At 34.6% G+C, this 118,628-nt stretch overlaps 10 protein-coding genes across 10 annotated transcripts; 6 read left to right on the top strand and 4 right to left on the bottom strand.

The window, feature by feature from the left end:
- Positions 1-32,674: 32,674 nt before the first annotated feature.
- LOC141392923 (lipase 3-like) lies at positions 32,675-67,147 on the bottom strand. The gene is made up of 3 exons (XM_073965918.1): positions 67,067-67,147; positions 41,370-42,119; positions 32,675-33,070 (listed from the first exon to the last, which is right to left on the bottom strand). The coding sequence occupies exons 1-3, from the start codon at positions 67,145-67,147 to the stop codon at positions 32,675-32,677; spliced, it is 1,227 nt and encodes a 408-aa protein (XP_073822019.1).
- A 5,576-nt stretch (positions 67,148-72,723) lies between these two features.
- On the top strand, positions 72,724-74,154 carry LOC141390653 (lipase 3-like). The gene is made up of 3 exons (XM_073963598.1): positions 72,724-72,858; positions 72,931-73,656; positions 73,843-74,154. Exons 1-2 carry the CDS (start codon positions 72,733-72,735, stop codon positions 73,588-73,590), a joined length of 786 nt encoding a protein of 261 aa, XP_073819699.1. The 5' UTR covers positions 72,724-72,732; the 3' UTR covers positions 73,591-73,656; positions 73,843-74,154.
- On the top strand, positions 73,603-74,229 carry LOC141392828 (lipase 3-like). The gene is made up of 2 exons (XM_073965830.1): positions 73,603-73,656; positions 73,843-74,229. Exons 1-2 carry the CDS (start codon positions 73,603-73,605, stop codon positions 74,227-74,229), a joined length of 441 nt encoding a protein of 146 aa, XP_073821931.1.
- Positions 74,230-77,386: 3,157 nt separating this feature from the next.
- On the bottom strand, positions 77,387-78,013 carry LOC141392754 (lipase 3-like). The gene is made up of 2 exons (XM_073965737.1): positions 77,960-78,013; positions 77,387-77,773 (listed from the first exon to the last, which is right to left on the bottom strand). The coding sequence occupies exons 1-2, from the start codon at positions 78,011-78,013 to the stop codon at positions 77,387-77,389; spliced, it is 441 nt and encodes a 146-aa protein (XP_073821838.1).
- LOC141390652 (lipase 3-like) lies at positions 77,464-78,893 on the bottom strand. Its single transcript, XM_073963597.1, has 3 exons — positions 78,759-78,893; positions 77,960-78,685; positions 77,464-77,773 (listed from the first exon to the last, which is right to left on the bottom strand). The coding sequence occupies exons 1-2, from the start codon at positions 78,882-78,884 to the stop codon at positions 78,026-78,028; spliced, it is 786 nt and encodes a 261-aa protein (XP_073819698.1). The 5' UTR covers positions 78,885-78,893; the 3' UTR covers positions 77,464-77,773; positions 77,960-78,025.
- A 6,474-nt stretch (positions 78,894-85,367) lies between these two features.
- LOC141392691 (lipase 3-like) lies at positions 85,368-86,820 on the top strand. The gene is made up of 3 exons (XM_073965605.1): positions 85,368-85,496; positions 85,558-86,283; positions 86,434-86,820. Exons 1-3 carry the CDS (start codon positions 85,368-85,370, stop codon positions 86,818-86,820), a joined length of 1,242 nt encoding a protein of 413 aa, XP_073821706.1.
- Positions 86,821-90,657: 3,837 nt separating this feature from the next.
- On the top strand, positions 90,658-92,016 carry LOC141392590 (lipase 3-like). The gene is made up of 3 exons (XM_073965550.1): positions 90,658-90,789; positions 90,849-91,574; positions 91,630-92,016. Exons 1-3 carry the CDS (start codon positions 90,658-90,660, stop codon positions 92,014-92,016), a joined length of 1,245 nt encoding a protein of 414 aa, XP_073821651.1.
- Positions 92,017-95,138: 3,122 nt separating this feature from the next.
- Positions 95,139-96,505, top strand: LOC141392516 (lipase 3-like). The gene is made up of 3 exons (XM_073965475.1): positions 95,139-95,270; positions 95,334-96,059; positions 96,119-96,505. Exons 1-3 carry the CDS (start codon positions 95,139-95,141, stop codon positions 96,503-96,505), a joined length of 1,245 nt encoding a protein of 414 aa, XP_073821576.1.
- Positions 96,506-104,421: 7,916 nt separating this feature from the next.
- LOC141392433 (lipase 3-like) lies at positions 104,422-105,782 on the bottom strand. The gene is made up of 3 exons (XM_073965401.1): positions 105,654-105,782; positions 104,868-105,593; positions 104,422-104,808 (listed from the first exon to the last, which is right to left on the bottom strand). The coding sequence occupies exons 1-3, from the start codon at positions 105,780-105,782 to the stop codon at positions 104,422-104,424; spliced, it is 1,242 nt and encodes a 413-aa protein (XP_073821502.1).
- A 1,898-nt stretch (positions 105,783-107,680) lies between these two features.
- LOC141392350 (lipase 3-like) lies at positions 107,681-109,053 on the top strand. The gene is made up of 3 exons (XM_073965321.1): positions 107,681-107,809; positions 107,879-108,604; positions 108,664-109,053. Exons 1-3 carry the CDS (start codon positions 107,681-107,683, stop codon positions 109,051-109,053), a joined length of 1,245 nt encoding a protein of 414 aa, XP_073821422.1.
- Positions 109,054-118,628: the final 9,575 nt, after the last annotated feature.

Here is a 118,628-nt window from a genome sequence, read left to right as displayed (position 1 = left end):
TGACCAACAAACTCCTCTCTGATGAGTTTGACTATCGAACTACGCTACGAAGATCAGTTTGACCATGAAACTCCTCATTGAAGATGAGCTCGATCACCAAACTCCTCTATGAGATGACTTTGACCAACAAGCTCTTCTATGAATATAAGTTTGACCATCAAACTACTCTATGTAGATGAGTTTGACCATCAAACTTCACTATGATGATGAGCTTGACCATCAAACTCCTCTCTGAAGATAAGCTTGACCACCAAACTCCACTATGAATATAAGTTTGAACATCAAACTCCCCTACGAAGATGTCTTTGACCATCAAACTCCTCTATGAAGATGAGCTTGACCATAAAAATCCTGTGTGAAGATGAACTTGACAATCAAACTCCTCCAGGAAGATGAACTTGACCATCAAACTCCTCAACAAAGATGAGCTTGACCATAAAACTCCTCATTGACCATAAAAATCCTGTGTGAAGATGAACTTGACAATCAAACTCCTCCAGGAAGATGAACTTGACCATCAAACTCCTCAACAAAGATGAGCTTGACCATAAAACTCCTCATTGAAGATGAGCTCGATCACCAAACTCCTCTATGAGATGAGTTTGACCAACAAACTCTTCTATGAATATGAGTTTGACCATCAAATTCCTCTATGAAGATCAATTTGGCCATCAAACTCCTCTATGAAGATCAGTATGACAATTAAACTCTTCTCTGAAGATGAGTTTGACCATCTTATTTCTTCTCTATAAAGATGGGCTTGACCATCAAAATCCTCTCTGAAGATGAGATTGACAAACAAGCTCTTCTATGAATATAAGTTTGACCATCAAACTACTCTATGAAGATGAGTTTGACCATCAAACTTCACTATTATGATGAGCTTGACCATCAAACTCCTCTCTGAAGATAAGCCTGACCACTAAACTCCACTATGAATATAAGTTTGACCATCAAACTCCACTACGAAGATGTCTTTTACCATCAAACTCCTCTATGAAAACGAGCTTGACCCTTAAACTCCACTATGTAGATGAGCTTGACCAACAAGCTCCTCTATGAAGATGAGTTTGACCATCAAACTCCACTATAAAAATGAGCTTGACCATTAAACTCCACTATGAAAATGAGTTTGACCAACAAGCTCCTTTATGAAAATGAGTTTGACCAACAAGCTCCTCTATGAAGATGAGTTTGACCATCAAACTAATCAATGAAGATGAGTTTGACCATCAAACTAATCAATGAAGATGAGTTTGACCATAAAAATCCTCTAAGAAGATGGCCACCAAACTCATCTATGAAGATAAGTTTGACCATCAAATTCCTCTCTGAAGATGAGTTTGACCATATAACTTCTCTATGAAGATGAGTTTGACCTATAAAATCCTCTAGGAAGATGAATTTGGCCATCAAACTCCACTACGGAAATGAGTTTGACCATCAAACTCATCTCTGATGATGAGTTTCATCATTAAACTTCTCTACGAAGATGGGTCTGATCATCAAACTCTTCTGTGAAGATGAGTATGACCATCAAACTTCCCTATGAAGAGGAGTCTTGACCATCTTACTCATTCTCTTTGAAGATGGGTTTGATAATCAAATCCTCTCTGAAGATGAGTTTGACCTTCAAAATCCACAATGAATATGAGACTGACTGTCAAAATCCACTATGACCATCAAACTCCTCTATGAAGAAGAACTTGACCATCAAACTCCTTTCTGAAGATTAGTTTCCCCATCAAACTCCTCAATGAAGATGAGTTTGACCATTAAACTCCTCTAGGAAGATGAGTTTGACCATCAAACTCCACTATGAAGATGAGACTGACCAACAAGCTCCTCTATGGAGATAAGTTTGACCACCAAACTCCACAACTCCACTGCCCATCAAACTCCACTATGAATACAAGTTAGATCATCAAACTCCTCTATGAAGATAAGTTTAACCATCAAATTCCTCTAAAGATGAGTTTGGTCATAAAACACCTCTATGAAGATGAGTTTTTGCCATCAAACTCCTCTATGCAGATTAGTTTGACCATCAAACTCCTTTATGATGATGACTTTGACGATGAAACTCCTCTGTTATGATGAATTTGACCATGGAACTCCTCTATGAAAATGAGTTTGCCAATCAAACTCCTCTGAGTTTAACCATCAAACTCCTCTATGATAATGAATTTGACTATTAAACTCCCCTATCATAAATTTGACCATCAAACTCCTCTATGGTGATAAGTTTGACGTGTTGGTATAATCCCCATATAAAAATTTTAGCTACATTTTATCTCTGAACCACTGAATATAACCTACCTAAATATAGCCATGTGCGAAGTCTTATCTCTATCCTCGAACAGCTTGATATGATTGACAGTATCGAAGGACTTCGATAGGTCAAGAACCACCATGACTTTTCAGTTCGGCTAATGTTGGCCAACTGGAAAATTTTTTCTAAACATTGAAAGAAGAAGTGCTTCTAAAATGTTCGCTACTGGCGATAAAAAGGAAATCGGCCTGTACAATTGATTGAAAATATTTGTTTACTCAACCCCGTTTTCATGCAGTTGCTTCGTCATTACCATTGAGGCTTCGTGGGTCCTACGTCTTGTATTATTTCTCGTTTGGAACATTATCTACAATAACGTTCATCGTAAATTGTGGTGGTACTTGCTGGGCTGAGATACCTCTTTGACACGGCGTAGTACACTCCTGTCATACTCCCGGAGCTCTATAAACTTCGCACTCTTCACATCTGTTACTGTTAAAAGTAACAGTCGTACTTTCATTCTTTATTGCAGGAGTCGAGCTACATTTTATGCTTGTGCTTCCATATTAGCCTGTTGTTTTCGGGAGTAAATTCCCTAACTCTTGGGACTTCAAAGTTCGTACGAGGGAGCTTATCACTCTCATTCACTATTGCCGTAGCCTCCGCGATGGTAGGAAGTTGATCGGACCCATGCGAAATAACGTGTTGCCATTTATTAGACCAGGTGTCATAATGGCGATGACTGTGGCAACTTATCACCTTTGTTTACCGAGCACACTGTGAATCTATCAATTTGCAGTGTACACCTCTGGTTATTATCAAGGACGAAATGTCAATGCTCGTAATGAGCACTAAAGTCCCCTAGCACCAGGGGCTTACTGGCCTCCAAAAGCGCACTAATGTCAAATATATAACCCAAAGCACAGCTATTCATCGCCACTATCTAGACATTATCTACCTCGGCAGACCCACCTATACCGCTACCCATACACACTCCATGTATGGATCACTAGAACAGAGCATCACTGAGAGCATGTAGGCGCTTTCTTGCCTAACGCTGCACTAGAGTGAAGCTCAGGCGGAATAGGTTTATGTTGGAGAGTCCGCATCTAGTAACCGTCGCAACGTAACAAGCTACAGGTAATGGTGGACTTTGTTCCCTAGATCGCGGCGACCTTGATGTTCCTCCGACTCATAGCATTCACAATATTTTTGACTTTCTTGCGGAGACCATTGCAACTGAATCCGGTGTAGAGGACTCTAAAATTTTGCACAGATGCAGGCAGGTCAAATCCGAAGATGGGATGTATCCGCACACGTTTTGCAATAGGCCATATATAACGGTACCGGCCGATTTCAGTTGTTTTTTGAATAGCTACTTATATTTTCTGACAATTTTCCGGTAGTTCTTATTATTATTTATAGCCGTATCCTAAAAGTATGCCCCTCAGTTTATAGTTTTCATATGACTTTACAGCATTTTAATATGTTCTCGTAATATTATGAAATCTGATGCCATTTTCGTAAGCTTTACCCGTCTTATTCTTGTAAATTTGCAACAACAGAGGCAATCTTATAAGGCTTCAAATTGCTAATTCCGCTCTGATGTTAATAATCGGTAAACCTGACTTTTACTTTGTCATTTATTCATTGAATATTTCCTAATGACATACATACGCCAATGCAATAATATGCTTCGTTTAAGTGAAAGTGGATTGCTAATTGGATATTGGATAACTCCATATTTTCTTAAGTTTTTCACTTAAATATCCATTATTTCAAGTCATTACTGATATCCTCTTTAAACATCAAAAGAAACGACAAATAATTATTTTGAAGAAAAGGAAAAAACACCTTTTTCTCTAAGCTTTTTCGTTGCCTTAGATAGCATTTCAAGTGCATTTGCCACTATGATGCGATTATTTCCCTTTTGGAGGAATGCCCTTCAATTTTTCTTTGTCTGGCGTTGTTCCATTTCTTTTTTCTACTTTCCTGCAGCAGCATTCAAACATCGCGGACGATGGCATTCTTTCTTTCTTCTTTTGTCCACATTCTAAGTCAATTATTCTTTAATACTTACACAATGAAATGACACGGCGAAGCAGAGCCAAGCTAAGAAAACAAAACTACAACGAAGTGAATGAAAAACAAATTAAATTGATTGTCCCGATGCGATTACGTAGCGTATAACAAAGTGTTTATTTGCTTTTTTAAGGCTTTAGTGCATTTTAAGTGATGACTTTTTGTTTAGAAGAAAAAAACTTAAGGTGCATTTTGTCAGTCAGGCGGCAGTAGTAGAAGTTCTATAGCATAGACGACTTCCGTAGGAGGTTTCTATAGAACAAAAGACCTCCGTTGGAGGTTTCTATAGATTAGAAGACCTCCGTTGGAGGTTTCTAAAGAATAGAAGACGTCAGTTGGAGGTTTCTATAGAATAGAAGACCTCCGTAAGAGGTTTCTATAGAATAGAAGACCTGCCCGCAAGGGTATCTTCAGGAGAGGAGAACGGGAGTAACAACCCCGCTGTCCCTAATTTTGACAGATGTGGAGAGCGTGCCAAATGGTGCTCTTAGAACCCCTGTGTCGAGGAGAGTGAATACCGCCCACAATTATGTATTTCACCATAAGGGAACGCCTCAAGAGAGGTTTGGAATGGAGGTGACGACTCCGTGGTTATCCCAGTTAAACCCTATACTTGGAAGAAAATGAAATCCTGCCGAAAGGCATCAAGATCAAACCAGCACGATGTATGGAAGGCACAGAACTGCAGGGAACTCCGTATCCAGACAATACATGCATGCCAGGGACGTACGCAGGATTTCATTTTGGGGGGCCACCTTGACCAAAAATCACGAAATTTTAAAATGATGGGTAGGGTTACGTAACGCTGTTTTAAAGGTTGTCAGTTGAGTTTTTATTAATTATTGAGACAAATTATATAAAATCAATAGAGAAAGGGTACACAATACTTAAGAAACAATTTTGAAATTTGCTACAGAGTAATAAATATGCATTACTTCTTGGATATTTTGAATTGAAAATGAAACATATAAGACCACATTTGTTTTCGCTATCGCAAGATTTTCAGTAACCGAAGATCTTACCTTAATTTCTAAGAATATCGGCTGTTATGCAGATTTCGGGATTCCTTTGGTTGGAGAACCTCCATGCTGAAAGTGATTAAAATAGATCCAATGCTTATCGAGATACCGCCATTTAATTTCAGTCCCATGTTTAAAAAAGTTTTTAGTTGGATAAATCTTTGACCTCCAGAAATTACATCTTATAAACCTTTTAATTGGAATTTGGTATACTGTAATATGTTAAGGTATTTTATTATCTCTTTTAAATTATTTATCTGAATAGACACTTAACGACTTCTATGAATTAAATATCTCCAAAAAGAAGAATAACTCGAATCGGCGAGTGCATATTGGAATTTTATCGAATAGTTCCAATCGAATTCCAACCTATTTCTATTGTTTCGATAATCTAAGAAAATATTTTTTATGTCAGGAAACGCAAAAACTTTCCTTCTTTAACCGAAGCGATTAAGTCCGTGAAATACAAAAACATTAAAAAAAGAAGTCGTTTGCAAATTTTGACCATTAAGAACCGTTTCTACAGAGTTCGTATATTGTAGGAAGTTGTTTATTGAGATCTAAGGTACAATTTTGTAGTTAATTGTTTGCCTTAATTTTGATTGGTTGGATATCCAAAATCCGAGTGTAACGGAACTTTGACGTTGACAATTTTGACCTGGAAGATGAGGTTGATGGATTTAATGTGTTCACAATTATTATTCTTTACGACTACAGCTAAAACTTTGCTTCCACGAGTGATTACAAATTCTTAGCGGTTTAGTGGATATAGCCTTTGGAAAGTTGATAAGACAGGGAAAACGGCGAGACACTTGTCTTCTTATTTTTGGTCTTCTATCAGAATACGGTTAATAATTTTCCTGTCGCATAGTGTTATATTTTAGAAAGCCCGTAAACCGTTTCAGTCGGCTTTTCCGCCTTGATTGAGACGTTTATCTATGGACAGATCGAAATTCGGCTTCACAGAAATAGTAATATGAGGTTCCAATATGGTCTCAATAGGTCCACTCCTTCGGGTACCTCCCACACAAAATTTCGGAAAAGTTCAGTTTAGGGCCATCTCTCGAATCGCTTTGATTTTTATTGTAACAACTTGTATTCACCGCCCCCCATACGACGGTACAAGTTTCATCAGGGGCAAATCCATACTTCCTGAGAAAATAGCATGAAAGTTGCAAAAAAAACCCTATGACACCCTGTGAGGTGGTTGGAGCGCAAGATATCTCTCGAACGGATCTGCCGATTCGGTCCAAAATATGGCCTTAGTAATATTTTGTTCAAACATAGTTTAAGTTTGAAGATAAGCAATATCGGTCCACTCCTTCAGATACCTCCCCCACAAAAGTTCAAAAATATTCGGAAAAATTGTTCGTACGGTAACTCTTGAAGGGAGTGGCCGAATTGGTCTATACTTTACACATCCTAATATATCTACCAGATATAGATCAGGTACAAATATGGACTATGCTTGTCCACTCCATCCGGTACCTCCCACAGAAAATTTCGGATAAGTTCACTTTAAGACCTAATATCGACTAACTTTGATTTTTGTTGAAGCAACTTGCATTCGCTGCCTCAATTACGATATTAAAAGTTTTTTTAGAGGCAAGTCCATACTTCTTGAGCAAACAGCCCGAAGAGTGTAAAAACCCCCTATGACACCATATGTTGTGGCTGGAGATCCACTTCCATAACGGTCAATGTCGATCCATTCCTTTTAGTATCTCCTCCGCAAAACTTTTGATCTGTAATTCTAATCAACATTTTTGTCGGTTCAAATGCCCAAATTTTTTAAAACCCCCTAAATACATACGTATTTTGGAAAAAAAAATTTCAATATACACATGCTGAGGGTATACCTCTGTCGGCAAAGACGACTGATACTTTTTTACTTGTTTTTAGACCGAATTTAGTCACACATTCCATATTGCATCAAAATCGGACGTATATAGATTGTTTGGTGCCGCAAATACGTCAAATCGGCCGAACATATATATGGGAGCTATGTATATCCAAATCTGAACCGATTTCGATATAATTTGGCACACTTATTTCTAGACCGAGTTTAGTCTCACATTCCAAATTTCATCAAAATTGGACGTATATAGCGTGTTCGGTGCAGCAAATACGTCAAATCGGCTGAAAATATATACGGGAGCTATATCCAAATCTGGACCGATTTCGATGTTATTTGGCACATTTATTTTTAGACCGAATTCAGTCACACATTCCATATTGCATCAAAATCGGACGTATGTAGCGTACTTGGTGCCGCAAATACGTCAAATCGGCCGAAAATATATATGGGAGCTATGTATATCCAAATCTGAACCGATTTCGATATAATTTGGTACACTTATTTCTAGACCGAGTTCAATCTCATATTTCAAATTTCATCAAAATTGGACGTATATAGCTTGTTTGGTGCAGCAAATTCGTCAAATCGGCTGAAAATATATATGTTTGGTGGGGTGGACAATTTGATTACCCCCTATCACATCAGCGAAGATAAATGTTGCGTCTCGAAATTGTAAAGTGCTGTGGTGGACAGTTGCTTAAATTATTTAACACATGTTTGGAATTTGGATCTTTTCCATCGATATGGAAAAGGCAAAGATTAGTGCTAATGCCTAAAAAAGGCAAGCCTCTGGGAAACCCCTCATCATACCGCCCACTATGTATGATAGATTAGAGTGGTTTTAAAAAATCGATGTCGGATTTTTTTATGCGGCACACCCCTAAATTGTTTAGTTTTGTTAGATTTTAACATTTTAACAAAGTTTAAGGACAATCGGAACATGTTAGTACGTGCCACTGGGGCCTCCAAGTTTCCATAGTAATTTGTATGGGGCCGAAGGTGAATTTTCACGAAATTGCTCTAAAGGCCACGAAAGAATATTGAAAGAATAATGCTTTCAACACAGCTAATTGGGAGAATATTTTAAAGGCTCTGCGACGGTTAAATGTCCCGGCATATCTTGTTACTATACTCCAGGACTACTTCCTCAACAGAATCCTGATATATGATAGAGAGAACAAACTGAGAGCAGAAAGTTAATAGTGAAGTGCGTGTAGAAAACGTAATAGAAATAATGATGGTGTCTCCCGACAATTGGGAATATGCATGTGGGTACATAAGGACAATAATATTGGAACTTCGTAGACAAGATGAGATTCGAAGGTGAATAATAACTAGCAGTGTTCTTTAGAACATTCCCCCTAGGATGAAATGCTTGTACGGCGGTACCGCAGGGATTGTGGATCAGAGTAAAGGGGTTATTTTAGCGTGTTAAAGTCTCGCACACCTGGCGAAATCAGATAGCCAGAGTCTTTCGAAGATTTTCCCCAAAAATTTCGTCCAAAAAAAAAAGATGCTTGTATAGTGTAGAATACGTCCGTTAGTGGCTTCTATAGTATAGAATACCTCCGTAAGAAGCTTCTATAGTATAGAAGAACTACATAGGAGGCTTCTATAGTATAGACGACTTCCTTAAATGCTTTTATAGCGGAGAAGACCTCCGTTAGATACTTCTATAGCATAGAAGACCTTCGTTGGAGGTGTTGTCACATTTCAACCCCTCCAAACACCTTTTATTTTCCTGTATACTTAAAATTGAATACTAACCTTCACTCAAGATTTCGAAACATTTAGAAATAATTATGATGTTGCGAAAATAGCAAACACATCATCATAACCATCAACAAGAGAATTTATTAATTTATTAAAACTTAGAACATCCGCAGATGCTAAAGCAAATATGTATTTCTAATTCGTTACGTTATCACATCAAAAAAATAATAAATTTGCACAAAGGATTAGCCATTTCCTTATCTCGATCTCTCTTTCACTCTGCCTTCGTGTGTTCACAAGCCAAAAGTAAACAGAAGGCGACATTCAAATGTCTGACTTTTATCCGATGAGTTCGGACCAAATGCCAACACATTTGACATATGAGGCGATAATTTTGTCACCGTCCGTTGGAGTGTTATCTACATGCCAAGGCAGATGATAAAATGCCCAAAGACGAAAAAATGAATATCATCCTTAATCTTAATACCGAAAATTTTCCATTAGACTAAATTGGATTATAAAGCATCTTGAGGAGATAAACAGACGAACACAACTCCTCTAATCTGATTATTTAATTAGACAGTAACCAAAAAAGACAAAACGCCACACGAAAAATACAACATTATGGATAAGGTTACAAATTGTCATTATTTTCTGTTGTCGTTGTTGTTGTGACAAATGAAATCAGACATATAACAGATGGAAATTAAAGAAAAACATATGTATGTATGTATGTACATTTGGACTACTAATTACTTTCATTATCTTTTATTTAATGACTATCTCATATTCGGAAAAAAAACTTAAGCTTTATGTTTTGTATAATTTTTATACGCACTAACGTTGATGGAGTTACCAATCCCTAAACAGTGGTCTTTAATTTCAACTAATTATGCCTAACAAGTAAAAAACAATCAGTCGGCTTTGCCGACAGAGATGTACCCTCAGCCTATGTGAATTGAAACTTTCATCTACGGTCAGATCGAATGTATTTAGGGTCTTTTCAGTATGTTGTTGCCTTTTTTTGGACATTTGAACTTGCCAACGAATATGTGGATTAGGATTAAAGTTCAAATGTGTTGAAGAGAAGGTACTTAAAGGAATGGAGCGACATAGTTCATAATGGAAGTGGATCTTATTTTGAGAGTAATATCTTTTCGTTTGGGTGAAGTAGGGAATGGAAGATACCAAGGAACGGTCCTGACCGGCTTTAACATGGCAAAGCCCAGGATTTATCTTGGTCCCTCTTTCATCTCAAGTGGACACTGACCTCCCCGTGGTGTCACCTGGGGAGCTGCCTTTAACACCCGTTAAAGGTAGTGATCTAACATGTGTCGCGCGTTCACCCTTAAGAACGTTAAAAACTTGGGTTTGGGCGTCGCGTTGGGAATCCTCCCCTAGAAAAAGCAGCCTACTATGAAAAAACGAAAGAAAAGAAAAGAAAAACAACCACCTCTAAAGTTGAAGTTAAGGACCATGATCTGCGAATCTGCACCTGGAATGTTCGCACTCTTTATAGAGAAGGTGCAGTTTACGCATTGGCAGATGTACTTGAAAAGTACAAGGCCGACATTACTGCCATACAGGAAATACGATGGACTGGGAAAGGCGTCACAACAACACCTAAAAGTGACGCACTGTATTATAGCTGCCATGACACAAAGCATGAGTTTGGTTGCAGATTTATTGTTGGTCGGAGGTTAAAACATCTGGTCTCCAGCTTCACCCCAGTGAATGAAAGACTCGCTGCAATTCGATTAAAAGCAAAATTCTTCAACATCAGCTTTATTTGCGCTCATGCCCACTTGTCCCACTGAAGACAAGGACGAACAGACCAAAGATATATTTTACGAGCGCTTAGAAGAAACTTATGACCGTTTCCCTGCCCATGACATTAAAATTATTCTAGGCGATTTTAATGCCAAAATTGGAAAGGAGAATATCTTTGGCGCAACCGTCGGGAAATTCAGTCTCCACAGTGAAACATCTGACAATGGTATGAGGGTGATATACTTTGCAGCTGCAAAAACATGGTAGTAAGCAGTACCAGATTTAAGCATCTCGATATTCATAAGGGCACCTGGCTGTCTCCAGATCAAAGAATAAGTAATCAAATTGATCATGTTTTGATGGATGGACGACATTCATCGAGCGTGTTGGATGTACGATCGTTCCGAGGAGCAAACATAGATTCGGACCACTACCTTGTTGCAGCAAAGGTACGTACCCGTCTAAACGTTGCAAATAAAGCACGAACAGATACAACACGAAAGTTAGACATCGGTAAGCTGCAATCACAACTGATAGCCACAGCATATTCCACTCAACTAGCCCAATTGCTTAATCAAAGCACTCCTCATCCCGATAACATATCAGCGCAATGGCAAAGCATTGCCCACTCCATGCAAACAGCCGCAAAATCCATACTTGGATACCAGAGACCTCCACCAACGAAGAGAAAAATGCGGCTATAGGGCTACTCTACAACCAGTAGCAACGCGTAGCGCACGAGAGAGCTATCGGGAGAAAAGGAGACAGGAGAAACGTCTTTTCCGCAGAAAAAAGAGAGAAATGGAACGATGGGAGTGTGAACAAATCGAGATGTACAGGAGCCAGAATGAAGTCCGAAAGTTCTACCAAAGAGTGAAACATCAAACTAATGGCTTTGGTACAGGCACATCCTCCTGCAGAGACCAGCAAGGTAATTTGGTAACTGATACAGATAGTGTGCTCAGGATATGAAAAGAACATTTCTCCAAACTGTTGGTATCCGATAGTAGCGAAGACGGCGAAGATACCACAGATCCAATCCCAGAAGATGGTATTGAATGTATACCGCCCAGCCAAGATGAGGTAAAGACAGCAATAAGTCGATGAAAAATAATAAGGCAGCAGGAGCCGATGGCTTACCAGCCGAGCTGTTCAAAACCGGAGGCGACACTCTGATAAGGTGTATTCATCAGCTAGTTAGCACCATCTGGTAGGAAGAACGAGTACCAGACGATTGGAACCTGAGCATCCTGTGCCCTGTCCACAAGAAAGGAGATAAGACTGTATGCTCTAACTATAGAGGCATAAGTTTTCTACCTGTTGCCTATAAGATAGTGACAGGAACAATGTGCGAACGACTAAAGCCTATGGTCAATGAAATAATTGGGCCATACCAATGCGGCTTTAGACCTGGCAAATCCACCATTGACTAGATATTTACCCTGCGGTAAATCCTGGAAAAGACCTAAGAGATGCAGATCGACACTTGCCACCTTTTTGTTGATTACAAAGCAGCCTTCGACAGCCCCCTACGTTCAAAGGTATTCCAAGCAATGTTTGAATTTGGTATCCCTGCAAAGCTCATCTGGCTTTGTAGAATGACATTAACTGATACTCGATCGTCAGTTACAATAGGAAAGAACCTCTCCGAAGAGTTTGGTACCAAAAGAGGTTTCAGACAAGGTGATGGCCTCTCGTGTGATCTTTTCAACATTCTGCTGGAAAAGGTTATACGAGATGTGAAGATGAAAAGAAGTGGAACAATATGTACAAACAGTCATATGTTACTTGCTTATGCCGATGACATTGACGTCATAGGTCGATCGGTAAAGGAAGTAACTGATACCTTTGAAAAAGTCGAAAGGGAATCTGTTAAAGTGGGTCTGGTGGTAAACGGCGAGGAGACAAAGTTAATGGTGTCGTCGCGCAATGCGTCCATAGAGATCGGGCCAACTGTTGACGTTGGTTCCTATAATTTTGAGGTAGTAAGGGACTTCGTCTACCTCGGTACCGCCGTAAACACAACCAACGACATCAGTTGTGAAATACGAAGAAGAATAGTGTTGGCCAACAGATGCTACTTCGGGCTGAGTAAGCAGTTTAGGAATAAAACCACATCAAATAAAAACAACGCTTTACAAAAAAAAAAAAAAAAACACAGGTAGTATCGTGCTGATGTATGGTTCAGAAGCGTGGGTACTTGCGCAAGCAGAAAAGGTAGTGCTTGGTGTGTTTGAGAGAAAAATTCTTCGAAAGATCTATGTACCAATCTGCGTTGACGGTGAATATCGTTTTTGTATGAACCACGAGCTGTATCTGCTATTCAACGACATCAGTATAGATAAACGTATCGAGATGCAACGATTGCGTTGGCTAGGCCGCTAAAAGGGCGTATAAACACGGTGCACGCAAAATTGGCAGGCCAAAGAATAGATGGCGCAAACAAGTGGATGAAGAGATGACAAGGCGCGGTATTCCATAAAGCGAAGCAGTAAACAGAGAGAGAGTTGGAGATCTTTTCTTAGTTCGGCTTATGGAACAAATGTTCTGTAATGGGCCAGCTAAGTAAGTAAGTATCTTTTCGATAGATATCGCGCCCACTAGTCATTTCAGTGGGTTATCGTATAACTTTTGGACCAGTACGCCTGGAATCATCGACTTGTTACAGCAATATTATGTTTTCCGTGGACAACTCCATGCTTCCAGGACAGGACCACAACGAAGACCGATGCTCTTCGTACATTTCCAAAAGATCTTCGAACAGACCTTAAACTGCACTTAGACACAAATGTTGAACTTTTGTGGGGTAGGTACCCTAAGGTACCTCCATTTTAGAAGTTAAACTAAATTTGTACAAAATATTAGGAGATCCAAAGTTTGGACCAAATTTGTTCAAGAGATATCGTGCATACCATTTAAGTAACATTTTTAAATATTGGAACGAAGTACCGGAAGTTGTGGACCGGTATTGCCTATCTTCGAACTGAAACTATGACAAAATATGACGAAGCCAATTAGCTTTCCCATAATTGATAAAAGTGCGGCGTTCAGAAGTGATGAAATAGAGTGGTCTGCTAATGGAGACAATTACGGGGAGATGGTCTGACCCAAGACAAACGACGGGCTGCCATGTGACGTCATTTGTCAGAAAAGCTAACACGTTGGTTATGTCTGGCGAACTGTGGTACTTTCCGCTAATTCTGGTAGGGGTGTCCTCATTGACCACGCAAGATGTAGAGCTATCAATCTGCTCAGCCAGCACTATGCCCCTGTGGTCGTGTCCAAAGACCGAACGCCACAACTCATGATGAGCATTAAATCCCCCAAGACCAGAAATCATGATTGGATGCTTCTCCCTTCCCACCAACTGTCTCACCCCTATCATCGTGGTATGGGGTTTTTGGAAGTGAGGCAGATAAGAAGACAAGCGAAACCGAATTGGTCGAAGACTTATGTTTTAAAATTTATGGGTGATGCAAAGGTCCCACCACTTTTTCAACCTTAACCGGTTGAGACTAAGTTGTTACCTTAGGATTCTCCTTTGAGATGGGTGGGAGAGCCGATGGCCTTGATATCTAATAAGTCGTTCCAAGTTGCTAATTTGCCAATGTCGTACTGCCACCAGAACAAACGGTCCATTTGATAGTCACATCCATAGGGATACCGCCTGGGGTTCCTCTGCTTCTTCATTGTGATATGGTTTTAGGAAGTAAGGCAAAAGCTTAGATCAGCGAAACTTTCTTTGAGTATGTAGGTGTTGTCTTCGCTTCTTCACAGTCTTCTTAGAATACTGTTTCTTAGCCGCCTTGGTCGGGGACTTACCTTTTCAAATTGATGGCTGATCCAAAGGTTGCAGCACTTTTTCAACTGCACCAGAACAAGAGGTTCCTTCGGTCGCCACATCCATAGGGGTCTCGGTAGGGCTTCCTCTTGTTCTTGAAGTAGGAATTTCACGGATAGGAAGCTACCTCTTAGCTAGGTGAGGAGAGTTCCTTTGGAACTTCCTCACAAACTTTCGCTTATGGTATTCGGATCTCTATTGACATACCGACTGCAGTATGTAACTACTCTGGGGAATAATTTGTATGCCCTCAAACTTTAGACTAACGATGGTATATGGGAAATGTTGCCAATTATTTCATATTCCATTTCCAAAAAATTGAATTTTTTCTTTTCGCGCTACATTAACGATTTTTGGTACATACTTTAAGAAAAAATTCCCCAGTACAAATCCGCTCGCGAGCAAGTTTTTTGTTGTTGCGGACAAATGTTATCGCTGTTTTACTTCTGCTTTTAAGAAAAAATTATTATAAAAACGCTAATTATTTTATTGAGCACAATTGTCACTAAAAAGTTGTCACGAAGTGACGCCATTAAGTAGATTGCATAATATTTGTAAAATGTTACTTTTAAATGTAATCCGAATTTTTTCAAAATATAGGTCCATTTACCAGTCAAAAATTACAAAAAAGTAACAGTTTTAAAGAAAGACTTCACGGAGAATCAAGTGAGACCAAGCTTATAATCATCAGGATAGTAGTTAGGATATTATAGCCAAAATAAGCACATATTTGTGTTACAAAAAACAAATTTTGGTTTGGAATAATAGTTTTCACATGCATTCTAGAGTTGAAAATATTGGAAAAATTCTATAGGAGAACTTCTTTTATTTTTCTTGAAACTCCCAAGAAAATGGGCGGATTTTGCTTTATCTACATTCACATAGAAGGTTTCCCATTGAGAAAAGTTATCGGGTTGATGAAATAAATCATTAGACTTCTTAAACGGAAATAGAGTTCAAATAAACCGCTTTATCTTATATGCATTATTAAAATATGTGTAAATCGCGTAATTATCAGAATCGTTTTGTCCGCATGTGATTTTCATGTACAGCAAGACCATATGTTTTAATTTGTATATATTTTTCGAAATATAATTTGGACGCTAAGGTGTAGCATCGGCTGCATCTTAGCATTAAAAAACCTATAAAACATCGCTAATTTGCGCAAAGTTCATACAATTTCGTTCCGCATCCGGTTTTAGTGTCACCATGAAAATCTGCATCGATATATACCTATTTCAAGGCAATCAGTCAAGAACCGTGGATGTAGCATCACACACTATTTTTGGGATAAAATGAATGTAGTTCCCTTATCAGTGAAGTTTTTAAATCTCTGTTTCCGCAAAAAGGAAGATGCTGCACTAGTTTTTTCATAGCAGTGCAAGCGGCCGACAGAATACGCGATAAAATGCGCGATATTTTCAAAAACAATATTAGGTGATTTTCCTACCTTGGAATTTCTCCTATCTCGCGTTTTAGTAGATGGATTTTAACGAGTAATGATTTATTAGATCCGCAACGTAAAAACCCAAAATTTTCAATCATGCGCGAGTAAATCGAACGCCAATTGTACAAATTAGACCCGAAATATATGATTTTTAGAAATTTGTTCGCACAAAATTTTCGTATTTGGATACAGATTTCTCTGAAGCTGTGTAGGCTACATTCACGACACATATATCAAATAAATCAGAATCATGAGTTCTTCATTCCTATATATGATTTTTTGAAAAACCTGTTTGCGGAACGAAATTAGAAGAAAAGTTCAAAGAACACTTAAAATCTGGCTTCAAAATGTCAGCATCATTTAATGGTAGACGCAGATCAAATTTTGTAAAGTTATACATTGGTGGGATGGTCCTTATTTAGTTGGCTTCTACTTTCACTTTGACAGGAAAATCGGGAAAAATGTGGTTTAATCACAAATCGAGAGAAAACAAAAAAGTCACGTTGGCTTCAACCCATTTTTTAACATAAATATAGCCACAGCTTCCACGCAAATTATCTTTGAAGGCCAATATTTTTTGCCAAGTCTAAAAACATTTCATTTTATCCAAAAGCATTTAAATTGTACAATATACAACCACTATTCACGAGTTATAAAGGGGTAAACCTTGGTTTCAACGATGTTAAATTTTCAATAATATTGCCCATATACAGTTTGATACGAACAAAAAGTTCCCTCATCGAAATAATGGTTTTAGAGCCCATGTATGGTTGGACGAAATCTGTTTCAGACAATTTGGAGTTGAGCCATGCCCATCGGTCTGTCGGTCTAGCTGGTGTGCACCATAGTTGTCGAACGGATTAAACGATGTAGTTCACAATCTTGTCCAAACTTAGATCAAATTCGAATAAGGGCCATATCGGTCCACTTCCTCAGGTACCTCCTCCACAAAAGTTCAAACTTTTTTGCAAAAATTATGCGTACGAGAACTCTCGAAGGGACTAACCGATTTGGTCCATAATTTACACATACTAATATTTCTACCAGACCTAGATCAAATTCAAATATGAACTATAGTTCCCACTACTTTGGGTACCTCCCATACAACATTTCGGAAAAGTAGAGTTTAAGACATGCTCTCAAATCGTTTCGATACATTTTATTGCAACAGTTTATTTTCGAAGCCCTTTTACCACGGTTAAATTTTTTTGCTGGAGCAAGTCCTCACTTCCTGAGAAGATGGCAAGAAAGCTGTAAAACCTACCCACGGCCACCATGTGTAGTGGCTGGTGCGCAGAACAACATAAGAGCAGGATACAGCGTTGGACGAAATTTGGATATGGTAATATTTCTGCGAATCTTAGATAAAGTTGGATGATGGTTCTTACCGGTCCACTCCTTCCGATACCTCCCAAAATAAAAGTTCAAAAGATTTTTACTAAAATGGTACGCGCGATATATCATAAACGGAGCAACAGATTTGGTTCAAACTTCGGATCTCATAATATTTTGTCCAAACTTAGTTAAGATTCGAAAATAGACCATATCGTTCCACTTCTTAGTACCTTCCTCAAAAAAGTTCACAATTTTTATTAATGTGCAGTTTAAAGTCTGTTCAAGTATTCTTTAGAATTTTTTTTTTTACCGAAGGCACTCCTTCTAGTCCTGTTTCAAGCGACATTGTTTTTCGTGAGCAAGTCCATGCTTCCTGACATAATGGTAGAAAAGCTCTAAATTATATAATTATACTGGTGGACGCGATAACTTTCGAAAGAAATGTCTCCGAAAATAAGATCCACTTCCAGAATCGACTACCTCGGAAAATTCCTTTTGAGCTTTAATCCAAATCAATATTTTTGTCGGCAAGTTCTTACGTCCAAAAACGACCACAAAATTCTGCAAACCCCCTAAATATAAAATTTTTGGTGAAAAGGATTTTTGTTGTACAGCCGGTACTGGAACTGTCTACAGATTGAAGTTTCAATTCACACACGCTGAGGGTATATCTATGTCGGCCGACTGATACTTTTTTCTTGTTTGTTAATTGCTTCTTACCAATTTTATCCTAAAAAGATGGACTAAGGTCAATCATGACATAGCCTCCTTACTGCGGCAAGGACTTGGCAACTAAGACTAAAACTCGTTAAAGTGTCCAGGTATCAGCAAGGCTCGTTCAAATGCAGTGTATGTAATTTTTTGAGTTATGGAAAAAAACATTTTCTGACACCGCAGCGTGTTAAAAGACTAACAAAACTAACACGTGTCCCGTGCACATAAAACTCGCATGTACACAATCGGCTGCCTTCTCTTCTAATTTACACCTTTTATACAGGGTTTCGGAGTCGAGGTATTTTTGTCTCGACTCCGACTCCAGACGAGTTTTTTCACGACTCCGACTCCGTGTCGACTCCGAGAGTAAATTCCTATACCACTAGAAATGAATAAAATGTGCACAAATTTTTAACTTTTTCCTATATTTTGGCCTATATAGGTTCATGTGTTAGTTTTTCCTCAAATATTTATTGGAAAGGGCATTCATTCGAATACATTCGAACATATTACACACATACACACATACATATTGCTCCTGCCGAATCTTACATTGAAAACTAGCAAAGTTAGAACATTTTTGTCGGGTTTCCATTTGTTGCACCAGTATATTCTGGACGGAATTCTTCCGCGTGAGAAAATCTTTAAGATTTAAAAATATGTGAAGATGAAAGGCAATACAAATCATAAGGACTACATGCAATAAAAATTATAAGCAATTCAAGACCACGTTTTAAACTGGATGTTAAGTTCAATAAAAGCCATTTTTCATGATTTTTTTCCGAGAAAAATATGTAACTTTTTGGCAGATTTTTTTCTTCATCTAAAAGAGAAAAATATTACGAAGTTTTGAGGCCGTCTACGAAACAATGTTTTTATTAAAGAATTTTGCGGTGCCAATTCTAGCTTGAAAACTAATAAACCAATTTTCATATATTTTTGTGGCCGATTTCGAGAGAAATACAGTTTTTATGCCGCATACAAAATAAAATAAATTTTTCCCATCCAACGCTCATACTAAGGCAATATTGTTCCGATCGACTTAAAAATTTGACCACATATTCTATGCTATTTAATCTTTCTACTTTTTTCTGAAATTTATAAGTGGGGATCACCCCTTAAACTAACATTCAGCGCTCACATTTTGAACTTTGATGTGGAGTGAATAATTTTATTGAAATATATTGTGTACACCACTCAGCACGTAGGCAGATGGATGTTTTCTGGAACTGAAAAATTAGCATACTATGAGATTTCGTTCGTGCATGAAAATATTCTAGAAAAATGTTGCTATAAGAATTGTATGTAAGGTCGGTCCACTAGGACAAGAAGTCGATATTGTCATGTTTTGATTGTCCTTTATCACTTTACCCTATCCTTTCTCATGAAAACTCAATGATTATGTATTTCATTGAATTTCGTATATGCTATTGATTGTGTAGAAAACTCGGATACACATGAACTATATCTGTTCCTTGCGGACAGATCCGGATATTTAAATGTCTACATCTAAAGCCCTCATTGAATATATAATTAATCCTAGAAGAAATATTCGCCGTTTGTCAGAAATTTCAGCTATGGGTTCTCAATTGCGGCTTTCATTCCAAAAAGGAATTTTTCCTCCCCCAGATCATAACATCCAATTTGTGTCACAAGGTATTCAGTAAGATTTCCCACAGAGACCACAATGTTTTTAATAGAAGACAACGATGACTTCTCATAAAAAACAAGATGAGAATACCAATAGATCTTTGTGAGAAGACCAGTAAGACTTCTGACGAATGAGGTTACAGAACCAATCTTTATTCGATTGTCATAGAACTTTACTTTTGTTTGCAAAAATGTTAAGGATCAATTGGATCAACAAAATAGGGATGAATACACTACACTTCGGAGGATAGTAAATATCCTGTGTATTGTCCTTTAACATATTATAATATACCGTTTGCATACATGTTTTCTTATACCTTTATTTTAAAATAAATAATGATTTTTAAAAAATGTTCTTGTTCCAAATTTAATGTTATATTTCTATAACGTGGAAAAAATTTCGCCCGGAGTCGGAGTCGAGATATTTTTTTCGACTCAGACTCCGACTCCAGCAAAATTGCTCGACTCCGACTCCGAAACCCTGCTTTTATACCTTTATAGTAAGTCGATAACTGAAATCATTCGTTCCTGTCTAATTTCATCACAACTATTCTACTCACAACATATTTATGAATGTGAGGCGATATATTGCATAAGTATATGCATCTACTTTGCCATAAACGTCGTCTGTACTTCATATTTTTATGGCTCACATGAATTTACCCACACTACAGTTTTGCCGTTACTAATTTTAGCCGGAATAAACTAAATTTAACAAACTTATCGCTTGCATCCATTTATCTCAGACCTCATAATTCATGACCCAGGCACGTCATGTTATCTTTTCGCCTTAAATCCTCTTCTTAGATTTACAATATATGAATGGGGTTTGTTATCACACTTAGTTGTCATTTTTTTAATAGAGGATGTTGGATTTGAAAAGAAAAAAATTATTTCAGTATTTTTCTATTGTTGCAACATTTTAATTACACACAAGCATATGGTAGATTAACCCAAGGATTACACATACAAGTAACTTGCAGACAGTTGTGTATACATATTATAGTCGAAACTTCAATTTTTTCGAACTGACACTTGTGTATCACGGTGCTCTTGAAACAATTTTAAATGGAAGGTGCTTACACCTCGGAAGTTTTTGCGGATTCTGAAACTACAATGTTTATAGATGAGAAAAATCAAAAAACAAAAAAAATCGCCAGAGCGCTTTTTAAATAAATCGCGATTTAAGTTGACATTTATAAGGGTTGTTTCGGTTATCACGATTTTGCTTAGAAACCGCAAGTCCTATCAAAATGGGACTAAAGAAAATATTGTAGCTATGAAAATTCTCTACAAGATCGACCTTTACGGTGTTTTCGTAGTTTTTACCATTTTTGAGATATAGAAGTTTAAATTGGGACAATGCACTGACTGTATCGCCCCCTTATAAAACAATGTCATGAAGGGTGCGCCTTAACTAACTTTTGATGAAAACCTCTTACACAGGGAAAGTTTCTGTGAATTCTGAAAGAGCTGTGTTCATAGATGAGAAAAATCCAAAAACAAGAAAAAATCGCTGTAGGGATTTTTAAATAAATCGCGGTCAAAATTCACATTTTTAGGTGTTTTTTAGGTTTTCAGGATTTTGCTTGGAAACCGCAAGTCCAATCGAAATGGAGCTAAAGAAAATGTTGTAGCTGTGAAAATTTTCTAGAGGATTGATGTTTATCATTTGTTCCCAGTCTGTACCATTTTTGAGATAAAGAAGCTCAGTTTACATTTTTAGGTTTTTTTTGTTAGGGTTTCGCGATTTTACTTGAATACGGTAAGTCTTATCGATATGGGACCTGAGAAAATCTTAAAGCTGTGAAAATTCTCTACAAGACTGGCTTAAGTAACTTATTCTAAGTTGTAACAGTTTCTTAGATATATAAGTTTAAGTTGGGAATTTGCAGTCATGACATTGTTTTATAAGGGGGCGATACAGAATTTAATTGAATTTGAATTGTCCCAATTTGAACTTCTATATCTCAATTACGGTAAAACCGACGAGAATACCATAAAAATCAATCTTGTAGAGAATTTTTATAGCTACAACATTTGTTTTATTCCCATTTTGATAGGACTTGCGGTTTCTAAGCAAAATCGCGAAAACCTAAACAACCCCTAAAAATTTCAACTTAAATCGCGATTTATTTAAAAAGCGCTCCGGCGTTTTTTTTTTGTTTTTTGATTTTTCTCATCTATAAACATTGTAGTTTCAGAATCCGCAAAAACTTCCGAGGTGTAAGCACCTTCCATTTAAAATTGTTTCAAGAGCACCGTGGTATGTGTAAACGTTCGGAAAAAATTGAAGTTACTTTCAAAGCACTTACATTGATTACTGACAAGGAAATTTTGTCGGCAGTGAGGTTATTAGTTGGTGTGGCAGTGAATATGTGTGAGTGTATTGGTATTTTTCGAACTGTCACTTGCATGTGTAAATGGGAGTTATAGAAGGTACCCAGCAAAATGTTCGATGCCAAAGATGACATTCAATCATGGGTGCAAGTGATCTAGCATGTCATCTTTTTAGCATCTTCATCGATGAATTTTATATGAGCGTGGACCCCAAAAGATGACGTTCTTTTCTGGATCCTAAGCATGTCATTTTAACCAATGCGTTGACATGTCATTTCCACCAATGCTTTGACACGTCATTTTCACCCATGCTTTGACATGTCATTTTAACCAATGCTTTGGCATGTCATTTTCACCAACCCCTTGGCATGAAATGTTCATGTCTTGTTTGGAAAATGGAAATGCTGTATTGAAATATGGTTTTCATGAAAAACAAAACTCTTTATTAATTCAAACGAATAGCTACAATTAATTTATCAGTTTAGTTTTTCAATTGCAATGTAATCACCACCGCTGCAACGCAAAAGATTACTTCCTCCGTTCTCCGCAACTGATATTCTTTCATCTTACAAAAGGTTTTTTCAATTATCTTCCCATCACCAGTTCAGATTTCAACATGGACTCCAAATGCACTCCTTTAAGTATTTTTATTTCGTAAATTACTTTTATTTTATAATTTTGTTATTTTATAACAACATTTTGGTAATTTATACTCTTTTGTTTAGTGACGGACAAAGACGTATAGCAATAAAGACCCGAACAAATGCATTTTCCAAAAACATATGCTAATAGTTCCACATTTTGGTTACAGATGGCTACACAACTCACTGGAATTGATAACAGCAATGCCAATCGTTTTTGATTCCCATTTCTCGCGGCAGAAAACATTAACGTCGTGTTTTGTGGCTGAAATTTATTTCTTCACTATTTCTTATTTTTTATTTAATAAAAAACAAAAGTCAAAGCCTTAAAATTTGAGTTTTAATGTTTTTCTTGTCAATATTCCAATGAGTAACAGTTTTCGTTTAACAGAATGTTGCTATGATGTCGTAGCAACAGAGGTTAACTCCCTCTACAGTTAATTTTTAACAATTGACTTTTCCTATCTTATAATATTGACATCTTTGTGACGGAAATATGTAGGGATCTACAACCCGGCTTGCTTTAGGGATCTCTAAGAACAAAATGTAACGAACGGGGAGGAGAGACTTTTTATGGAAAATACCATTTATGCTTAATTAATTTATTTTTAATTGTTTCTTTCCAAAAGTAGTTTCTTCTTTATTTTCAGATTCTTGTTCCTTTTCGTTTCGGACTTTTTTTTCAAATTCCAAGAAGCGAGATTTGATTGATTTTATTCTATGTCAGATTTAGAACAGACAAGGGAACTTTTAAAATAGCAATGTGTGCAGTCCGATTCTATTTTTAGCTCGATGGTTGAGACTTCATATAATACCAATTGTTTAGAAGTTTTAGTTGTTTGATATGCAGGAAATGTAAGACAACATCACGACGACAGTTCTAACAACTTTGGTCTGTTCCAGAAACTGCAAGAATCTACTTATTTTTACTACGATAACAGTTTTTCCTTTATGTTATCGGAAAAAATAGTAAAAATTAGTAGATTTTTGCAGTACTGGAACATACCAAAATGAAAATAAACAGGTGTGTAAATAAAAACACAAACATCATCTCTATTGGATCGATGGAATGGGTACAAATGCTGATGAAAAGATCGGATCTTTCACGACTTCCTTTGCATTGGTTCAAATCCTAATGAAAAGATCGGATCTTTCACGACTTCCTTTGAACCAATGCAAAAGATGACATGAAATCACGTCATCGCAAAGAACCCCTTCCGTCAAATTTTGCTGGGTAGTTGCATGAATTACAAGAACTAAAAAATTTACAAAAACAATATTGTTGTTATTGAAAATAAAATGTCAAAAAGAATATGTATTTATATTTTCATGAAAAACATCAAAATTATGTCTTTATTTACCACTAATATATTGCAGCTACCGAGATGTATTATTGGAGTTTCATAACCTTTTTGAAAATATGCATTAAATCTTTGCATTTTTAAAAGAAACAAAAATGTACATGGATTAAAAAATAGTCTCGGCAACTCTTTTTTCATTTTCGACATATCACTGGCAGCCAGCTCAAAATTTTGCTGGCATGAAAAATCTAGTGCCAGTGGAGTCGACAATTCAAAAAATGTAATTGTGGTAGTAAAATATTGTGTATGTATTGAATTTTTCGAACTGTCACTGGCATGTGTAAAGGTTGGGTAATATAGGTGCTCAGCTCAGGTTTTTTGGAACTTTCAATCATTATCGAGGGAAGTATGAGTATAAAATGTTAGCTTTGTAATAGACACCACAAAAACCTAACTAACTGTTTGTGCGGGAGGTATATGGAAGAGAGGCCCTATATGTTGGGGATTTCGGAGCCCATACTAGAAAATTCATTTCCTATTCTATAAAAAATATACAGTTGTAGTCATGAACAGAAGAAATGCGCTTTATTATAATTTCAAACCGATCCGAGAAGTTAACTTAAACCGGATTTAAGCGCAGAAATATTAAACTCTTAGTCAACGTAGGATTGACCGTTTTGTGTATCCATAGGATTAGTCATATATTCTTGTGTTTAACCTCGACAACCATTAAGTTTTCTTTATCTAATCCATTAAAGGACCGTTTTGTTGTAGATACAACTGGGGTGCTTCACATTCTTTCACCTCAAACTCCATGGCTGTTGTCAGGCAGTTCGATACCCCAACTCGGAGATTGCTATTTCAGTGAATTTGTTACCGTCGGATTTCCTTTGATTTCTATGTGGTCTTTGCTGAATACCATCAATAGAGACTTAGAAGAGTATCTTTCGTTGGTAAGAAAAGGAATATTCCTCCTCAGATACTTTCCAATCAATAAAGAGGGATTCGTCTTTGTAAAGTCATTACCATTGTTGCATATTCTAAGATTCTGTATCAATATAAACTCGAATACGGACATGCCTCTGGGATTTGTGTCGTTGCTACTTCAGTGAAAATGGTAAGCAGGATGATCAGTAGTGCGATTCTCTAACTCATTGTTTGAGTTAACGAAAAATGCCGGTAAAATTAAAATGCTTATAATTTCGGTAATTAACGATATTATTCGGTAAGTTATCGGCCAAAAGAAGGTAGTCGTAAAGTTTTACCGATAGCAAGAGTGTTGTCAAATTTTATTTAAACTTTTCATTCGTAATTTTGCGTTTTAATTTTTATTGATTTTTGTCGGTAACTCAAAGAGTTAGAGAATCGCACTACAGGCATGTACTCCCCATTTGCCTTACAAGACTCTCCACACCTTGCCTAATGGGTCTTTAATATTTACAGCCGTTATATCTCCTACGCTAAAATTAGAAAAATATATTAATTTAAAATTATTTTTCACACGAGGAAAAAGGCCTCTCTGACATATGTCCCAAACATATTTTGCAACAAACATATATATGTTTGGAACAGTCCTAAACAAATATTTGTTTGGGTGCAAACAAAAGTCTCTCTAACATACATATGTAGGTCCTACAAACAAATATAAGTTTATGCGCAAACAAATATTTATTTGGGTGCAAAAGCCTCTCTAACATATGTCCCAAACATATTTTGCAGCAAACATATATATGTTTGCAACAGTCCTAAACGTAACATATGTTTGGGTGAAAACAAATATGAAGGTCCTACAAATAAATAAAAATAAAAAAAACAAATATTTATTTGGGTGGAAACAAATATATTTTTGAGTGCAAACAAATATTTTCTTGGGTGCAAACAAATATTTGTTTAGATGGAATATAAATACAAACCCAAAATCCACAAAAACATACACATACACACCCTTGTAAATGGTGGTGGTTTTTCTTTTATTGAAATGCATAAAAATACCAAACACAAAAGCAACAACAGCTCGGCTGGTAGGCCATCTGCTCCTGCCGCCTTATTATTCTTCAGCCGGTTTATTGCTGTCCTTACCTCATCCTGGCTGGGCGGTATACATTCAATACCATCTTCTGGGATTGGAACTGTGGTATCTTTGCCATCTTCACTGCTATCGGATACCAACAGTTTGGAAAAATGTTTTTTCCATATCCTGAGCACACTATCTGTATCAGTTACCAAATTACCTTGTTGGTCTCTACAGGAGGATATGCCTGTACCAAAGCCTTCAGTTTGATGCTTCACTCTTTGGTAGAATTTTCGGACTTCGTTCTGTCTCCTGTACATCTCTATTTGTTCACACTCCCTCTTTTCCATCTTTTTCTGTTTCCTGCGGAAAAGACGTTTCTCCTCTCTCCTTTTCTCCCGATACCTCTCTCGTGTGCTACGCGTTGCTACTGATTGTAAAGTAGCCCTATATGCCGCATTTTTTTCTTCGGTAGCAGCACGGCACTCCTGGTCATACCATGTATTCTTTGGTGGAGGTCTCTGGTATCCAAGTACTGATTTTGCGGCTGTTTGCATGGAGGGGGCAATATTTTGCCATTGTGCTGATATGTTATCGGGACGAGAAGCGCTTTCATTAAGCAATTGGGTCAGTTGAGTGGAATATGCTGTGGCTATCTGTTGTGTTTGCAGCTTAGCGATGTCCAACTTTCGTGTTGTGTCTGTCCGTGCTTTATTTGCAACGTTTAGACGGGTACGTACCTTTGCTGCAACGAGGTAATGGTCCGAATCTATATTTGCTCCTCGAAACGATCGTACATCCAATGTCTTCCATCTATCACAACGTGATCAATTTGATTTATTGTTCTTTGGTCTGGAGACAGTCAAGTGCCCTTATGAATAACGAGATGCTTAAATCTGTTACTGCTAACTACCATGTTTTTTTCCGCTGCGAAGTCTATCAGCCTCATTCCATTGTCTGATGTTTCACTATGTAGATTGAATTTCCCGACTGTTTGTCCAAAGATATTATCCTTTCCAATTTTGGCATTAAAATCGCCTAGAATAATTTTAATGTCATGGTCATATGTTTCTTCTAAGCGCTCGTAGAATATATCTTTGGTCTGTTCGTCCTTGTCTTCGATTGGAGCATGAGCGCTGATAAAGCTGATGTTGAAGAATTTTGCTTTTAATCGAATTGTAGCAAGTCTTTCATTCACTGGGGTGAAGCTGGAGACCAGATGTTTTAACTTCTGACCAACTACAAAACCGCAACCAAACTCATGCTTTGTATCATGGCAACTATAATACAGTGCGTCACCTTTAGGTGTTGTTGTGACGCCTTTCCCAATCCATCGTATTTCCTGTATGGCAGTAATATCGGAGTAGACTGTTTTTCTAGGGGAGGGTTACTAGCCCAACGCCCAAACCCAAGTTTTTAACGTTTTTATGGGTGAACGCGCGGCACATGTTAGCTCACTACCTTTAACGCGTGTTTAAGGCAGCTCCCCAGGTGACACCACGGGGAGGTCAGTGTCCACTTGAGATGAGAGAGGGACCAAGATAAATCCTGGACTTTACCATGTTAAAGCCGGTCAGGACCGTTCCCGCCCAACGAAGTTTTTTTTAAGATCAGTAGTAGTCTAAAGGTTCTATTTTCAAAATATCATCTGCATCTTTCCGCATTTTTGGAACTTGTTTCCGAAAGGTATCCTTTCAGGGTATTTTTCTAATTTTTTTTCAAAGGTGCAGGTGATATATTTCAGCTGTTTAAGTATATATAAGAGACATTGTGTTATATGAAGGATACGTCAAAATGTGGTCCACAATGTAAAATTTGGAAAATTCAGCCATTTTGATTGATTATTACGGATAGAACCCTAAAAATACCGAATATTGGGCGGTACCTTTTTATGGGGACAATAAAAAAGGGCGGACCTACATTAATTGACAATTTTCTGGGGGTAGCCTACCTCCAAGAAAGATTAAGTGGCATTTCGACCATTTCGAATTAGTAATTTATATAAAGCCTTTAAAATTCAGAAAATCGGGCGGAACCATTTTATGGGGACCCTATCAAAACGTGGACCGTATTCAAAAATTTTTTGCAAGAAGGCTTTCTAATACTAGGGAATACCGATAGTCAAATTTTAGCCAATTTCTTTGAAAGATGTGGTCAAGATCCCCAAAACGCCAGAAATCAGGGGGTACCGCTCTTTGGGGGCTATACCTAAAGTTGGACCTATTTTTTTTTGTTTTGCTTTTCTATTTGTGTTGTTAAGCTAACCTTTACTGAAATTTTCGTATTGATATCTGCACAGGGAGTATTTTTGGCCTATACAAGTTCAACCACAGTGCATGGCCTCTGCTGGCATTGGAATGAGAGATGGCATGGGAGGATATCTTCTTTGGAATTTGTTTATTACCCTGAGATTACATACATACACATGATCCCACAACGTTCCGAATTGACAAAGAACACTTCTCTCATTTCAATGAGTGCACACAGAGACCTATTCAATGCACACAGATTTAATGAAATGGAACCTACTTTTTATAGCCAAGTCCGTACGGCATATCTTACGAAACCACTTGTATAGAAGTTTTTCATAGCTAAAATACTCAGGAAATGTAAGCCCACATTACACTGAGGAGATTTGCCGAAATTTCTTTTATTCTGATCCGGGATTGAACCGCAGACCTTACCACTGTACCATGGTGGCTCCCTGGTTAACTTACACTCTCTCATCGAAATGGAAGAGGTTCCCCTGCCGATGTATTTCATGCGGTAGTGCATCGGCATGAGGTTGTGCTTCAGCCACTTTAGCCAACCGATTTACAGTACTATTTGAGTTCGTGAGAGCATTTTCGGCTTCGCCCGATGGACGGTCTTTCTGAGTTTTCGATTTTCCTGGCTTCAAGCGTAAATTCTCATAAAAGAATAATGAACGCCAGGACATGATTTACGCAAAAAATCCAGTAGCTTACGTGTCAAGGCTTTAAATCTATACTAGGTTAGGGCGCCCAGGTACCAACGAAGCTCTATTCTCATACAATTATTAAACTTGGAACACACGATCACCTAGCGTTAGGGAATATCTAATTTGTTGGGGATTACAACTGAAAAACGTCATCTTGTGGCACTTTTATAGCGGCTCATAAAATAATGGGGGCAAAGGACATTGAAGGAAGCGAGTTAGAAGGTCGAAGTGCTCTACGAAAATAATCCTCATTCGATAAGCTAAAGCAACAGTGAACAAAGATATAACGCTAATTCCTAGTAACTTACCGGGTCTCTGGCAAAAACTTCAGCACGCCATAACGCGGAAGTTCGACTCACGGCGGATGTGTCCTTGGGGGTTCTTAATGTACTCACCAAGGCCTTTTTATGCCCAAGAGGAATTTTCCGTGCCCCAGACTTTCACCTCCATTTTGTTGCTCAGTGTTTTTGGAATGTATTTTTAAATTCGTAAGTTTTTAAAATATTAATTTCATACCTGAAATGAACTTAAGCTTTCCTGCCGAAAGGTGGATATCTCGGGAACTAGAGTAGATGTGAAAAAGCCGACAAAAAATTCAGAAAGAGCATACGCGAAAACCCTGGAAACCACCTATATCTCAAAAAGTCAAAAGGCCAAATTTCAGTCTTTAGGTGGGATATTGACGTCAAAACCTTCAGAACTACAAACATCGGGAGGAACCGTTCTATGGGGGCTATATGAAGGCGTGGACCTATACCAAAAAATGTCATATGGAAAGTTTTATACTCCAAACGAAGACTAAATACTAAGTTTCAGCCATGTCGGGGAATATTGAGACCACACCCTTAAAAATGCCGAAAATCGGGTGGTACCGTTCTATGGGGGCTATATGAAGGCGTGGAACTATACCAAAAAATTTTATATGGGAAGTTTTATACCCAAAATGAAGACTAAATACTAAATTTCAGCCATTTCGGAGGAATATTAAGGCCACACCCTTCAAAATACCGAAAATTGGGAGGTACCGTTCTATGGGGGCTATATGAAGGCGTGAACCTATACCGACAAATTTCTGGGGGAAAGTTTTATACCCCCAACGAAGACTAAATACCAAATTTCAGCCATTTCGGTGTGATAGTGAGGCTAAAACCTTCAAAATACCGAAAATCGGGAGGAACCGTTCTATGGGGGCTATATGAAGGCGACCGATACCAAAAAATTTTATATGGGAAGTTTTATACTCCAAACGAAGACTAAATACTAAGTTTCAGCCATTTCGGGGAATATTGAGGCCACACCCTTAAAAATGCCGAAAATCGGGTGGTACCGTTCTATGGGGGCTATATGAAGGCGTGGACCTATACCAAAAAATGTCATATGGAAGTTTTATACTCCAAACGAAGACTAAATACTAAGTTTCAGCCATTTCGGGGAATATTAAGGCCACAACCTTCAAAATACCGAAAATTGGGAGGTACCGTTCTATGGGGGATATACATATGAAGGCGTGAACTTATACCGACAAATTTCTGGGGGAAAGTTGTATACCCCCAACGAAGACTAAATACCAAATTTCAGCCATTTCGGTGTGATAGTGAGGCTAAAACCTTCAAAATACCGAAAATCGGGAGGAACCGTTCTATGGGGGCTATATGAAGGCGTGGACCTATACCAAAAAATGTCATATGGAAAGTTTTATACTCCAAACGAAGACTAAATACTAAGTTTCAGCCATTTCGGGGAATATTGAGGCCACACCCTTAAAAATGCCGAAAATCGGGTGGTACCGTTCTATGGGGGCTATATGAAGGCGTGGACCTATACCGACAAATTTCTGGGGGATAGTTTTATACCCCCAATGAAGACAAAATATGAAATTTCAGCCATGTCGGTGGAATATTGAGGCCACAACCTTCAAAATACCGAAATTTGGGAGGTACCGTTCTGTGGGGGCTATATGAAGACGTGGACATATACCAACAAATTTAGGTGAAAAGTTGAATACCCCCAACGAAGACTAAATATCAAATTTCAGCCATTTCGGTGTGATAATGAGGCTAAAACCTTCAAAATACCGAAAATCGGGAGGTGCCGTTCAATGGGGGCTATATGAAGGCGTGGACCTATACCAACAAAATTAGAGGGGAAAGTTGAATACCCCCAACAAAAACTAAATACCAAATTTTAGTCATTTCGGAGGAATATTAAGGCCACAACCTTCAAACTACTGAAAATCGGGAGGTACCGTTCTATGGGGGCTCTATGGAGGCGTGGACCTATACCGACAAATTCTTGGGGGATGGTTTTATACCCCGCAACTAAGACTAAATACCAAATTTCAGCCATTTCCGTGTGTGATAATGAGGCTAAAACCTTCAAAATACCGAAAATCGGATGGTACCGTTCTATTGGGGCTATATCAAAACGTGGACCGATATAGCCCATTTGCAATACCAAACATAATAGGAGTAATAGAAACTTCCATACCAAATTGTAAAGCTCAATGTGAAAAATTGCGAGCTGTATCTTGACTTCAACAGACGGACGGACGGACAGACGGACATGGTTATATCGACTTAGATTTTTACCCTGATCATATATATACTTTATAGGGTCTCCGATGGATATTTCGATGTGTTACAAACGAAATGACAAATTTAATTATACCCTCCATATAATGGTGGAGGCTATAAAAATTGCCTATTTGTAGGTCTATCTTTGTTTTGGCATAACAGTACCTCCCCATATTCGGTATTTTTAGGATTTTAGCCACAATTTTTAATCGAACTAGCTTTAATTTGCCATTTAAGGTTCCTAGTGATCGAAAAAGTTCTCTAAAGTAAAAATTGTCAACATAGGTCTATGTTTTGGTATAGTTCCGGTTCCTCCCGATTCTAGGTGTTTTGAGGCGTTTAGCTACATTTGTTGACCGAACTATCTGTAATTTGACATTTGTGATTCCCAATAATCACAAAACCTCTACACCAAAATTGTTCAACATAGGTCCATGTTTAGGTATTTGTAGCCTCCATATAATGGTACCTCCCAATTTTTGTTATTTTTAGAATTTTAGCTTCATTTTTTGACGAAACTACCTGTAATTTGGATTTCGAGATTCCCAGTGGTCACAAAACTGTTCTACCAAGAATTGCCAAAATAGGTCCATGCTTTGGTATAACCCCATATAACCATACATCCAATTTTCGTTATTTTGAGGATATTAGATACAAATTTTAACCGAACTACCTGTAATTTAATACTTGAGGTTCAAAGTGATCGAAAATTTTCTACACTAAAAATTGCGAAAATAGGTCGATGTTTTGTTATATGCCCCATATAACGGAACCTACCGAATTTAAATGTTTTAAGGATTTTAGGTACATCCGTTGACCGCACTATCTGCAACTACATTTTCCATAAAAATTATCAACATAGGACCATGTTTTGTTATAGCCCCCATATAACTTTACCTCCCGATTTTAGGTGTTTATTAAATCCAGTGGATTTAAATTGACAAGTCCATATGCGTAAAATAAATCCTTATATCGGAGGTTAACTCAGCAAAATGCTTTAATGTAATTATCATAAAATAAAGAGTTCATCGAACTTTATCATGATACGTGACAATAATCATGCGAAGTGGAAATCAGTTATGTAATAGACAAAAATTATACAGCGAAAACATTACGAAGTCTTTTATTTGCTGATTTATTTTCAAAACTTATATTACATTTTTATTGTTCTCATAATCTTCTAAAACTTTAATAAGCGGTTCATTGACCTTTTCTCGAACACTTGAGGCCAGCATATAATCACTGTGAGACCAATTATCATCCGGAACTCGATGTACGATAACAGCTGGCATACCGGCCACAAAACGTTGTACATCTGCGGGTTTTACCGTTTGATCTCCTCGACTATACCAAATATTCAAAAGCGTGTGTATTCTCTCCAAGGGATATCGAGGCGGATATGCCTGTGAATAACGGCCGAAGTTTTCAAATAAACCAAAGTCATATTGGCGAAATTCCGATGAATATATAACCTGCATATAGTGAAGAAATTGTTCGGTGGAAATGCCACCAGGATGGGTTTCCAGACATATTTCCATGGCCGACTAGAAAAGAACCACAACAGATATAAATGAGAAAATTAATAAAAAAAATCATTAAAAATGATTTCAAAAAATAAACAAGTAGGAAAAGCGTTAAGTTCGGTCGGGCCGAACTTTTTATACCCTCCACCACAAATTTCAGCCATTTCGGTGGATTAATACCGAAAATCGAAGGTACCGTTTTATGGGGGCTATATGATGGCGTGGATCTATACCTACAAATTTCTGGGGGAAAGTTTTATACCCCCAACGAAGACTAATTACCAAATTTCAGCCATCTCGGTGTGATAATGACGCCAAAACCTTCAAAATACCGAAAATCGGGAGATATCGTCCTATGGGGGCTATATCAAAACGTGGACCTATATAAACATTTTATGGTAGAAATGTTTCTTAAGGTAAGGTCACATTAGGCAAATATTTGCTCAAAAGTGACAAATATTTGTTTGCCACAGTTTGACCAGCAAATATTTTTCAAAGGCAAACAAGAAAACAGCTGATTTTGGGAAAACAAAACTATTTGAAAGCAAACAAAAATTTAACCAAATTGCTTTTAATGTGAACACCGTTAAGCAAATATTTTCCTCCTTTTTTGACAAACATTTATTTGGTCTTACAATTTGTTTGTAAGAGCAAACAAGAGCAAACATCTGCTGAAACACATTGTTGTCACTTATTAAAAAGGGACATTATGACCATAAAATGACGAAATTTCTTGTAAATATATAATACGAAGTCAATAATTAGTGAATAAAGAAATTAATAAATGGGAGGTGAGGGATTTATATGTATATGTATATGGCGAAAACCAAAAATGTTTTACAATCGATGAATCCGAGTTTCACCCATTCAGAATTCGCGAACTGTTAACATATTCTATATAGTATGATTGAAAATCTACAAAATGAAGTGTTTTAGGAGGAATCTCATATGGTCGACCATGAAAATTAATTTACTTGGAAGCTGTGTTGGCATCAATGTAGAAAAATTGCTAAAAATGGGTTGAAGGCAACAAGTTTTTCTTGCTCCCTTCTGATTTCTGGCTTAACCTTACATTTTATAGACATATGCCCAAAGAAAGACTCAAAGAATACTTCATGGGCAATATGATACTAGTGTATCATTTTTCGATATCGATATCAGCATCCTAAAATTGATGCTGACATTTTGAAGCCGGAATTTCGGGGTTTTTTGAATTTTTTTAATAATTCGGACGCGCAACAGTATAATATTCAAAACTCATAATAGGATTATAGAACTCGTGATTTTACGTCGTTTAATGCATATCTTTTTTCAAAAAATCTATTTTTTGCGTTTAAAATTTACAAGTGCCATTTAATTTCCTTTCTACAACGCGTGAATTTAGTTTTTTTACGCGACGGATCTAATGAGACCTTCCGCGATCGAATCCATTGACTAAAACCGCGGATATAGATACCTTGGAAATACGAAAATCGGCAAAAATGTATTTTGACAAATCTGCGCATTAAACCGCGATTTTCTTTAACATTTCTTACATAAATGGAATCCTTTATACGCGATTTTACCAAAAATATGACGTGAGGCACATCTGCGGTTCGTGAAGAATCTGTTTGAAATAGGTGTATATAGACATATTTTTGATGGGTGCTACTGAAACCGGATGCGCATCAAAAATGGTGGGTTTTAGCAAAACACAAAATCTCAGAAATTATTAGACGTATTGGCATACATTACAATAGTAATTGTGACGTAATTATTGGTAGTGTTTATAATTGTACTGCTACGCGGATTTAGTATTGTTATTTATACATCCATTACTGTCTTGAAAACAAAAACCGACGTTTTAATCCCGATTATCTATCAACTTTAATAAATTAGTACAAAAAATCCTTCTTTCTTTTAAAAATATTACCATGGCAAACTGAAAATAGCTGCGGTAAAATATCAATTTTTTCGAAAAATTTTGAAGAAGCCAAACATAGTACCGCATATTGAATTTGACACTGTTTTTCATTTGGTTATTATTTTTATACATGGATTTTTATTTATACGCCCAATATTATCTTCTCAAACTTCACCAACAAATTTTACAAAAAGCGCGATTTTTTTTATAAAAAAACTAGCTGACCCGGTTCCGTGTAAGGCTTAGTAATCTATCTACAATTTGTCTATCTAATATTGATACAATTGAAGATAAATCGACGTTTTGGTATAACCCTCATGCAATGGTATCTCCAGATGTAAAATAGAAAATTACTTTAATTATAGCCTCCGCCATAATATGAAGGGTATAATTAACTTTATGATTCTGTTTGTGTCACATCGGAATATTCTTCGGAGAACCTATAAAGTATATATTCCTGATCAACATAAAAAATAAGTGAATATTACGATGTCCGTCTATCTGTTGAAATCAAGATACAGCTCGCGATATATTACATAGGGCTATTCAATTTGGTACAGAAGTATTACATAGGGCTTTTCAATTTGGTACAGAAGTTTCTATTTTTTCTCGTAGCATGTTTGGTATTGAAAATTGGTTATATCAGTACACATTTTGATATAGCACCGACTGACCGCCCGATTTTCGGAATTTTCAAGGTTTTAGCCGCATTATCCTACCTAGTATTATTAGTATTTAGTCTCCCTTAGAGGCATAACGCATTTTTGCAAAGGATTATAAGCATTGGTCCACGTTTTGATAGAACTACCCTAGAACGGTACCGCGCGAGTGTCGATACTTTAGAGGTTTTAATCTCATTATCCAACCGAAATGGCTGCAATTTGGTATTTACCATTCAGTGTGGGTATAAAACATAAAATATTCGGTACAGGTCCAGGTTTCTTTATAGTCTTCATTGAACGGTACCTCTCGATCTTCGGTATTTTCAAGTTTATAGCCACATTATTCATACGAAATGGCTATAATTGGTACTCAGTTTCCTTGGGAGTATAAACCATTTCTGCAGAGAATTATCGGCATATAGGACGGTACCTCCCGAGTTTCGATCATTTGGAGGTTTTAGTCTCATTATCCCACCGAAATTGGTATGGCAATTTGGTGTGTTGTCTTCATTGTGGGTATAAAACATTCCCACATCGAATATTCGGTAGAAGTTTTTTATGTAGCCTTCATTGAACGATACCTTCCGATTTTCAATATTTTCAAGGTTTTAGCGGCATTATTCAACAGAAATGGCTATATTTGGAGGTATCAAATATTTTAGCAGAGAATTGTCGGTATAAATCCATGTTTTCATTCATAAAACGATACCTACCGATTTTTTGGGGATTTTTGATGTTTTAGCCACATTATTCAACCGGAATGGCTTAAACCTGATTTCAATATAATTTATGGTGGTGTGCATAAAAGTTGGGGCCGGTCGTTTTTACTTCTTGTTAACAGAGAGATGTTTCATTGAATACGTTATTATTTTGCACTGCTAAACATGAAAGAATCTGCGAAAGTGGGTCTGGCGGTAAACGGCGAAAAGACCAAATTGATGGTGTCGACGCGCAAAGCGTCCATAGAGCTCGGACCAACTGTGAAAGTTGGTACCTACAATTTTGAGGTAGTTAAAGACTTCGTCTACCTCGGCACTGCCATAAACACAACAAACAACATCAGTTGTGAAATAAGAAGAATTGTATTGGCCAACAGATGCTACTATGGTCTAAGTAAGCAATTTAAAAACAAAGCCACATCTCGTGAAACAAAAATAACACTATACAAAACGCTGATACTACCCGTGATAATGTATGGCTCCGAAGCATGGGTACTTGCGCAAGCAGATAAGGCAGTGCTTGGTGTGTTTGAGAGGAAAATTCTTCGAAAGATCTACGGGCCGATTTGCGTTGACGGTGAATATCGACGTCGTATGAACCACGAGCTATATAAGCTATACAAAGACATGAATATAGTTAAACCTATCGAGATGCAACGATTGCGTTGGCTAGGCCATATCATAAGAATGAGCGATGATGAACCTGCTAAAAAGGCGTATGAATACATGCCACATGGCGGTGCACGCAGAATCGGCAGGCCTAAGCTTCGATGGTGCATACAAGTGGATGAAGAAATGAAAAGGCGCGGTATTCCAAAAAGTCAAGCGAAAAACAGAGAGGAATGGAGATCTTTTCTTAGTTCGGTCTATGGAACAAATGTTCTATAATGGGCCAACTAAGTAAGTAAGTAAACATGAAAACATCTGTGATTCATAAAAAATTACTTCAAAATGCTATTGGGTTTATCTGGGCTTTGCTGTATTCAAAAAACGTGGACTTGATCTAGTCATTCCAAGCACTGAAGTCAATGTTCATGCCATTTTTGCTGTCCCACTTACTAAATTTGTAAATCTAATCAGTAAGAATAATGTTTTCAAAAATTGGACGCAATCGCGGTATTCTTCTTCCAAAACACCCATTAATGGCAGAGGCCACAATTGCAATTGTATTGAGTACCAATACGTTTAATAATCTCTGATATTTAGCGATTTGTTAAAACCCGTTGTTGGGGAGGTCCCCCACACCCTCCATTTTCGGTATTCTCCCACCTTATGAACCTACACACAATTTCATCCAATTCGGTCCAGCCGATTCGGAAGTTTAATTTAGGAAATCATGCCAGTCTTAAAAAACCTACACCGAGTTGCTAGCCAATCGCTTTAGTGACCAATGTACATTTTTTCTATTTATTTAACCATTTTTGAAATTATGTTTTGCCTGATTTCTCAACCGATTTTTTGGAATTTCGGTCAAGGGACATTTAACATTATTTGGGTTGTACTGTATGCCAAAATTTTGGGTTGATCGCGCTTTCCCAATTATTGAAGCCAATGTTTATAGCGTTTTTGTAGTCACGCTTACTAAAACTAATTATATTACCTATAATTATACATTTTTAAAAAATCGGTGCTGACCGCGATATTCCACTTCCAAGATGACCATTCAGGATCATGACAGCTATTAACATAGTACTGCAATAAATTTTTAAACAATACGTTCAAAATTATCTTTGATTTCACGTTTTCTTAAAAAAAATTGTGGGGGGGGGGGTACCCTGGTCACTCCACTGACCAGTATAAAAAATAGCTAAAAACCTATTCTCAGACCTAAAAACTCCACATACAAAATTTCATCGAATTCGGTCCAGCCGTTTCGGAGGAGTTTAATTTCGAACATCATGGCAGTCTCGAAGAATTTTATATATATATATAGATAGATTAATTTTCATAAGCCAATACAAAAAAAACTTCGTTTTCTATGTTTAAAAACATTATCTTGATAACCTGTATATTATTTTCATTAATAGAAAACGTTTTCATGGTAAACTGTATTCACCCTTTTGGTTGAAATACATACTACGTTGACAACATTTAAATACAAATATCTATGAATTCATAATAAACAAAATTGAAAGCTGTTTATAAAAATAATTTTCCAAGGCACAATGTCAATGTGCCATAATTCACATACATTCCCAACAATACACAAATGGACTCATTCCGACAAGGCACTCATTGCCAAAAAGGTGGTCTTTGATTTGCCTTCTCCACAACAAATAATAAACACAACGCCATTTTATTATTTCTCTCTTTTTCTCTCTCTAGGCCAAATAATTTTATATTTGCTGGCAGTTTGCTCAAACAATTTCTGGGTGAAAATATCTTTTCAAATGTGAACACACGGCAAACATGTTTGCCCATTTCGTTATTTGTCACTGTTTGAACAAACAAAATGTGTCAAATATTTGCCTGTAATGTGAACACAAATAAAATTTTGTATGAAATTCACATTTGTTTGGGCAAATATGGGAAAACGAATTTGTACCAAATATTTGCCTAATGTGACCTTACCTTTAGCCTCTGGAAACACAAAATACAAAGTTACAACCGATTATGTTGTCAAATGGGACTAATACATTCAAAATATATTAAAATGACTCGTACTTTATATGGGGCGTTATATGGGGGCTATACCAAAACGTGGACCTATATAAACCAACTTTAGTAAGAATGTTTTTTGGCCTCTGGAGACACAAAATACCAAATTACAACCAATTCGGTGGTAAAATGGGACAAATATCTTAAAAATTCCTTAAAACGACTATGTGTCACGCGTCATTTTGTATGGGGGCTATACGAAAGCGTGGACCTACATAGCCCGCTTTCAATACCAAAAGTCCTACGTACATATAATGGATTTTTCCAAAATTTCATCCACCTACGTCAATCCGTTCGGACGCTAGAGTTATTTCCACCGACGGACGGACGGAGGATTGGGAGGTACTGTTATATAGGGGTTATAATAAAACATGGGCCTATGTTGACAGTTTTTGATGGGAGCTTTTAATGTCAAATAACTTCTAATTCGGTTAAAAAATTTAGCTAGAATCCTCAAAATATCGAAAATCGGTACATAACGTGGGAACTTCAAATGTCATTAACAGCTAGTTCTGAGGTATCTGGGCTATACGAAAATGTGAACTTAAATGAACATTTTTTGTTGACTTTTAAATTCCAAATTACAGGAAGTTCGTCCAAGAAATAAAGCTAAGGTACGGAAAATCGGGAAGTTTGTTTTGTTATATAAGTTCAGTTACACTTAAGAACCCTAAATGTCAAATTATAGCTATATCGGTCTGAAAATGTCGCTAAAAACGTCAAAATACCGTAAATCGGGGGGTACCGTTATATGGGGGCTATACCAAAACGTGGACCTATGTCCACAACTTTTGTTATATAAGTTTATTGATACTTAAGAACCCTAAATGTCAAATTATAGCTACATCGGTTTAATAAAAACGTCAAAATACCGTATATCGGGTGGTACCGTTATATGGGGGCTATACCAAAACGTGGACCTATGTCCACAACTTTTGTTATATATGTTTATTGATACATAAGAACCCTAAATGTCAAATTATAGCTAAATCGGTCTGAAAATGTAGCTACAAACGTCAAAATACCGCAAATCGGGGGGTACCGTTATATAGGGGCTATACCAAAACGTGGACCTATGTCCACAAGTTTTGTTAAATAAGTTTAATAACACTTAAGAACCCTAAATGTCAAAATATATCTAAGTCGGTCTGAAAATTTAGCTAAAACCGTCAAAATACCGTAAATCGGAGGGTACCGTTATATGGGGGCTATACCAAAACGGGGACCTATGTCCACAACTTTTGTTATATAAGTTTGTTGACACTTAAGAACCCTAAATGTTAAATTGTAGCTACATCGGTCTGAAAATGTAGCTAAAAAACGTCAAAATACCGTAAATTTGGGGGGGTACCGTTATATGGGGGCTATACCAAAACGTGGACCTATGTCCACAACTTTTGTTATATAAGTTTATTGATACTTAAGAACCCTAAATGTCAAGTTATAGCTAAATCGGTCTGAAAATGTAGCTAAAAACGTCAAAATACCGCAAAAGGGGGGGGTTCCGTTATATGGGGGCTATACCAAAAAGCGGACCTATGTCCACAAGTTTTGTTATATATGTTTATTGACACTTAAGAACCCTAAATGTCAAATTATAGCCAAATCGGTCTGAAAATGTAGCTGAAAACGTCAAAATACCGTAAATCGGGGGGTACCGTTATATGGGGGCTATACCAAAACGTGTACCGATATATCCCATCTTCGAACCTGATCTTCCGACGGCTAAAAAAATGTTATACCCCAATTTTCAGCGAAATCGGTCAACAAATGCGACCTGTATGTTGCGAACGGACGGACGGACGGACGGACGGACATGCATAAATCGACTCAGAAAGTGATTCTATGTATATCCCTAGAAGGAACTATGGGTCTATCTCGCTTCCTTTTGTATGTTACATACAAATGCACTAACACATAATACCCCTTACCACATAGTGGTGTAGGGTATAAAAACAGGCTGAGCCCGGCTGGGATTTGAACCCACGTCCTTGAAAACATATAAAAAAAAAAATGTTGTCACGGCGTGTTAGCGTTCAAAGCCAAAACTCATAACTTCAAAGGCAGCGCAAAAAAAGCGTTTGTCGTGAAGAAAATACATTTCTGTGGCCAAGTATCTGCGTAAATGTACAAAACACATTTGCATTTGAAAAACGATAAGTTCTAGGACAGAGAAGCCATTACATAGTCGATACGTCTGAAGATTTGCTTTACCACCAATGAAACCAGGTAACGTAATTTGGTGACTATGTGGGTTCGAGTCCTTGGCTTTCCTTTTTCACTTGCAAATAATTTCCGATCATCAAGCTTAACTCTAAACGAGAAAATTAATAAAAAGATATAAATGAACCCTAAGAAAATATTCCGCCAACACTTACCACATTCTTATTGTGAAAGGTACCCTCAATCAGTAGGGCGAGAGGAGAGCAAAAATCATGCAGCTGCGATTCTTTTTGACACACCGAATATTTTAGCGAATCAAATAACTCATTAAATGGTACAAATTCTTGGCGACTAAATTTCTCTGTAACTATATTATGATAACCCATATAGGGGCTGAGGACCTTCAGTAGACGATTTTCGGTGTTGTCCAAAAAGATGACAGGCGACCATAAATTCACTGTCCTTAAATACCGTTGATACTCTTCACGCATTGACATTAATACCGTTACAATTGTTGTACCCTGAGAATGGCCCACATAATGCAGAGACTTTTGCCGGGGATCTGTGATATTCTGCAACATATAATCCATGGTGGCCGCCAAATCGTAATAACCAATTTCATGCCAACTAAAACGCCAAAATCGTCCATCATAAATGCTTAGCTTTCGATGTTTGCGGCCATAGAGATTACCACGAGCATTACCCAACCATACGTCATAACCACGATCTGCCAAAAGGAAGGGAAGGCTATTGTCTGGACCATTCAATATCCAACTATCTGAGGTACCCATCAGACCATGTTCCAATAGCACCATGGGACGTTGTTGCAATGATGAGAAGAGAGGGGTTGTTTTTGCATCATATTTTGGAGAGTCGGGTATACGATATATCCTGATAAAGTAACCATCTTCAGTTTCGACCTCATGCTCTTCACATGGGTAGCCCATTTCAAGAATTCTATCCAACTGAAATAAAAATAAAAGCTAATTAAAATATTATATGGAGCAAAGTTTTGAGAATTATTTGGGTTAAGAACCAAAACTGAGCTGAACGCTGTACAAATAAATTTGTACATATCTTTGGATAGAATTTTGGGCCTGGAAATCCAACAACTAAAAATAAAATTGTACAAATAATTTTAACATACTTTTGATTAACATTGAAGGGCTGAAAATCCGATGCTTTCGAGTAAATGAGCAACACATTAAAATCGACTTATCGAACATCGACTAGCGTATCCCTAAGACGGGCCATGTGACACAGCAGTCATGCGGGCTACTAACCTATCAAAGATCTTCCATATGGTCCCATGTCCGACGGTTCGAGGAGATGAAGCGGTGCCCGGACATAACTCCCAAAATTCGTTGGGAGTTATGACCGTGAAGCAAAGCAGACATAACACCCAAAAAAACGCGGACATAACTCCCAACGATTTTTTTTTTTAATTTCAAAATTATTTCTTTGCTTAATTTTAAAATTTATAGTTAAAAACATTTTTTAAAAAAATGTAGAGTAGAAGTTAGAATGTAAACAGAGTTGTAAACTATTTGTTGAGAAAATCGGGTGATTTTTTCAAAAATATTTAAGCCAGCGGCACTTTTTGTTTTCCAGAATTTTTTTACAAAAACTTTTTATCTTCTTAAATTGTGAAAATATTTTTGTAAAAAATCGAGCGATTTTTCAAGTATATTTTCGCCTGTGGCGCTTTTTATACCCTCCACCATTGGATGGGGATATATAAGGTTGGTCACTCATTTTGTAACTACTCGAAACAATCATTGTAGACCCCACAAAGTATATATATTCTTGATCAGCGTGCAATTCTACATCGATATAGCCATGTCCGTCCGTCTGTGAAAATCACTCTAGCGTCAGAACGGATTGACGTAGGTGGATGAAATTTTGGGAAAATCTATTATATGTACGTAGGGCTTTTGGTATTGAAAGCGGGCTATGTACGTCCACGCGGGCTATGTAGGTCCACGCTGATCTCAACAATGATTCTCATAACAAATTTCATTTATCGATTCACTCAATACCAGTGCTTCAATATTTAGTATTATTTAATACTTCTAGTACACTTATTGTACGACCACCTCTAACAATGAACCTGACAAATAAATAATTAATCGGAATTCCACTTCTATTCCTTAGCCCAATACCAAACTTATTGCAAAAACTTACTTTTCACACACTAATTATATAGTTCCAGCTTCAATGCTACACCCAACGTCAAATTTAATGCCATTCAATACACATCCTATTTGTCAAAAAATCAGCAAGCCCTCAGCCTAATTTCAGAATTTGTATGCATTTCAAAAATCCTTATCTAAACACCAACACAAACCCTCATACAACAATTCGAAATTCACCAAACTGGTACCAAATTTAGTACTTATAATGTGTATAAGTTTCAAAAATTACTTCCTTATATCCAAAACTATATCCAAACCACAATTTAGTATTTTTCGTATACATAATTTCCAAAACTTCCTCTCTATCTCCACTATAAACCCCAACTGCTATACTAATCCCGAATTTCACAATTTCAGCCCTACCCGTTTTCACTATAACAATTTGAACCAAATTCTGCGCCAGTTTCATTTAATTGAATTAAATGGGCTATTATGATCATTTAGTTATTTTCGTACACTTATTGTACGTATATCCACAACCACATTCCATTCCATTCTAAACAAAAAAAAAAACAACATTGTTCCACAACATCCCATACGGGACAAGGGAGACTTCTCTCATATCAATGAGTGCACCCCGATTCATATTTAGCTCAATGATATGGGACCTACTGTTTATCGCCGAGTCCGAACGGCGTGTCCTAAGACACCACTTGTAGAGAAGTTTTTCAAGGCTTAAATACTCAGGAAATGTCGCCAACATTACTGAGGGGTATTTTGCCACCGTTGAAAAATGTTTGGTGTTGCCTGGCCGGGGAATCGAACCATCGACCTTCTGCGTGCAAGGCGGGCGTGCATACCATTGCACCACGGTGGTACCCATTCCATTCCATTCCATTCTATAATACCAAATTTCCGAATTCCAGCTCTATTCATAATACAATTAATACTTTTCGTATGAAATTACGAATTTTAATTACTATCTCCAACAGTAATTCCGAATTTTTAAGGATTCCACCTCTATCCGTTCACTCAAATCTACATTGCACCAAATTTAGTACCATTTTATACCGTATTTAGTACCATTTAGTACTTTTCGCACACATAGGTACGAATTTACAAAAACACCTCAAACCTACACTCCAACAGTAATTTCAAATATCAGGATTCCAGCTCTATCCGTTCACCCAAATCCAAATTGAACCAAACATTAGTACTCATCGTACCGATAATTGTACCAAATTTAGTACTTTACGTACCCATAAGTAGGAATTTTCAAAACTTCCTCAATCTTACACTCCAACAGAAATCTTAATTCCACTTTTAAGGATTCCTGCCCTTTCCTTTCACCCAAATCTTAATTGTACCAAATTTAGTACCATTTAGTACTTTTCGTTCCCATAAGTACGAGTTTCCAAAAGTACCTCAATCCTACACTCCAAAAGTAATTTAATTCCAAATTTCAAGATTATTTGTTATTTATTATAATATCAGAATTCCAGCTCTATCTGTTCACCCAAATCCGAATTGTATTAAATTTAGTACTTTCCACACCAATAAGTACGAATTTCCAAAATTTCATCAATCCCTAACTCCATCAGTAATCTTAAATCCAAATTTCAATCCTATACTCGAACAGTAATCTTAATTCCACTTTTCAGGATTCCGGCCCTATCCGTTTAACCATATCTTAATTGTACCAAATTTAGTACCGTTTACTACTTTCCGTACCCATAAGTACGAATTTCCAAAACTATCTCAATACTACACTCCAAAAGTAATTTAATTCCAAGTTTCAGAATTCCATCTCTATCCGGTCACCCAAATCCAATTTGTACCAAATTTAGTACCATTTAGTACTTTTCGTACCCTATTTCGTATTTCCAAAACTTCTCCAATTCTTCACTCCACCATCAATCTTAATTCCAGGTTTCCAAGTCCATCCGGTCACCCAAATCCAAATTGTACCAAATTTAGTACCATTTAGTACTTCTCATACAAAAAAGTATGCATTTCCAAGACTACCCCCATATCTCAATCCTACACTTCAACGGTAATCTAAATTCCAAATTTCAGGTTTTCAGCTCTGTCCGTTCACCCAAATCCAAATCGTACCAAATTTAGTACCATTTAGTACTTCTCGTACACATAAGTACGAACTTCCAAAACCATTTCCTTATAATAACACCACTTCCCAAACTTGATTCCCATACCAAATTCCAAGTTTCTAGCTAAATCCGTTCAAAATATACAATTGGTACTAAATTTAGTACTTATCGTACACTTAGAGGTCGAATTTCCAAAAACCCTTTTGGTACATCTTTCTAACTCTCCATCAGTGACCCTCTTTCCAAATTTCAGAATTCTAGCTCTTCCCGTTTGCCTAATACACAGGGTACCCTATTTAGTACCTTTTAGTACTTTTCGTACCCTTCTAGTTCGAATTTCCATAAATCCAGCCTTATCTCACCCCTACACACCAACAGCAACCCACAGTCAAAATGTCAACTTTCTAGCTTCAGCGGTTTCGTCTGGGCGATGATATGTCAGTCACTTACTCACTCACTCACTGAGCTTTTATATATATAAGCTTTGTTCCCGTACTTTTCAATAGTAAAACTCGTAAAAGAGAGAAAGAGAGAAAAATTGATGTCACCCAAAAGTTTTTTCAAAAAGTTCGGGAACGCAAAAATGGGAAAAAACTTCAAAAAAGCTGGAACAAATGTCAAAGTCGGCGTACCAGCCAATCAGACGCCGCCATCCATGTTACCATTTTTTACACGCTCAAATTTATCGAGTAAAAAGTTTTTAAAGAGAGCGTCATTCAGCGCCATTTTTGTTTAAAGAGAAGTGAACATTTTACAATCTTTTTTGTGTACGGAACGGGTTTTCGGGTAAAATGTGTAAAAGTCGTAAAAATTTTAAAAACTTTTTAGTTCTGGAACACAGCTATAGATAACATAGGTAATAATAGGATCAAGTGTGTCTAATGAAAGGAGCTTACACCTGGGAAGTTTTTGCCGATTCTGAAACTATAATGTTCATAGAGAGATGAGCGCTTTTTAAATAAATCGCGGTCAAAGTTCACATTTTTAAACTAAACTAAAGAAAATGTTATAGCAATGAAAATTCTCTACAAGATTGTCATTTATGACGTTTTCGTAGGTTTTACCGTTTTTGAGACATAGAAGATCAAATTGGGACAATTCACTGACTGTATCGTCTCCTTATAAAATAATGTCATGACTGCAATATCCCAACTTAACCTAGGAAACCCTAGGAAAAAATTACGAAATGTGAAATGAACTATCTATATCTCAAAAAATAGTAAATCATAGGAACAAAACATAAAGGTCACTCCTCTAGAGAATTTTCACTGCTACAACATTTTCTTTAGTTCCATTTTAATAGGACTTGCCGTTTCCAAGCAACGTCGTAAAAAACCTAAAAATGTGAACTTCGACCGCGATTTATTTAAAACTCCGTCCAGCGATTTTTTCTTCCCAGGTGTAAAGGCCTGCGTACATAAGCTGCCTCGCCTGGTTGCCTTGCTTGCTTCTGATAAAAGAATAAAAAAGAAAAGGGCAACCCAGTTCGAAATTTGCTCGGCCTCCTTTATTCTTTTATTTTTATTATGTCAAAAATGAAGCAGGAAAGCAAGGCAACCAGGCAAAGCAGCTTATGTACGCAGGCCTTAAGTGATTTTTATTTAAAGTTAGTTAAGGCTCACCGTACATGACATTGTTTTATAAGGAGGCGATACAATCAGTATCAATTTGAACTTCTATATCTCAAAAATGGTAAAACCTACGGAAATATCATAACAGGCAATCTTGTAGGGAATTGTCACTGCTACAACATTTTCTTTAGTTCTATTCTGATATGGCTTGCGATTTCCCAGCAAAATCCTGAAATCATGTTTTTGCTTTTTTATTTTTCTCATTGTAGTTTCAGAATTCGCAAAAACTTCCCAGGTGTAGGCTCCTTTCATTTAAAGCTGGTTCAAGAGCACCGTGTCTATCAAACAGGCAATCGCCCAGCAAGTAATTTATCCCGGGATGCCTAACAACAACGAACACTGCATCTAATATCACAAGTGGATGTTCAGGGCCCCGAAAACGCATCGTTCCTGCAATTCAATTGCAACGTTCTCCGCAACAAGGTCAGCGAAATTGTAGATTTCATGAGTCGACAAAACATCATGGCAACATCATCCAGCAAAAAAAACATAGTTCACCGTCACCTATAGCTTGCTTTTAGAGGGCAATAACCGTCTGGTGCTAGGGGACTTCAATGCCTACCATGAGCTTTGGCATTCCGTCTAGGTATGACCAGATGTGTTTAGTGAAAACCGAGCAAATTGATAGCTTCACGTTTTGCACGGTGAATGAAGACGCTCCTACGAGAATAAGATGATATTGCCACAGCTTGCCAGATATCACTATTGTGACACCAGGTGTGATAAATGACGTATCCTGGGAACCCGACATTTCATCCGCCTCAACCCAACTTCATAACCTCTGGACGCCGTACTTTTCTGAACCATGGCAAAGCTGATTGGCAAGATTTCAGAGAATTTACCAATCACCACAGAGACAAATTTCCGGGACATCATCACTGCAACAACCGGTCGCTATATCGCTGCTGGCCGAATACCCGAAATTAGACCAAATTTACGAGCAAAGGCAACGAAACTAGCTACTGAGAGTGATGTTTCGTCGTACGAAGCCTGAAGACCCAACAGTTAGACAACTTACTCTTGAAGCGATGTTACAAAAACGCGTAATCATCCAAAACGTTGAGCCCACACGGAATATCAATGACAATGATTAAGTAACTGGACGAACCGGGGTTGAGTATTTAACAAGTGTCCTCAATCTATCGTTAGCCGCCAATATTTGACCAGAAGCCAGGAAAGTCGGCAAGATGGTCCCGCTACACGGTACTCTTGAACCAACTTTAAATGAAAGGTGCTTACACCTGGAAAGTTTTTGCGGATTCAAATTGACATTTTTAAGGGTTTTTAGGTTTTCACTATTTTGCTTGGAAACCGCATGTCCTATCGCAATGGGACTGAAGAAAATGTTGTAGCTATAAAATTCTCTACAAGATTGTCTTTTATGACATCTTCGTAGTTTTTACCCTTATTCAGATATAGAAATTCTAATTAGGACAATAGATTGACTGTATCGCCTCCTTATATTCACGGTGTGCCTTAATCAAATTTAAATGGAAGGTGCTTACACCTGGGAAGTTTTTGCAGATTCTGAAACTACAATGCTCATAGATGAGAAATATCAAGAAACAAAAAAATCGCCGAAGGGATTTTCAAATAAATCGCTACTTAAGTTCACATTTTTAGGTGTTCTTTAGGTTTTTACGATTTTGCTTGGAAGTCGCGTGTCCTATGTAAATGGACCTAAAGAAAATGTTGTAGCTGTGAAAATTTTACACAAGATTGACCTTTATGATATTTTCGTAGGTCTTACCGTTTTTGTGATATAGAAGTTCAAATTGAGACAATGCGCTGGCTGTATCGCCTCCTTATAAAACAATATCATGCTCAGTGCGCCTTAACTAACTTTTGATGAAAACCGCTTACACACGGGAAGATTTCGCGGATTCTGAAACAGCAATGTTCATACATAAGAAAAATAAAAAAAAAACAGAAAAAATCGCCGAAGGGATTTTTAAATAAATCGCAATCAAAATTCACAATTTTAGGGGTTTTTTAGGTTTTCACGATTTTGCTTGGAAACCGCACGTCGTATCGAAATTAGTCTAAATAAAATGTTGTAGCTGTGAAAATTCTCTACAAAATTGACCTTTAGGTTTTTTCGTAGGTTTTACCATTTTAGAGATATAGAGGTTCAGTTCAAACTTTTAGGTTTTTATCTTAAGTCTTCAAGATTTTGCTTGGTAACCGCAAGTCATATCAAAATGGGACTAAAGAAAATGTTAAATCTATGAAATTTCTCTACAAGATTGGGTGATTTATTTTTTCCTAGGTTGTACCATTTTCCAGATATAAAAGTTTAATTTGGGAAATTGCAGTAATGACATTGTTTTATAAGGATGCGATACAGTCAGTGCATTGTCTCAACTTGAACTTCTGTATCTCAAAAACGGTAAAACCTACGAAAATATTATAAAAGTCAGTCTTGTGGAGAATTTTCACAGCAACAACATTTTCCTTAGGCCCATTTACATAGGACTCGCGGTTTCCAAACAAAATCGTGAAAACCTAAAGAACCCCTAAAAATGTGAACTTAAATCGCGATTTATTTTAAAATCCCTCCGGCGATTTTTTTTGTTTCTTGATATTTCTCATCTATGAGCATTGTAGTTTCAGAATCTGCAAAAACTTCCCAGGTGCACCATAACTAACTTTAACTGAAAACCGCTTACTCCAGGGAAGTTTCTGCGGATTCTGAAACAGCAATGTTTATAGATGAGAAAAATCAAAAACAAGACAAAATCGCTGGATGGATTGTTTAATAAATCGGGATCAAAGTTCACATTTTTAGGTTTTCACGATTTTGCTTGGAAACCGCAAGTCCTATCGAAATGGGACTAAAGAAAATGTCATAGCGGTGAAAATTCTGTACAAGATTGACTGATTGATATTTTCCTAGGTTTTTCCATTTTTGAGATATAGAGGTTCACATCAAATTTCAGATTTTTTTCTTAGGTCTTCAGGATTTAGCTTGAAAACTTCCTTTTCCCCTCTGGGATGTTTGTGAAACAATTATTATATTATTATAATTTATGCTTGGTGTGATACGGTACCAGAATTCACAAAGTTATTTCTTACAATAAGTTTATTTCTTCCATAAAGAAATTTTAATTTGTGGAAAGGTAATTCCCAGGGGTAAAGGTGTAGGGTATTACATGGTCGGCCCCGTCCGACTATACCATAGCTATAGTCTTGTTACTTGTTTTTTCCTAGGTTGTACCATTTGTGAGATATATATGTTTAAGTTGGGAAATTGCAGTCATGACATTGTTTTATAAGGAGGTGATACAGTCAATCAATTGTCCTAATTTGTACTTCTATATCTCAATAACGGCAAAACTACGAAGATATCATAAAAGTCAATATTGTGGAGAATTTTCATAGCTACAATATTTTCTTCAGTCCCATTGCGATAGGACTAGTGGTTTCCAACAAAAAAATCGTGAAAAAATAAAAACCCCTTAAAAAAATAAAAAATGTCAAGCGCCCCGGCGATTTTTTTGTTTTTTAATTTTTTTCATCAATGAACATTGTAAATTCAGAATCCGCAAAAATTTCCCAGGTGTAAGCTCCTTCCATTTAAATTTGATTCTAGAGCACCGTGGCTACTGAAGCCAGGTCTTAATTTGCCCAAGATCAACATATATTCCGGAATGTATAGCACTACAACAGCATTATACACCATATCCACACATATCACATATCAGTAGAGGACTGAACCAGAACAGGCCGTGCTACCGAACAATCATGGTGGCTCTTGACCTAACGAAGGCATTCGGTACCGTCAACCATTCCATACCGAAAACCAGCCGTGTTTGAAACGTTGGATAATCACCTATATGTGCGGACGCTAAGTCCACTGCCACACTGTTCAACACTTGGACGGCTGAAATGAGATTTCCACTGAACATATTAGTTCGATAGTGTCCCAAACCGACCACCAATTATCCCAACATTTTGCGAGTAATGTTCGATAAGATGTTTAAGTCGTCCGAGCAAGTCACAGCTATTTGCGATAAAATGAGAAGTAGGAACAATGTCCTCAATTCGCTAGCCTGCAGCACTCACAAAGAAACCTTGTTGACCTCTTAAAAAGCAATAGACCGATCTGTGGTAAGCTATATATGTAGCACCAGTGTGGTATACACATTTTAGCGCTACGCTATGACACCAGTCGATCATCTTCATGAGGAGACGAAGGTTTTAGCGGTGCATCAACACAGCAGGATATTGTCGATACAGTACCTGATTGGGTGTTATCGCAGTGAGCAACCCTGTCACAATCTAGTGGACAAGCTTCCTCCACCCAGGTACACCGGGAGAGAACTTTATGATATAGAGAGAGAAAGGTCCAAACGAACAAATGAGAACCTCTAGACCTACGATCCGATCAGACAGTCGTGCAGGCAGTATGGAGATACAGTGTGAATGCGGTATTGGACCCGAATTGATACCAATATACCCAACACAAGTCCTGCACTTGGATTGGGGCCACACGACACGTCGCATTTGTTTAGCTGTCCAGCTAAACCCAGTCACCTGTCTCCTGATTCTTTATGGACCCAACCAGTCCAGGTTTCAGAAATTTTCTGCCTGGATGCAGAGGAACCTGAACCAGATAACTGAAATACACTAACGAATATAATTGCGTTGCTACAACAACAACAAAAATGTCCACGTTTCAATCCATAAACAGCGGGTTCTTTCGTACTGGATTGACCCGAAACCATAGTGTTTCGGCCAGCGGCTGCCGACCCAACATCAAATCTATGCTTATATAATGCTCATATAACGTTACCTTCCGATTTGAGGTTTTTTATTCCCTCCACCATATAATGGACGGTACATTCAGTTTGTTTTCTGTTTATAACGCACTGAAATAATGATTTGTATGCATATTCTTGATCTGGACAAAATTCTGAGTCAATCTAGTCATGTCATATTTCTAGTCTAGTCAATAATTTGAGCTAGAACGCTTTATTTTTGCAACCACGCTTTTCATAGGCCGGACAATTCGAATGAGGTATATCGGCATTGGTACCTCCCGATTTTCGGTATTTTGAGGATTTAAGCTAAAAATTTTAACCGTATTAGTTTTATTATTGTATTAAGAGTTCCAGGTTTTGGTATAGCATCCATATAACGGTATCTTCCGATTTTCGGTATAATATATAATAGTTGTTTCACAAACATACCAGAGGGGTTGAGGGAGACTTCTCTCGTATCAATGAGTGCACCCCGATTCATGATATGGGACCTACTTTTTATTGCTGAGTCCGAACGGAGTGTCTTAAGACACCGTTTTTCACGGCTCAAATACTCAGGAAATGTCGCCAACATTACACTGAGGGGTATTTTGCAACTGTTGAAAATGAGATGTTATCTGATCTGGGAATCGAACTCCGGACCCTTAGCGTGCATGACGGATGTGTATACCATTGCACCACGTTGGCAATTTTCGGTATATTCAGGGTTTTACCTACATACATTTTTTGATTGAACTACTCTAAATATTCCTTGCAATCACGCTATAGGGGGAATATACCAAGTCCCCATATAGGTCACTCCCGATTTTCGGCATTTTGGGGATTTTAGTTACATTTTTTGCCCGAACTAGCTGCAATTTGATATTTGAGGTTCCCAGTGGTCAAAAAATGTCTCCACCAAATATTTTTAGCATAGGTTCATGTTTTGGATTTTCGGATTTTAGGTATTTTGAAGATTTTAGCTGCATTTCTTGTCCGAACTAGCTGCAATTTGATATTTGAAGTACCCAGTAGTCACAAAACATATACACCAAAAATTGTCAACATAGGTCCACGTTTTTGTATGGCCCGCATATTACGGTACTTCCCGATTTTACGTATTCTGAGGATTTGACTAAATTCTTTGTCACAAAACTTCTCCACCCAGGGACGTAGCCAGGATTTCATTTCGGGGGGGGCCCACCTGACCAAAATTTTTAAAGTTAATGTTAGCGAAAATTTATTATTTAGCAATGATTTAAACTTTATTTTAGGCTTATTTTACTGATGAAATAATTTTCATTATTATTTTTTAATTAAAATGGCGTAAGATTTCTTGGCCAATTTACCCTTGTTTCAAGCTTAAATTTTCCACACCAGAGTATGGTCAATTTTTCAAGTTCGGAAGTTCAGGTGTCTAATTGTTTTTATTGTCATAAAGAAACCAACTATCGTTATTTCCCTAAAGATATTTTGGTGTCTAATCGTAGATCTTATCAAAAAGAATTTCTGAAGGCCGATAGTGGTTTTCTTGATAAAAAAAAAAATATGCTGAGCAATAGTGAGTCTATCAATCATGAAATTCTAGCACCTAATCGCGGGTATGTAAATGACGAATTCTATTGTTCAATCGTGCATGCGAATAGACTGTTTTGGCGTCCAATCGTCGGACTTCTCTTATAGAAATTCTGGTTTCCGATCGTGGATCTTCTCATAAATTGATCAGGAACTAGGAAAACTCTGGCAACCAGTCTTGAATTCTTTTAAAATGAAATTCTGGCGTCCAATCCAAGATCAATACATGTATACATTCTTTTAGCAAAAATCCATGAACAAAATGTTTCCCAATCTACATTTTTTATACTCTCAGCCTTTAGTCAAAATAAACCTCATCGAAATAATGGTTTTAGCGCCAAAGTGTGTTTGGAAGAAATCTGTTTCAGAAAACTTGAAGTCGACTTGGCTATGTTCGTCCGTCTTGGTGGAGGACACGATGATTCTCGAACAGATCGGTCCAAAATTTGGCCTTCGTTTTATTTTGTACAAATTTTGATCAACTTCGAAGATGGACCATATCAATCCATTCTTTCGGTAACCTTCCACAGAGTACTTCAAAAATGTTCAGAGATGTGCAGTTTAAGACCTCTCTCGACAATAAATAAGTGGATAAGTGTAAGCTGAAGACCTAAGTAGTCATGGTTTCACTTCCTTTTAATAATTTAGTTATAAGTAAAAATATGATATAAATAAATTAATAAATAAAAAGACATCTCTGGAAACGCTTTCCTTTTTTTGCAACAAGTGTTCTCGGGGCCACTATTACTACAGTACAAGTTTTTCAGGGGCATGTCCATACTTTCAGAGAAAATGGCCCGAAAGCTGTAAAGAACACCTACGGCCGTCATGTGTAGTGACTGGTGCGCACGACAACTTTCGAACCTTATACTGCGGTACATCCTTCAAAAACCATCAAAATAATTGTTAAATGCAGTTTAAGGTCTGTTCGAGGATTGTAGTTCAGAATCTGTAGTTTCAGAATCTGCAAAAACTTCCCAGGTGCACCATAACTAACTTTAACTGAAAACCGCTTACTCCAGGGAAGTTTTTGCGGATTCTGAAACAGCAATGTTTATAGATGAGAAAAATCAAAAACAAGACAAAATCGCTGGATGGATTGTTTAATAAATCGGGATCAAAGTTCACATTTTTAGGTTTTCACGATTTTGCTTGGAAACCGCAAGTCCTATCGAAATGGGACTAAAGAAAATGTCATAGCGGTGAAAATTCTGTACAAGATTGACTGATTGATATTTTCCTAGGTTTTTCCATTTTTGAGATATAGAGGTTCACATCAAATTTCAGATTTTTTTCTTAGGTCTTCAGGATTTAGCTTGAAAACTTCCTTTTCCCCTCTGGGATGTTTGTGAAACAATTATTATATTATTATAATTTATGCTTGGTGTGATACGGTACCAGAATTCACAAAGTTATTTCTTACAATAAGTTTATTTCTTCCATAAAGAAATTTTAATTTGTGGAAAGGTAATTCCCAGGGGTAAAGGTGTAGGGTATTACATGGTCGGCCCCGTCCGACTATACCATAGCTATAGTCTTGTTACTTGTTTTTTCCTAGGTTGTACCATTTGTGAGATATATATGTTTAAGTTGGGAAATTGCAGTCATGACATTGTTTTATAAGGAGGTGATACAGTCAATCAATTGTCCTAATTTGTACTTCTATATCTCAATAACGGCAAAACTACGAAGATATCATAAAAGTCAATATTGTGGAGAATTTTCATAGCTACAATATTTTCTTCAGTCCCATTGCGATAGGACTAGTGGTTTCCAACAAAAAAATCGTGAAAAAATAAAAACCCCTTAAAAAAATAAAAAATGTCAAGCGCCCCGGCGATTTTTTTGTTTTTTAATTTTTTTCATCAATGAACATTGTAAATTCAGAATCCGCAAAAATTTCCCAGGTGTAAGCTCCTTCCATTTAAATTTGATTCTAGAGCACCGTGGCTACTGAAGCCAGGTCTTAATTTGCCCAAGATCAACATATATTCCGGAATGTATAGCACTACAACAGCATTATACACCATATCCACACATATCACATATCAGTAGAGGACTGAACCAGAACAGGCCGTGCTACCGAACAATCATGGTGGCTCTTGACCTAACGAAGGCATTCGGTACCGTCAACCATTCCATACCGAAAACCAGCCGTGTTTGAAACGTTGGATAATCACCTATATGTGCGGACGCTAAGTCCACTGCCACACTGTTCAACACTTGGACGGCTGAAATGAGATTTCCACTGAACATATTAGTTCGATAGTGTCCCAAACCGACCACCAATTATCCCAACATTTTGCGAGTAATGTTCGATAAGATGTTTAAGTCGTCCGAGCAAGTCACAGCTATTTGCGATAAAATGAGAAGTAGGAACAATGTCCTCAATTCGCTAGCCTGCAGCACTCACAAAGAAACCTTGTTGACCTCTTAAAAAGCAATAGACCGATCTGTGGTAAGCTATATATGTAGCACCAGTGTGGTATACACATTTTAGCGCTACGCTATGACACCAGTCGATCATCTTCATGAGGAGACGAAGGTTTTAGCGGTGCATCAACACAGCAGGATATTGTCGATACAGTACCTGATTGGGTGTTATCGCAGTGAGCAACCCTGTCACAATCTAGTGGACAAGCTTCCTCCACCCAGGTACACCGGGAGAGAACTTTATGATATAGAGAGAGAAAGGTCCAAACGAACAAATGAGAACCTCTAGACCTACGATCCGATCAGACAGTCGTGCAGGCAGTATGGAGATACAGTGTGAATGCGGTATTGGACCCGAATTGATACCAATATACCCAACACAAGTCCTGCACTTGGATTGGGGCCACACGACACGTCGCATTTGTTTAGCTGTCCAGCTAAACCCAGTCACCTGTCTCCTGATTCTTTATGGACCCAACCAGTCCAGGTTTCAGAAATTTTCTGCCTGGATGCAGAGGAACCTGAACCAGATAACTGAAATACACTAACGAATATAATTGCGTTGCTACAACAACAACAAAAATGTCCACGTTTCAATCCATAAACAGCGGGTTCTTTCGTACTGGATTGACCCGAAACCATAGTGTTTCGGCCAGCGGCTGCCGACCCAACATCAAATCTATGCTTATATAATGCTCATATAACGTTACCTTCCGATTTGAGGTTTTTTATTCCCTCCACCATATAATGGACGGTACATTCAGTTTGTTTTCTGTTTATAACGCACTGAAATAATGATTTGTATGCATATTCTTGATCTGGACAAAATTCTGAGTCAATCTAGTCATGTCATATTTCTAGTCTAGTCAATAATTTGAGCTAGAACGCTTTATTTTTGCAACCACGCTTTTCATAGGCCGGACAATTCGAATGAGGTATATCGGCATTGGTACCTCCCGATTTTCGGTATTTTGAGGATTTAAGCTAAAAATTTTAACCGTATTAGTTTTATTATTGTATTAAGAGTTCCAGGTTTTGGTATAGCATCCATATAACGGTATCTTCCGATTTTCGGTATAATATATAATAGTTGTTTCACAAACATACCAGAGGGGTTGAGGGAGACTTCTCTCGTATCAATGAGTGCACCCCGATTCATGATATGGGACCTACTTTTTATTGCTGAGTCCGAACGGAGTGTCTTAAGACACCGTTTTTCACGGCTCAAATACTCAGGAAATGTCGCCAACATTACACTGAGGGGTATTTTGCAACTGTTGAAAATGAGATGTTATCTGATCTGGGAATCGAACTCCGGACCCTTAGCGTGCATGACGGATGTGTATACCATTGCACCACGTTGGCAATTTTCGGTATATTCAGGGTTTTACCTACATACATTTTTTGATTGAACTACTCTAAATATTCCTTGCAATCACGCTATAGGGGGAATATACCAAGTCCCCATATAGGTCACTCCCGATTTTCGGCATTTTGGGGATTTTAGATACATTTTTTGCCCGAACTAGCTGCAATTTGATATTTGAGGTTCCCAGTGGTCAAAAAATGTCTCCACCAAATATTTTTAGCATAGGTTCATGTTTTGGATTTTCGGATTTTAGGTATTTTGAAGATTTTAGCTGCATTTCTTGTCCGAACTAGCTGCAATTTGATATTTGAAGTACCCAGTAGTCACAAAACATATACACCAAAAATTGTCAACATAGGTCCACGTTTTTGTATGGCCCGCATATTACGGTACTTCCCGATTTTACGTATTCTGAGGATTTGACTAAATTCTTTGTCACAAAACTTCTCCACCCAGGGACGTAGCCAGGATTTCATTTCGGGGGGGGCCCACCTGACCAAAATTTTTAAAGTTAATGTTAGCGAAAATTTATTATTTAGCAATGATTTAAACTTTATTTTAGGCTTATTTTACTGATGAAATAATTTTCATTATTATTTTTTAATTAAAATGGCGTAAGATTTCTTGGCCAATTTACCCTTGTTTCAAGCTTAAATTTTCCACACCAGAGTATGGTCAATTTTTCAAGTTCGGAAGTTCAGGTGTCTAATTGTTTTTATTGTCATAAAGAAACCAACTATCGTTATTTCCCTAAAGATATTTTGGTGTCTAATCGTAGATCTTATCAAAAAGAATTTCTGAAGGCCGATAGTGGTTTTCTTGATAAAAAAAAAAAATATGCTGAGCAATAGTGAGTCTATCAATCATGAAATTCTAGCACCTAATCGCGGGTATGTAAATGACGAATTCTATTGTTCAATCGTGCATGTGAATAGACTGTTTTGGCGTCCAATCGTCGGACTTCTCTTATAGAAATTCTGGTTTCCGATCGTGGATCTTCTCATAAATTGATCAGGAACTAGGAAAACTCTGGCAACCAGTCTTGAATTCTTTTAAAATGAAATTCTGGCGTCCAATCCAAGATCAATACATGTATACATTCTTTTAGCAAAAATCCATGAACAAAATGTTTCCCAATCTACATTTTTTATACTCTCAGCCTTTAGTCAAAATAAACCTCATCGAAATAATGGTTTTAGCGCCAAAGTGTGTTTGGAAGAAATCTGTTTCAGAAAACTTGAAGTCGACTTGGCTATGTTCGTCCGTCTTGGTGGAGGACACGATGATTCTCGAACAGATCGGTCCAAAATTTGGCCTTCGTTTTATTTTGTACAAATTTTGATCAACTTCGAAGATGGACCATATCAATCCATTCTTTCGGTAACCTTCCACAGAGTACTTCAAAAATGTTCAGAGATGTGCAGTTTAAGACCTCTCTCGACAATAAATAAGTGGATAAGTGTAAGCTGAAGACCTAAGTAGTCATGGTTTCACTTCCTTTTAATAATTTAGTTATAAGTAAAAATATGATATAAATAAATTAATAAATAAAAAGACATCTCTGGAAACGCTTTCCTTTTTTTGCAACAAGTGTTCTCGGGGCCACTATTACTACAGTACAAGTTTTTCAGGGGCATGTCCATACTTTCAGAGAAAATGGCCCGAAAGCTGTAAAGAACACCTACGGCCGTCATGTGTAGTGACTGGTGCGCACGACAACTTTCGAACCTTATACTGCGGTACATCCTTCAAAAACCATCAAAATAATTGTTAAATGCAGTTTAAGGTCTGTTCGAGGATCCTTAGAAATGTTTACTGAAGGTATTCCTTGTGTTTAGAACGGTATTGTGTTTTTCGTGGGCAAGTCCATATTTCCTGAAAAAAAAAACTGAAAAATATTCTATGACGAACTGAAATGACTGGTGGGGGCAAAATCTTTTAAAAGGAATGACTTCCAAAATAAAATCTACTTCCAAAATGAACTATGTCGGTCCGGTCCATTTCTTTAGGTACCTTCTCCGCAACACTTGTGATCAATGATATAATCCACATTTTGTCGCCAAGTTCATACGTCCGAAAATGGCTACACAATTCTGAAAATCTCCTAATATATAGCTATGGGTTAAAGGATTTTGGTTGTGTAGCCCCTATTCGATCTGTCCATAGATGAAAATTTCAGTTCACACAGACTCAGGGTATATTCCTGTCCGCAAAGCCGATTAATTCTTGTTGAGATTTTGACGAAGAAGAGAATCTGTTTCTGATCAGTTTTTTTTTTTTTTTTTTTTTGATTTCGTTTGTCGTCACAAAGTCCTTTGTCAAAGCAGGAAAACAGAACATTTCTACAAATGTGCATCCATAATTCCCAAAATACAATTCAAAGAGTAACACTATGCAACACTGAAAATGCAAACAACTTTTAGTATGAATTTTTTGAAAATACATATTTAGACTAAAAAAACCCTAGTAGGGTTTTGTCCTGTCAGATCCAGTTCGGATTTTAAGGCCTCATCTAAACCGGGCTAACTCTACACGTATTTATATTTATATTTATGTACTAGTAGATCTTATCTTCTGAAAAACCCACGTAAGAAAAACTCCATCTACGGCATTAAAATCTATAAAATATAGAAAATTTTACATAACTGCTGAAATTCTGGTCAGTATGGGCTAAACTATTGGGAGTTGAACCATATAACCTTCTGCAAAAATCTTCCAAATAAAGTTCTCAACAACTCTTTAGAACATTCTGAAACTCTAAAATGCTTGTTTCAGCAGTATTTTGCATCATATCTTTTACAACACGTATTTAAAACACAGTTCACACCAACATTTTATTCTCGCATTTCGGATTTTACTACATAATTGATATTTTTATTAAATCGTCGTTGAAAAATGTACTGAAAACAACAGCATAGAGGCATCCCTGAAGTTGAAATTCAGTGTAATTTCGAAATAATATGCAATAAATAATGGTTTTATTAACATTCGAAAGGTAGAACAAAACATAAAAGTACGACAGAAAAATCCTTTTTTGTACAATAGACATTTACTAATTGGTAACAAGATACCAGTTTCTAATAACTTCAACGAACGAGACTGCGGTGGAACAGAAGTTTTATCATAAAAAATGGTTGGTATAGTTCTTTTTTCCAATCTTGAAACATAATAAAGAATAAGGACCACAAGAATGTTTTTTCTAGATATTGTTTACAAGCCAGTAAACATCTTGTTCTGAACTCAACAACACTTAGAGTCAGCCTAAAATTACTATTAAACAATAAATTTGAAAACAACAAATATGAGATTAAGCTTGACTACATAGAAATAGTAAATTACTATTAAACGCTTAAACAACACCTTAAAACTTATCAACAACTATGCAGAAAATTGCTCAAAAAACCTAACTTCTTCATTATTTCATACTCTAAATAAGTAAACCAATGTAGTTGACCCAAATACTTTACATATTTCTTTAAGAATCTAAAAAATTTTAAAATTTTACTCAAAAATTAAAAAAATGTGTAAGATAAGCTAATATCCTATAAGAACGCAAATCATTTCGGGGGGGGCCCGGGCCCCCCCTGGCTACGTCGGTGTCTCCACCAAAATTTTTATTTTTGGTATAGCCCCTATATAAAGGCGTCTCCCGATTTTCAGTGCTTTTAAAATTTTAGCTACATTTTTTAACCGAATTAGCTGACTTTTAAGGTTCAAAGTGGTAAAAGATATCTCCATTAAAATTTTTCAACATAGGTCCATGTTTTGGCGTATACCCTATATAACGGTACTTCCCGATTTTAGGTATTTTTAAGTTTAAAGCTAACCGAATACCGACCAACAAAGCCAACTGATTCTTTTTATTGATTATTTTTATTGTTTTCCCGGTTGTTTAAAATATTCCAAAATTTTAGGATTCGCCCTTTTATCGATTATATTTGTTGTTGTCCCTGTAGCAGCAACTGTGGCAAAAATAATTACAGCACAATAAATTCCAAATAATGTCAAATTCATTTTATATTTTTCTTTAAAAATCCAGGTCATGTGGAATTTTTAAAAAACATTTTTAAAAAAATCCAGGACATGTGGAATTTTGAAAAAATATTCTTTAAAAAATCCACGACCTGTGGGACTTTGAAAACATATTTTTTAAGCAACTGGGGCAACAATAATTACAGCACAATAAATTCCAATTAATGTCAATTTCATTTTATAATTTTTTTAACTCCACGTCATGTGGAATTTTGAAAAAAAATTAAAAAATCCAGGTCATGTGGAATTTTGAAAAAATGTCTTTCAAAAAATCCAGGTCATGCAGAATTTTGAAGAAACATTTTTTTAAATCCAGGTCATGCGGAATTTTGAAAAAATGTTTTTTAAAAAATCCAGGACATGCGGAATTTTGAAGAAATATTCTTTAAAAAAACCCACAAATTGGGGAATTTTGAAAACATATTAAAAAAAATCCAAGTCTTGGAGAATTCTGAAAAAATATTTTTTTAAAAATTCTTTGTCTTGTGAAAGTTTGAAAAAATATTTTTTTTCAAAAAAATCCATGTCATGCGGAATTTTGAAAAATCTACGTCTTGGGGAATTTTGAAAAATTAGTTTTTTAAAAAATCGACGTCTTCTGGATGTCTAAAATATATTTTTCAGAAAATCCACGTCTTGTGAAAGTTAGGGCCTGTTACATTTTGAAATATATTTTTAAAAAAATCCAAGTCTTGTGGAATTAAAAAAAAAAAACTTTTTTAAGCCCACGTATTATTGACTTTTGAAAAATATTTTTAGAAAATCCACGTCTTGTGGAATTTTGAAAAACATATTTTAAGAAAAATCAACGTCTTGTGGAAATTTGGAAAATATTTTAAAAAAACCGAATTAGCTGACTTTTAAGTTTCCCAGTGGTAAAAAATCTCCAATAAAATGTTTCAACATAGGTCCATTTTGGTATTGACCCTTTATATATTTTTTTTAAACTCCAGGGGCTCAATTCTTTTTCTATGAAAATGTGAAATGAAAACTTTTATAAAGGAGAAAACTGTCAAATGAAAAAAATTATAAAGGAAATATTTTTCATTTTAAATTTTCATAGAACAAGAATCCAGTCCCAGGTCACGTGGAATTTTGAAAAAAAAAATGTTAAATTCAGGTCAGGCGGAATTATGAAGAAATATTCTTTAAAAAATCCACGATTTGTGGAATTTTGAAAACATATTTGTTAAGCAACTGGAGCAACAATAATTACAGCACAATAAATTCCAATTTATGTCAATTTCATCTATATATATAAAAGAGCTGAGTGAGTGAGTGAGTGACTGAGTGACTGAGTGAGTGACTGACATATCATCGCCCAGACGAAACCGCTGAAGCTAGAAAGCTGAAATTTTGACTGTGGGTTGCTGTCGGTGTGTAGGGGTGAGATAAGGCTGAGTTTTTGGAAATTCGACCTAGAAGGGTACGAAAAGTACTAAAAGGTACTAAATATGGTACCCTTTGTATTTGGCAAACGGGAAGAGCTAGAATTCTGAAATTTGGTATGAGGGTAACTAATGGAGAGTTAGAAAGATGTACCAAAGGGTTTTTGGAAATTCGACCTATAAGTGTACGAAAAGTTACTAAATTTGGTACCAATTGTATATTTTGAGCGGATATAGCTACAATCTTCATATTTGGTATGGGAATCAAGGTTGGGAAGTGGTGTTGATATAAGGAAATGATTTTGGAAGTTCGTACTTATGTGTACGAGAAGTACTAAATGGTACTAAATTTGGTACAATTTGGATTTGGGTGAACGGATGGAGTTGAAAACCTGAAATTTGGAATTTAGATTACCATTGTAGTGTACGATTGAGATATGGGGGTAGCTTTGGAAATTCACACTTATGTGTACGAAAAGTACTAAATGGTACCAAATTTGGTACAATTTGGATTTAGATAGACATGAAAACCTGACATTTGGAATTAAGACTACTGATGGAGTGAAGGATTGAGGTATTTTTGGAAATTCTTACTTATGGGTACGAAAAATAGTAAACGGTACTAAATTTGGTACAAATTGGATTTGGGTGAACGGATAGAGCTGGAATCCTGAAATTTGGAATTTAATTCCTTTTGGAGTGTAGGATTGAGTTAGTCTTGGAAATTCGTACTTATGGGTACGGAAAGTACTAAATTTGGTACAATTTAAATTTAGTTGAACGGATAGAGCTGGAATACTGAAATTTTGATTTAAGATTACAGATGTAGTGTAGGATTGAGGAAGTTTTGGAAATTCGCACTTATGGGTACGAAAAGTACTAAATTCGGTACAATTTGTACTTGGGGGAACAAATAGAGCTAGGATCCCGAAATTTTGATTTAAGATTACTGTTGGACTGTAGGATTGACTGAGTCTTGTAAATTCGTACTTATGGGTACGGAAAGTACTAAATGATACTAAATGTGGTACAATTTATATTTAGGTGAACGGATAGAGCTGTAATCTTGAAATTTGGAATTAAGATTACTTATGGACTGTAGGATTGAGGTAGTTTCGGAAATTCGTACTTATGGGTACGGAAAGTACTAAATGGTACTAATTTTGGTACATTTTGGATTTGGGTGAACAGATAGAGCTGGAATCCTGAAATTTATAATTAAGATTTCTTATGGAGTGTAGGATTGAGGTAGTTTTGGAAAATCGTACTTATGGATACGGAAAGTACTAAATGTGGTACAATTTATATTCAGGTGAACGGATAGAGCTGTAATCCAGAAATTTGGAATTAAGATTACTTATGGAGTGTAGGATTGAGGTAGTTTCGGAAATTCGTACTTATGTGTACGGAAAGTACTAAATGGTACTAAATGTGGTACAATTTATATTCAGGTGAACGGATAGAGCTGTAATCCTGAAATTTGGAATTAAGATTACTTATGGAGTGTAGGATTGAGGTAATTTTGGAAATTCGTACTTATGGGTACGGAAAGTACTAAATGGTACTAAGTTTGGTACATTTTGGATTTGTGTGAACAGATAGAGATGGAATCCTGAAATTTATAATTAAGATTACTTATGGAGTGTAGGATTGAGGTAGTTTTGGAAAATCGTACTTATGGGTACGGAAAGTACTAAATGGTACTAAATTTGGTACAATTTATATTTGGGTGAACGGATACAGCTGGAATCCTGAAATTTCGAGTTATGGTTACTGTTGGAGTGTAGGATTGAGGAAGTTTTGGAAATTTGTACTTATGGGTACGAAAAGTACTAAATGGTACTAAGTTTGGTACATTTTGGATTTGTGTGAACAGATAGAGATGGAATCCTGAAATTTATAATTAAGATTACTTATGGAGTGTAGGATTGAGGTAGTTTTGGAAAATCGTACTTATGGGTACGGAAAGTACTAAATGGTACTAAATTTGGTACAATTTATATTTGGGTGAACGGATACAGCTGGAATCCTGAAATTTCGAGTTATGGTTACTGTTGGAGTGTAGGATTGAGGAAGTTTTGGAAATTTGTACTTATGGGTACGAAAAGTACTAAATGCTACTAAATTTGGTAGAATTTAGATTTGGGTGGACGGATAGAGGTGGAATCTTGAAATTCGCAATTACTGTTGGAGATAGTTATTGAAATTCGTACTTTCATACGAAAAGTATTAATGGTATTATGAATAGAGGTGGAATTCGGAAATTTGGTATTATAGCTGCTGTTGGTGTGTAGGATTTAGATATGGATGTGGTTGTGGATATACGTACAATAAGTGTACGAAAATTACTAAATGGTACATACTTTGGTCCAAATTGTTATTGTGTAAAGGGGTAGAGCTGAAATTGTGAAATTCGGTTTAGCATAACAGTTGACGTTTAGAGTGGAGATAGAGAGGAAGTTTTGGAAATTCGTACCAATGTATACGAAAAATACTAAATCGCTGTTGGGATATAGTTTTGGATAAAAGGAAGTAATTTTTGAAACTTATACATACTATAGTACTATATTTGGTACCAGTTTGGTGTTGCATGAAGGGATATACATAGGTGGAATTTCGAATTGTTGTCTGAGGGATTGTGTTGGTGTTTAGATACGGATTTTTTGAAATACATACAAATTCTAAAATTATGCTGAGGGCTGGATGATTTTTTGAGAAATACGAAGTGGACTAAATGCTATGAAATTTGACGTTGGGTGTGGCAATGAAGATGGAATAATATCATTAGTGCATGAAGTGTACAAAATTGCAATAAATTTGGTATTGGGCTAACAATAAGTGTACTAGAAGTATTAACTAATACTAAATATTGAATCACTGGTATTGGGTGAATCGATAAATGAAATTTGTTATGAGGATCACTGTTGAGATTGGATCAGAATGTTTATTTAAATCCGCCTTTAAATGTATGAAAGGTTTCTACATGTAATATCATTGACATTGGGTGAACAAGTAGAGCTAAAACTGTAACACTTGAGCTAAGGTCCTGGATTTTAAAAATTGTACTGAATAATGCACTATTGTTTCTAGGGTAACACGAATTCGGTTTCTAAATAATTAACTGAAGGTTTTTACATCCTGAGAAAAAAGGCCTAAAATAAAATGTCTCAAAAATTAACTGTTATATAGGGTAACATCTTCTGAATAATGGTATTCTACATTTTTAAATGATAAATTCCAAAATGGGGTTAGAAAATATGGGTACAATTTTCAAAATACCCATACCGTTCTTAAACATGGACTGGAATTTGAAATGTAGGCCGCTGTTGAAATGTAGAGATCTTTTTTTTTTTTAATTCAAAACAAAATGTGTACGAGCAGTACTTGAAAGGAATTAAATGTCAATTCAAATAGGTATTAGTACATCAAAATTTTCAGTGTTCTCCATATTAAATATTGTTTATTTGTATATTATTCCTTTTCCGCATACGAAATAGCGGGCATTTTGCTAGTTTTATATATTTTTTAATCCACGTCATGTGGAATTTTGAAAAAAATATTTTTTTTATAAAATCCAGGTCATGCGGAATTTTGAAAAAATGTTTTTCAAAAAAATCCAGGTCATGCGGAATTTTGAAGAAATATTCTTTAAAAAATCCACGAATTGGGGAATTTAAAAAAATTTATATTTTTTAAAAAAATCGAGGCCTTGTGGTATTTTGAAAATATTTTTTCTAAAAAATCCTTGTCTTGTGGAAGGTTGAAAAAATATTTTTAAAAAAAATCCTAGCCTTGTTGAATTTTGAAAATAAAATATTTAAAAAAAAAAAACCTGGCCTTGTTGAATTTTGAAAAAAAAAAATATTTTTTAAAAAATCCACCGCGTCTTGTGAAAGTTAGGGCCTGTTGTATTTTAAAATATATTTAAAAATCTACGTCTTGTGGAATTAAAAATAAACTTTTTAAGCCCACGTATTATTGACTTTTGTAAAATATTTTTAGAAAATCCACGTCTTATGAAATATATTTTGTAAAAAAATCCAAGTCTTGTGGAATTCAAAAAAACTTTTTTAAGTCCACGTATTATTGAATTTTGAAAAATATTTGTAGAAAATCCACGTCTTGTGGAATTTTGAAAAACATATTTTCAGAATTTTGGAAAATATTATTAAAAAATCTACGTCGTCTGGAAATTTTAAAAACATATTTTTAGAATTTTGAAAAAATATTATTAAAAAATCCACGTCTTTTGGGATTTCCAAAAACATATTTTAAGAAAAACCAACGTCTTGTTGAATTTTGAAAAACATATTTTTAGAAAAATCAACTTCTTGTGGAATTTTGGAAAATATTTTTAAAAACCCGAAAATCTCCATTAAAATTTTTCAACTTAGGTCCATGTTTTGGTATAATGGTACTTCCCGATTTTAGGTATTTTCAAGTTTGTAGAAGACCGAATTGGCTAAAATTACCGACTGATTCTTTTTATTTAAAATTACCGTGGTCTTCCGATTGAAATGCAAATGTTTGCCCGGTTGTTGAAAATATTCCAGAATTTTGGGATTCGCCTTTCCATCCATTATAGTATTTGTTGTTGTTTCTGTAGCAGCAACTGTGACAACAATAATTACAGCACAATAAATTCCAATTAATGTCAATTTCATTTTTGCTATTCTTGTTTCCTCTTCTTCTTTTCCTTTGCCTCTCAGCTTTATTATAAACGAAGAACTTTTTCACTTCACTAATAAACTCCTTCTCTTGCTGTTGTTGTTACAATAATTTTGTACAGATTATTACATTGCTATTTAAAGTTATAATAAATAATTGTTTTCCTCTGCTTTTGTAGATAGAGATAAGTTTGACGACGACAACGTTGACCATAACCTTACCATTAATAACCTAGTTCTTTTTTTCCTCATTTCGATTACAACCAACCAACCTTACCAGCAAGTAAACTAGTGGAGTAGTTTAGTTTATTGCCTCCCCCACCCCCTCAAAATACTACATGCACTCGATTTGTTGCTGTTAGTTGATAATGTTTTTTTTTCTTTATTTTATTTGAATGCCTATCTCTTTTTTGTTTGCTTTCATTACCTCCAGCAAACTATTGTCGTTATCGGTCGTTTGAAATTTATGGTGGCTCTTGAGCGTCACCAGCCCCAGACTTCTGAAAATAGCTACCGATTGCATATTTCTGTTATGATAGATATAGCGACCCCCTCGTTACTTTTTGCTGATTTAGATTAAGTGGCAAGCCGGCCATAAATCAGAGCAAAATTGTTTTGATTTTTGAAAAGAAAAAAAGATATTTGCATGTGAATCAATATTAAAGTTATGGAATTTAGTCAGTTCCAAAAAATTTTCAAATGGTTTTGCGGTGTTTTAGAGTGAGGTGTAAGTGACCTGCAATGCACCCTAAAAGTGATGTAGTGTAACTTTATTAGAGATGTAGTAAAACTTTAGAGTTTTTTGAAGTACGAAGGGTCCAAGAGAATAATAAATCCATGTAAATTCTCACAAGTTACAAAAATCATTGTTAATATCCGAAGGTGTTCTATTTGTCACGCTTATGAATTGATACACGCACTACGTGCCTACGCAGGCTGTTCATTCATAGCACGTGTTCTTATACCCTCCACCATAATATGGAGGGTATAAGTATAAAACTTTCTCCCAGAAATTTGTCGGTATATGTCCACGCCTTCATATAGCCCACAAAGAACGGTACCTCCCTATTTCCGGTATTTTGAAAGTTATGGATGTCTGAAAAATATTTTTTAAAAAATCCACGTCTTGTGAAAGTTAGGAAAAAAATTGTTTAAAAAATCCAGGTCTTGTTGTATTTGGAAATATATTTAAAAAATCAAAGTCTTGCGGAATTTAAAAAAAAAAAAATTTTAACTCCACGTTTTTCTAAATTTTGAAAAATATTTTTAGAAAAATCAACGTCTTGTGGAATTTTGAGAAACATATTCCTAGAAAAATCAACGACTTGTGGAATTTTGAGAAACATATTCTTAGAAAAATCAACGTCTTGTGGAATTTGGGAAATATTTTTAAAAAATCCACGTGTTGTAATTTTGGAAAATATATTTAAAAAAATCCACGTCTTTTGGAATTTCCAAAAACATATTTTAAAAAATCCACGTGTTGTAATTTTGGAAAATATATTTAAAAAAATCCACGTCTTTTGGAATTTCCAAAAACATATTTTAAAAAATCCACGTGTTGTAATTTTGGAAAATATATTTAAAAAAATCCACGTCTTTTGGAATTTCCAAAAACATATTTTAAAAAATCCACGTGTTGTAATTTTGGAAAATATATTTAAAAAAATCCACGTCTTTTGGAATTTCCAAAAACATATTTTAAAAAAATCAACGTCTTGGGGAATTTTTTAAAAATATTTTTAAAAAATCAACGTCTTAGGGAATTTTGTAAAATATTTTTAAAAAATCAACGTCTTAGGGAATTTTGTAAAATATTTTTAAAAAATCAACGTCTTAGGGAATTTTGTAAAATATTTTTAAAAAATCCACGTCTTATGGAATTTAGAAAAAATATTTTTAAAAAATCCACGTCTTATGGAATTTAGAAAAAATATTTTTAAAAAATCCACGTCTTATGGAATTTAGAAAAAATATTTTTAAAAAATCCACGTCTTATGGAATTTAGAAAAAATATTTTTAAAAAATCCACGTCTTATGGAATTTAGAAAAAATATTTTTAAAAAATCCACGTCTTATGGAATTTAGAAAAAATATTTTTAAAAAATCCACATCTTATGGAATTTAGAAAAAATATTTTTAAAAAATCCACGTCTTATGGAATTTAGAAATAATATTTTTAAAAAGTCCACGTCTTATGGAATTTAGAAAAAATATTTTAAAAAAATCCACGTCTTATGGAATTTAGAAAAAATATTTTTAAAAAATCCACGTCTTATGGAATTTAGAAAAAATATTTTTAAAAAGTCCACGTCTTATGGAATTTAGAAAAAAGATTTTTAAAAAATCCACGTCTTATGGAATTTAGAAAAAATATTTTTAACAAATCCACGTCTTATGGAATTTAGAAAAAATATTTTTAAAAAATCCACGTCTTATGGAATTTAGAAAAAATATTTTTAAAAAATCCACATCTTATGGAATTTAGAAAAAATATTTTTAAAAAATCCACGTCTTATGGAATTTAGAAAAAAATATTTTTAAAAAATCCACGTCTTATGGAATTTAGAAAAAAATATTTTTAAAAAATCCACGTCTTGTGGAATTTTGAAAAAATATTTTTAACAAATCCCCGTCTTGTGGAATTTTGAAAAAATATTTTTAAAAAATCCCCGACTTGTAGAATTTTGAAAAAATATTTTTAACAAATCCCCGTCTTGTGGAATTTTGAAAAAATATTTTTAAAAAATCCACGTCTTGTGGAATTTTGAAAAAATATTTTTAAAAAATCCACGTCTTGTGGAATTTTGAAAAAATATTTTTAAAAAATCCACGTCTTGTGGAATTTTGAAAAAAATATTTTTAAAAAATCCACATCTTGTGGAATTTTGAAAAAATATTTTTAAAAAATCCACGTATTTTTGAATTTTGAAAAATATTTTTAAAAAATCCACGTCTTGTGGAATTTTGAAAAAATATTTTTAAAAAATCAACGTCTTGTGGAATTTTGAAAAAATATTTTTAAAAAATCAACGTCTTGTGGAATTTTGAAAAAATATTTTTAAAAAATCTACGTCTTGTGGAATTTTGAAAAAAATATTTTTAAAAAATCTTCGTCTTGTGGAATTTAGAAAAAATATTTTTAAAAAATCTTCGTCTTGTGGAATTTAGAAAAAATATTTTTAAAAAATCCACGTCTTATGGAATTTAGAAAAAATATTTTTAAAAAATCCACGTCTTATGGAATTTAGAAAAAATATTTTTAAAAAATCCACGCCTTATGGAATTTAGAAAAAATATTTTTAAAAAATCCACGTCTTATGGAATTTAGAAAAAATATTTTTAAAAAATTCATGTCTTATGGAATTTAGAAAAAATATTTTTAAAAAATCCACGTCTTATGGAATTTAGAAAAAATATTTTTAAAAAATCCACGTCTTATGGAATTTAGAAAAAATATTTTTAAAAAAGCCACGTCTTATGGAATTTAGAAAAAATATTTTTAAAAAATCCACGTCTTATGGAATTTAGAAAAAATATTTTTAAAAAATCCACGTCTTATGGAATTTAGAAAAAATATTTTTAAAAAATCCACGTCTTATGGAATTTAGAAAAAATATTTTTAAAAAATCCACGTCTTATGGAATTTAGAAAAAATATTTTTAAAAAATCCACGACTTATGGAATGTAGAAAAAATATTTTTAAAAAATCCACGTCTTATGGAATTTAGAAAAAATATTTTTAAAAAATCCACGTCTTATGGAATTTAAAAAAATATTTTTAAAAAATCCACGTCTTATGGAATTTAGAAAAAATATTTTTAAAAAATTCACGTCCTATGGAATTTTGAAAAAATATTTTTAAAAAATCCACGTCTTGTGGAATTTTGAAAAAATATTTTTAAAAAATCCACGTCTTAAGGAATTTTGAAAAGTATTTTTAAAAAATCAATGTGTTGTGGAATTTTAAAAAATCCACCTGTTGTGGAATTTTGAAAAATATTTTTAAAAAATCCACATGTTGTGGAATTTTGAAAAATATTTTTAAAAAATCCACATCTTGTAAAATTTTGAAAAATATTTTTAAAAAATCCACATCTTGTAAAATTTTGAAAAAATATTTTTGAAAAATCCACGTCTTATGGAATTTTGAAAAAATATTTTTAAAAAATCCATGTCTTATGGAATTTTGAAAAAATCCACGTCTTATGGAATTTTAAAAAATATTTTTAAAAAATCCTTGTCTTATGGAATTTTGAAAAAATCCACGTCTTATGGAATTTTGAAAAAATCCACGTCTTATGGAATTTTGAAAAAATATTTTTAAAAAATCCACGTCTTATGGAATTTTGAAAAAATATTTTTAAAAAATCCACGTTTTATGGAATTTTGAAAAAATATTTTTAAAAAATCCACGTCTTATGGAATTTTGAAAATATATTTTTAAAAAATCCACGTCTTATGGAATTTTGAAAATATATTTTTAAAAAATCCACGTCTTATGGATTTTTTTTCACAATATTTTTAAAAAAATCCACGTCTTGGTGAATTTTGAAAAATATTTTTAAAAAAATCCACGTCTTGGTGAATTTTGAAAAATATTTTTAAAAAATCCACGTCTTATGGAATTTTGAAAAAATATTTGTTAAAAATCCACGTCTTATGGAATTTTGAAAAAATATTTTTAAAAAATCCACGTCTTATGGAATTTTGAAAAAATATTTGTTAAAAATCCACGTCTTATGGAATTTTGAAAAAATATTTGTTAAAAATCCACGTCTTATGGAATTTTGAAAAAATATTTTTAAAAAATCCACGTCTTATGGAATTTTGAAAAAATATTTGTTAAAAATCCACGTCTTATGGAATTTTGAAAAAATATTTTTAAAAAATTTACGTCTTATGGAATTTTGAAAAAAATATTTTTAAAAAATCCACGTCTTATGGAATTTTGAAAAAATATTTTTAAAAAATCCACGTCTTATGGAATTTTGAAAAAATATTTTTAAAAAATCCACGTCTTATGGAATTTTGAAAAAATATTTTTAAAAAATCCACATCTTGTGAAATTTTGAAATGAATATGCTGTGAAATTTTAAAAAAATATTTTTAAATATTTTATTTTTTTCCGGGTTTTCTTCATTTGCATCGAAGAACCCCTCTGAAAAAACACCTTCGATATTCTCTTAATTCATATTAATCATATCGTGTCATTTGTTTCGAATAGCGTCCAACACATTCGTCTTCAGCCTGCAATATACGTGCAATTCTTCGAATATTTTAATAATTGTTTGGGTTCTTTATATCGTGCCCACAACGCTTTACACTGACCGCTAAAAAAACGAATTTATTAAAAAAATGGAAACATCACAAATGCATTATTCAAGTTGAGAAGGGAATTACTAAAAATCCGAGTGCGACTTTGGAATGCCAAGATTTAACACTTAAATACCGACCAGAAATGTACAAACTGTTAGTTTTTTTCAACTATTGGAAACATGAAGGCGTGCTTTGTATTCGCTCTGCTAATTGCAGTGGCTTCGACTGGAATTCCAGATCCAACGGATCTATTGAAATATTTTACAGATCCTGAAAACTGGCCTCTGAAACCCAAGCTTAATACGGTAGGTAGACTGTGTGTTGTGTCGTTAAATTTGCAAGTAATTTGTTTTAATGATTTTTTTTTTTCGAATTAGGCTGACCGCATTGCTGGCCATGGTTATCCAGCTGAAACCCACGAAGTTGTGACTAAAGATGGTTATAAAATTACCGCCTTCCGCATGCCCTACTCCCACAAGTTGCAAAATCAAAACGAACATCGTCCCATTGTCTTGCTGTTGCATGGCTTGTTCTGCAGTTCTGATTTCTGGATTCTAAATGGACCCAATGATGCCTTGTCCTTCAATTTGGTGGATGCTGGCTACGATGTTTGGATTCTCAACTCGCGCGGCAACACTTATGGTCGTAAACACATTTCACGTTCCCCCGAATATTCTAACTTCTGGCGTTTCAGTTGGCATGAAATTGGCTATTATGATATTGCCGCTCAAATCGATTACGCCTTGGCCACCAATGGTCAGGGTCAAGAGTCTGTACATTTTGTTGCCCACTCCCAAGGTACATCGGCATTTTTCGTCCTGATGGCTACACGTCCAGAATATAATGCAAAGATTAAAACTGCCCACACTATGGCTCCCATTGCTTATGTCACCAATACGGCTGAGAAAATGGTGACCATTATGGCTCCCGTCTTGGGTCATCAAAACGTCTTTGCGGAGTTGTTTAGTGATCAGGAATTTTTGCCACACAATGAACTGTTCAGCAAATTGGGCTATAATGTATGCAGGCCCGATTAGAAACTACATGAAATGTGCAGTGCCGTTGCGTCTATGTTTGAAGGATCCGAATCGAATGCCAATAAGGTGAGTAGAGTAGATTTGAAGACAATTTGAAACAATATTCTTGGAAAGACTTGGAAGATTGACATTGAAAAGATAAGTGTATTATAGGTTCAACTAAATTAGTTTCTCGCAGTGCATCAGAGTCATCAATGACGCTGTGATATTTCGTCATAGAAGTCAAAATAATGTCCGTTTTTTTCTTTTCAGACTGCCCTAACAATTATGCTTGAAACTCATCCAGCTGGCCTATCGACCAATCAAATGTTACACACAATGCAAGAACAACAATCCGGCCGCTTCTGTTGGTATGATCATGGCAGTATTAAGAATCGTATAATATATCATCAAGAAGTGCCACCAGATTATGCTGTTAAAAATATCACGGCCAGCATTCATTTGTGGTATTGTGACACTGATCCCGCTGTTCAAGTTGCCGATGTTGAACATTTAGCTGGCCATTTGGTAAATCATGTCAAGCATCACATTACCGACATATGGGCTCACAGTGACTATGTTACCCATATCGATGTGAAGAGATTAATCAATGAACCAATCATTGAGATTATTAATAACTTTGAAGAGGCTATGCTGTAGGGAATATCTGATGAAAATAGCTAATTTATGATATTGTATGAATTTCCAATAAATAAATTGAAATTTTGAAATTTTTTTGTTTGGTATACAAAAATTCAGATGTCAGTACCAAATTGACGTCCTACTGGTCTTCTATGGATAGAAGGTCTCCTATAGAAGACAGAAAACCGATAGGAGGTCTTTTATCTATAGAAGAAAAAGTATTTTTATAACAAATCCTCATCTTGTGGAATTTAAAAAAAATATTTTTTTTTTAAAAATCCACGTCTTGAGGAATTTTGAAAAAATATTTTTTAAAAAATCCACTTCTTGTGGACTTTTGAAAAATCCACGTCATGTGGAATTTTGAAAAAATATTTTTTAAAAAATCCGAGTCTAGTGGAATCTTGAAAAAATATTTTTTAAAAAATCCGCGTCTAGTGGAATTTTGAAAAAATATTTTTTAAAAAATCCGCGTCTTGCGGAATTTTGGAAAAATATTTTTTAAAAAATCCACGTCTTGTGGAATTTTGAAAAAATATTTTTTAAAAAATCCAAGTCTTGTGGAATTTTGAAAAAATATTTTTTAAAAAATCCACGTCTTGTGGAATTTTGAAAAAATATTTTTTAAAAAATCCACACCTTGTGGAATTTTGAAAAAATATTTTTTAAAATATCTACGTCTTGTGGAATTTTGAAAAAATATTTTTTTAAAATATCCACGTCTTTTGGAATTTTGAAAAAATATTTTTTAAAAAATCCACGTCTTGTGGAATTTTGAAAAAATATTTTTTAAAAAATCCTCTTCTTGTGGAATCTTGAAAAAGTATTTCACAAAATCCACGTCTTGTGGCATTTTCAAAAAATATTTTACCAAATCCACGTATTGTGGAATTTTGAAAAACAATTTTTTTAAAAAATCCACTTCTTGTGGAATTTAAACAAAAAATATTTTTTAAAAAATCCACGTCTTGTGGAATTTTAAAAAAATATTTTTTAAAATTCCACAGGAAGTGGATTTTTTTCAAAAATATTTTTTTAAAATTCCACAAGAGGTGGATTTTTTAAAAAATATTTTTTTAAAATTCCACAAGACGTGGATTTTTTAAAAAATATTTTTTGTTTAAATTCCACAAGAAGTGGATTTTTTAAAAAAATTGTTTTTCAAAATTCCACAATACGTGGATTTGGTAAAATATTTTTTGAAAATGCCACAAGACGTGGATTTTGTGAAATACTTTTTCAAGATTCCACAAGAAGAGGATTTTTTAAAAAATATTTTTTCAAAATTCCACAAGACGTGGATTTTTTAAAAAATATTTTTCCAAAATTCCGCAAGACGCGGATTTTTTAAAAAATATTTTTTCAAAATTCCACTAGACGCGGATTTTTTAAAAAATATTTTTTCAAAATTCCACTAGACTCGGATTTTTTAAAAAATATTTTTTCAAAATTCCACATGACGTGGATTTTTCAAAAGTCCACAAGAAGTGGATTTTTTAAAAAATATTTTTTCAAAATTCCTCCAGACGTGGATTTTTAAAAAAAAATATTTTTTGTTTAAATTCCACAAGAAGTGGATTTTTTAAAAAAATTGTTTTTCAAAATTCCACAATACGTGGATTTGGTAAAATATTTTTTGAAAATGCCACAAGACGTGGATTTTGTGAAATACTTTTTCAAGATTCCACAAAAAGAGGATTTTTTAAAAGATATTTTTTCAAAATTCCACAAGACGTGGATTTTTTAAAAAATATTTTTTCAAAATTCCAAAAGACGTGGATATTTTAAAAAAATATTTTTTCAAAATTCCACAAGACGTAGATATTTTAAAAAATATTTTTTCAAAATTCCACAAGGTGTGGATTTTTTAAAAAATATTTTTTCAAAATTCCACAAGACGTGGATTTTTTAAAAAATATTTTTTCAAAATTCCACAAGACTTGGATTTTTTAAAAAATATTTTTTCAAAATTCCACAAGACGTGGATTTTTTAAAAAATATTTTTCCAAAATTCCGCAAGACGCGGATTTTTTAAAAAATATTTTTTCAAAATTCCCCTAGACGCGGATTTTTTAAAAAATATTTTTTCAAAATTCCACTAGACGCGGATTTTTTAAAAAATATTTTTTCAAAATTCCACTAGACTCGGATTTTTTAAAAAATATTTTTTCAAAATTCCACATGACGTGGATTTTTCAAAATTCCACAAGAGGTGGATTTTTTAAAAAATATTTTTTTAAAATTCCACAAGACGTGGATTTTTTAAAAAATATTTTTTGTTTAAATTCCACAAGAAGTGGATTTTTTAAAAAAATTGTTTTTCAAAATTCCACAATACGTGGATTTGGTAAAATATTTTTTGAAAATGCCACAAGACGTGGATTTTGTGAAATACTTTTTCAAGATTCCACAAGAAGAGGATTTTTTAAAAAATATTTTTTCAAAATTCCACAAGACGTGGATTTTTTAAAAAATATTTTTTCAAAATTCCAAAAGACGTGGATATTTTAAAAAAATATTTTTTCAAAATTCCACAAGACGTAGATATTTTAAAAAATATTTTTTCAAAATTCCACAAGGTGTGGATTTTTTAAAAAATATTTTTTCAAAATTCCACAAGACGTGGATTTTTTAAAAAATATTTTTTCAAAATTCCACAAGACTTGGATTTTTTAAAAAATATTTTTTCAAAATTCCACAAGACGTGGATTTTTTAAAAAATATTTTTCCAAAATTCCGCAAGACGCGGATTTTTTAAAAAATATTTTTTTCAAAATTCCACTAGACGCGGATTTTTTAAAAAATATTTTTTCAAAATTCCACATGACGTGGATTTTTTAAAAAATATTTTTTCAAAATTCCACATGACGTGGATTTTTTAAAAAATATTTTTTCAAAATTCCACATGACGTGGATTTTTAAAAAAAAAATATTTTTTTTAAATTCCACAAGATGAGGATTTGTTATAAAAATACTTTTTCTTCTATAGATAAAAGACCTCCTATCGGTTTTCTGTCTTCTATAGGAGACCTTCTATCCATAGAAGACCAGTAGGACGTCAATTTGGTACTGACATCTGAATTTTTGTATACCAAACAAAAAAATTTCAAAATTTCAATTTATTTATTGGAAATTCATACAATATCATAAATTAGCTATTTTCATCAGATATTCCCTACAGCATAGCCTCTTCAAAGTTATTAATAATCTCAATGATTGGTTCATTGATTAATCTCTTCACATCGATATGGGTAACATAGTCACTGTGAGCCCATATGTCGGTAATGTGATGCTTGACATGATTTACCAAATGGCCAGCTAAATGTTCAACATCGGCAACTTGAACAGCGGGATCAGTGTCACAATACCACAAATGAATGCTGGCCGTGATATTTTTAACAGCATAATCTGGTGGCACTTCTTGATGATATATTATACGATTCTTAATACTGCCATGATCATACCAACAGAAGCGGCCGGATTGTTGTTCTTGCATTGTGTGTAACATTTGATTGGTCGATAGGCCAGCTGGATGAGTTTCAAGCATAATTGTTAGGGCAGTCTGAAAAGAAAAAAACGGACATTATTTTGACTTCTATGACGAAATATCACAGCGTCATTGATGACTCTGATGCACTGCGAGAAACTAATTTAGTTGAACCTATAATACACTTATCTTTTCAATGTCAATCTTCCAAGTCTTTCCAAGAATATTGTTTCAAATTGTCTTCAAATCTACTCTACTCACCTTATTGGCATTCGATTCGGATCCTTCAAACATAGACGCAACGGCACTGCACATTTCATGTAGTTTCTAATCGGGCCTGCATACATTATAGCCCAATTTGCTGAACAGTTCATTGTGTGGCAAAAATTCCTGATCACTAAACAACTCCGCAAAGACGTTTTGATGACCCAAGACGGGAGCCATAATGGTCACCATTTTCTCAGCCGTATTGGTGACATAAGCAATGGGAGCCATAGTGTGGGCAGTTTTAATCTTTGCATTATATTCTGGACGTGTAGCCATCAGGACGAAAAATGCCGATGTACCTTGGGAGTGGGCAACAAAATGTACAGACTCTTGACCCTGACCATTGGTGGCCAAGGCGTAATCGATTTGAGCGGCAATATCATAATAGCCAATTTCATGCCAACTGAAACGCCAGAAGTTAGAATATTCGGGGGAACGTGAAATGTGTTTACGACCATAAGTGTTGCCGCGCGAGTTGAGAATCCAAACATCGTAGCCAGCATCCACCAAATTGAAGGACAAGGCATCATTGGGTCCATTTAGAATCCAGAAATCAGAACTGCAGAACAAGCCATGCAACAGCAAGACAATGGGACGATGTTCGTTTTGATTTTGCAACTTGTGGGAGTAGGGCATGCGGAAGGCGGTAATTTTATAACCATCTTTAGTCACAACTTCGTGGGTTTCAGCTGGATAACCATGGCCAGCAATGCGGTCAGCCTAATTCGAAAAAAAAAAATTCATTAAAACAAATTACTTGCAAATTTAACGACACAACACACAGTCTACCTACCGTATTAAGCTTGGGTTTCAGAGGCCAGTTTTCAGGATCTGTAAAATATTTCAATAGATCCGTTGGATCTGGAATTCCAGTCGAAGCCACTGCAATTAGCAGAGCGAATACAAAGCACGCCTTCATGTTTCCAATAGTTGAAAAAAACTAACAGTTTGTACATTTCTGGTCGGTATTTAAGTGTTAAATCTTGGCATTCCAAAGTCGCACTCGGATTTTTAGTAATTCCCTTCTCGGCTTGAATAATGCATTTGTGATGTTTCCATTTTTTTAATAAATTCGTTTTTTTAGCGGTCAGTGTAAAGCGTTGTGGGCACGATATAAAGAACCCAAACAATTATTAAAATATTCGAAGAATTGCACGTATATTGCAGGCTGAAGACGAATGTGTTGGACGCTATTCGAAACAAATGACACGATATGATTAATATGAATTAAGAGAATATCGAAGGTGTTTTTTCAGAGGGGTTCTTCGATGCAAATGAAGAAAACCCGGAAAAAAATAAAATATTTAAAAATATTTTTTTAAAATTTCACAGCATATTCATTTCAAAATTTCACAAGATGTGGATTTTTTAAAAATATTTTTTCAAAATTCCATAAGACGTGGATTTTTTAAAAATATTTTTTCAAAATTCCATAAGACGTGGATTTTTTAAAAATATTTTTTCAAAATTCCATAAGACGTGGATTTTTTAAAAATATTTTTTTCAAAATTCCATAAGACGTAAATTTTTTAAAAATATTTTTTCAAAATTCCATAAGACGTGGATTTTTAACAAATATTTTTTCAAAATTCCATAAGACGTGGATTTTTTAAAAATATTTTTTCAAAATTCCATAAGACGTGGATTTTTAACAAATATTTTTTCAAAATTCCATAAGACGTGGATTTTTAACAAATATTTTTTCAAAATTCCATAAGACGTGGATTTTTTAAAAATATTTTTTCAAAATTCCATAAGACGTGGATTTTTAACAAATATTTTTTCAAAATTCCATAAGACGTGGATTTTTTAAAAATATTTTTCAAAATTCACCAAGACGTGGATTTTTTTAAAAATATTTTTCAAAATTCACCAAGACGTGGATTTTTTTAAAAATATTGTGAAAAAAAATCCATAAGACGTGGATTTTTTAAAAATATATTTTCAAAATTCCATAAGACGTGGATTTTAAAAAATCCTCTTCTTGTGGAATCTTGAAAAAGTATTTCACAAAATCCACGTCTTGTGGCATTTTCAAAAAATATTTTACCAAATCCACGTATTGTGGAATTTTGAAAAACAATTTTTTTAAAAAATCCACTTCTTGTGGAATTTAAACAAAAAATATTTTTTAAAAAATCCACGTCTTGTGGAATTTTAAAAAAATATTTTTTAAAAAATCCACCTCTTGTGGAATTTTAAAAAAATATTTTTGAAAAAAATCCACTTCCTGTGGAATTTTAAAAAATATTTTTGAAAAAAATCCACTTCCTGTGGAATTTTAAAAAAATATTTTTTAAAAAATCTGCGTCTTGTGGAATTTTAAAAAAATATTTTTTTAAAAAATCCACGTCTTGTGGAATTTTAAAAAAATATTTTTTAAAAAATCCACGTCTTCTAAAAAAATATTTTTTAAAAAATCCACGTCTTCTAAAAAAATATTTTTTAAAAAATCCACGTCTTCTAAAAAAATATTTTTTAAAAAATCCACGTCTTCTAAAAAAATATTTTTTAAAAAATCCACGTCTTCTAAAAAAATATTTTTTAAAAAATCCACGTCTTCTAAAAAAATATTTTTTAAAAAATCCACGTCTTCTAAAAAAATATTTTTTAAAAAATCCACGTCTTCTAAAAAAATATTTTTTAAAAAATCCACGTCTTCTAAAAAAATATTTTTTAAAAAATCCACGTCTTCTAAAAAAATATTTTTTAAAAAATCCACGTCTTCTAAAAAAATATTTTTTAAAAAATCCACGTCTTCTAAAAAAATATTTTTTAAAAAATCCACGTCTTCTAAAAAAATATTTTTTAAAAAATCCACGTCTTCTAAAAAAATATTTTTTAAAAAATCCACGTCTTCTAAAAAAATATTTTTTAAAAAATCCACGTCTTCTAAAAAAATATTTTTAAAAAAATCCACGTCTTCTAAAAAAATATTTTTTAAAAAATCCACGTCTTCTAAAAAAATATTTTTTAAAAAATCCACGTCTTCTAAAAAAATATTTTTTAAAAAATCCACGTCTTCTAAAAAAATATTTTTTAAAAAATCCACGTCTTCTAAAAAAATATTTTTTAAAAAATCCACGTCTTCTAAAAAAATATTTTTTAAAAAATCCACGTCTTCTAAAAAAATATTTTTTAAAAAATCCACGTCTTCTAAAAAAATATTTTTTAAAAAATCCACGTCTTCTAAAAAAATATTTTTTAAAAAATCCACGTCTTCTAAAAAAATATTTTTTAAAAAATCCACGTCTTCTAAAAAAATATTTTTTAAAAAATCCACGTCTTCTAAAAAAATATTTTTCAAAAAATCCACGTCTTCTAAAAAAATATTTTTTAAAAAATCCACGTCTTCTAAAAAAATATTTTTTAAAAAATCCACGTCTTCTAAAAAAATATTTTTTAAAAAATCCACGTCTTCTAAAAAAATATTTTTTAAAAAATCCACGTCTTCTAAAAAAATATTTTTTAAAAAATCCACGTCTTCTAAAAAAATATTTTTTAAAAAATCCACGTCTTCTAAAAAAATATTTTTTAAAAAATCCACGTCTTCTTAAAAAATATTTTTTAAAAAATCCACGTCTTCTAAAAAAATATTTTTTAAAAAATCCACGTCTTCTAAAAAAATATTTTTTAAAAAATCCACGTCTTCTAAAAAAATATTTTTTAAAAAATCCACGTCTTCTAAAAAAATATTTTTTAAAAAATCCACGTCTTCTAAAAAAATATTTTTTAAAAAATCCACGTCTTCTAAAAAAATATTTTTTAAAAAATCCACGTCTTCTAAAAAAATATTTTTTAAAAAATCCACGTCTTCTAAAAAAATATTTTTTAAAAAATCCACGTCTTCTAAAAAAATATTTTTTAAAAAATCCACGTCTTCTAAAAAAATATTTTTTAAAAAATCCACGTCTTCTAAAAAAATATTTTTTAAAAAATCCACGTCTTCTAAAAAAATATTTTTTAAAAAATCCACGTCTTCTAAAAAAATATTTTTTAAAAAATCCACGTCTTCTAAAAAAATATTTTTTAAAAAATCCACGTCTTCTAAAAAAATATTTTTTAAAAAATCCACGTCTTCTAAAAAAATATTTTTTAAAAAATCCACGTCTTCTAAAAAAATATTTTTTAAAAAATCCACGTCTTCTAAAAAAATATTTTTTAAAAAATCCACGTCTTCTAAAAAAATATTTTTTAAAAAATCCACGTCTTCTAAAAAAATATTTTTTAAAAAATCCACGTCTTCTAAAAAAATATTTTTTAAAAAATCCACGTCTTCTAAAAAAATATTTTTTAAAAAATCCACGTCTTCTAAAAAAATATTTTTTAAAAAATCCACGTCTTCTAAAAAAATATTTTTTAAAAAATCCACGTCTTCTAAAAAAATATTTTTTAAAAAATCCACGTCTTCTAAAAAATATTTTTTAAAAAATCCACGTCTTCTAAAAAAATATTTTTTAAAAAATCGACGTCTTCTAAAAAAATATTTTTTAAAAAATCCACGTCTTCTAAAAAAATATTTTTTAAAAAATCGACGTCTTCTAAAAAAATATTTTTTAAAAAATCCACGTCTTCTAAAAAAATATTTTTTAAAAAATCCACGTCTTCTAAAAAAATATTTTTTAAAAAATCCACGTCTTCTAAAAAAATATTTTTTAAAAAATCCACGTCTTCTAAAAAAATATTTTTTAAAAAATCCACGTCTTCTAAAAAAATATTTTTTAAAAAATCCACGTCTTCTAAAAAAATATTTTTTAAAAAATCCACGTCTTCTAAAAAAATATTTTTTAAAAAATCCACGTCTTCTAAAAAAATATTTTTTAAAAAATCCACGTCTTCTAAAAAAATATTTTTTAAAAAATCCACGTCTTCTAAAAAAATATTTTTTAAAAAATCCACGTCTTCTAAAAAAATATTTTTTAAAAAATCCACGTCTTCTAAAAAAATATTTTTTAAAAAATCCACGTCTTCTAAAAAAATATTTTTTAAAAAATCCACGTCTTCTAAAAAAATATTTTTTAAAAAATCCACGTCTTCTAAAAAAATATTTTTTAAAAAATCCACGTCTTCTAAAAAAATATTTTTTAAAAAATCCACGTCTTCTAAAAAAATATTTTTTAAAAAATCCACGTCTTCTAAAAAAAAATTTTTTAAAAAATCCACGTCTTCTAAAAAAATATTTTTTAAAAAATCCACGTCTTCTAAAAAAATATTTTTTAAAAAATCCACGTCTTCTAAAAAAATATTTTTTAAAAAATCCACGTCTTCTAAAAAAATATTTTTTAAAAAATCCACGTCTTCTAAAAAAATATTTTTTAAAAAATCCACGTCTTCTAAAAAAATATTTTTTAAAAAATCCACGTCTTTTAAAAAAATATTTTTTAAAAAATCCACGTCTTCTAAAAAAATATTTTTTAAAAAATCCACGTCCAGTGGAATTTTGAAAAAATATTTTTTAAAAAATCCACGTCCAGTGGAATTTTGAAAAAATATTTTTTAAAAAATCCACGTCCAGTGTAATTTTGAAAAAATATTTTTTAAAAAATCCACGTCCAGTGGAATTTTGAAAAAATATTTTTTAAAAAATCCACGTCCTTTGGAATTTTGAAAAAAAAAACATTTCTTAAAAATCCACGTCCTGTGGAATTTTGAAAAAAATATTTTTTAACAAATCCAAGTCTTGTGGAATTTTGAAAAAAAATTAAAAATCGACGTCTTGTGGAATTTTAAAAAATTCGCGTCTTGTGGGATTTTGAAAAAATATTTTTCAAAAAGTCCAAGTCTTGTGGAAGTTCGAAAAAATATATTTTAAAAATTCACTTCTTGTGGAATGTTGAAAAAATATATTTTAAAAAATGCATGTCATGTGGAATTTTGCAACAGTATTTTTTAAAAAATCCACGTCTTTTGGAATTTTGAAAAAACATTTTTTTTAGAAAAATCCTCGCCTTGTGGAATTTTGAGAAAATATTTTTTAAAAAATCCACGTTTTGTGGAATTGTGAAAAAAATATTTTTTTAAAAAAAATACCCGTCTTGTGGAATTTTGAAATTTTTTTTTAAATCCTCGTCTTGTGGAGTTTTTAAAAAATATATTTTTCAAAAACACACGTCTTTTGAAATTAAAAAATATATATATTTTTAAAAAATCCACGTCTTGCGGAATTGGTTAAAAATATTTTTAAAAAATCCATTTCTTGTAGAATTGTGTGCAACTATTTTTTACTTGTAGAATTTTCAAAAAATATTTTTAAAAATCCAAGTTTTGCGGAATTTAAAAAAAATCCACTTTTTGTGGAATTTTGAAAAAATATTTTTTTTACAAAATCCACGTATTGTGGTATTTCGAAAAAAAATATTGTTTTAAAAAATCCACGTCTTGTGGTATTTTGAAAAAATATTATTTAAAAAATTCCACAGTTTGTGGAATATTGAAAAAGAATATTTAAAAAAATTCAGGTATTGCGGAATTTTGAAAAAAATATTATTTATTATTTGTGGAATATTGAAAAAGAATATTTAAAAAATCCACGTCTTGTGGAATTTTGAAAAAAAAAAATTAAAAAATCCTCGTCTTGTGGAATTTAAATTTTTTTTTTTTGAAAAAATCTACGCGTTGTTTGATTTTGGAAAAATATTTTTCAAACAATCCACGTCTTGTGGAATTTTGAAGAAATATTTTTTTAAGAATTCCACTTCTTGTGAAATTTTAAAAAAAATATTGTTTTAAAAATCCTCGTCTATGAAATTTTGAAAAAAATATTTTTTAAAAATCCAAGTTTTGCAGAATTTAAAAAACAATTAAAAAAATCCACTTTATGTGGAATTTTGAAAAATATTTTTTAAAAAATTCGAGTATTGTGGTATTTTGAAAAAAATATTTTTTAAAAAATACCCGTCTTGTGGTATTTTGAAAAAATATTATTTAAAAAATTCCACGGTTTGTAGAATATTGAAAAAGAATACTTTTAAAAAAATCCAGGTATAGTGGAAATTTGAAAAATATTATTTAAAAAATTCGACGGTTTGTGGAAAATTGAAAAAGAATATTATAAAAAAAAAAATATTTTTCAAAAATTTTGAAATATTGATTACACTTCCCAAGTCACTTTTTTCGAATAGCGACCAACACATTCGTCCTCAGCCATCAATATGCGTGTGGCTCTTCGTATATTTTAATTATTGTTTCGGAATATTTATATCGTGTCCACATAACGCATACGCTGCAAAGACAAAATCAAATTTATTGAAAAATGGAAAATCAGAAATGCATTAATCTAATCAAGAAGGGAATTAGAATAATTTAGAGTGCGACATTGGCTGATAATCGGAATGCCAAGATTTAACACATAAATACGAGCAAGAAATTTGCAATCGATTAGTTATTGGCAACTATTGGCAAAATGAAGACTTGCTTTTTATTCGCTCTGCTAATTGCAGTGGCTGCAGCTGGTGTGTCAAATCCAACGGAGCTATTGCAATATTTAATAAATCCTGAACCAAAATTGACTCTGAAGCCCAAACTGAATACGGTAGATTATGAACAAGATTCGCAAATAATTTGTTATTAATTCATTTTCGTTTTCCAATCAGGCTGATCGCATTGCAGCCCATGGTTATCCAGTTGAAACCCATGAAGTTGTTACCGAAGATGGTTATATTATTACCGCCTTCCGCATGCCCTACTCCCACAAGTTACAAAATCAAAACGAACATCGTCCCGTTGTTTTGCTGTTGCATGGCCTTTTCTGCAGTTCTGATTTCTGGATTTTAAATGGACCCAATGATGCCTTGTCCTTCAATTTAGTGGATGCTGGCTACGATGTTTGGATTATCAATTCGCGCGGCACCACTTATGGTCGTAAACATGTTTCACGATCCCCCGAACATCCCTACTTCTGGCGTTTCAGTTGGCATGAAATCGGTTACTATGATATTGCCGCTCAAATCGATTATGCCTTGGCCACCAACGGTCAGGGACAAAAATCTGTACATTTTGTTGCCCACTCCCAAGGTACATCGGCATTCTTTGTTTTGATGGCTGCCCGTCCGGAATATAATGAGAAAATTAAGACTGCCCACACCATGGCTCCCATTGCCTATGTCGACAATATGACCGATAAAATGTTGACCACTATGGCTCCCGTCTTGGGTCATCAGAATGCCGTTACCGCCTTCTTTAGTGATCAGGAATTTTTGCCACACAATGATCTATTCACCAAATTGGGATATAATGCATGCAGACCCGATTCAAAACTACATCAAATGTGCAGTGTTCTTGCTATTATGTTTGAAGGATCCGAATCGAATGCCAATAAGGTGAGTAGAGATTTGAAGGCAATGTGTCGCAGATATTCCCCGAAAGACTGAACTAAATTAATTCTCCGCAGTCCATAGGAGTCGTCAATGACACTGTGATATTTCGTCATAGAAATCAAAATAATCTCCGTTTTTTTTTTTTCTTTTCAGACTGCCCTAACAATTATGTTTGAAACCCATCCAGCTGGCCTATCGACCAATCAAATGTTACACACCATGCAAGAACATCAATCCGGCCGCTTCTGCTGGTATGACCATGGCAAGACAAAGAATCTTAATGTATATGGTCAAGAAGTGCCACCAGATTATGTTATTGAAAATATCACCGCCAACATTCATTTGTGGTATTGTGACACTGATCCCGCTGTTGAAGTTGCCGATGTTGAACATTTGGCAAGTCAATTGGTGAATCATGTCAAGCATCACATTACCGATCCTACATGGGCTCACAGTGACTATGTTACCCATATCGATGTTAAGAGATTGATCAATGAACCCGTCATTGAGATTATGAATAATTTTGAACAGACTATGTGAAAGAAGCAAAGATGTAATGGAAATAGCTAATGATAATTTTCCAGCTAATAAATAATACAATATTGAAAATATTTTGAATTATTATTTTTTGGGTAATATAAATCTAGAGAAGATCGATAGAAGACCGATGGGACGTCTTCTATCCTATTTTGGAAAAAAGAAACAATATTTCTTAAACAAATCCAAACAAAAAATATTTTTTTAAAAAAATCTATGTTTTGTGGAATTAAAAAAAAAAAAAACATTTTTTTAATGTTAAAAATATATTAAAAAGACATATTTTTAATTTAAAAAAAATATGATTAAAACTCCACGTCTTGCGAAATTTTGATGAATTTTTTTTAATGTTTAAATATTAAAAAACATATTTTTTACATTTGAAGAATTTGAAAAAATATTTAAAAAAACATATTTTCTATTTAAAAAAATATTAAAAAAGCATTTTTAACTTTTATATTAATAAAATATATTTTTTTTATTTTTGAAAAAACATTAAAAACACAAATAATATTAAAAAATATTGCAAACACATATTTTTAATTTTGAAAAAATATTAAAAATAAATATTTTTTAATTTTGAAAACATGTTAAAACCATATTTTCTAATTTTGAAAACAAAACATTATTTAAAAACCCACGTCTTGTGGAATTTAGAAAAAAATATTTTTTAAAAAACCAACATCTTTCCTATCTTCAAAAAAGTTTTTTTTTTAATCTACGTCTTTTGTAATTTTGAAAAAAAAAATTAAAAAATCCATGTCTTGTGGAATTTTGAAAAAATATTTAAAAAAACGCACGTGTTGTGGAATTTTAAAAATATATTTCCTAAAAAAATTCAACTCTTGTGGAATCTTAAAAAAATATTTTTTAAAAATCCCAATCTTAGGGAATTTTAAGAAAAACATAGTGTTTAACAATTAAAATGTTGAGGAATTTTGAAAAAATTATTGTTAAAAAATCCACGTCTTGTGGAATTTTGAAAAAGTATTTTAAAAAGGCCACGAAATAATAAAAATAATAGTAATTGTAGTTCTGTGAAATTTTGAAATAATATTTAAAAAAGAATCCACAAGTTCGAAAAAATATTAAAACAAAATCCACGATTTGTAAAATTTAAAAAAATATTTTGAAAAAAAAAATTAAATCCACATATTGTGGGATTTTGAAAAATATTCTTTAAAATCAGAATTTTTAAAAGCAATATTTTATTGGAGAATTTTGAAGTCAAAAAATCTTGTTATTGTTAAAAAATCAACGTTTTGTAGAATATCGAAAATTTTTTTTAAAAAAATCCTCGTATAGTGGAATTTTGAAAAAATATTTTTTAAAAAATTCCACGTTTTGTGGAATACTGAAAAAGAAATCTTCGTATTGTGGAATATTGAAAAAATATTATTCCAAAAATTCCGCGTTTTGTGGAATATTGAAAAAATATTATTTCAAAAATTTCAAGTTTTGTGGACTATTGAAAAAGTGTTATTTAAAAAATTCCAAGTTTGTGGAATATTGAAAAAATATTACTTATAAAAATCCACGTCTTGTGGAATTTTGAAAAATATTTTTTTTAAAAAAACCACGTCTTGTGGAAAAAATATTTTCTAAAAACATCCACGCCTTGTGGAATTTAAAAATAAAATATTAAAAAAAACGTATTGTGGAAAAAATATTTAACCAAATTCACGTCTTGGGGAATTTTGAAAAAAATATATATAGTTTTTAAACCCACAGAAGACCTCAGATCGGTCTTCTTGCAGAATTTTGAAAAACTATTGTTAAAAAATCCACGTCTTGCAGAATTTTGAAAAACTATTGTTAAAAAATCCACGTCTTGCAGAATTTTGAAAAACTATTGTTAAAAAATCCACGTCTTGCAGAATTTTGAAAAACTATTGTTAAAAAATCCACGTCTTGCAGAATTTTGAAAAACTATTGTTAAAAAATCCACGTCTTGCAGAATTTTGAAAAACTATTGTTAAAAAATCCACGTCTTGCAGAATTTTGAAAAACTATTGTTAAAAAATCCACGTCTTGCAGAATTTTGAAAAACTATTGTTAAAAAATCCACGTCTTGCGGAATTTTGAAAAACTATTGTTAAAAAATCCACGTCTTGCGGAATTTTGAAAAACTATTGTTAAAAAATCCACGTCTTGCGGAGTTTTGAAAAACTATTGTTAAAAAATCCACGTCTTGCGGAATTTTGAAAAAATATTGTTAAAAAATCCACGTCTTGCGGACTTTTGAAAAACTACTGTTAAAAAATCCTCGTCTAGCGGAATTTTGAAAAAATATTGTTAAAAAAATCCACGTCTTGCGGAATTTTGAAAAAATATTGTTAAAAAATCCACGTCTTGCGGAATTTTGAAAAAATATTGTTAAAAAATCCACGTCTTGCGGAATTTTGAAAAAATATTGTTAAAAAATCCACGTCTTGCGGACTTTTGAAAAACTACTGTTAAAAAATCCACGTCTTGCGGACTTTTGAAAAACTACTGTTAAAAAATCCACGTCTTGAGGAATTTTGAAAAACTATTGTTAAAAAATCCACGTATTGCGGAATTTTGAAAAACTATTGTTAAAAAATCCACGTCTTGCGGAATTTTGAAAAAATATTGTTAAAAAAATCCACGTCTTACGGAATTTTGAAAAAAATATTGTTAAAAAATCCTCGTCTTGCGGAATTTTGAAAAAATATTGCTAAAAAAATCCACGTCTTGCGGAATTTTGAAAAAATATTTTTTAAACAAATCCACATATTGTGGAATTTTTAAAACTATTCTTTGAAATCGGAATTTTTAAAAGCAATATTTAAAAGAGTCCTCGAATTTTTTACAAAATATTCTGGTATTATTGAAGTAAATAAAACATTTAAAAAAAACTTGGTATAGTTGAATCCACGTTTTACAAAATATTAAAAAAGAATATTTTTTAAAAAATCCACGTATTGTGAAATTTTGAAAATAATATTATTTAAATTATTCCACGTTTTGTGAAATATTGAAAAAAAAAATTAAAAAACACGGAATATTGAAAAATAATATTTTGTTAAAAATATCCACGTATTGTGGAATTTTGAAAACATATTATTTAAAAAAATCCACGTTTTGTTGAAAAAATATTTTTTAAAACGATCCACGTCTCGTTGAATTTAAAAAAATATTATTAAAAAACACGTCTTGTGGAAAAAAATTTAAAAAATTCTAAGTTTTGCGTAATTTTGTAAAAAAAATTCCCCTCTTTTTGTGGAATATTGAGGAAATATTAAAAAAAAAAATCAAAAATCTATGGAAAGCCGATAGTGGGTGGAAAGGTCGATAGGAGTTGTTGTTTCATAGACAGGAGGACAAAGCTAAGTCTTCTATCCACTGAAAATTAATAAAAGGCATCGTCCGAGAATACCTCTTCTTTTCATATCCATATCGGTCATCATTAGACAAAATACCTCATATCGGTCTTCTACTGATAGAAGACATCCTACATAAAAAGTCGACGATGAAAATTCGAATTTTTTAATTTCTTCTTAATCAAAATTCGACGATAATTTTTGATTTTTTTTTTTTTCGACAAAAAAATCGATCGGCTTGTCCAACCCTACTGTAAACAAGATTATTTATTAGCCATTAAGTGCATAGCTCGCCTAACGGGTGAGTTATCTAAACTTGAAAAACAAATGTTTGGCCCAATCTAATCTCCAAAGGAGATTAGTTGAAGTGGTCAATTGCCACCCGATTACCTGATTATTGAAATTAGCTGGTAATAACACAAAAATACCCTTATACAACAAAAAACATTAGTGAAAGTTTTCCCTAGAAACTTAGTCGTCATTTGAATTTTGCAAAATGAAGACATATTTCTGGTTAGCGGTGCTAATAGCAGCAACAGCTGTAGTTAGCTGCCAGCCAACGGCTGATATTTTGAAATATTTTCAAAATCCAGAACCCCAACTGACTTTGAGGCCCAAAATCACAACAGTAAGTATGTCTTGAAAAGGAACAAGAAACATTATTTCTAAAATTATATTTCTCAATAGGCCGATCGCATTGCCCAACATGGCTATCCGGCCGAGAAACATGAAGTCACCACCGAGGATGGTTATATTATCACATATTTCCGCATACCCTATTCCCATAAATTGCAAAATCAAAATGCCTATCGTCCCATTGTGCTGATACAGCATGGATTGTTTAGCAGTTCCGATGGTTGGATGTTGAATGGTCCTGACGATGGCATTGGCTTCATGTTAGCCGATGCTGGTTATGATGTTTGGTTTGGCAATGCTCGTGGTAATACCTACAACCGCAGACACGTCTCAAGATCCACAAATCACCCCTACTTTTGGCGTTTTAGCTGGCATGAAATTGGCCATTACGATATAGCTGCCATGATTGATTATGCCTTGGCCACCAATGGTCAAGGTCAGAAAGCCATACATTACATAGGTCACTCGCAGGGTACCACAGTGTTCTTTGCCTTAATGTCTTCACGACCGGAATACAATGAAAAAATCAAAACTGCTCACATGCTGGCCCCTGTGGCCTTTATGAGCAACATGTCCGATAAGTTGGTAAGGACATTGGCCCCCTATCTTGGACATCACAATGCCTATTCGGCATTTTTCAATGACCAAGAATTTATTCCCTTCAATGAACTCTTTACCAAATTGGGCTATAATGCTTGTGCTCCACACTCGAAGACTTATCAGCTGTGTAATAGTATAGCCTATATGGTGGAGGGTCCAGAATCCAACACTAATAGGGTAAGTTAAATATGAATATCAAGAGACACGTGATTTTCATTGCTTTCCATTTTAGACTGGCTTGGCAATTTTAGCTGAAACCCATCCTGCCGGCTGTTCCACCAATCAAATTTGCCACTACATGCAAGAACAACAGTCAGGATGTTTCTGTCTCTATGATTATGGCAGAACCAAGAATCTCCAAATGTATGGCCAAGCCACACCACCCGATTATCCTGTAGAACGTATTACCTCCGAAGTCCATTTATGGTACAGCGACAATGATACTATGGCTGCCGTGGAAGATGTTGAACGATTGGCTGAGAAATTACCCAACCGTGTAATGCATCACATGGAAGATCCCACATGGGCTCATGGAGACTTTTCCTCACATATGGAGGTCAAGAAGTATATCAACGAACCTATTATTGAAATTATGAATAATTATGAAAAGGTCATGTAAATTTTACATAAATTAAAAAATATAAAATACAAAATTGGAAATGTTTCTGAAAATTGAAAAATATTTTTTTAATACAACAAGAAGTGAATTTTTAAAAATATTTTTTTTGTTCAAAAAGAAATTTTCAAGAAATATTGTTTTAAAATTCCACAAACGTGGATTTTTTTTAAATATTTTTTCAAAATTCCACTTTACTTGGATTTTTTTAAAATTCCACAAGACGTGGATTTTTTAAATAATATTTTTTTAAATTCCACAATTAGTGGATTTTTTAAAAAATCTTTTTTTAAATTCTACAAGACGTGGATTTTTTTAAAAATATTTTGTTCAAAATTCAACAATACGTGGATTTTTTAAAAATTCAACAAGACTTGGATTTTTTAATAATATATATTTTTTTCAAAATTCCACAAGACTTGATTTTTTAAAAAATCTTTTTTCAAAATTCCACCATTTGTGGATTTTTTAAAAAAATATTTTTTCAAAATTCCACAAGACGTGGATTTAAAAAAAAAAAAAAACATTTTTCAAAATACCACAAAAAAATTTAAAAAAAATCATCAATACTCCACAAGACGTGGATTTTTTTAAAAAATATTTTGTCAATAACCCACAAGACGTGGATTTTTTAAAAAATATTTTTTAATACTCCACAAGACGTGGATTTTTAAAAAAAATATTTTGTCAATAATCCACACGACGTGGATTTTTAAAAAAATATTTTAACAATAATCCACAAGGCGTGGACTTTTTAAAATTTATTTTGACAATATTCCACAAGAAGTGGATTTTTTAAAAAAATATATTTTTTTTGTGGACGAGGATTTTTTAAATAGTTTATTTTCAAAATTCCAAAAGACGAGAATTTTTTAAATAATATTTATTTTTCAAAATTCCACAAGACGGTGGACATGAGGTTGATTTTTTTAAAAATGCCACAAGACGTTGATTTTTTAAAAAATATTTTTTGAAAACTCCACAATACTTGTATTTTTAAAAAAAAATAAATTTTATAACTTCCACAAGATATGGATTTTTTAAAAAATATTTTTTTTTTCAAATTTCCACTAGGCTTAGATTTTTTCAAATTTTCAGAGGACGTGGATTTTTTAAAAAGTATTCTTTCAAAAAACTACAAGACGTGGCTGTTTTAAAAAATATTTTTTAATATTCCACAATACTTGGACATTTAAAATCTTTTTTAAAAATTCCACAAGACGTGGATTTTTTAAAAAATATGTTTGCATAATTCCGCAAGACGTGGATTTTTTCAAAAATATTTTTCAAAATTCCACAAGACGTGGATTTTTTAAAAAAAATTCATCAATACTCTACTAGAGGTGGATTTTTTAAAAAATATATTATTAATAATCCACAAGACGTGGATTTTTTTAAAAAAAATTTTTTCAATACTCCACAAGACGTGGATTTTAAAAAAATATTTTTTCAATACTCCACAAGACGTGGATTTTAAAAAAATATTTTTTCAATACTCCACAAAACGTGGATTTTAAAAAAATATTTGTCAAAACTCCACACGACGTGGATTTCTTACAAAAAATATTTTTCAATACTCCACAAGGCTTGGATTTTTTAAAAAATGTTTTTTAAAAATTCCACAAGGCTTGGATTTTTTAAAAAATATTTTTTTTAAAACTTCAACAAGGCTTGGATTTTTTAAAAAATATTTTTTTTTTTCAAAATTTCCACAAGTCGTGGATTTTAAAAAATATTTTTTTAAAATTCCACAAGACGTGGATTTTTTAAATAATATTTATTTTTCAAAATTCCACAAGACGTGGATTTCTTAAATAAATATTTTTCAGTACTCCACAAGACGTGGATTTCTTAAAAAAATATTATTCAAAACGCCACAAAACGTGGATTTCTTAAAAAAATCTTTTTCAATACTCCACAAGGCTTGGATTTCTTAAAAAAATATTTTTCAATACTCCACAAGGCTTGGATTTCTTAAAAAAATATTTTTCAATACTCCACAAGGCTTGGATTTCTTAAAAAAATATTTTCAATACTCCACAAGGCTTGGATTTCTTAAAAAGATATTTTTTAATACTCCACAAGGCTTGGATTTTTTAAAAAATATTTTTTTTAAATTTCCACAAGTCGTGGATTTTTAAAAAATATTTTTTTAAATACCACAAGACTTGGATCTTTTAAAAAATATTTTTTTTTCAAATATCCACAAGTCGTGGGTTTTTTAAAAACTATTTTTTCAAAATTCCACAAGACGTGGATTTTTTAAAAACTATTTTTTCAAAATTCCACAAGACGTGAATTTTTTAAAAACTATGTTTTCAAAATTCTACAAGACGTGGATTTTTTAGAAACTATTTTTTCAAAATTCCACAAGACGTGGATTTTTTAAAAACTATTTTTTCAAAATTCCACAAGACGTGGATTTTTTAAAAACTATTTTTTCAAAATTCCACAAGACGTGGATTTTTTAGAAACTATTTTTTCAAAATTCCACCAGACGTGGATTTTTTAAAAACTATTTTTTCAAAATTCTACAAGACGTGGATTTTTTAGAAACTATTTTTTCAAAATTCCACAAGACGTGGATTTTTTAAAAAATATTTTTTCAATAATCCGCAAGACGTGAATTGTTTAAAAAATATTTTTTCAATACTCCACTAGACGTGGATTTAAAAAAAAATTGTCAATACTCCACAATAAAAAATATGTTTTCAATAATCAACAAGACGGGTATTTTTTTAAAAATATTGTTTAATACTCCACAAGACGTTGATTTTTTAAAAAATATTTTTTCAATACTCAACAAGACGTGGATTTTTTAAAAAATATTTTTTCAATAATCCGCAAGACGTTTTTTCTTAAACAATATTTTTTAAATTTCCCCAAAACGTGGATTAAAAAAAAACATTTCTTCATAAATCCACCTTGCAATGATTTCAACAATTTATACCCGTGGGAAGATTATTAAATTTTAATCTAATCTTAATCGAAATAAGCAACAGTTCACCTTAGATTATGGAAATTGGTCGATAAGCCTATGCTTTTATCACCGAAAGGCAACACCAAATCTCTGAACAATGTTTTTCAATAATCCCCAATGCCAGTCTCTGGTAAAATTGTATACAATGAAGACGTGCCTTTGGATTTCGTTGTTTGTGTTAGCCATTGCCGGTGTTAAGGCTCAGCCCACTGTGGATATTTTGAGATATTTTCAAAATCCCGAACCTCATATTACATTGAAGCCTCGAATTACCACGGTAGGGAGAATCCAGCGCCCCAATAAAGTGAATTATTATAATATTGCTTTTTCGTATTACTAGGCAGATCGCATTGCTTCCCATGGTTATCCAGCAGAAACCCATCATGTAACTACTGAGGATGGCTATATTATAACCTTGTTCCGCATACCCTATTCCCATAAACTGCAAAACGAAAATGCCCATCGGCCCATAGTCCTCATACAACATGGTCTGCATAGCTGTTCGGATGCCTGGATGGCTGTGGGTCCAAATGATGGCATTGGTTTTAACTTAGCTGATGCTGGTTATGATGTTTGGTTTGGCAATGCCCGCGGCACAACTTATGGTCGTAATCACACCACGCGTTCCACAAATCATCCTTACTTTTGGCGTTTTAGTTGGCATGAAATTGGTCTTTATGATATTACGGCAATGATCGATTATGCATTGACCACCAATGGTCAGGGACAAAAGGCCATTCACTATATAGGCCACTCCCAAGGTACAACAGTGTTCTTTGCCTTGATGTCTTCACGCCCGGAATATAATGAAAAAATCAAAACTGCCCACATGTTGGCCCCGGTGACCTTCATTAAACATATGTCGGATAAATTCACCACAATCCTAGCACCATTCTTGGGCCATCACAATACCTATTCAGGCTTCTTTGATAGCCAGGAATTTATACCACACAATGATCTCTTCATAAAATTACTTTACAATGCCTGCGAACCGAATTCGATATTACATGATTTTTGTGGTACAATAGCATATATGGTTGAGGGTCCACAGAGTAATATGAATATGGTAAGTTGATCCTTACATTTTATATATGATTTGGTTAAATTGATTCTCCTCTTTTGTAGACCGCTTTACCCATCATCTTGGAAACCCATCCTTCGGGTGCCTCCACTAATCAAATGTGTCACTATATGCAGGAACAACAGTCTGGTTGTTTCTGCCTCTATGACCATGGTAGAACGAAGAATATGCAACTTTATGGGCAACCTACACCCCCAGATTATGCTCTAGAGAAAATTACCTCTGAAGTTCATTTGTGGTATAGTGACAATGATGCCTGGGGACATTGGGAAGATGTTGAACGTTTGGCCGGCAAATTGCCAAATCGTATAATGCATCACATGGAGGACCCCACCTGGTCCCATAATGATTTCGCAGTACACAAAGAGATCAAGAAATATATCAGTGATCCGATTGTAGAAATTATAAACAATTATGAGAAGGATTTGTAAAAATTTCGAAATAAAAGAAGTGACCAATTAGCGTGAATTTTTAAAGAATATTTTCTGAGGGTCTGTGACGCCAATAAGCGTGGATTTTTAAAGAATATTTTCTGGTTCTGTGACACAAATAAGGAGGATTCTTAAAGAATATTTTCTGAGGGTCTGTGACACCAATAAACGTGGATTTTTAAAAAATATTTTCAGAGGGTCTGTCACAGCAATAAGCGTGGATTTTTAAAGAATATTTTCTGAGGGTCTGTGACGCCAGTAAGCGTGGATTTTTAAAGAATATTTTCTGGTTCTGTGACACCAATAAGCAGGATTTTTAAAGAATATTTTCTAAGGTATGTGACACCAATAAGCGTGGATTTTTAAAGAATATTTTCAGAGGTTCTGTGACAGCTTATTGCTGGATTTTTAAAGAATATTTTCAGAGGGTATCCGACGCCAATAAGCGTGAATTTTTAAAGAATATTTTCAGAGGGTATCTGACACCAATAAGCGTGGATTTTAAAGAATATTTTCTGAGGCTCTGTGACACCAATAAGCGTGGATTATTAAAGAATATTTTCTGAAGGTCTGTGACACCAATAAGCGTGGATTTTTAAAGAATATTTTCTTAGGGTCTTTGACACCATTAAGTTTGGATTTTTAGGAATATTTTCTGTGTCTCTGTGACGCCAATAAGCGTGGATGTTTAAAAAATATTTTCTGAGGCTCTGTGGCACCATTAAGCGTGGATTTTTAAAGAATATTTTCTGAGGCTCTGTGACACCAATAAGCGTGAAGTTTTAAAGAATATTTTCTGAGGGTCTGTGACACCAATAAGCGTGGATTATTAAAGAATATTTTCTGAGGGTCTGTGACACCAATAAGCGTGGATTTTTAAAGAATATTTTCTGAGGGTCTGTGACACCAATAAGCGTGGATTTTTAAAGAATATTTTCTGAGGCTCTGTGACACCAATAAGCGTGGATTTTTTAGGAATATTTTCTGTGGCTCTGTGACGCCAATAAGCGTGGATGTTTAAAAAATATTTTCTGAGGCTCTGTGGCACCATTAAGCGTGGATTTTTAAAGAATATTTTCTGAGGCTCTGTGACACCAATAAGCGTGAATTTTTAAAGAATATTTTCTGAGGGTCTGTGGCACCAAGAAGCGTGGATTTTTAAAGAATGTTTTCTGAGAGTCTGTGCTACCAATAAGCGTGGATTTTTAAAGAATATTGTCTGAGGCTCTGTGACACCAATAAGCGTGGATTTTTAAAGAATATCTTCTGAGGGTCTGTGAGACCAATAAGCGTGGATTTTTAAAGAATATTGTCTGAGGCTCTGTGACACCAATAAGCGTGGATTTTGAAAGAATATTTTCTTAGCGTCTGACACCAGTACGCGTGTATTTTTAAAGAATATCTTCTGAGGGTCTGTGACACCAATAAGCGTGGATTTTTAAAGAAAATTTTCTGAGGCTCTGTCACACCAATAAGCGTGGATTTTTAAAGAAAAATTTCTGAGGCTCTGTGACACCAATAAGCGTGGATTTTTAAAGAAAATTTTCTGAGGCTCTGTCACACCAATAAGCGTGGATTTTTAAAGAAAATTTTCTGAGGCTCTGTCACTCCAATAAGCGTGGATTTTTAAAGAAAATTTTCTGAGGCTCTGTCACACCAATAAGCGTGGATTTTTAAAGAAAATTTTCTGAGGCTCTGTCACACCAATAAGCGTGGATTTTGAAAGAAAATTTTCTGAGGGTCTGTGAGACCAACAAGTGTAGATTTTTAAAGAAAATTTTCTGAGAGTCTGTGAGACCAATAAAACGTGGATTTTTAAAGAAAATTTTCTGAGAGTCTGTGAGACCAAAAAATGTGGATTTTTAAAGAATATTTTCTGGGGATCTGTGCCACCAACAAGCATGGATTTATAAAGAATATTTTCTTAGGGTCTTTGACACCATTAAGCTTGGATTTTTAAAGAAAATTATCTGAGGGTCGGTGACACCAATAAGCGTGGATTTTTAAAGAATATTTTCTGAGGGTCTGTGACACCAATAAGCGTGGATTTTTAAAGAAAATTTCTGAGGGTCTGTGACACCAATAAGCGTGGATTTCTAAAGAAAAATTCTGAGGGTCTGTAACACCAACAAATGTGGATTTTTAAAGAATATTTTCTGAGGGTCTGTGACACCAATAAGCGGGATTTTTAAATAATATTTTCTGAGGGTCTTTGGTACCAATAGGCGTGGATTATTAAAGATTATTTTCTGAGGCCCAGTGACACCAATAAGCGTGGATTTTTAAAGAATATTTTCTGAGGCCCAGTGACACCAATAAGCGTGGATTTTTAAAGAATATTTTCTGAGGCTCTGTGACACCAATAAGCGTGGATTTTTAAAGAATATTTTCTGAGGCTCTGTGACACCAACAAGCGTGGATTTTTAAAGAATATTTTCTGAGGCTCTGTGACACAAATAAGCGTGGATTTTTAAAGAATATTTTCTGAGGCTCTGTGACACCAACAAGCGTGGATTTTTAAAGAATATGTTTTGAGGCTCTGTGACACCAATAAGCGTGGATTTTTAAAGAATATTTTCTGAGGCTCTGTGACACAAATATGCGTGGATTTTTAAAGAATATTTTCTGAGGCTCTGTGACACCAATAAGCGTGGATTTTTAAAGAATATTTTCTGAGGCTCTGTGACACCAATAAGCGTGGATTTTTAAAGAATATTTTTTTAAGGTCTGTGACACCAATAAGCGTGGATGTTTAAAGAAAATTTCTGAAATCTGTGACACCAATAAGCGTGGATTTTTAAAGAAAATTTCTGAGGGTCTGTGACACCAATAAGCGTGGATTTTTAAAGAATATTTTCTGAGGCTCTGTGACACCAATAAGCGTGGATTTTTAAAGAATATTTTCTGAGGCTCTGTGCCACCAATAAACGTGGATTTTTAAAGAATATTTTTTGAGGGACTGTGACAGCCATAAGCGTGGATTCTTAAAGAATATTTTCTGAGGCTCTGTGACACCAATAAGCGTGGATTATTAAAGAATATTTTCTGAGGCTCTGTGCTACCAATAAACGTGGATTTTTAAAGAATATTTTTTGAGGGACTGTGACAGCCATAAGCGTGGATTCTTAAAGAATATTTTCTGAGGGTCTGTGGCACCAATAAGCGTGGATTATTAAAGAATATTTTCTGAGGCTCTGTGTTACCAATAAACGTGGATTTTTAAAGAATATTTTCTGAGGCCCAGTGACACCAATAAGCGTGGATTTTTAAAGAATATTTTCTGAGGCTCTGTGACACCAATAAACGTGAAGTTTTAAAGAATATTTTCTGAGTGTCTGTGACACCAAAAGCGTGAAGTTCTAAAGAATATTTTCTGAGGGTCTGTGACACCAATAAGCGTGGATTATTAACGAATATTTTCTGAGGGTCTGTGACACCAATAAGCGTGGATTTTTAAAGAATATTTTCTGAGGCTCTGTGACACCAATAAGCGTGGATTTTTTAGGAATATTTTCTGTGGCTCTGTGACGCCAATAAGCGTGGATGTTTAAAAAATATTTTCTGAGGCTCTGTGGCACCAATAAGCGTGGATTTTTAAAGAATATTGTCTGAGGCTCTGTGGCACCAATAAGCGTGGATTTTTAAAGAATATTTTCTGAGGGTCTGTGGCACCAATAAGCGTGGATTTTTAAAGAATGTTTTCTGAGAGTCTGTGCCACCAATAAGCGTAGATTTTTAAAGAATATTGTCTGAGGCTCTGTGGCACCAATAAGCGTGGATTTTAAAGAATATTGTCTGAGGATCTGTGGCACCAATAAGCGTGGATTTTTAAAGAATATTTTCTGAGGGTTTGTGAGACCAACAAATGTGGATTTTTAAAGAAAATTTTCTGAGGCTCTGTGGCACCATTAAGCGTGGATTTTTAAAGAATATTTTCAGAGGGTATCCGACACCAATAAACGAGAATTTTTAAAAAGTATTTTCTGAGGCTCTGTGGCACCAATAAGCGTGGATTTTTAAAGAAAATTTTCTGAGGCTCTGTGACACCAATAAGCGTGGATTTTTAAAGAAAATTTTCTGAGGCTCTGTGACACCAATAAGCGTGGATTTTGAAAGAAAAATTTCTGAGGGTTTGTGAGACCAACAAATGTGGATTTTTAAAGAAAATTTTCTGAGGGTCTGCGAGACCAACAAGTGTAGATTTTTAAAGAAAATTTTCTGAGAGTCTGTGAGACCAATAAAACGTGGATTTTTAAAGAAAATTTTCTGAGGGTCTGTGAGACCAACAAATGTGGATTTTTAAAGAATATTTTCTGAGGATCTGTGCCACCAACAAGCATGGATTTATAAAGAATGTTTTCTTAGGGTCTTTGACACCATTAAGCTTGGATTTTTAAAGAAAATTATCTGAGGGTCGGTGACACCAATAAGCGTGGATTTTTAAAGAATATTTTCTGAGGGTCTGTGACACCAATAAGCGTGGATTTCTAAAGAAAAATTCTGAGGGTCTGTGACACCAATAAGCGTGGATTTTTAAAGAAAATTTTCTGAGGGTCTGTGACACCAACAAATGTGGATTTTTAAGGAATATTTTCTGAGGGTCTGTGGCACCAATAAGCGGGATTTTTAAATAATATTTTCTGAGAGTCTGTGACACCAACAAATGTGGATTTTTAAGGAATATTTTCTGAGGGTCTGTGGCACCAATAAGCGGGATTTTTAAATAATATTTTCTGAGGGTCTTTGGTACCAATAAGCGTGGATTATTAAAGATTATTTTCTGAGGCCCAGTGACACCAATAAGCGTGGATTTTTAAAGAATATTTTCTGAGGCCCAGTTACACCAATAAGCGTGGATTCTTAAAGAATATTTTCTGAGTCTCTGTGACACCAATAAGCGTGGATTTTTAAAGAATATGTTTTGAGGCTCTGTGACACCAATAAGCGTGGATTTTTAAAGAATATTTTCTGAGGCTCTGTGACACCAATAAGCGTGGATTTTTAAAGAATGTTTTCTGAGGATCTGTGACACCAATAAGCGTGGATTTTTAAAGAATATTTTTTGAGGGTCTGTGACACCAATAAGCGTGGATTTTTAAAGAAAATTTCTGAGGGTCTGTGACACCAATAAGCGTGGATTTTTAAAGAAAATTTCTGAGGGTCTGTGACACCAATAAGCGTGGATTTTTAAAGAAAATTTCTGAGGGTCTGTGATACCAATAAGCGTGAAGTTTTAAAGAATATATTCTGAGGGTCTGTGACACCAATAAGCGTGAAGTTTTAAAGAATATATTCTGAGGGTCTGTGACACCAATAAGCGTGGATTTTTAAAGAATATTTTCTGAGGCTCTGTGACACCAATAAGCGTGGATTATTAAAGATTATTTTCTGAGGCTCTGTGTTACCAATAAACGTGGATTTTTAAAGAATATTTTCTGAGGGTCTGTGGCACCAATAAGCGTGGATTATTAAAGATTATTTTCTAAAGCTCTGTGGTACCAATAAACGTGGATTTTTAAAGATTATTTTCTGAGGGTCTGTGCCACTAATAAGCGTGGATTTAAAAAGAATATTTTCTTAGGGTCTTTGACACCATTAAGCGTGGATTTTTAAAGAATATTTTCTGAGGGTCTGTGACACCAATAAGCGTGAAGTTTTAAAGAATATTTTCTGAGGGTCTGTGAGACCAATAAGCGTGAAGTTTCAAAGAATATTTTCTGAGGGTCTGTGACACCAATAAGCGTGGATTTTTAAAGAATATTTTCTGAGGCTCTGTGACACCAATAAGCGAAGATTTTTAAAGAATATTTTCTGAGGGTCTGTGAGACCAACAAATGTGGATTTTTAAAGAATATTTTCTGAGGGTCTGTGAGACCAATAAGCGTGGATTTTTAAAGAATATTTTTTGAGGCTCTGTGACACCAATAAGCGTGGATTTTTAAAGAATATTTTTTGAGGCTCTGTGACACCAATAAGCGTGGATTTTTAAAGAGTATTTTTTGAGGCTCTGTGACACCAATAAGCGTGGATTTTTAAAGAATATTTTTTGAGGCTCTGTGACACCAATAAGCGTGGATTTTTAAAGAATATTTTTTGAGGCTCTGTGACACCAATAAGCGTGGATTATTAAAGATTATTTTCTGAAGCTCTGTGGTACCAATAAACGTGGATTATTAAAGATTATTTTCTGAAGCTCTGTGGTACCAATAAACGTGGATTTTTAAAGATTATTTTCTGAGGCTCTGTGCCACTAATAAGCGTGGATTTATAAAGAATATTTTCTTAGGGTCTTTGACACCATTAAGCGTGGATTTTTAAAGAGTATTTTCTGAGGGTCTGTGACACCAAAAAGCTCGGATTTTTAAAGAATATTTTCTGATGGTCTGTGACACCAATAAGCGTGAAGTTTTAAAGATTATTTTCTGAGGGTCTGTGCCACTAATAAGCGTGGATTTATAAAGAATATTTTCTTAGGGTCTTTGACACCATTAAGCGTGGATTTTTAAAGAATATTTTCTGAGGGTCTGTGACACCAAAAAGCTCGGATTTTTAAAGAATATTTTCTGAGGGTCTGTGACACCAATAAGCGTGAAGTTTTAAAGAATATTTTCTGAGGCTCTGTGACACCAATAAGCGTGGATTTTTAAAGAATATTTTCTGAGGCTCTGTAACACCAATAAGCGTGGATTATTAAAGAATTTTTTCTGAGGCTCTGTGACACCAATAAGCGTGGATTATTAAAGAATTTTTTCTGAGGCTCTGTGACACCAATAAGCGTGGATTTTTAAAGAATATTTTCTGAGGCTCTGTGAGACCAATAAGCGTGGATTTTTAAAGAATATTTTCTGAGGCTCTGTGACACCAATAAGCGTGGATTTTTAAAGAATATTTTCTGAGGCTCTGTGACACCAATAAGCGTGGATTTTTAAAGAAAATTTCTGAGGGTCTGTGGCACGAATAAGCGTGGATTATTAAAGATTATTTTCTGAGGGTCTGTGCCACCAATAAGCTCGGATTTTTAGAGAATATTTTCTGAGGGTCTGTGACACCAATAAGCGTGAAGTTTTAAAGAATATTTTCTGAAGGTCTGTGACACCAATAAACGTGAAGTTTTACAGAATGTTTTCTGAGAGTCTGTGCCACCTATAAGCGTGGATTTATAAAGAATATATTCTGAGGGACTGTGACACCAAAAAGCTTGGATTCTTAAAGAATATTTTCTGAAGGTCTGTGACACCAATACGCGTGGATTTTAAAGAATGTTATCTGAGAGTCTGTGCCATCAATAAGCGTGGAATTTAAAGAATGTTTTCGGAGAGTCTGTGCCACCAATAGGCGTGGATTTATAAAGAATATTTTCTGAGGGTCTGTGCCACCAATAAGCGTGGATTTTTAAAGAATATTTTCTGAGGGTCTGTGACACCAAAAAGCTCAGATTTTTAAAGAATATTTTCTGAGGGTCTGTGACACCAATAAGCGTGAAGTTTTAAAGAATATTTTCTGAAGGTCTGTGACACCAATAAACGTGAAGTTTTACAGAATGTTTTCTGAGAGTCTGTGCCACCTATAAGCGTGGATTTATAAAGAATATATTCTGAGGGACTGTGACACCAATAAGCGTGGATTTTTAAAGAATATTTTTTGAGGGACTGTGACACCAATACGCGTGGATTTTAAAGAATGTTATCTGAGAGTCTGTGCCATCAATAAGCGTGGAATTTTAAAGAATGTTTTCGGAGAGTCTGTGCCACCAATAGGCGTGGATTTATAAAGAATATTTTCTGAGGGTCTGTGACACCGAGCGAGGATTTTTAAAGAATGTTTTCTGAGTGTCTGTGCCACCAATAAGCGTGGATTTTTAAAGAATATTTTCTGAGGATCTTTTGAATGATTTTTATTTACAGTTTTCATATTTTTTACATATTATTTTCATAGTTTTGCATAATTTCCACAATGGGGTCGTTGACGTATTTCTTAACCTCAATGTGCATGTTAAAATCACCATGAGCCCAGGTAGGATCCTCCATGTGATGCATTACACGATTTGGTAGTATATCAGCTAAACGTTCAACATCTACCACAGCCGCCATTTCATCATTGTCACTATACCACAAATGTACCTCTGCGGTTATCTTATCTAAAGGATAATCTGGAGGTGTGCTCTGCCCATAAATTTGCATATTCTTCTTTTCACCATGATCATAAAGGCAGAAGCGACCTGACTGTTGTTCTTGCATATAGTGGCAAATTTGATTGGTGGAAGCACCGGCTGGGTGGGATTCCAACATGATGGGTAGAGAAGTCTAGACGCAAAGAAGGAGTTAGTAGTTATGTGGGTTATAGATAAAATTTTGGAACTTACCATATTCACATTACTTTCCGGGCCCTCATACAAATAGGCTATGGCACCACACACTGCATTTAGTCTCGAATTTGGTTGGCAGGCATTGTAGAGAAGTTTAGTGAATAGCTCATTGTGTGGTATAAACTCTTGACTATCGAAAAATGCCGAATAGGTATTGTGATGCCCAAGGAAGGGAGCCAATGTCCTTACCAACTTATCTTCCATGTTGCTCATAAAAGCCACTGGGGCCAACATGTGAGCAGTTTTAATTTTCGCATTATACTCCGGACGAGAAGCCATCAAGGCAAAGAACACTGTGGTCCCCTGCGAGTGGCCTACATAATGTATCGACTTTTGTCCCTGGCCATTTGTAGCCAAGGCATAATCAATCATGGCAGCTATATCGTAATGGCCAATTTCATGCCAGCTAAAACGCCAAAAGTAGGGGTGATTTGTGGAACGTGAGATGTGTTTGCGGCCATAGGTTGTGCCACGCCCATTGCCAAACCAAACATCATAACCAGCATCAGCTAACATAAAGCCTATGCCATCATTTGGCCCAATACCCATCCAGGCATCGGAACAGCTAAACAGGCCATGTTGTATCAGCACAATGGGACGATAGGCATTTTGATTTTGCAATTTGTGGGAATAGGGTATGCGAAAAGCTGTAACAACATAACCATCATCAGTAACAATTTCGTGGGTTTCGGCTGGATAGCCATGTTGGGCAATGCGATCGGCCTATAGGAAACAGAATTCTTTATAGAAATAGGTCTTACACTTATCACTTAATTTCCCTACCGTGGTTTTCTTGGGCAATAATGTAATCTTTGGATCTGGATCTTGGAAATAACGCAAAATATCGACGATGGGCTGAGCCTCAACACCGGCAATTGCTACCAGCAATGCCAACCAGAGACACGTCTTCATTTTTCACAATTAATGCAAAGACTGGCAGGGGGAATATTTAAAATTTTTATTTTGTATGATTGTTAAAAATATAAAATTATCAGCAATTAACCACTTTGAATAGCCTGGACGAATCACCATTCCGCAGATTCAAAAACAAACTATTGATTAGATTAAGATTTAAATTATTTCTGGGTAAGCATAAATCAAATATTTCGATAGATTAAAAATGCAGTGACTTGCATGTCCTATCTGCCCCATGCAACAGGGAGATATTAAAAATATTTTATTCTAAATATTTCGGCCCTTAAGCGTGGATTTATTGAAAATATTTTATTCTAAATATTTAGGCCCGCCCTTAAGCGTGGATTTATTAAAAATATTTTATTCTAAATATTTAGGCCCGCCCTTAAGCGTGGATTTATTAAAAATATTTTATTCTAAATATTTAGGCCCGCCCTTAAGCGTGGATTTATTAAAAATATTTTATTCTAAATATTTAGGCCCGCCCTTAAGCGTGGATTTATTAAAAATATGTTATTCTAAATATTTAGGCCCGCCCTTAAGCGTGGATTTATTAAAAATATTTTATTCTAAATATTTAGGCCCGCCCTTAAGCGTGGATTTATTAAAAATATTTTATTCTAAATATTTAGGCCCGCCCTTAAGCGTGGATTTATTAAAAATATTTTATTCTAAATATTTAGGCCCGCCCTTAAGCGTGGATTTATTAAAAATATTTTATTCTAAATATTTAGGCCCGCCCTTAAGCGTGGATTTATTAATAATATTTTATTCTAAATATTTAGGCCCGCCCTTAAGCGTGGATTTATTAAAAATATTTTATTCTAAATATTTAGGCCCGCCCTTAAGCGTGGATTTATTAAAAATATTTTATTCTAAATATTTAGGCCCGCCCTTAAGCGCGGATTTATTAAAAATATTTTATTCTAAATATTTAGGCCCGCCCTTAAGCGTGGATTTATTAAAAATATTTTATTTTAAATATTTAGGCCCGCCCTTAAGCGTGGATTTATTAAAAATATTTTATTCTAAATATTTAGGCCCGCCCTTAAGCGTGGATTTATTAAAAATATGTTATTCTAAATATTTAGGCCCGCCCTTAAGCGTGGATTTATTAAAAATATTTTATTCTAAATATTTAGGCCCGCCCTTAAGCGTGGATTTATTAAAAATATTTTATTCTAAATATTTAGGCCCGCCCTTAAGCGTGGATTTATTAAAAATATTTTATTCTAAATATTTAGGCCCGCCCTTAAGCGTGGATTTATTAAAAATATTTTATTCTAAATATTTAGGCCCGCCCTTAAGCGTGGATTTATTAAAAATATTTTATTCTAAATATTTAGGCCCGCCCTTAAGCGTGGATTTATTAAAAATATTTTATTCTAAATATTTAGGCCCGCCCTTAAGCGTGGATTTATTAAAAATATTTTATTCTAAATATTTAGGCCCGCCCTTAAGCGTGGATTTATTAAAAATATTTTATTCTAAATATTTAGGCCCGCCCTTAAGCGTGGATTTATTAAAAATATTTTATTCTAAATATTTAGGCCCGCCCTTAAGCGTGGATTTATTAAAAATATTTTATTCTAAATATTTAGGCCCGCCCTTAAGCGTGGATTTATTAAAAATATTTTATTCTAAATATTTAGGTCCGTCCTTAAGTGTGGATATTTTAAAAATATTTTAACGCTCTGAAACTTACTGCATTTTCTATCAATCCTAATCTCAGGATTATTTAAATCGAAAACATATTTAAATATCTAATCTTATCAAACTCCCCGAATTGGCTAATTTTTTATAATGTTTTATTTTTATCGATAGAAAACAAATTCTGGCCCAAAAATAACACCAACAAGCAACCCGAATAACAGTCAATAAAGATATTTTGTGCAATGAAGACGTGTTTGTGGATTGCATTGCTTGTTGCAATTGCTGGGGTTGGTGCCCAGCCCACCGAAGACCTTTTGCGTTACTTGCAAGATCCTGATCCTCAACTTACTCTTAGGCCTAAAATTACCACGGTAAGGAAGAAACAGAACAAAAAATCCGATTTCAAATATCCCCACTGATTTCTTTTTTAATTCGAACAGGCCGATCGCATTGCTTCCCATGGTTATCCAGCTGAAACCCATCAGGTTGTCACCGAAGATGGTTATAATATTACCCTCTTCCGCATACCCTATTCCCATAAATTGCAAAATCAAAATGCCCATCGGCCCATTGTCTTGATACAACATGGCCTGTTTAGCTGCTCCGATGCCTGGATGTGTACTGGTCCCGATTCCGGTATTGGTTTCATGTTAGCTGATGCTGGTTATGATGTTTGGTTTGGCAATGCCCGTGGAAACAGCTATAGCCGTAATCACATTTCCAGATCCACAAATCATCCCTACTTTTGGCGTTTTAGTTGGCATGAAATTGGCTACTATGATATTGCTGCCATGATTGATTATGCCTTGGCCACCAATGACCAGGGCCAAACGGCAATACATTATATAGGGCACTCGCAGGGTACCACAGTGTTCTTTGCCTTGATGTCTTCACGTCCGGAATACAATGCGAAAATTAAAACTGCTCACATGTTAGCCCCGGTGGCTTTCATGAGCAACATGTCCGATAAGTTGGTAAGGACATTGTCCCCCTACTTGGGTCACAACAACATCTATGCGGCCTTTTTCAAGGATCAAGAATTTTTACCACACAATGATCTGTTTTCAAAGTTGCTTTATAATGCCTGTGCTCCACACTCGAAGCTATATGGTTTGTGTAATAGCATGTCCTATATGGGTGAGGGTGTTGAACAGAATGTCAATATGGTAAGTTGTAAGATCTTCTGGGACCAATCACATATTCAGTTTTGATTTTCTTTCATTAGACCGCCTTACCCATTATGATTGAAAGCCATCCCGCCGGCTGTTCGACCAATCAAATTTGCCACTATATGCAGGAACAACAGTCGGGTTGCTTCTGTCGCTATGATCATGGCAGAACTAAAAATATGGAAATATATGGCCAACCAACACCACCAGATTATCCCGTAGAAAAGATAACATCTGAAGTCCATTTGTGGTATGGTGACAATGACACCATGGCTGCTGTTGAGGATGTTGAACGTTTGGCTGAAAAACTACCCAATCGTGTAATGCATCACATGGAAGACCCAAAGTGGGCTCATGGGGATTTCTCACTGCACAAAGAAGTCAAAAAGTTCATCAATGACCCCATTATTGAGATTATGAATAAGTATGAAAATAATATTATGTAAAGGGTTATTGGGCGTGGCAAATAAATGATACATACGGAAGGAATTTGAAATTTAATAAGTTAAAAATTAGAGTTAGGTACCTTTTATTTAATCATCATCCTATGCTATAGCCAACACAATCGTGTAACTCGATACCTTTATCTACGCTGATGTTATTGTATATAGTCTTGGATATAGTCTCAGAAAATGTGGTTCATAGTTAATTTTAGGGATACCAGGGTACCAGTTAATTGTCTGTCCATTCTAAGGGTAGCTATATTGGTCAAATTCTGCCCATTTGGATGCTCTATAAACTGTTGGCAGAATTTTTATGCACACTTTTTTGCATCGGATCTCTATACACCACTGCAATATTACTTTGGTCTTAATCCACTCCAGCTGGGCTCCTGGTTGAAGGCCATTAGTTCGATCCACTTGTTCCGATGCTTCTATAGACCCTTTCTAAAGAAATGGTGCTTCTATAGACCCTTTTTGAGCGAAAGGGTGCTTCTATAGAACCTTTTTGAGCGAAAGGGTGCTTCTATAGAACCTTTTTGAGCGAAAGGGTGCTTCTATAGAACCTTTTTAACGAAATGGTGCTTCTATAGACCCTTTCACTCAAAGGGGCCTGGACTTCTTGTTCCTGAATTCCTCGTACGACTTGCATCCACACAAATAATTTTTTACTAAACGTATCAAAGTTGGCCGGAGGGTTTTCTGTCCATGTCCTCAAACAACATGCTGTGCTGCTTACGGAACCCATGGTGTTGATCGGCAACTGGATAGCTATTTCTGACGCTGGGGAGCTGTAAAGCCTCAAGAAGTTTTGCTACAGACAACAAAAGCGAAATCGATCTACACGAAACACCTTTGCTGGCATCCTTGCCTGGCTTCAATAGCGGAAACACCCTGGCCATTTTCCAGATTTCGTAAACGATGTGGGTGGCTAACGACAGGCTGAAAATGTTGGTGAGATACTCGACTCCCAGTTCATCAAGCTGTTTCAGCATTACCATGGAGATTCCATCAGGGCCCAAAGCTTTGGATGATTTTGCGTTTCTGATGGCATTCGCAACATCGTCCATTGTAAATTATGCTGGTTCATCCTCAGCGGGAAGTCAAATAATGCGGTGTATTACTCTTCGCTTCGCCCTGTTACTCGCGGGAAGTTTGATTAAGATAACTTGCGCAACTCTTCTCAGGAGTCAGCGTAGCGTCATACTGATGTGAGATGTAACTGAGATCTTACCTTCCAGGATTCGAGAGTGGCTTAACCGTTGTCCACAATTCACTTGTTCCGACCACCTTTTTGACTTCCAGTGTCAGCTTCCTGACGATGGGGTCACTGAGGTTGTCTCAAAGAAGCTCATCAAGCCCATTTGCTAATCCTGTCGCCTCTGCTGGGAAATTTGGTCTCACTTCAGTTATTCGACCAACAGGTATATGGCGAGCGGCTGCTAATATCTCGTAATGTCCTTTCTACTACCCGAACATTAGAAGGGAGGGCATATCGCTGAAGCGGTGATTATTGAACTCTTTGAAACTCGACCATGATTGATGAAAGTCTGGCGTTCAGAGGTGATGAAATCGGGCGGTCTGCTGATGGAAACAATTATGGGGAAATGATCTGCTCCAAGAGAAAGGACAGCTTGACGTCATTTGTCAGACCAGGTGACACAATGGTCATGTCTGGCGAACTGTGACACCCACCGCCAATTCTGTTAGGGGCGTCCTAATTGACCGTGCAAAAGGTAGAGCTATCTATCTGCTCAGCCAGCACTGTTGTAACGTGGTTTTGTCGTCGGCTGGGGTAAGCTCAGTCGCGTCCAGGGTCTCCATAAGGACCCACTAAACCTTACGAAATGAGAAGACTAGTATTCTCCCTTTCCTGGGGGCTAAATCGGGATTTATTGAATAAATACTAATTTACAATCTACTTGTGTTCAAATACGATAAGAATGAATTCAATGGGTTTATATTTAGATTAATAGTTGGCGTTGGATTATGCAGACTCGCTGGGATATAGCAGCGGAGGAGCTCGTGTTGAGTTACCGGCTTCTTCTACGAGGGAAACGGCGTTGTTTGTGATGTATTCGGTGTTCGACTGTAGATGATCGGGAAGACGATGTATTCGGTGTTCGGCTACAGATGATCGGGAAGACGATGAATTCGGTGTTCGGCTGCAGATGATCGAGATGACGATGTATTCGGTGTTCGGCTGTAGATGATAGGGAAGACGATGTATTCGGTGTTCGGCTGTAGATGATCGGGAAGACGATGTATTCGGTGTTCGGCTACAGATGATCGGGAAGACGATGAATTCGGTGTTCGGCTGCAGATGATCGAGATGACGATGTATTCGGTGTTCGGCTGTAGATGATAGGGAAGACGATGTATTCGGTGTTCGGCTGTAGATGATCGGGAAGACGATGTATTCCGTGTTCGGCTACGGAGCTCGGCTGATGATTTTCGTGAATACGATGGATGTCGGGTTCGGTGTTCGGTTGGTGATGTTCGGCAACACGATGGGCTCGGCAGTCGGGAGTACGATGAATGTCGGATTCGGCGCTCGGCTGTTGATGTTCGGGAGTTAGTCTAGGCTACGATCTAGTATCTACCATGCGCTACTGAGTACGAAACTGCTGACCCGAAGGTCCTGTGGAACTGCTGACCCGAAGGCCCTGTGGAACTGCTGACCCGAAGGCCCTGTGGAACAGCTGACCCGAAGGTCCTGTGGAACAGCTGACCCGAAGGTCCTGTGGAAATGCTGAACCGAAGGCCCAGTGGAACAGCTGACCCGAAGGCCCTGTGGAACTGCTGACCCGAAGGCCCAGTGGAACAGCTGACCCGAAGGTCCTGTGGAACTGCTGACCCGAAGGCCCAGTGGAACAGCTGACCCGAAGGCCCTGTGTATGTATCAGCCACCACAACTTAATGGGTAGCTCTCAAAAAGTATTCCCAACACTAGGCACCGAGGCGTAAGTTGGCGAACTTAGAGCAACCTTTTGTTCCAGCCCGTGTAGCAAACTCCCTGCAGTAGTAAGCTCGCCCTTCTCAAGCAATTCTGGAATACTTTAGTGGGCTGAAGTGCAGAGTGAATGAGAATTATTCGCAGTGCGCGTCAAAATGGTTACGGCGAAATTACACTGGAATTTAATTCTCCGTTGCGTTACATGTTAATACCCAACAGGCAGACAGATGTAATGTAGTGGCTGCTGCCTATTGAATGGCTGTTCAGTATGTCTGCAGTGTATTGGGTGGTAGCCGGTACTGTGTTGTTGTACTATGTATGTACCAGAGGCCTGCGTTGAATCAACGCAACTATGTAGTGTATCGCATCATTTCGTAAACAAATCATTCATTTTACCAAAAATCAGCATACGCCAATGACTACCACAAGAATGCATTTCTTATCTCAAACAATCGGTTTGATTCATTCTTAAATGTGTGTGATCTACGAACTACTAATCTGTGATCGTTAATGCACAAACAAACACCACATGAAGAGAGAGTAGTAATCCTACAAGGCATAAAGTATGAGAGAACTGAAAACAAAAACAACACAGTTGTCTAAACATAGCTGTCTACAAATATGGGGAATTTATGAGAGAGGTGTGTTGTTGTGTTATACAAAGGCTGTGTTAGCTAAACAGAGAATGCGTTTGTTTTGGTGTTACGACAACGTACATAGGCGGACATAACTGTGATTCATTTGATGCGTTTAGATTTTTTATGTGTTTTTGATTGTTTTTCTTTTCGCTAGTTGTATGCATAAAGTATACTCGAAACGAAGTCAATACGAACAATCCGAGCAAGAGGTAGTAATTTGTACGAAGCAGTAAAGTCTTTACATACAATGCGTTAAATATGAATCAGCAATGTTTGTGTTTAACTTTCAACACAATATTGATTACATTCTAACGCAAAAAAGAGAGTGGTGGTGCGTACTAGTATCACTTTTTCTTGTGTCTACCGCAATTCATAAAATTGGCACCGGTTGCAGGTCACTGGTATGTACGTGATAGTATTGTCACGTTACACTGTACCCCTCTGGTCTTTTCCGGGGACCTAATGCCGCAACTCGGGTGCCAACGTGGTGCAATGGTATGCACACCCGCCTTGCACGCTGAAGGTCGTGGGTTCGATTCCCCGGCCAGTCAAACATCAAAATTTTCAACGTTGGCAAAATACCCCTCAGTAATGTTGGCGACATTTTCTGAGTATTTCAGCCATGTAAAACTGAGCCATGAGCTAATATGAATCGGGGTGCACTCATTGATATGAGAGAAGTCTCCCTTGTCCCGTATGGGATGTTTGTGAAACAATTATTATATATTATTACTAGCTGACCCGGTTCCGCGTTGCTGGCCCGTCGTTTTGAATTAAGTAAGCCTTAGTAATCTATCTACTATTTATCTATCTAATATTGATATCTCTAGATATTCGAACCGAATTGACCATAAATCGACGTTTTGGTATAACCCTCATGCTCCCGTAGTAGGATTCTCTAACGCATTTTTTGGTTATCGACAAAAATCGCTAAAATTAAAACGCTTATAATTTCGGTAGTTAACGATATTATTCGGTAAGTAAGCGACCCATAAAAAGTAGTCGCAAAGTTCTACCGATAGCAACAGTAATGTCAACTTTTATTTGAGCTTTTCATTCATAATTTTGCGTTTTAATTTGACCGATTTTTGTCGGTATCCAAGAAATGTCCTAGAGAATCCCGCTACAGGTATGTTTGTTTGTTTGTAAAATGGAAAATTACTTTAATTATAGCCTCCACCATAAGATGAAGGGTATAATTAACATTATGATTCTGTTTGTAACACATAGGAATATTCGTCGGAGAACCTATAAAGTATATCGGCACAATAAATGCCCGAAGTCGTATCTCCAAAAAAAATCAAAATTTGTTTTTTGATTGAATGTAATACATAGGACTAAAATACGTGCTCCTGCAAAATTTCAAGCTTCTACGTTAAAATATAACGATCCTATTCAAGAAAAGGCTTTTCGGAAAATGGGATAACATTGCAGATTTTGTTGTAATGACGGATCTCAAAACCAAGCGTTTCCGCGGTTTAGGTTTCATTACTTACTCCTATTCGTATATGATTGAAAATATCATATATACTCGCCTTCATAAGATTAATATTCCACAAAACAGTTTTTCATTTTATATCGTTTTTTTTTTTGCTTTTTCTGCAAAATTATTATTTTGTTAGTTACGACTTTTGTCATTTATGGTGACGATATATTCGTGATCAACATAAAAAAAGTCAATATAACGTTTTCGGTCTATCTGTTGAAATCAAGATACAGCTCGTGATATTTAGCATAGAGCTTTTCAATTTGGTACAAAAGTTTCTATTTTTTCTCGTAGCATGCTTGGTATTGAGAATTGTTTATATCAGTCCGAATTTTGAAATAGCCCCGAATGACCGCCCGATTTTCGGCATTTTCAAGGTTTTAGCCACATTATCCTACTGAAATGACAATAGTTTGGTATTTAGTCTCTCTTAGAGGCATAAAATATTTCTGCAAAGAATTATCCCGAGTGTCGATATTTTGGAGGTTTTAATCTCATTATTCCACCGAAATGGCTATAATTTGGTCTTTAGTTTTCAGTGTGGGTATAAAACATGGAATATTCGGTACAGGTCCAGGTATTGGAAATAATCTATCTTCGTTATTTTCAACTTTATAACCACAATATTCATACGAAATGGCTATAATTGGTACTTTATCTCCCATTTCCATTTCTGCAGAGAATTCTCGGCATATGTCCACTTTCTACTTCAGCTACTATAGGACGGTACCTCCCGAGTTTCGATAATTTGGAGGTTTTAGTCTCATTATCCCACCGAAATGGCTACAATTTGGTGTTTTGTCTTCATTGTGGGTATAAAACATTCCCGCATTGAATATTCGGTAGAAGTTTTTTTATGTAGCCTTCCGATTTTCGGTATTTTCAAGGTTTTAGCGGCATTATTCAACAGAAATGGCTATATTTGGTATTTAGTCTTCCTAGGAGGTATCAAATATTTCAGCAGAGAATTGTCATAAAACGATACCTACCAATTTTTGGGGAATTTGAATGTTTTAGCCGCATTATTCAACCGGAATGGCTTAAACCTGATTTCAATATAGTTTATGGTGGTGGGCATAAAAGTTGAGGCCGGTCCAAAGTGCGGTTTCACTGAATACGTTATTATTTTACAGTCCTAAACATGAAAACATCAGTTATTCATAAAAAAATACTTCAAAATGCTATTAAGTTTATCCAGACTTTGCTGTATTAAAACTGTGGTCTTGATCGAGTTATTCCAAGCACTGAAGTCATTGTTCATGCCACGTTTGCTGTCCCACTTACTAAATTTGCAAGTCTAATCAGTAAGAATAAAGTCTTCAAAAATTGGACGCAATCGCGGTATTCTGCTTCCGAAACACCCATTAATGGCAGAGGCCACAATTGCTATTGTATTGAATACCAATACGTCTAATAATCTCGGATATATCGCGATTTGTTAAAACCCGTTGGGGGAGGACCCCCACCCCCTCCATTTTCGGTATTTTCCCACCTTATGAACCAACACACAAAATTTCATCACATTCGGTCCAGCCAATTCGGAAGTTTAATTGTCAGTCTTAAAGAACTCGATATACATTTAGATAGATTACAGACTAGAGTGGGGCGATTTGAACACCATCACGGGCGCCTGGAGTTTCTGATTCTTGGGATTGTACTGAGCAAAAAAGTCAACTAGACCATATGTCTACGGTGAAAATCGAGCCCCCGGATTTTGACTTGAAGTTTTTTTTCAAGGATTTTTGGATATTTTGGCATATAACAACCAAACCACTGATATTTTCGATCCAACACACTAACAACAATTGTAGCCAAGACAATAATAAAGAACTCTCTAGTACATCGCAAAAGCATTGGAACGCTCCTTCAGGCAGTTATGGCCTCGAGAAGGTGCACATTTTTCGGAAAATATCGATAAATGACACTGTGCTACAAAATGGGACTCAAATTCAGTGGGTGGAAAATCCCTTTTGGAGATGAAAGCCCTTGGTGAGTGTACCAAGAACCCAAAAGGAAATTTTTCACCATAGGTCAAGTTTCCGAGATATCGCGTGATTAATGGTTTAATTTTGGCCCCTTAATTTGCGAGAAAATAGCTTTATATTTCTGTTAAGCGTTATTGTGGCTTCATTTTGAGATTACATGTCTTCAGTCAAATCGAGTGGTGAATCTTTTTGTAGAATATTTAATCCCTCTAACTCAATTCCTTCCATGTCCTTTTCGTCCTTTATTTTTTGAACCGTAGTAAAAGTACCACAAGATGAGATTTTATAGCATCCAAATATTCTACAAAAATGTTGCTCAGAAGATTTTAGGTACGGTTCTCATTGATGACCAATCGATATTTCCCCGTTTTCATGGTCCTTTTTGACATTTACCTGTATTTTGTTGAGAAAACTATGTTTTGTTTTTATGTTTTTTTTTTATATTCTACAAAAAGATTCACCATTAGATTTGACTGAAGACATGTAATGTCAAAATGAAGCTGCAATAACGCTTTAGAGAGATATAAAGCTATTTTCTCACAAATTAAGGGGCCAAAATTAAACCATTAATCACGCAATATCTCGGAAACTTGACCTATAGTGAAAATTTCCTTTTGGGTTCTTAGTACACTTACCAAGGGCTTTCATCTCCAAAAGGAATTTTCTACCCACTGAATTTGAGTCCCATTTTGTAGCACAGTGTCATTTATCGATATTTTCCGAAAAATGTGCACCTTCTCTAGGCCATAACTGTCTGAAGGAGCATTCAAATGCTTTTGCGATGTACTAGAGAGTTCTTTATTGTTGTCTTGGCTACAATTGTTGTGTTTGTGTTGGATCGAAAATCTCAGTGGTTTGGTTGTTATATGCCAAAATATCCAAAAATCCTTGAAAAAAAACTTCAAGTCAAAATCCGGGGGCTCGATTTTCACCGTAGACATATGGTCTAGTTGACTTTTTTGCTCAGTACAATCCCAAGAATCAGAAACTCCAGGCGCCCGATAACACTTTTTTCCTTCCATACAAATCGCCCCGGCCTATTACAGACACTGAATTGCTGGCCCGTCGCTTTAGTGACCAATGCATATATTTTAGACGTTCTAGTTATTAAACTATCTTTGAAATTATGTTTTGCCTTATTTCTAAATCGATTTTTTGGAATTTCGGTAAAGCGACATTTAACATTATCGGGGTTGTACTGTATTCCAAAATGTGTGGTTGATCGCTTTTCCCACTTATAGAAGACAATGTTTATAGCGTTTTTGTGGTCACTCTTTCTAAAATTATGGATATTATCTATAATTATAAATTTTTGAAAAATTGGGCTGACCGCGATATTCCATTTCCGAAATGACCATTCAGGATCAAGACAGTTATTATCATAGTATTGGAAGCAATTTTTAAACAATACGTTCAAAAATATCTTTGATTTCACGTTTTCTTAAAAAATTTTGTGGGGGAAGTACTCTGGTCACTCCACTGACCAGTATAAAAAATTGCTAAAAACCTATTCTCAGACCTAAAAACTCCACATACAGAATTTCATCGAATTCGGTACCGCCGTTTCGGAGGAGTTTAATTTCGAACATCATGGCAGTCTCGAAGAATTTTATATATGGGGCATTCCAAGTGAAATCGGACAGTTCGGAGAAAAGTAATTTTTGATTTCAATTGTTTTTGGTTCAATTTATTTTCCTAGCCAACAGAACATTTTAGTATATTTTAAAAATTATTTTTTGACCAACGGTACAGAGATATCGCCTATTGAAATTATCGCATTTTTAAAGAACTATGTTCAAATAAATACTCATAACTTCTTTAATATTGGTCCAAATGGGAACATCTTTTTTTTTGATTTGTTTGTTTTTTTATCAGCTATCGAAAGAAATATTTGAAAGAAAAATGCACAGTGGGCTTCAATGCAATTTTCGGGATTTAATATTTAAAATCAATTTTTAAACAGGATTGCACCCTTCGATTTTTTCAAACAAATTTTATGTTAAACTTCGTTCAATTACAAAAATTTTAAGCCCTATGTGGTAATGGGATTCGGACGATTACTATTTTTTCTGAATTTTTTAAAATTTGTCAATACAATTTTTCGCTAATACCTTTGTCCAAAATTTGTATTTCCTGTATTTTTGAAGCTAAGAGTACATATTTATCATTATATATTATATATTTATCATAAAAAATAGAAAAAAAAAATCCATAGTGGACTTTAATGGAATTTTCGCTGATGCATTTTCAAAATCGAAAAATGATGCAGTTTTTAGATGTTTGAGATAAATTCATAAATATAAAATCAAAACAAATATTTATAAATGAAACTTTTAATTTTTTTAATAAAATAATAAATTTTGGACAAAGGTATAAAGGAAAAATTGTATTGATAAATTTTAAAAAATTCAGAAAAAATAGTAATCGTCCGAATCCCATTACCACATATGGCTTAAAAATTTTGTAATTGAACATAGTTTAACATAAATTTTTTTTGAAAAAATCGAAGGGTGCAA

The sequence above is a fragment of the Musca autumnalis genome, unplaced genomic scaffold (genome assembly GCF_047663935.1).
Source record: "Musca autumnalis isolate F117 unplaced genomic scaffold, ASM4766393v1 scaffold_1, whole genome shotgun sequence".
NCBI lineage: Eukaryota > Metazoa > Arthropoda > Insecta > Diptera > Muscidae > Musca > Musca autumnalis.
The sequence above is the reverse complement of the archived record's forward strand: the minus strand, read 5'-3'. Positions and strand labels throughout refer to the sequence as shown.

Excerpts from the sequence above, each read along its gene's own strand:
- LOC141392923 (XM_073965918.1), bottom strand. The coding sequence starts at position 67,147 with ATGGATGGAAAGGCGAATCCCAAAATTCTGGAATATTTTCAACAACCG. Across the intron at positions 42,120-67,066 it reads ATTTCAATCGGAAGACCACG|TTGGATAGAATTCTTGAAAT; the intron begins GTAATTTTAAAT and ends TTTTTATTTCAG. Across the intron at positions 33,071-41,369 it reads CCTTTCACAATAAGAATGTG|TCGGCCATGGAAATATGTCT; the intron begins GTAAGTGTTGGC and ends GTTCTTTTCTAG.
- LOC141390653 (XM_073963598.1), top strand. The coding sequence starts at position 72,733 with ATGAAGGCGTGCTTTGTATTCGCTCTGCTAATTGCAGTGGCTTCGACT. Across the intron at positions 72,859-72,930 it reads TGAAACCCAAGCTTAATACG|GCTGACCGCATTGCTGGCCA; the intron begins GTAGGTAGACTG and ends TTTTCGAATTAG.
- LOC141392828 (XM_073965830.1), top strand. The coding sequence starts at position 73,603 with ATGTGCAGTGCCGTTGCGTCTATGTTTGAAGGATCCGAATCGAATGCC. Across the intron at positions 73,657-73,842 it reads CCGAATCGAATGCCAATAAG|ACTGCCCTAACAATTATGCT; the intron begins GTGAGTAGAGTA and ends TTTTCTTTTCAG.
- LOC141392754 (XM_073965737.1), bottom strand. The coding sequence starts at position 78,013 with ATGTGCAGTGCCGTTGCGTCTATGTTTGAAGGATCCGAATCGAATGCC. Across the intron at positions 77,774-77,959 it reads CCGAATCGAATGCCAATAAG|ACTGCCCTAACAATTATGCT; the intron begins GTGAGTAGAGTA and ends TTTTCTTTTCAG.
- LOC141390652 (XM_073963597.1), bottom strand. The coding sequence starts at position 78,884 with ATGAAGGCGTGCTTTGTATTCGCTCTGCTAATTGCAGTGGCTTCGACT. Across the intron at positions 78,686-78,758 it reads TGAAACCCAAGCTTAATACG|GCTGACCGCATTGCTGGCCA; the intron begins GTAGGTAGACTG and ends TTTTCGAATTAG.
- LOC141392691 (XM_073965605.1), top strand. The coding sequence starts at position 85,368 with ATGAAGACTTGCTTTTTATTCGCTCTGCTAATTGCAGTGGCTGCAGCT. Across the intron at positions 85,497-85,557 it reads TGAAGCCCAAACTGAATACG|GCTGATCGCATTGCAGCCCA; the intron begins GTAGATTATGAA and ends TTTTCCAATCAG. Across the intron at positions 86,284-86,433 it reads CCGAATCGAATGCCAATAAG|ACTGCCCTAACAATTATGTT; the intron begins GTGAGTAGAGAT and ends TTTTCTTTTCAG.
- LOC141392590 (XM_073965550.1), top strand. The coding sequence starts at position 90,658 with ATGAAGACATATTTCTGGTTAGCGGTGCTAATAGCAGCAACAGCTGTA. Across the intron at positions 90,790-90,848 it reads TGAGGCCCAAAATCACAACA|GCCGATCGCATTGCCCAACA; the intron begins GTAAGTATGTCT and ends ATTTCTCAATAG. Across the intron at positions 91,575-91,629 it reads CAGAATCCAACACTAATAGG|ACTGGCTTGGCAATTTTAGC; the intron begins GTAAGTTAAATA and ends TTTCCATTTTAG.
- LOC141392516 (XM_073965475.1), top strand. The coding sequence starts at position 95,139 with ATGAAGACGTGCCTTTGGATTTCGTTGTTTGTGTTAGCCATTGCCGGT. Across the intron at positions 95,271-95,333 it reads TGAAGCCTCGAATTACCACG|GCAGATCGCATTGCTTCCCA; the intron begins GTAGGGAGAATC and ends TCGTATTACTAG. Across the intron at positions 96,060-96,118 it reads CACAGAGTAATATGAATATG|ACCGCTTTACCCATCATCTT; the intron begins GTAAGTTGATCC and ends CCTCTTTTGTAG.
- LOC141392433 (XM_073965401.1), bottom strand. The coding sequence starts at position 105,782 with ATGAAGACGTGTCTCTGGTTGGCATTGCTGGTAGCAATTGCCGGTGTT. Across the intron at positions 105,594-105,653 it reads TATTGCCCAAGAAAACCACG|GCCGATCGCATTGCCCAACA; the intron begins GTAGGGAAATTA and ends TGTTTCCTATAG. Across the intron at positions 104,809-104,867 it reads CGGAAAGTAATGTGAATATG|ACTTCTCTACCCATCATGTT; the intron begins GTAAGTTCCAAA and ends CTTTGCGTCTAG.
- LOC141392350 (XM_073965321.1), top strand. The coding sequence starts at position 107,681 with ATGAAGACGTGTTTGTGGATTGCATTGCTTGTTGCAATTGCTGGGGTT. Across the intron at positions 107,810-107,878 it reads TTAGGCCTAAAATTACCACG|GCCGATCGCATTGCTTCCCA; the intron begins GTAAGGAAGAAA and ends TAATTCGAACAG. Across the intron at positions 108,605-108,663 it reads TTGAACAGAATGTCAATATG|ACCGCCTTACCCATTATGAT; the intron begins GTAAGTTGTAAG and ends TTCTTTCATTAG.